Genomic DNA, 144,179 nt, shown 5'->3' with positions numbered 1-144,179 from the left:
GTAGGCTTCTTAAAGAAATGTGTTTTAAGAGGCCTTTTGAAGGCAGAGAGATTGGAACACAGTCTGACTCAACGTGGCAGAGAATCCTAGAGAAGGGGTGCAGCTCCTGCAAAGCATTGGCCTTGAATGTGGGAGGAGGTAATAAGAGAGGTGTTGAGGAGTGAAAAAGTGGTTTGGTGAGTATCTGGATGAGTTCAGAGATGTAGAGTGGGGCTTATTAATTGAACCTGAGGGTCAATAGTTTGACTAATTGAGCAAGAACCAAACAATTTTCTCTAATAACGAAGAAGGTACTTTGTTCTTTGGAATATGTCACTGACACAATGTAATGCACCTGTTGGCTTAAAATTTAAATTAGACATGCTTTTTAAAGTTTTTTTTTTTTTATTAGAAAATAAAATGTTTTCTAATCAGACAATAAAACAAGAATGCTTTAGAAGAAATCACAAGAAATTATAAACTATGTATTATAAAACTGTACTATGTATTTGTGTTATATAACTGTGACACCTACACAAAAGAGGTTATTAGAAACAGTTTGAAATGCAAAGTCAGTGTTTTTTCCCTTTCTTGGTAGAATATTTCAGGCTTGCCATTATTCATGCTGTTATGAAATTCTAAAAAACAGGAAAGGTGAGGACAGCAATTGCCAAAGTCCCTGTGCAAAAAGCATTTAAGCCACAGGCAAAGTATAACTGTTATTAAAGGAATGCTGAGAATTCCCCTTAAAACTGTAGAAAAATTGCTTTCTACCTTGAAGGCATCAAGAAATCTTGTTGAATTACTGGGATGTTACTGAGACCTACACCATAAGGAACTGTGGTACTAATGGGTTGACAGTCGTTCATCCAAACCTAACAGATAATTGTAAAATTCATTTATCTGAGGTGCTGGGCTTTATCACTTATGAAATACAATATTCAGTATTTAATTGTCTTTTAGCTGGAAACGTAACTATAAAAATGTTGCTTCACGTACAGCTAATGTCAAAGGTATAAAAGGAAATTTGGATGGTTGAGGGAATCTCAGTGTTGGCAGTAGCCAGTACACACAGTAAGTATATGTCATTATTTTCTAGATTGTACTATAGCATACACACAGTGCTTACCTGCTGGCGAACAGACAGACCTGGTAAACCTCTGTAGTACTGATGGGAGAAATTGGGAAACATGGTATTTAAATTTACTGGTACCTATTGAGTAACATAGTTACACAGTTACATAGTTACATTGGGTTGAAAAAAGAGTCCAAGTAAACCCAGCACACACAAACCTATACTGACCTATCTATACACTCACATACATAAGCCATATATACCAACATCAATACTAAGGGGTATATTTATCATGCTGTGTAAAAAGTGGAGTAAAACATCACCAGTGATGTTGCTGATAGCAGCCAATCAGATGCTTCAATTTGGTTTTCTAACTGTTGAAATCTCATTGTTGATTGGTTGCCCTGGGCAACATCACTGGTAATGCTTCACTTCATTTTTTATACAGCATGATAAATATACCCCTTGCTGTAGATTTCAGTATCACAATAGCCTTGGATACTATGCTTGTTCAAGAACTCATCCAGACCCCTCTTAAAAGCATTAACAGAATCTGCCATTACAATATCACTAAGAAGGGAAGTTCCATATCCCTAATCTAAAAGGGTGGCCTCTAGTGCACTGGTGGTTTACAATAAATTCTACCCAGGGAATCCAACTAGAAAATAAGAAAAGTATAACACAACAGCAATAATCTATTAATAGCAAAACAGTAATGCAAGTGGGAATCTAATACAATAATAATTCTGAAAACTAGAAAACCAGTGCAGGCTAAATTAATGATACATTCCATGTAAGAAACCGTTAAAATTCTGATTTTGGTTGGAAAAGATTTAATTTTAATATTAAGTGAGAAGCAATGTAGAAGCAACTTTTGCCAAGCTCAGCAGCGGCAGCTCCCTCCCTGCTCTCCTGAACAGTCTCTTCCTGGTTCTTTCTGTTTTTTTGTTTTTCAAGCTTATATAACTCACTCTTTATATTATTATCTTGTATCAATTTCTGTTTAAGAATTTAAAATCTTTTCAGAAACCACCATTTATATTACCAATCCAGTATACTATCCAGTATACAGTATTTATGGGACTAGAACAGTATGGGAAATAGCTTTGCCATGTAGCTTTTTGGAAAACATTTTTCTAATAGATCCCATACCTGTATGTACTGTATATATTTACTTCTGAATGGTAGCGATGGAAAATGCTTAACTAATGTCTGCACTGTGTGTATATGTTTTTATTGTGTTAATTAATCAGGCTTTATGTTTATAAGGCATTGCCCAGAGAACTGTTTCACATTTACCACAGCTGATCAGAGTAAGGCAAAATGTGTATTAAGGGCTGAAGATATCGGTTTCTTCCAAAGCAATGCAATTAACTTCTAACTTCTATAACAGCTTTGTCCTCAAGGATTGCTTCAACATAAGTAGGTTAATGCCTCTACCAGTACTGGATAAGAAAGCAATATCTAAGTACTTCTGGGGACCTTGGAGTATTACTGGAGTGTAGTTTTTCTTGTTCCGCAGATACATTAAATAAAACATCAGCTATTAAGAGAATTTTTTTTTTAATAAGCATATTTTTTAATTTAGTTGTCATTGCATCAATGTGAATTGCTGCCATGGAACTCCTCTAGTAACCAGAAATAAATGGAACATGATTTGCTTGTGAATAATGAAATTACGCACAGGCTGTTTGATAGCTTATTGACTTATATAAAGTTTTAATGACCTGAAAGCATGGCTTGACAGACCTTTCTTGGGTTCTTCTGAAAATGTTTGAATTCCCAAAAGCAATATTGGCTTCTGATTACATTACATGGTGCAATGAAATGTCATAGCTTCCAACATTAACAGATAATGTGCACATTGAGGTCAAACCCCGGGTCTCCTGTATAAACTATAGCCAGAAAGGGGTAATTGTGCTCACCACTAAATTTGAAACCATTACGTAGGAGTGCATGACATGTAGCTCCCACCTTTCCCAGCTACAGTCAGGTGATACCAATGGGCCAATAAAAGGGCAACCATTCGGGGGTTTAACCATGAAAGCAAGCAAGTTGCAGGTAAAACCCAGTCCACGAAACTCAGGCCATGAAAATAATGTGTTTGGGAATATATCTTTTAAAATTCAGGGAATTTACTCATCTGAACAAGTGCTTGAGCACACACATCATTTTTGCATTCACCCCTATAGGCACCTGTCCCACAGGCTATATTTAAAACATTTTCATGTAAGCTCTTCCACGTGATAAACCTATTAACTGGTAGTCTCATAAAATAAACATATATGGAAATAATTAAACTCCATATTTGCATCCTTCCCTCAGTAATATCTATAGTGGCTTCTGCATATAACCATCACCACTCCAGACTGTTTTCCAAGTTGCCTCCAAAAAATCTTGATGGACTGACATCAGTTTTTAAAAAGTAGAAACTGCTGCTCTCTACATAATGTTTTAGTATAAGATAGAATATAACATGCAAGCTGTCAGAGCTTGGTGCTTGTCTAGTTGATTAACACTTCAGTGAGTCATGCCAGTTGTTTGCCAAGTCTAGTAATTAGGAGTAAGGCAGTAGCTAAGGCTTAGCGTATTTGCAGTTATTCTTATATGAAGATTAAATCATGGATACTCATGTTCTACACAGCCCATATTTTCTCTTTTATGTCATAAATAACTCTAAGTAAAGATGATAATTGATGGTTTTCTTTGTCACTAAAAAAAATCATATTATTAAATTTGTTGATTTTAATTGGTTTTTCATATGTATATTTCCATTTTTAGAGCTAAAAATGATTCCACAGATGCAAGAAATTGAAAGGAGTTATACAATCCTCTATTGCTTTTGCTTTGTAGAGGTAGGTGATCTATTCTAAGAATATGTGTGTGTGCATATATATATATATATACTGTATATGTAGATGTGTGTGCTTTTAAAATCTTATAATCACAGACAAATTCTGTAGAATTATTAGATCTTCTTAATAAATGAATGGAAATAATATTAATTATGATCTTTATTAACTTTCATTAGGAAAGATTTAACACTGATTTGAAGAACAGATGGCAAGTAAAAAAAAATATTGTGACTCTCGGATAAATATCAGCTGAACAGATGAATAAGTGTTACTTTCAGGATCATGGAGCTCATCAAGGCAAAGGCTGCCTACATAATATTGAGCTCAATTCAAGTTGCCCTGCAGATGATGACATTTGTGTGCAACACTTGCATGTTTCTCCTGAGCACAGACTTTTCAGTGTCTCTTTTCTGTTGCTGAGCAGAGAGAGCATTCATATGCACCATTTATATATAAGTGATGACGATGGCACAGTGAGTCTATTTGGTTCTTGGTTAGGAGAGGCCATATTAGTGTCATTACAATAGACTTCATTTGTCCCATTAAAAGTATATACCTGGCAACACTGAGTAAACAAGTTTTACTCACCCACGGTGTGGAACTGGGTTGCTTATTAAGCAGGTCTGGGTTTCTGACCAAAATCCATATTTTGGTCAGAAACCCAGACCTGTTTAATAAGCAACCCAGTTCTACCCTGTGGGTGAGGAAAACCTGTATGATAACATACTTGATGGTAGTAAGCTATTTCCCATTTTTAGTTAGCATGTTTATTGGTCATTCCCAAACTATGTCAGAAAAAGGCATGTCAAATTGATGACAATGGATTTCAACAAGAGGTCAGACACATTTCATACAGTCTTTGCAAGTGTGTTCAGAGATGTTTAAAGAGTGAGAAAATGTATTTGGGTGGTACAGGTATGGGACCTATTATCCAGAATGCTCGGGACCTGAGGTTTTCCATATAAGGGATCTTTCCGTAATTTGGATCTCCATACCTTGAGTCTGCTAAAATTAATTTAAATAGGATTTGGAGTCTTGCCTCCAAAAAGCATTCATTATATCTTAGTTGGGATCATGTACAAGGTACTGTTTTATTATTACAGAGAAAAAGGAAATGATTTTCAAAAATTAGAATTTGCTTATAATGGAGTCTATGGGATACAGCCTTTCTGTAATTTGGAACTTTGTGGATAATGGGTTTCTGGATAACACATCCCATACATGTATAGAGGCCAGACACATATTTTAGAACCTCTGTTAAATCAAAATACAGCTTCTCAAAAAAGGGAATCAGTCTGTATCATGTCAATTTGTGTAGTTAGTGATCCAAATGCTTAAAAGCCTATAAAAAGTCTGCAGTTGTAAGCAAGTTAAAATTGCCAACAAGTTTCTTGCTGATCAAAAACTACTGTACAACACAGTGAATGCACCCAAATGGTTGCTAAAAGCAGTGCTTCCAAGTCTCTATGTTGCACACTATGTCCCTCTACTGCTAAAACAGTGGAAGTTTAATTACAGTTCTTTATATTACTCTCAGTCAATTAAGATGAATATGTGTCAAAAATGTTTTCAGGGGAAGGAAAATAAACAAATCTTTTCCTTTCTGAGCCACATCGGTTTATATGATGGAAAATGCACCTTGGCAGTGGCACCTTCTCATTCTCTGTCACAGTTATGTAGGTACAGCTGTATTTGCTAGGGGCAATGGTGAGTCAATCACGGGAAAAACAGTGTGTTTAGATAAGTCTTCCAAAACTGCTATTATATTATAAACAACTGCTTTGGCAAATGCAAGAACTGCATTCTTTTTTTTTGTGATGACATAATTTATTTCTTTTCTTTCTATATCAGATACATAGTTGGCTTGACAAATTCTGCACAGTGTTCGCCTTGCCCTTGAGTGAAATACCAATTGCCCTCAATGTAGGAAGAGTTATTTCTCAATAGCAAAATGTTATAGCAAATTCTGTATTCAGTATTGTTAAGTACTGTAAAAAAAGAAAAAAGTATATCGAAAACCCTGAAAGTCTTTTGCTTCTAGTTTTGTGTATTGTGTGTGCATGTAGTGCCTGTGTATGCCCGTGTGAATTGTGTAAAGACCATTCTGCATTAACATATTAGGAAATAAGTAATGTTTTGGAACACTTCAGCTGTATGTGTGTAGGGACCCCAAAGAATTGGGCCCCTTCAGGATGAGTTCCCATTTAGACAGGCACTGTGAGGGTGGCCTTATGAGAATTGGACACCTAAAGGTGGTCCTATGTGTTTATGTGTGAAAAGGGAGTTTCCCTGTTGTTCAGCAGCAGCTACTAGGTGGCATTGTGCTAAAAGTATAAAAAGGGATGACACCCATTTTGTGAAGGTCTTAGTCCTGGGACTGCCTCTTGTAAAGACGTGTACAACAGGCTAGTGTTCTAGTACAGGAGGTACTGTAATAGGTCACTCTAGGAGTGACAGGCAGGCTAGAGAGAATGGGCAGAGATAGCCCCAACAGGAGAGAGAGGGGTTAAGACCCCCCAGCATTCATGGCTGGAGTTCAGGACCTGTAGTGTTTAGTAAGAGGAGCCAAGTCAGCACCTGGGAGTGTTCCCAGTGAAGGGGCCCTACGCGTGGACCGGGGTGAGTCCCTAGGCGGGATCACCTGGCGGGAGTATCGGGCGTAGCCCAAAGAGAGAGGGTGTGACTTGAGCCGTCTGTGTGACATGCTCTGAAGTGTTCTGCCTGCATCAATAAAGCAAGTTCATCTGGTTCATCATCATACCCGGTGTCTTGACTATTCATATACTGAGGATCCTCAACTGCCTGGTAAGCAGCTACCCCAAGGGAAGGGCAAGGTACCGGGAGTTGCTGGGAGTCCGGGTCCAAGGAGGACCTCATAGAGTTTTCCCAGGGAGGAGACATATAGTTCTATCTATACCTGCCCTGGGTGGAGGCCCGCCATTCATTTGTATCATACCTGTCCCCCATAATAAGTGGGGGCTCAGGGCTCCTGTAGCGCCGCATGCAGGGAGTTGCGTATTAAAAGTACAGCAGTAGCCAAATTAGGGTTACATGTGGATTGTGGTATTTTTTGTGAACTGTTTAATAAGGCCAAATTTCAAATGTTTTTTGCAAAATTAAGTGCTTTAATTTGTCATCATTTTATATAGGAAGAAGTGCTCTGGTTTAGGGTTTCTGGAATTTGGGTTAAGTCAGCTACAAAACTATGGGATCACTGTAAGAGAAAAAAAAATCAGGGCGGTTACAGGAAATGTTACAGGAATGCTACATGAAAATATGGGTAAAACTCAGACTTAGCAAAGTTACAGAATTGCTTCTTTTTTTAACCAAGATACAGTTAACTTCTTTTAGTATGTGTAATATCACCTGTCTCTAAAACTATTTTCTACATTGCAGTGGAGTCCTTTTTTATTTACAATTTTTGCTGTTTACTGCATCGAGGGACTTTACTCACTAGAATAAGTGCAGTACAGTAAATATACATTTCCAGTCTTATAGTGACAGTTTTTGCCATTATTTTGCAGCCTTTGGAGTAATAACCTCTGAACAATTATATATAGGTTAATTTTTTAACTTACCTTTTTTGCTGTTCCCTAGAGATAATTTGCAATTATTTATTTTTTAACTTGTGCAAGTTTATATTTATAAATTAACTTAAACTCAAACCTAAAAAAACAATAATGATGTTCCTATCAAGGGACTTCTCTGTCTGGGCAATTCTCATATACAGTTGTTATATTTCTGCTTGTACATATTTGCCTTGTCAGACTCACTAACATTGGCCAAATATACTCCTGGACAATAACACCTGCCATAGATGTTGTTATAACAAAACTGCTTCAACTTATAGAAGCCCACAAATCCCTTCCCATAACCATGTGTTATGGATATCAGTCATTTCAGGAAAAGAGCCTGTTGAAAAACCAATATCTGCTTATGAACCTTTTCTGAGTATGTTACCTTGGCAGTTAAGGAAGTGAAGAGCAACCGCAAATCCACTTAATTTCCTCTTGTTCTGATCATTTGAGATGTCTGCCCAAATGATCAGCCCCCTGGCTGATCAGTCAGATACCTATGAGTTTTGGCCCATGTATGGCCATCTTAACTGTATCAGTAATAAACTTTGGTCAGTTAGTTGCAGGAAAGCCATAATATGACTGTTTCCCATGGGTTACTGTCCAGATGCAAATCTGACTACTGTTAGCAAATAATTACGTGATGCTTTTGCTCAGATAAATTACTTCTAACAATCTGCTATAATTCAAAAACACATTGTAAATGAATTGCAACTAATTGGTGCACAGCAGCTAGGACATACTAAGACTTGAGAATGTTCTAATGCAGACATTACCAGCTAAAATCACTTAACTGAGGATCACAAAGTCCACACACATAAGAGCTCTTTGAAACTCCAAAAAAATGGGTACTTTTTCTTTTGTGTTGTGTTCTATTCAGACCACATAATCTCTCAGCCTCATCCAAGGGGACGAGAGAAAACAAGACATATTAACTTATCCTATACAGGAGGTAATCTGTAACTGTTGATGCTTTTGTGTATTCTGACAAAGCCAATAGTACTTTCAGAGACATCCAAAGCCTCCCACACAAAGCATTATTGACTAGCTCTATATACAACACTGCAGGACACATTCACCACCCGAATGCTCATTGATCATATTCCACCCTGGAGAAAACAGTGTACTGATTTGTTCGTAGTACAAGTGCATTGTAATATATAATCCTGTGTCTAGAAGCCTGAATAAGGAACTGCTACATTCTGTGTTTTTAGGTGAACAACTTTGAAATGTATTATTCAACCATACTTATGCACATACAGTTTGTCTGTAATCTTACTTTTTAATTTGGTACTCCTACATGTTGCTTTTCTTCCTCAATTTTCCTACTTGGATAGGCTGATCCATAATTAAATTATTACCCATGCTTAAATTATGTTTGACTATAACTTGAAATACTGTAAGTTAATGCTTCCATAAACAATGCCTTACTACTGCTCCCAAATCTTCTGCAGTTTCTTAGGATGAACACCCTAATGCACCTCCAATATGACAGTCTTTGATAAGATTATGTAGAATAGAGATATATGTGGCTTCCACTTCTAACTGCAGTTCAGAAAATGTCTTTACAAAGCTTCAGTTAGCCATTAAATTAAATCATCTTGACTTTTTCCTACGCAGTATTTTATATCTAGATCCATAAAATATACAATATTAAATAATGTATATGATTTAATATTAATTTTACATAAGCTAGCCTATTATTTAATATGATTGAGAAAAAAAAACAGAAGCTCACTAATGTGCCTTATGTTGAAGCAATATGTTTATGTATGGCTTAGTCTATCTTAATACATTATTACGATTTTATATTTTGTTTTAAACTGGTGTCCCTTATGCTAGAGCAATATGCTTGTGAATAGTGTACTCTGTCTTAATACACTGTGGTAGTATTAATCCCACTTTAACATATTTATATGATTGTAGAGGTCTTTTGCTTTGAAATACTCTAGTTTGTCTGCTGATTCTTACTAAAGTTTTTGTTTTTATATATATATATATATATATACTATATATATATATATATATATATATACTATATATATATATATATATATATATATATATATATATATATATATATATATACCATGAGTCAATTTTGATTCTATCTATTCATGCCTTGTTTGTTTGGGTCTTTACACTATTTTCTTTGTATTTCCCATTATGCAGCTCTTTTACCAGGACAGAGAGAGGTGCAAATTGCAAAAAGAAAACACACAAGCTAAAAAGTGCCAGAATGGAAAAAACCCATAGATAACGCCTGCCATAGGTACTGCACTCTACAGGGGTGTTTTTCGCCCCTGAGCCGACCGAGGTGGCTCCTCCTATACCGCCTCCCCGCAAGGGGGGGGGGGCTGCATCGCTAGTGTAGATAGCGCAATTGCACACTCTGCATTAGCAGAGCCAAATTTCCATTTCAAAAATGCAAATGCAAATATATCATATTAATTTTCAGTTAATTTAAACCAGATCCTGTGGTTGATCCTATCACTTCTGAACATTTAGAATAAAGAATCTGGACATTTTAAGCCACTTCTAATCCACCGTGGCCATGCTCAAATATGCTTAGACACATGCTACCTTCTGTTTTGGGGGTCTTTGAATCAGGATCTTCCTAAATCAAAATAATTGGGGGGTATGGATTTCCATGTTCTGGAACACTCCAGAAAATACTGATCCTTTATATCAGTATCTTCAGCTGGAACAGGCTCTGCTGTTCAAAGCCAGTACAGTTATTAGGAACAAGGGAAAAGGAAAAGGGAGGGGATGTGAGTGAGCTCTTTGAGCAGGAAGTACGCAGGTGCATCTGACACAGCTGAAGAGAAAAGCTAAAAAATGCACATTAAATATTTGTAATTTTACTTGATTGTTTTAGAGTTGCGCTAATAGTGGCTGAGATATTGTGAAAAAGCAGGTTCTGAGATATTCAGGCTGCCAGAGGACCAGTTCAGAATGAACTTTAACTTTACTTTAACCCTGTTATATATAAAACACAGGCACATACCTGCTTCAAAATGACATTGGGTATCCCTGCCTCTTTCTTTGGAAAAGATACAAATAAAGTTCTCATGGGAGCCACAATAAATAGCTGCACCTTTTGTATTTACTTAAATTTCACAATCTTTGTGATTTCTTTCCCTAGATATCACTAATATTAATGTGCTGGTGAATATAAACCATTTACAGTAATAAATATGTGCTGCTACAGTTGTTCCTTGTCCCTGACATGTACCTCTTTGAAGTGGTTTACTGTCATCTACTGTAAAGTTTTCTTTTCTGCTTTCAAATGTTTCTTTTCTCTGGTGTTTGAAGTAAATCATCAAAGTGTAGAAAACTTGTTTGTGCCTCAGAATATCCTTTTTGGTCCCTATGCTACTATAACTAGTAATACATGTTTAAATAGACTAAAAACCAGCTCTTGCAAAAAATATACTATTATATAGTATTCATGTTTAATGATACTTATATTGTCACCCACTATAACCTACAGCACTTATATTTGCCTATTTGTGTCTGTAAGTTACCCTCCCATATAGATTGTAAGCTCTACGGGGCAGGGACCTCCATCCTCTTGTGTCTTTGACTCTTAACTTATCGCAACTCTATCTTGTATTTATTTGTGCTTATTGTAATACTTTGTATTTATCAATTTTAATACCCCTGTTTATATTAATGTATTCTACTGTACAGCGCTGTGTACATAAGTAGTGCTCTATGAATAAAGTTATACATACATTCATACATACATGATACCACATCTGCTGCTAAACCAATCACAACCAGTGGTCTGCTCATTCTCTTAATTGTTTGCTGAATGGAAGATGATGGTTATCGTTTCTACTTAATTAGATTTATTAGTAGCTGTTATATACAGTCAAATACAAACAAGTTCTATACATCTATCTATTCTGCCCTTATTTATTACGTGCTTGTCTTTTTTGTTAATATTGAAGGAGGTATTCAGAAAATTTGATTTTTTTTTCCCATAAGAATCTCTTATACATCACAGTCATAGTTCAAAGTGCACACAAGCCCAACAAAACATGAATGACATTTCACAGTTTTTTTTTCCAAACTCCAGCTTATTTTGAAAAAAAGAAAAAAAAAACAGACAAGTTTGCATTTTTTTGCACAAAGTTGCATGCCGGTGGACATCACATTGTTCCATTTATTCTTAATGAGGCTAAAAAACAAGAATGTTTTAGTAAACCGGAAAAATATTTAAAGTTGTTAGAGAATTTTCCCATTGACTTTTATGAAACCTCACCTGCTTTAACTTGCCGATTTAATTTCTGGAGACTTTTTGTGTTTTTATTTTGTAAATCCCTATGTGATGTTTTAGAAAATACGCAAATTTTTCTGCATCCATGGTTTCTCATTGCTTTTTTCCCTAATCAACAAATAGATTTTTGATAAATAACCCCCTTACTGTTGGCATTTAGTACAAATTGCATAAGGCATGGTTAAACTGCATGGGAACTGCAATTCATTGCAGTTGTGTCCGATTGTGTAAAACTTAAAATGTAAGGCAGTTAATGATCAGTGAGCCAGATTATAGGTAGTTGTCTACCAAGAACACCGTGTCTTGAACCCACCAATTAAAATTAGCACACAGAATATTAGGCTGGTCAACCAACAATGTCTCCGAAGATATGTTTAATCTTAATAATAATGTATTTTCATTTTGGCCTCCCAATTATTATTGTATTAGGGGGTATACAGACACTCTACTGAGTAACCCTTTCCGCTACAAGTCTTTGTGCAGAAAGGTTTATATCTTGGCTGGATAGTAAATAATACTGTCTTATAGCTAAGAATTATATACAGTACATCTGCAAGTGTGGAGTGCAAAGTATATTTTGAATGCAAGCCAGAATGCAGCATTTCTACCATAGGTCCAGCATAATTGGGACTACAAGGGGCGGTGCACCTGATGCATTTGTGGCTGATACAACAAAATGCATGCAATTGTACCTGCACGTTTTAACAAATCTGACATCTGAATTGTGGTGAAAATTTTTAAAGGTGTAATTGTATCATAATTTCTGTTTTTTGTCATCAAAATGATTTCTGTGTGAGATTCTTTAGGTACAAGTGTGCTGTGCCTATTAATGCAGCATGCTGTGGGAATCATGGGGCTACTGACACCTTTGAGGTGGTGGTAACGCGAGGGTTCCCCACAATCTATAGGCTCAATTTTGCATGATTAGCAGCAAGAGGAGGGTTGGACACATCTGATGCAACTCTTATTATTATTATTAACATTTATTTATAAAGCGCCAACATATTCCGCAGCGCTGTACAACTATGTGGAAGTATAAGGATCATGTAAGGACCCAAGTACCTTTAATGAATGGTGTAATTGTAAAACTGTGTCCATTTTTGTGTGACTGCAACTCTTTTTATGGTCATATATGAACCTGGTGACCACTGGTTTGGTTAATTCTAAAAGACTACTTCCAGTATATTTTGTACTACCATGAAATATAAGGTTATGCAATATGGATTTTTTTATTATAAACCTCACAAAAGATTATTTTTACACAACATTCATAACTCTTATAAGTACAGTATTTCATTGCTGCTGCAAATTAAATATTTGTTAAAAGTCTGCCTTTCTCATTAGTGCTTTTCACCTAATAAAGAATATGTGTATGAAGGCATAAACTGAATTCTCAAAACTGAAATCTAATTAATCAGACCTTTGGGTCTAATTGATTTAAGTATAAATAATGTAGATCTTTCTCATAGATGAGTATACAGCTGCACTTTATCCTCTACATACAACATCTAGGTAGTCACTCAAACTATCAAGGACCACAAGCTCCCAGCATTCCCTTACAGCATTTAATTTCCATAATAGATCCATAATATTTACCACTCTATAAAACTGGGTGATTTGGATTTAGTTTATTTCGTACTTTGGAATGATTCCTATTGTTTGCAATAGGTGCTAGGGAGTCAGGATTTGGTTGAGTATTAGTGCACATCACTGCAAATGAGCTGCACTTTGCACTAAAACCCCACAAGATAAGAGCCGATTTATGTTCTCAAAGCAGTAGAACACGTTCTGATGGATTTACACCATTATCGGCTTTGGTACTGTAAATGTGTCAGGAAAGTTGCTAAACCTAAAACAGACTGCTTAGAATCCTTCTGGATCAACTCCTACAGTATATGCATAGCCTTGATAAGGCTACAAAAAAAATAATTTTTATTTCTGTCATATTCCAATAGCACTTTTTAGAATACTACTGGTCTCGTTGGAAAAACGTATATGTTACTATGATGAATTAAAGGGATTCTGTCATGATTTTCATGGTGTACTTTTTATTTCTAAATTACACTGTTTACATAGCAAATAATTCACTCTACCATTTAATATTTTATTCTTGAACCAACAAATATATTTTTTTAGCTGTAATATTGGTGCGTAGGCATCTCAGTGCATTGTGCCTGAGTCTGAGCTTTCAGAATGAGCCAGCGCTACACATTAGAACTGCTTTCAGGTAACCTATTGTTTCTCCTACTCTCATGTAACTGGAGGAGTCCCAAGATGGACTAGGATTTCTTATTTTTGAGTCCTATTCTGATATTTACTGGGAGCTGCTATCTTGCTACCTTCCCATTGTTCTGCTGATTGGCTGCTAGGGGGGAAAGGGAGGGGGGGTTGATATCACTCCATGTTGCAGCGCAGCAGTAAAGTGTGACTGAAGTTTATCAGAGCACAGGTCTAGGACCCTGGGAAATGAAGAATATTGCTAGCCCCATATGAAATTTAAAAATTAATTATTAAAAAAATTAGTTTACATTTTATATTTCAATGCAGGAATCTGCTGGAGAAGCTCTATTAACTGCTGCGTTTTGAAAAAACATGTTTTCCCATGACAGTATTCCTTTAAAATAAATGTATTTTGTTTTTAAGGTTTTTTTTTTAAAACATTTTGTGACAACAGAAATCTAAAAACAAATGACGCTAGCAGCATCTATACCAAAAAATAATCAATTCTAGTGAAACAACAAAACAGACAGTAGAACAGTTGCCACTGACTTCTTAATTAGGTAACACTTCTGAATCTATATTTTCTGATTAATTCTACTTTGTTTTTGAAACTCATCAACCAAAGAAATAGAATCTCATAACACAGTCATATATCCAGTTATTTGATTTTTTGGAAGTCTTGGTACACAAAGATCAGTTTAATTAAAGCCTTAAAACATGTCTTGAAATTCTGAGCAGGGTGCATGGCAGCATAATGGAAAACTGTGATCTAAGTTATTTCAAATCTGTTCACATTTTTTCACACTATTGATTAAATATCTGATATACAAAATATTTTTGACAGTCTCTTACAATGATAATGTAGTACATAGAAATCTGTGGGCCACGGAATTCATATGGAGGGCCACATCAAACCTGGAGAGCTCCAGTTGGCATCTATACTCCTGGCATCTACTATCCTGAAATCCTAATAATAATGTCATATACTTAGGGGCACATTTACGTATCCACGAACGATCCGACTGTTCGCTTAATTAGTCCAATCGTATTTTTCGCGACTTTTTTATACCTTGCGCAACTTTTTTGACGCTTGCGCAACTTTTATGTATTTTTACCGCGAAAAAAATCGGATCAGTTTTGCTGCTGTTTACAATTGTTCGCTACGACAATTTTGTGACTTTCGGATCGCCAATACGATATTAACGTGATATGATTTTTTCGTAAGCATTTTCGTGATATTTGCAATCTTCAGAAATTTTCTTTCCAATCCGAATTTTTCCCATTAGGGATTCAAACCCTTGTTTTGATAAATCTGCCCCTTAATGTTAACTAGCCTCATGCATATATCATTGTTAATGGTAAACAACTGTATAATGTACAATAATTAAAAAAAAAAAAAATGTAATAATTTAGGCACCAATTAATACAGGCGATCCCAAGCATTCATGATAATAGGTTCTTGCTTATTACTAAATATGCCCTAACTAACACAAGGTCCAGATAAAACAAGATGTTTTAATAGTATATTGATGTACTGTTTATGTTAATGATACTGGTGTATATGAAATGGTCACAAATGAGGATTAAACCCAGATGGTTATATATAAAAGTAATGGTGTGAAGGTTAGTGTTTATTATTTATTGGTTAGCTAATTTAAAACATCTAATATTAACAGTAAAAAATTATGCAATTCTTCATTTTACTTTCTTAGTCAAGTTGAGCTGTACCATTTTTCCTTAGGTGAAATAGGCAGTCTTTAGAATGTGAGATTTATAGCATATTGCAAAACAATTAAAGGCACCTCGTTGTTGACTCACTTTTATAGCTTATTGAATGAGAATACAAAACATACAAATTCTGCAATATCTTTATGTGGTCATGCCTTTTGAAGAAAAGATGGTGTGAATGGTTGTAAGATAACATAAAGTTAGTACATGGGAGGAGTTAAGTAAAGGGTTGCCTGAATCACTACATGAAGCACAGAGGACAACAAGGCCTGGATGCAAGTGCTTCATAAACACAAGGGATGCAATTTTTCACTTTGCATTTTTATGTTTTTCAAATGTTATGTCTTTTCTGAAAGTGGTTGGTGTGAACAATAAGTTAGTGTTCTGGTAATTATGTAGGCTGCATCAAATGGTGAAATTGGATCTAGCCTACTGTATTTTATCCTACAGTATTCATGTAAACACCTATCTATCTATCTATCTATCTATCTATCTATCTATCTATCTATTGACCAGAAATCCGTTCTCCAAAAAGCTCAGAATTATAAGAAGGCTTTTTTCCCCCATAGACTCTATTTTAAGCAAATAATTGTAATTTTTAAAAATCATTCCTTTACCACATACTTTACCATACCTGAGTTAATAGCCATAGAATCCCCCTCTATTTATTTAAGATGGCAGCTGCCATTTTAGTATGGCCTGACTTCACTTCCAGGCAGCCGTTTGCAGACATGGAACAGCTTTCAGCTCAGATTACACAGTAGAGATGGAAGGGGGAAGAGCAGAGAGGTGAGAAGGAGAGAGCAGAAGGGAGGGAGAGAGAGGAGCAAACTGAAAAGACTTGTGCCATGCCCTGATGGATTTTTCTGAGAGAAGGAAGTCTGACATAGAAGATCGTGTGTACAGAAAAGAAGAAAAGAAATATGGTGTTTCTTTTCGCTGAGGACTCAGAGCAGCAGTTCTGTGTTTATGGCTGTATTTACATAGACCTTTCTGACCTTTTCTTAGTTTTTACCTTTCCTTCTCCTTTAAGGTATGGAGATCCAATAATTCTACTCTGTCTTAAACTAGCAGTACGTTTTTAAGTGAGAAATAATGTTATTCTGTGAATTTTTTTACTGACTTTTAGAACTTGTTATTTCTAAAACTTACATGCCTTTTCAGCATACCAGAACTATTTACAACAATGCTCAGTATTTTGAATGCTAGAACAAAAAAAAAAGTTATGCCTTATTTTAGTCTTAAGGATGTACTTTGTTATTCTTGACATTTCAGTTTTCTTTTTCTTCCAAAAGAAAATATGCTTGGTACCTTTTCAGAACTGCTTGGCTAAGTCAATAGCCCTTTGGTCTTGTATGGGACCTTCTTTCCACATTTTTCCGATTTAGTTTATTTAGATATCACTAGGGCTGGACTTAAAGTCAACAGCAAGGGTTGCATCATTTAATCAGTCCAAGATCAGAAGCTTTTCACTTATCCTACTGGTTATTCATATAAGCATGAAGCTCCAGGCTGAATGGTTTTACAAAAGGGCACAGAACCCTTATCTGTAGGGGATAGTGCAGTCGTAAAAGCCATTTAGCTCTTAGGGCTCTGGTACACGGGGAGATTAGTCGCCCGCGGCAAAACTCCCTGCTCGCGGGCGACTAATCTCCCCGAGTTGCCTTCCCCTGCCTTCCCCTGCCATCCCATCGGCGACGCGGCGGGGTGATTTCGGGAAATCGCCGAAAAAGACTCGCGAGTCGCGGGCGACTAATCTCCCCGTGTGCCAGAGCCCTTACTGGTGCTGCTTTTACACAAGGAGGTCACATTTTTTCCATGATTAAATTTTTTTCCCCTTGATCACTAGCATGTTCAGGAAAAAAATGAAATGGCAAACGAAAATTGCATTGCAATGTAAAATCTTGACTGTTTTGCTTTGCTTCACTGTAGACTTTAATGCAATTAAATCGTATCAAAATCAAATAATGCTTCCAAACTGTTCATATAACAACTGCACAGGCAATAATTCCCTGTAATTTCCCACCTCCTCTACCTTATATGCAGCACAAATAGGACAGGGGAGCTATTACTGCTGATATAAACCTGTCCTAAAGATAAACCTAAAATATTATTTGCACAAAATGTAGTCTTTATCATGTACATGTGCAAAAAGACAAATAACACATTCACTGTCACACCTTTATTCACAGGAGGACAGCAGCTGAAGGTAAAAGCTATGTCATAAGTAGCAATTTACATGGTGACATTTTAAAGGGAGTTTGTTTATGAGGATATAAATTACAAAAAACTACAGTAACATAAATGGCTTTTGTGTATTATAAATGTAATTACAGCACTGCATATTAGCACTGACGCATAATATATAAATTATTTATAATCCTGCAGTGAGTTACTATATTAATGCAACAAATGCTTCCATTTCAGATGGAAAATGTCCTTATTTAACACTGTTTCTTTGGACTTTATATCAGTAATTCATTTTAACTACCAAAGAATATAGAAGAAATGAATACATTTGTATATGCGCTATAACTCTTCAATCCATTATCATATTAATAAAAGAATTATGTTGCAATAAAAGAATGAGAAATATATCCACCAACGTGGCACTACTGTTTTAGAACGTTCCAAGATTCTTAATTTATTATTCCTTTTTTTCCTACAGAAAAGCTGTTTAAAGCATACAAATTAAAATCAGCTGTCATTTTCTGTATGGATATGGCTTGTATTTAACTGGACATTTGCAATGCATGAAAAAGCAAATATTTTATATGCAATGTTGAACTCTTATTTAAATTCAAAGTGCATTCATGTAAAGACAAGCCTTTCCATGAAAATGAGCGAAAATCTTAGAATGAACAGAAATATGGGCAAATTGTTTTGCATGACTACATTGTAACTGGAAGAATTCCTCAGATGAAGCTATTAGGAAATCATATTTAATTGAATTAACAAAATCATGCAAATGAGATTTATGATAATGTTCTGAGTTATGTTGAATATCATTTGGATTTTACCCATCATAGTCATTTTTGTAGATTGTTAGAAGAGGCAGTTTCTGACATGGTGGCTGAGTCTAATATACAATGGACCCCAACATCTCCTACTCTTTACAACATTCTCCTTTACTTTTAACTTTTCTCTTGGAACATCTTGGTCAGACTGCTAATACTTTGTGTTATCCAGAGCCTGGGGGAAAGGTTGAGACATTGTCCTTAGAATATATAGAAAGAATGTGTGATAAATGCATATGCCATACATAAGAAAGGTCACCATTAGTCTTGAAGAAGATATTCTCCATGAGACACTGAGAGATCTCTTTAGGGGAGCCAGTAGAAACAGACCAGAGTTTGAGAAGAGAACACTGGAAAAGCTGCAGCTAGTAAGAGAGGCAGAAGAATGCTTTGTTGCAACAAGCGTGTTGATGTGTAAGTAGTTACAGTGTGTATATCATCACTGTGTGTGTGTGTGCGTAAGGAGTAAGTTAATGTTGGGTTACAGACCTTAAATCATTGTTCCCTGACCAGTGGCTTGTCAGTAACATGTTGCTCTACCTTGGATGTTGCTCCCAGTGGCCTCAAAGTAGATGCTCATTTTTGAATTTATGGTTAGGGCGCAAGTTTTGGTTGCATTAAAATCAAGTATAGTGCTAAACCAAGCCTTCTGTAGCCTGTCAGTCCGCATAGGGGCTATTAAGTAGCCAATTAAAGCTCTTATTTCTACCCCCAGGAACCTTTATCATGCTTGTTGCTCCTCAACACTTTTTCCATTTAATTGTGGCTCACAGGTATAAAGGGTTGGGGATCCCTGCCCTAAATTAATGTAAAGGAATGACGTTTTGTAAGCCTACTCCTTTAAGACTGTAGCAAAGACTGAGACTGTTTGCAGTACCTTTGAGTATTTGTTCTTTAACATTTAAAGAACACATAAAGCCCATATTTGCCTACAACGTATATAAGTTGGACACATTTCCTTCACCCAAATGGCATCATTTGTATTGCATATCCCCCCTCTGTTTGCCAGCACCATCACATTTTCCTAAAATAAATAGCTTTCATCTGGCAGTCATTTTTCCTCATATATCAAGAGTGACATTTACATCTGCAAACAGCACGTGTGCACTGCAAAGTACATGCAATAAAAAAATGCAGTCTTACATCTTGCTTGGACTGAGCACTATATTGGTTAAGCTGAGCTCAGGAGAGGAGGTTAGGAGAGAAAATAGGAGCAGAAAGCTAGCGCAGTGTTTTCATGGAAACCAGTAATGCCATCTCTTAATTGGCTGCTAGACTGGAGGGCTGTTTAGTAATCTGAGCTGGTAAGAACTCAGCATGCCCAGTAGCCAATAGCCAAAGTAAATTCCTGAGGGAGAAGGTCAAGTGTGTTAGAGGAGGAGTAAGAATGATTAATGGGAAGCTGTAGCCTTACTATTAACCTGTGAACAAAGAGAGTGGCAGGTATTTAAAGGTTTCTGAGTGGCTGATCACTGATTATATGTTTGTGTGGGGGGTTTACATGTCCTTTAAAAGGAGCAGTGCACACCTGGCTCTTGAACACTTTGCACGTCTTATCTCACACTTTCACAGTTGATGATATATTTTTTTACAAAAAAATCGCAAAATACAGATCATTACGAAAAAAACGCATTCGGACGATTTTCGGCCGTTCGTGGATTAGTAAATGTGCCCCTAGGCCTAGGGGCTGATTTACTAATCCACGAATCCGAATCCCGTATTTTTTTGCGATTTTTTAGTTGCCGTCGCAACTTTTTCGTGAATTGTCGCGACTTTTTCGTAGCCATTACGAATTGCGTGAACTGTCGGGACTTTTTCGTAGCCATTACGACTTGCGCGAATTGTCGCGACTTTTTCGTATGGAGCACTAGTAAATGGCGGGCAAACCTTTCCGATTTTTTCGCGGCAATTTACGAAAAAGTCTCGACGGCGACGGAAAAACTCGCAAAATACCGATCATTGCGAGAAAAACGCATTCGGACGCTTTCAATCCGTTCATGGATTAGTAAATCGGCCCCCTAGTGTTACTGAACCCATAACGATAGTAAGGTCTATATAGCAAGTGCTGAAGTTATCGGAAACTACAACTGTTCCCAAAGGTTATGCATACAGTTGACATTGTCTTCTTGTCAAATACTGTGATAATGGAATGTAGTTCATTAATGACTGGTGCTATTACTTGTCACCTACTTCAAGGGCAGTTTTATGTATGTGTGTATGTATTGTGACATGCTGAATGCCTGTACACGCAATTTTGGGGAAATTAGCATTGGTAGGTAGGCAGGCAGGCATGCAGAGGATCTGGAGCATAGAGACAGGGGCACCAAGTCTTCAGGCAAAACTCAGGTTTATTAAGGGCCCATTCTTCCCAACAGAAACATAAAGACAATAGTTCATACACAGTTCAGGGTTTTGAGATGTCCCTTCTTCAGGGTTCTCACCTTCCAGGGTTATTTTCCACGCTCTGGAACACTCAGGCTTCACACTAAGCCTTGCTGAGCCCTCTCAGCACTCATCGGTTCGGTCAGCACTCCCTCTGCTTCCTGGCAGTGGCAGGTGGCACCCCCAGCTCCTCTGGGAGTTCCTAACACAGGCAGCCCTCCTGCTCTGTGCCCTGCTCTGAGAGTGACCTTCACTCAGTCAGCATTCAATTCCAACTCTCTGTAAATCACACAACCCCTTTTATTGGCTGCTCACCTGCAGCCTAATCAGGCAGCTCCCTACAGCTGGCCAAATCAAACCTTAAATGAGATTTACTCCAAAACAGCATTACCTGCTGTAAAACCAGGTATTTTACCTTGAATACTGGTGGAAATACACCAAATAACGCTCTTTCCCATTGCATCTCTCACAGTATGTATGTATGTATGTATGTAGGGTTGTTTATTATCTAACTATTGTGTGAGGGCAGCTGGTGCTAAGAGGGAGTTAAGTACATACCAGGTAGTCAAACCTTCTATAGGGGCACACAATTGACTTTAAACTTACTGGCAAATAGATTGTTGCAAGTCCAGGTACTATATTTTATAGCACCCGGGCAAACATTTTCACAGGTTGGTGTTATAAATTGAGATTAATATTTTTTCTCCATACATCTCACACAGTTTTGGGTAAAGAAAATCAAGGGCATATTCAACCCCTTGTGACTGGTAAAAAATGAAGTTTCTAAGCATTGGGACAAGTGAAGATGTTCCATACACCCCTAATATGTCACTAATCTGTCATTTTCATTAACAAGGTGATTGTGTGGGAATCCTAAAGACTTTTGTCTTTTATAAAGACTTTTCTTTATTACCGGTACACTAACCGCACCTAACTGCTAAGGGATGTGGCACATACTGGCATTTTTTAAGTTGATTAAGATGCATCTGCCACCACCACTTCCACCTCCTTTTAGTTTGAATTGAAAAGAGATTTTGGAATTGGTGCTTTTAAGCCTGTAAACTTTCACCCAAGAGTTCCAAATGGAATATAACTTTAGGGTTTGTTTGTTGATAATGAAGGAATAAATAACACTGTACAACCCAGTTACATGCTCATTCCAAACAAATGATGGTCATTTTTCTAGAAAGCATGACTAAAAAAAAACAAAAAAACACCTTTGTGATTTATTTGAAAAATATGCATTTAAGTCTCCTTAGAACACAATAGACAAAGTAGGTCTTTGTTTAGACATACAATGCATGTTTGAACACAGCCGAGCTGAAAACAAAGCAAAAAATGGATGTATACTTTAAATGTTAAATGCACAGCACAGGAATAATATGCCAGGTCTTAGCAATAACCCTTTTTGTTATAGCTGGTAACTATAATATGTTTTGATGTGTGTAAAAGGGCATTACAATGCATTAGGTAAAAAGGGAACATCACTATTCTGGAAATATACTCTAACAAATTGTATTTCTATTTTGGTAACCATTATCCAAATTAGTCATTAAGCTGTTCATTAATGGTAGATATTAGCATGCAATCACAACACAGGGAAGTTCCTTTTCATTATGTCTTTTAACATTGACAAAGTAAACCTAGAGCCAATTCAGTTTTGCCACAAAGACCTATTTTGGTAAATATTAGCCTGAAATAATAGGGGAGTTTACAACAAGTAGTAATATACATAGATTAAAATATATTTGAAATTATTATGAGGTTTTGCCTTAAAATAAAGAGAACTTGATTCATTCCACAATGTATTATAGCATGCAATGCATTTTGCAGCAAAAAAAAGCACAGAGGATAAAGATCTGACCGTATGCCAACTGCAATGTTTAAGGCAAGCTGGCACATCTGATTTCATAGATAACTATCAACATAACTGCTGATTCTGCAGAGAATCTATAAATGCATCTGATTTTTTTTCTTTTGCTGCAGTATGAGGATAGCCAAGAGATAAAATACGCATAGGTTCCTTACATCTAGCATGCAGATACCCAGAAGTAGACATCTATAACTGCTGTTTGAGTTTAACTCCTAGTATATAAATCAACACGTAAAAGTAACTCAGTATCGAACAAACAAGCAAATTAGTGGTATCTCATACACAACATTTATTCATTACAAAAATGAAATGCATCCAAATTGTGCATACCATACCAAGCAACATACAGGTAAGCAGACCACCTCATATGTATGCAAATAAACCCAAGGAATTCTGGGAACCAATTCCAAAGATCTCCAAGAAAATCCCATTTACATGGGTTTATCCTGTAGGCTAAAGCTCACTCACTGGGTTTTTAAAGCAGAAACCAGGATAATGGCTGATCAGATTCCCAACTACAGACCGGTTTCACCCTTCTTGGTGCTCATCAGTGTAGTGCAGGGTTTTCTGATCAGCTCAGGTAGGAGGCAAAACCAGTCTGTAGTTGGGAATCTGATCAGCTATTATCCTGGTTTCTGCTTTAAAAACCCAGTGGGTGAGCTTTAGCCTATACGAAAATCCCATGTAAATGGGATTTTCTTGGAGCTCATTGGGATGTATTTGATTGAATTTTTGTAACCAATAAATGTTTTGTATTCGATACTACTAACTTGGTTATTTGTTCAATATTGTTTATTCGGGGCCTATTCTGGTAGTAAACTGCATGAAACAGATGGCTTATTTTCACTCTTTAAAACTGTTAAATTAAATTGTTTTTAAATGTGCCACAGGCTGGATCTGTACTGTTTAACTCAAATGACCCTAGACAAAGTTATCAGACTACACAGTCATCTGTATCTGTAGGTAGAGATGTAGCGAACTGTTCGCCGGAGAACTAATTCGCACGAAAATCGGGTGTTCGCAAGTTCGCAAGTTCGCAAACTTTTAGTGAAGTTCGCAATTTTGGGTTCGCCTTAGCTGGAGCCAAATTTTGACCTCTCACCCCAGAGCCAGCAGATACATGGCAGCCAATTAGGCAGCTCTCCCTCCTGGACCACCCCCGGACCACTCCCTTCCATATATAAACCGAAGCCCAGCAGCCATTTTACATTCTGCCTGTGTGTGCTTGATGCGTTAGCATAGGGAGAGAGCTGTGCAGGGGTTTGAGGGAGAGTTTAGGTAGCTTTGCTGACTAGCAATCTACTTTCTACTGCTCTGTATTAGCACATAGGGAGAGAGCTGTGCAGGGGTTTGAGGGACAGTTTAGGTAGCTTTGCTGACTAGTAATATACTTTCTACTGCTCTGTATGTAGCTGCTGGGGACAGCTGTCCTGCTGATCATCTGCTGTAACCCAATAGTCCTTGTAAGGACTGCTTTTATTTTCTGATTACTGTTACTCTTCTTTTGATTGTGTACTGCAGCTCCATCTGTGTGTGTTGGAGACAGGTGTGCTGCTCATAGTAGTGCACTAAGCACCAACCACACATTCACATAATTTTTTTTTATTTGTGTTTTTTTACTTTGCGACTGTAATTTATAGAGCCCAGTGCTATTAGTCTAGCTGTGGGGACTGGTGTGCTGCTCCTAGTAGTTCACCCCCAGCACCAACCAGAGATCACTTTTTTTTTATTATTAATTTTTTTTTTTTATTTAAGTTACTGTTCTTTAATGTGTCCAGTGCTGTTTGCTGTTATTCATAGTAGTGCACCAAACACGTTACACATAGTAGTGACATTGCATTGCAATAAAATCACCTGAGCGATGTTTTTCCACCAGCAATAATATATTCCGTATCCCCTACTGCGGCGTTTTGTCTTTGCGTGTGAACCGGCTGTAACCTTTACACGACTTGATTGGCATGTAGACGCCGGATGTTTTAAAGCAGTTTATTACACAAGTTTAGAAATGTAGTATGATTTCTGCCCTTTACAGCACAAAACGCAACGCTGTGTCAACAACGTATTTTTCAGAGAAATTTTTGCCCTTGATCCCCCTCCTGCATGCCACTGTCCAGGTCGTGGCACCCTTTAAACAACTTTAAAATCAGTTTTCTGGCCAGAAATGGCTTTTCTAGGTTTTAAAGTTCGCCTTCTCATTGAAGTCTATGGGGTTCGCAATGTTCGCAAAAGTTCGCACTTTTTGGTGGAAGTTCGCGAACGGGTTCGCGAACTTTTTTTGTGAGGTTCGCTACATCTCTATCTGTAGGCCCCTCAATGTAGAGGTGATATCATTTGGTACCATATCATACCTGGCAATTGTGATTTGGGATTAATAATAACAGTAATAACAATGTGAACTTTATATAGTGCCTCTAGAGGTCATTTATTGAGTGCAGGGCTACAGTATGATTTGCTCTAGGTAAAATAGCTTTTGGTACATTTCCTGAAATTTCAGCAACTTTATTCAGATCTGTATTTGCCATGTATTTTATATGTAATTTGCAAGAAGTAGGTCATATATATTGCCTAAATAACCATAGGGTTGATTCAGTAAAGTGCGATAAGCGTTATCGCATGGTTTTTTGCGTTAAAATTGACACAAAAAAAACACCGCGTGATTCTCTAAAGTATTACCGCATACATTAAGTCGCATATCGTGTGCGTAAAATAGCGTGCAGCCGAATGCGTTAATTCTCACGCAGAAATAATACTAATGCATGATTCACAAACACTTAGACACGCTAAATATCGCATTAGTCTATGCGAAAATTAACACTTACTTGGGGCAGGCGGTAATTATAGAAAAGTACAGTTCATGAGCTTTTGGCAACTCAATAAGGACTTTGCAGTGTGATTTATTCAAGTCTGTGTTGGCCCTAGAGTGATGCAGCCTCCAGTTTGCAGCGAAATGGTCATTTTCAAAAAAAGTAGTTTTACGAACGTAATGCTGTGTATGGCTAATATGGCGTGTGCGCAATAAGTAGCGCCTGTGCGTTAATAAGCGCGTGCAACAAGTAGCGCGATGCATTAATTAGCGCGTGTTGCGTCAAATGCCGCACGAAAATAGTCTTCGCGACTTAAATAACGCAAACAGCATCGCGTCTAAATTAACGCAAATATCCTTTTAGTGAATCGTGCGTTAAGACACGAAAAATAAGACACGATAACATTTTTAGCGCATGGTATAAATAGCGCTCGTTTTATCGCACTTTAGTGAATCAACCCTCATGTCTGTTCAAAACTTTTTTGGATCTTTTGTCTTAAATGGGGCAACAAACATATTCACTAAACATATTCACTATACTCTATATTCTACTGTACAGCGCTGCATAAATAAGTAACGCTTTATAAATAAAGATATACATACATACATACATACATACATACAGAACTCTGTTTTGATTCAAGTATCTATTTTTTCCCCAGCCAATGTTATCAAAGTTAACAACAATAATACCCATTGTTGTTACTGAGTTTTACAGACTATTTGTTTTGTATTTGTTCTAATTTAGAAAGTATATTGTGCTGGATTGTTTTAAATGTTTAGATAATTGCAAATAAAATGATATATTTAAATTGTTTTAGCAAGAAAGCATGCTATTCATTGAACCCCTTTGCTTGTATATTCTAATCAACATTGTAATTACAGTTTTCTAAATAATTTATAAGTCAGGGCGATGTACAAATCTTTTCTTGCAGATGTTTTTCAGCAGGAGAACAAAAAACCAACTGCTTTCTGTGTGAGCCTACTGTGCCGTAGCATTCAAAGCTGCAAATGTGTTTTTTATTTTCCTCCGACCCAGCCTCTGTTCAGTAAACCTCTACCCCAAGCATACATATACACATATCCAGAAGCTTTTGATAGTATACCTCTCTGTAGAAAGTCCCCAATGCATCAGTGGTACAAGTGATAGTTGGTGCCTGTTTATTAGACCTTAAGCCATTGTATTATAAAAGTAGTATATCTACTGTGTAATGTTGGCTCTCGAGTCCTACAAAGCTCTGCGTGGGTGTCTCCACTGCCACAAAGCAGTTGGCAGCATTTTTGGAAAAATTATACTACAACTTTTGCAAGGTAAAAGTGGATTATATTTAAATTTATATGAAATCTTTTTCTTTTTTTGGTGTTTTTGGCACTTTTAAAAAGGTTAGTTAGTAACCAATGAGGGACTTTGTAATCTGGGAGAAGTTTACATGCTAACATCTGCTTGTTTTATGATGTAGATTAATAAGTATTTTTGGACAACCAAGTGATATCCAAAATTGAGTCTGCGCTATCGCTTGGTCTCTGGCCCAGCAATGGATCATGTTAGGGGCCACTACAGACCCATCATAAAAGCTGCATGAGCAGCCCATGCAACATAACATGATTTCTTAACCAGCTTGATCATCATCTGGCTGACCACAGACCATATATCTGGTCAGAAATGTTACTTCCTTCTTACCAAGCCATTTCAGGGCTTCAGTGGTCAACTTTACTAGGAGACGAATGCAGGGAGAGAAGCTGAGAAGAGCAAATGTGGATACCTGAAAAGTTGTATTGCTGTCAACATTTTTTAAGCGCTTCATGTAAAACAAAGAACCTTGCAAATATTAGCTTGAAAGCTGTAAATGTGAATTTGACCAGCATTATCTTAATATTGCTAAATGATGAGAAAATTTAAATATCTTAAATAGTGATAAAATGACATCAGTATCTCTTTGTTCTGAGTGAATAAAATATGACAGCTGATGTCCTCCCACATAACCTGACTCTCTGAGATGTACCTTTATGAAAGCTTTAATATTCATTATCATTATTTATATTCACACAGGAAAAGAGGCATTATTTACCACAACGTATTTGAATATTACTGGGAACCTTTAAGAAACAAAAGCAAAGTGCTATAAACCTACGTATGTAGTGTTAAAAAAAAACCAATTTTAAATTGAAAGATAAGATGGAATTAATTGTGTAATTTAAAACAATCCCCTGCTGTTTAATAGTCACGTTAAACATTGCACAATTCTAATGAAGATAATTTATGTTTAGATTACAACTTTCTTTGTACAAATTGTGTTGGAGGCAGAATTGCTGTTGACAAGGGCAGTGTCAAGCCTCATGGGAAAGATACCCCACAGAACCTACCCCTTCACTTTACCTTATGTCTGCCCCCCTTTGGAACCCACTCCCCCAATACACAAGTAATGACATCCAGGTTTGGGATAGCTAAGGTCACAGCTTTAATTACAGATCAAGATACAGATACATTAAAATGAATGTATTAATTTTAATTAAGGAATGCTTGCCAAAAACCACTGCTATACACTTTCCTGGGCTACCTGGCATACCGGCCACCCAATCACTAGGGGTCATATGGGAAAGTGAGAACCAGGTAACCAATTGTCACCCCTCCTTGCAGGACCCATGCCCATCAAGAGCCTGTATCACTACTTGTTGGGTACTTAGCCATGACAATCCATGGCTATAGGACCTCAGGGCAAATTCCATCACCTACTCTGACTAAATCAAAGCCCACTGGTAATTACCCTGCTTTCATCCACAGGTAGGTGGGCGGGACACTGCTGCAGATCAGGGCAAGATGGCGCTGTCCTTCACTTCCTGTTGCAGTTAGATCTTTAGCCCACCCTCCCCAACCTCTGACACCGCTTCCCACCCCCTTCCTGGTCCTGTCACTGTCCTCCTCCTTGCACTCTGTGATCCCATCCGGCACCACAAAGTATTCTACCTGAACAGAGTCACATGAGTCCCTTCATAAAAATAGACTATTTAGATTTACAAATATGCAGCTACCAAGAAGAGTTGAGCCAAGCATATGTTCTGACCATTGCACTTTAATATTAAAATCAGTGTATGTATAAGCACAGTTTATGTACTTAGGTGTGAAAAGCCAAAGGAATTTGGCATTCGCGTTTCTGCTGATAATAAACCATGGGGATATTTCCCTGTATTATCTATCATAACCTTCAACAGCCGATTCCACTGTGGAGTGACAGCAAGCTTTGTACTGTTGCCCCCTACTAATGCCAAAAACTCATTTTCCACTTATCTCTGAAATATATTTATTTATTTATGGTTTGCCACCTTAAATGTAAAATAAATGAGCCAGTTACAAATGTGAAAGCCTGAAATTTTCAGCTCCAGTCATTGGCGTTTAATCCAGCACTGCTTCCCTGTGAATGCAGCAAAACTGACTGACTGGAAGGACTTGGGTCTCTGGGTGCAATGTGTGAGCAAAGTTCAATAGAAATGGTCCTGTTTTAGAATAGAGAACAAATATCATTCTGAATTGGGGTTACTCTCTATATCTCTGTGGTCATGTATACAACATCTACATAGAATTTAATTCCTTTTTAGCCTTCCTCTTTAAGTCATTGAGTAAAGCATGGCTACAAGATAGGACAGAATATGTATGTTCTCTTAGGCAGAATTGCATAGATATGTTCCATAAAAAAGGAAAAGGCAAAACACAACAGCATAAAAGTGAACGTGGTAAAAATAGTTATTATGCACTGATGGCATACTCATGGGAAGGTTTGTCCCCAAAAATGCTTTGCCCTTTGCTAAGGTGCTACTTTAACGCTGCAAATAAATTACATTACTCTCTGCGATTCGGCTTAATTGTGGGAAATACCTTCTTTCACATTTTCCCACTATAAAACCGAATAGCTGCAAGGAAATTACTTTACTTGTGGCGATTCAGCTTCTAAGTGGGAAAACATGTTAACGAAGGGCAAGGCATTTTCAGGGAGATTTGTCATTTGTAGTAGCTAATTTGGAAAGTGGGCAACAAATATATTTTACATTATATTGCAGAGGCTCTTTATTTCTTAACACATGTAGAATGTTCAGTGAGTCTACTGCTCTTAGTGTTGCTTGGGAGGTCTGCCCCAAAGTTTGTTCACTATTATTTCTATAACTGGAGCAAAGGAATGGGAAGCAAGACCAGTCACTTATAAAGTGGGGCTCATAGGAGAACTCTGGTTTTTAGAGGGACAGGCTTGATTTTGAAATTACATGTGATTATTAAGTGCAAATATCTTTCACAACACCGGTCCTAAAGGTACTAAACAATAAGCAACAAAAGGCAAACCTAGACAGTAGGTAATGCGTGCTCCGTCCTACATACTGAAAAACATATGAAGGTGACCATGATATATTTTTATGTCTCTTCTAGAGGGATCTTGAACCCAACACATCTGAAAACCTCTACTTGAGAGGTTATAACTACATGGGGAGGTTTATAATGAAGACATAGCTCAGTGGCCATTGAATACATGACAGTTAATATAGAAGAGATAGCAAATATTTTAATTGAAACATTCACACACGCACACATGCAAACACACATATTTATTTATTTTTCTCCAGTTTAGGGTGATGACATAATAGGAGAAACAGAGAATCAGCTTTTAGGCTATAAAAATGGTGTTGGATAGTAGGGCTTGTAGGGGAGGGGGAGCACAAAGGAGGAAGTGTTTGGTATTGCAGGGCTTAGGAACGAGAGCTGAACTCTATGTGACGCTGATGCTTGGCATACATCTTGCTAACTAACATCACATCTATTTAGGCATGAGATATCAGCGATACGAAGCAAGGAACCTACTGCTTTCGATCATGTCTTACTGCAAACAGCAGCATGAAGGAGTCATCTAATATTCAGAGCATCAACAGAAAATGCAATATTACATTTCTTAAAGGAAACTACCCAGATTATTTGCTTAATCCCTGGGCATGAGCAATTCATCTGAAATAATTAGGGCAGCAGTATTTTTTATGCCTTACTGTATACAGGGGAGGATCTGATTCTTTCTGCTGGGATTTTTTTTCTTATAAAGAGACAGCCTCACATAAAACATAGTGGGAAGGAGATGCTGTCTTTGCGTTGGAGCAGGCTCACCGATTAAATCCCCTCTCTCTAAACAGCATGTTGCAACAACAGAATCTGTTATTTTCACCACCTGTGAAGCAGCTGAAATAATGTAAATGCCAGTTGGAGGTTACAATGGCTCAGTGAAATATCTGAACGGGAAGGGGAATCAAGAGACTGGAGCTCTTGGGAAAAAAAACATCACTGAAAGCAATTTACTATGTGTGGGCATCTGCTTTAGATCTGTTTGTAGAACCCGACAACCATATTTATTAAGTAGATGATCTTATTTAGCAACAGCTTCTTTCTTGCTACAGGGAAGAAGGAAAAATCTCTCAGCCTTGCCACTATTTCTATTTCCCCAGGAAGAAGCTTTTGGATTCAGCACTGAATGCAGGGACAGCGGCTGAGCTCCAGTTGTGCCTTTGATGTGTGGATTGTTCGTAAATGAGTTTTCAGTTCTCTCTGACGATCATGCTTTATTTCCAGATGGTGATAATGGCAGGGACTGTAATGCTGGCTTATTACTTCGAGTATACGGACACGTTCACTGTGAATGTCCAGGGTTTTTTCTGCTACGATAGTTCATACACCAAGCCCTATCCAGGACCGGATGAGAGCAGTGACATTCCGCCTGTCCTCCTCCTCTCCCTGGTCACAGGGGTCCCAGTACTTGTGGTAAGGCTTCTCATATCCATACCTTCTCATATGTGTTTATTGTATATGAATTTTGTCACTGAATATGATGGCGTGTTGGGGAAAGTCAGAGCTACCCTAACAAGCTTACTCAAGATTGAAATGAAGGTATTGACATCTAAGTCTCACTTATACTTTAGATACCCGTGTTATTTTATGTATTCATTAACATAGAGAGCTAATGTGTGTCTTTACCATTTCCATAAGTGTGTTAGCTGCTGAATATTTCAATATACTCCACGTTGTCTGATTTAAGGGCACATCAGTCATTTCCATAATGTTATCTTGCAGCATTGCTCTTGTTTGTGCATATTATAGGGCTTTTCTCTGCATTTCTTCCTCCCCCCCTTCCCATTTGCCTGCACTTTCTAATATCTGCCCCCTATCTGGAGTCCCCGAGTTCTTATTATGTCTTCTTTGTGCAGACCAGATCTGCAGCTCTCTGCTGTGTCTCTAGTTTATTTAAGGGTCATGAAAAAGATTCAGTGCCTCTAGGGTACAGACAATAGTGTCTTCAATACAATTACTCAGCTCTTGTCTAGTTTCATTACAGAGTCTATATACAATGACAGCACAATAATAAATTGCTTTCTTGTATAAAAAGTGCTTTATTATTACAGCAGGGGGGAACATTCTAGCTACCTATGAATATGGAACACTCTTTGCAATAAGTTTATTTCACTTGGTTTATACTTTTAAAGTTAGATTACATTATAGAACCCAGCATGGAGCTTATATAGAAATCAAACCGTGAATCCTGGTAACTTTACTGAATACCGAAATGATTTCTTTTCCTAGCTTCCAGTTGGTATCAGTCTGTTAACTATTTGGCTTTTAAAGAGGCCAGTAAAGCTTGTAGCGCTCATTAGTGTTCTCTGCGCTAGTGATTTGGCCCACCCTGGCCCTGATCCTCTGCTGAAAAGTTAAGCGCAGGGGGGATGGGGGCCGGTGACGTTTCAGCCGGTTTACGGCAGCAGGGAGGGCTTGGAGGGCCCTGTACAGGTATGCTTGCATATGACTGCCCTACTATAAAACAAACGAAAAAAAAATAGAATTATGATTACTGGCTGTGCCTTTTTGTGCCTGTATAGATTAAAGAAACTGATTCATCACATGAAATTTCATTACTTTGTGTTATACACAGACTGTGCCATATTTCTGCATTTGCCAAAACTTCACACATTGTTATAGCTGTTATTTTCATAAGCATGCATCTTTTTTTTATAAACTGCATTTAGAAATTCAGAAAAGGTTTAAATATGTATTTATGTGAAAAATGTATTGTCTGGAGCAGTGGTGTACCTAAGCCGGCCCCCAGCAACATTTTTTGCCTTCCCACCCCCAGCGGTAATCATGGGTAAACGCTGAAGCTAAAAAAATGGTGGGGACGCAAAAAAGTTAGGGGTGACCTGCAATTTTACTTGCATCACAATTCACCCACAGGCCCCCTACAGTTCTAGCCCCCCCCCCCCATGGTCACAGGGTCTGCTTTCTCTGTAGTTACTCAACAGTACTTCTTCCTTGTTTATTTTTTTCAGTATTGCACCACAAGCTACAGTTTAAATGTGCAGATTGTCACACTTAGGGGGCCATGAATCAGATTCAGATTTTTTTAGCATTAAAAGTCGCAGAAAAAAGTAATGTCTTTTTGAGATTTACTATACAGGTATAGGACCCGTTATCCATAATGCTCGGGACAAGGTTATTCCGGATAAGGGGTCTTTCCATAAATTGGATCTCCATACCTTAAGTCTACTAAAAAATTAATAAATTAATAAATTAAAAATTATTTATATCTTAGTTGGGATCAATTACAAGGTACTGTTTTATTATTACAGAGAAAAAGGAAATCCGTTTAAAAATTCTGAATTATTTGATTAAAATGGAGTCTATGGGAGACAGGCTTTCCATAATTCGTAGCTTTCTGGACAGCGGGTTTCCAGATAGGGGATCCCATACCTGTACTACAAAACAGCTAAAAAACCGAATCTGACAATTGGCTAGCTAAAACTTGCTGAGATCATGTAGAAGTCAATGGCAGATGTCCTTTTCCTATGATCCTTCTTTGCTTCGAAACTTTCGAGATTTTCAGAATTTTGATGCTGTTTTTTTGTGCGACAATATATTTAGAGTTTGGCGACTTTTCCACAACTTTTTCCCCCACAGACTTTTTCGGTTCAGACTTTTTAGTTAATGTCAGACATTCGTGGAAATTAGTTTATTCAAGTTTTCAAAAAGAAAAAAATGAGGAAGTTTCAGTAAATCTGCCCCTAAGTGTTTTTACTCATAATTATAAAATGATATGCTCTGTAAAAATGCCTCTGCAAAATATAAGAACTTTACCACGCATGTATTTCTAAATTACTAATGATTTGTTCGACTCTCCCACAAACCTTTTCACTAATCTTGTTTTCCTTTAACCAAAACAATATTACGGTATTTCAGTCGGATGTTGTCATGCACATTGCTGCGTGTAATAACACCACGTGCAACCTTTTCTAGCTGTGTACAAATAAGCACTGTAGGTTTATATCTGTAATGAATTGCAACCAAATGCCAACAGTGCATATGGGGAACTGAACTAAGAGCCTCCTTAAATAGTGGTTTATCTGAAATTCTATAATAACACCACGTAATATGTTTCATAATGATGCAAATCAAAATTTTCATCAACAAGCTTATTATATTACCTTTTCTATAGTAATCCTTATTTGGCACTTTTTACACCACTTGTGACTTTATAATAAAGCGGGACAAAAACACAACATATGACATAGTACTTTATCTTAAAGGGTGCAAGTATCATTTTATTATGGAGTGTTGTTGGGGTGGAGTCTTGGGCAGAAGACAAATCAATAGAAATGTCTTCTTTGTTCATTTGACTAGGAATCACCTAAAAGTGTTCTGTACACTTTCATGATAGGTGTGAATAGAAAGCTCTGGGTGCTTTTAGGTGGTTCCCATTAAAATGATAGAGATTCAGGACAGTGGGAAGACAAAACTTTCAAAATTTCTCCTTGTGTCATTGCCCAAACATAACAGATGGAGCTAGTCAACCCTCATATATTAAAAACAGGTTTAACTACATCTGTGAAACACACACAGGCTGATTTATGAACTACTAAACTTGGTAACCCTGAAGTAATCATGCATCCTAATACTGACCAATGGGTATCTCATGTGGGATGAATCAATTTGGGCAATTATTTTCTGCACTAGATTGGTTTACTCCAGAGTAGGAAATAAACCATGAAACTGTGAAAAGCCCCCTAAAGCTTATCATCACTGCTCGGTAAAATTTTACAATAATTTAAAAATCTTACTCTTGGCAGTTATAAATAAAACTCATGGAGGCAGATTTATCAGTATTTGTGTAGGTTTAGAGGTTTTTTTTCTACCACAATTAAACTCACAAATGAGAAAAGCACAATGTTTCTATTAAAAACCATGACAAAAAAACCCCAACAACATGTTTAAAAATAGAGATAACCCCAGTTTGTGATTTTGCATTACTTAAATAGCACAAATAGCTCCCCCAAAAAATTACACACAAACACATACAAAAAACTTAAATTACCTTGAAGTAAAAGGACCATAAGAATATTGCCTTAGTGAGCTCCCATTGACTTCGACATGACCTCCATAGCTTTTAGATAGTGTATTTTTATATTTGCATGTAAGAAATGCCCAAAAATTCTTTCATTCATGTTTTAGTGCAAAAAAACATTAATTGTGAAAAAAACAAAGGTTAGTAAATAGGCCCCATAGATTGCAAAATTAGTCTCAGATATTATAGGTTGCCAAGATCATTAGAATTCTCCTTACACACTTTGATCATCCAAATGATTGACTTTATGTTCAAGTTGAAAGGCCACTCACTAAACATTCCTGTAAAATGCTTTTGGTTTACAGAGGGGCTTATTTACTAACTGTTTACCATCTATTTGCTTTTATTTACTTAATTGCAGGTAATGTACCTATAGCAACTAAATAGAGCTTTACATTCATTTTCTAACCTAATTAAAAATGAAATGCTGTTTTGCTCTCCCCATGGGAGAATTAGGTCATTAATCAAACTATAGGGCTCATTTACATAAGCAATTTTTGTGCCTGATGTTAATAGGTGCTGTGTATTTGCGCCACAAATATTGGGTGCAGATGTCACTTGCACGCCAAACACCAGAAATAGATTCATCTCTTTATGAATGAACTCTTCTTTATCTCAAATCCTAACACTAGAAGAAAGTGGCCTTTGTTATATAGAGGTAATTATCTCTGTTGCAGTGGGTGAAAGGGGACATAGTTATAGTAAATACAATGTTCCATTAGAGCTTTAGAATAGGAAAAAAATTAATGAAAACATGTATTACATCTTGCATACCAAATACTGTAGTGTCTGTACCAATGATTTAGTTAGAGCTGAATATAATATTTCAGATGTATAACTAATGATTCATCTTTTCTTCCTAATTTTTCTGAGATGACTTTTGTGAAACTGCATTCGTTCTTGAGTTGTACTTCCCACATTGCCCTAAGGCTGCCTTCTTCGGTAATTTTGAGGCACCTTTCCTCACCTTCCTTCTGAAAAAGAAGTACAAGTCTATAAATGGAAAAGGTCATGGATCAACTGTTAGTGGCAGATCTATCAAAATTTAAGTCTAGAGCCCAATGCATAACAACTCACCCACATTCTATTTATTCCTATGGGATTTATATATACACTTATATATATATAAACCCCATAGAAATTACTAGAACCTGGGTAAGTTTTTTATATATTAAGCTCTAAACTCACATTTTAATAAAGCTACACCTTAAAGTAGTCAGGGAGTTCTACATATGGAAATATATAGGAAGGTATTTCTAGTATAAATAAATTTGAAGCAACTGGACTTGTTTAGTAATCATTGAAGACGTTTCACTACTCATCCGAGCAGCTTCTTCAGTTCAACTGACTGGTATGGGAAACAAGAGCAACTAAGCCCAACAGGAACACCAAAAGGAATAACCGTCCTGAGGCAGAGAGAAGGCGCAATATAGTCATCCCATATGTAGCAGGAGTGTCGGAGAAACTCAGGAGAATTTTCAACAAACACCACATCCCTGTGTTTTTCAAACCTAGCAACACACTGAGACTGAAAACTTGTACACCCAAAGGATCCAACACCAAAGGAAAAACAAAGCAATGTTGTATACGCAGTCCAGTGTAGCGAGGAGTGCACCGACCTTTACATTGGTGAGACAAAGCAACTGCTCTCCAAGCGAATGGCTCAGCATAGGAGGGCGAACACTACAGGCCAGGACTCTGCTGTCTTTCTACACCTAAAAGACAAGGGACACTCCTTTGAAAATAGCAATGTCCAAATTTTGGACAAAGAAGACCGCTGGTTTGAAAGAGGTGTAAAAGAGGCCATTCATGTCAAAGTGGAGAAACCATCCCTTAACAGAGGCGGGGGACTTCGACACCATCTGTCTGCTACATACAATGCTGTTCTAACATCTGTACCCCGGCAGTTTCAGAACTCTTCACACATCCATTCATGCAACTCTAACAAGTAACACCTGTTTGAAGAGTTGCATGATACTTTGGTAATCCTTTCAAAGTAACTCCACAGCATTCACACCTCTGTGAGTTTCAGATGTCACCTTTTTGAAGAGTTACATAGTGCCATTGTGATTGGATTAGTGTAAGAGTATATATGCTGAGGACTTCCCATACCAGTCAGTTGAACTGAAGAAGCTGCTCGGATGAGTAGTGAAACGTCTTCAATGATTACTAAACAAGTCCAGTTGCTTCAAATTTATTTATACTAGATATACCATGACCTGGATGAATGAAAATCTTCATAGACATAGGAAGGTATTGGTCACTCTTTAATGTAAAGTGCATGGCTGAGTTGCAAAGCCCCTGAGCTTTCAGCATAGGGTGCAAAGATATCTATAAACAACTAGTGATGAGTGAATGTTTTCACCAGGCATGGATTTACAGCAAAATCTGCATTTCGCCATTGGAAAATTTTTTTGAGAGAAAATTCACCGCAACAAAAATTTGCAAAGTTGTGGGTGCATCAAAAAAAGAAGCGCCCCGTCAAAAAATGACAGGCATGTCAAAAATAGCCAAGCGGTATCTGTGTTTCCCAAATTTTGGGCTGTTTTGTGAAATTTTTGCCAAAGCGAACAGATTCGCTCATCACTATACAAAACCAAAGCAATGCAAAATGAAGTACTTTTTGGACTAAAGTTGTTCCTGAAAACTCATTTAATGTCCTTATCTGGCACCAATCTTTTCTGAACAAGTCTCAGGGTCCATTTATAATTAGGTAAGGCATATATTATTAACCCTTTCCCTAGTCTTTTGTCATTGTGGTAGTTACCATGTCCTTTGATGCATCTCTTGTGATGACCCTCTAGTACAGTGCTGTCCAACTGGCGGCCCGCGGGCCGCATGCGGCCCGCGACCCCCCTCTGTGTGGCCCCCCACCTGTCTGGCTGCTTTGATGGTTTACTCTTGTGTAAGCTTTAAATGGTATCAGAACTGTGATTAACTGCCCCCCCCCCCTGCATGGTTCTCACCTCAGATTCAGGCTGTAATCAGGCTGTATTGTTTAAATATGTAATCCCCTGTACTGTTCACACCTTTTAATCTCTGCATTGTTCACCCCCTGCAGTGTTCACACCTCAGGCTCAGGCTGTTATCACCCCCATTGTTCCCCTGTTCACACCTCTGGAGCAGTAGAAACCCACAAATAATCCCTGCATACCACAAAAAGAACATATACTGAGGTGGTACTGCAATTAAAAAGTTTTTTAATATATAGTTATTGTGCAGACTGTAGGAGCAGTGCCAGCATTGTGTGACTGTAGGCTGCCTGTGTGTTCCATACAGGCAGCATAGGGCAAGCAGAGTATGGCACACACAGGCAGGGTAGGGAAGGCAGAGTATGGCACACACAGGCAGTGTAGGGCAGGCAGAGTATGGCACACACAGGCCAAGTTTGGCACAAACCAGCCAAGAATGGCACACACAGTGAAAGTATGGCACACGCAGGCAGGGTAGGGAAGGCAGAGTATGGCACACACAGGCAGAGTAGGGCAAGCAGAGTATGGCATACACAGGCCAAGTTTGGCACAAACGAGCCAAGAATGGCACAGACAGTGAAAGTATGGCACACACAGGCAGGGTAGGGAAGGCAGAGTATGGCACACACAGGCAGGGTATGGCAGGCAGAGTATGGCACACATAGGCCAAGTATGGCACAAACCAGCCAAGAATGGCACACACAGTGAAAGTATGGCACACAGGCAGGGTAGGGCAGGCAGAGTATGGCACACACAGGCAGGGTAGGGAAGGCAGAGTATGGCACACACAAAGGCAGGGTAGGACAGGCAGAGTATGGCACACAGGCAGGGTAGGGCAGGAAGAGTATGGCAGGTTTTTGCTGTACTACAACCATTAATATGGGTATGGTCATGTGATAACATGGGTGTGGTTTCAAGTGGGTGCGGTTTCAAAAAGGGGAGTGGTCAAACTGTCTTCCATTATCGGCCCTCCACCGCGTAGGTCGAAAAAATTCTGGCCCTCGGTACAACAGAAGTTGGACAGCACTGCTCTAGTACTAAGACCCATGACATCATAGATAGCTCCATCTTTATTTCTATAAAATAGAGTAAAGTAAACAAATTGACCTTTTTACTCAGTAACTCTTAAGGTTTATTTTATATAAAATGGTGTTTGGTTGCTATTCTTTGCGTTATGGTAGCAACCATGCAGTGGTTTAAATGACTGACTCAAAGATGAATGAGATGGTTTGAAAAATCTAACCTTGAGATTATTGAGCTTTGTGTATGTTGGGGTCAGTGACCCCTGAGTAATAGAACTCCATTAATAAGCAATGTCCTACATGCTTGCCATTGTAATCAGGGGTTAGAGATCATTACTGCATTGCTGTTCCATGCCTTTTTTTTCATACAATTATCTTACAATGAATTCTGAGCACACCATACTTTGCACAGAGAGTATAGCTATTTTCAAGAATGCTCTTAGCAAGAAGCTAAGTGAAGAAAGTAATTACAGTAAATAAAAGAGGACTATACATTTTATACATATCAAGCGCATATTACAAAGAATATAATTTTTTAAACTGTTTTTACTGGTCTGCTGTGAGTGTTCCCATTCAGTACTCTAAATCAAGATCAATAGAAAATGGAGTATTTTGAATGTCTAGTTTGACGTATGTTTATCATTTTTTCCCCTCAGTGTAGGTATCAGCGAGCACATTCAACTGGATAAGCTCTTGAGGCAATCAGAAAAAAACAAGTGATCCAACCATACAATTTGCTTGGTTGATAACTTGTCGCATATTTTTTTTTGTGATTGAAAAAAAGCAAATTTAAAAAAACACCATTTAAAAGCTCATGTGTAAAGTTCATGTGTAAATCAATGGGAGCTGTCCTAAGCAAACTGTAACAATTGTTAGTAAATTCATGGTTTTAGAGGTTTTCGGGGGTTTATTTTGTTTTTCCTTGAAGAAGATTCATAGGAAAATGTAAAAACCGTGAAAAATTTGTGGTTTTTTTTTTCTTTTCATTTTCATTTTCATTCTGCATTTGTTCATGCTTTGGATCTGGATCTTTTACTAAATGACTAGATTCCGATTGGAAACGAACATTTTGCGACTTTTTCGCCTTTACAACTTTTCGGAAATTATCGCGACTTTTTCGTTACCAATACGATTTGCGCGAAAAAACGCGAGTTTTTCGTAGCCATTACGACTTGCGTGAAAAAACGCGAGTTTTTCGTAGCCATTACGCAAGTTGCGCAAAATCTGGCGATTTTTTCGTAGCGTTAAAACTTGCGCGAAAAGTCGCGCCTTTTTCGTAGCGTTAAAACTTAAAAGGCGCGATGTTTCGCGCAAGTTTTAACTCTACGAAAAAAGCGCGACTTTTCGCGCAAGTTTTAACGCTACGAAAAAATCGCCAGATTTTGCGCAACTTTCGGAATGGCTATGAAAAACTCGCGTTTTTTCGCAAAAATCGTATTGGTAAGGAAAAAGTCGCGATAATTTCCGAAAAAATCGCAAAATACCGATCGTTACGAAAAAAACGCAATCGGACGCATTCGGCCCGTTCGTGGGTTAATAAATGTGCCCCTTAGTTTATTCATTGTTTCAAAGAATTCTAAAACCACTAAAATCCAAATTTTGATAAATCCACTGTGCAGTTTTATCAAAATTTATGATTAAAGTATGTTTATGAAATAGTAAACTCTTTCACCCATTGATAAATACGCTTCGAAAAGCCCTAAGGCAGAAATAGAAAGTTGGTGAATTTGTGAACTCTAATCTCACATATCGAGAAATCTTCCCATCAGTGAAATGCTCTTATCACATGGGGAATAGCCTGAAAAGTGTGTGAACCACTGTCGTGTAATGTTCCAATTACTAGCTAGTGTAGTGCAGCCCTTTTTGTATGTTTAAAAGAAACTATACCCCTGAATGTTTACTAGGTTACATCAGCCAATGAATGGACAGAGCTGTGGCTTTTTCCTTCTAATACTTCTTCCTGTTTCATAGAGATTCTGCATTGTTTACTGTCAGGTGATCAGCGAGTAACATATTCATATGCCAATTTGATAAGATCCTTTTAAAGGCCTCTTATTAGGATAAATATCTGTTGGTTACGCTTTCTTTTAGAACATATACTTCTCCTTTAAGAGTCTGTCTCTCACAAATTACTTCAAGCATAGGGTCACCACCTTTCTTGGAAAAAAAAGTTTCACCTACCTGTTTCTATTATCATCATATTCTATTAATACAACCCAGATTTACAGTAAATGAAAGAGTGAAGGAAATGGAAAGGCACCTTCATTTGTAGAGACTTCTCTCAGACCTCTTTCAAATTCTTAGTTAAATCCTTATTTTCTCTCTCAGTTGAAGGCTAAATGCTTTAGTAGAAACCCATGCTTTCCCCCTGCTCTCAGAAATTGAGATGCAGGCACACAGAATCCCACATGAGCCTTACATGGTATCTTGTGATATTTAGAAATTAAACCCAGCCACAAAACCCCTTGTTAAATCTCCATGGTGATTTCCTGCTTGGAAAAAATACTGTCACTGAGAACATTCTGGAAGAGCAGCCTTAAAATAACATTCATGTTTACAGTTAGATTATTTCAATTATTTATTTTTCCTGGGGGTAAAAAGGGCTTACTGAAAAATATATTGTCTCCCTTATTCTGCAGCTCTAATCATTCTTGGTAGATAATATGACCTAATTCTTAAATAGCAGCGCCATACAGTCAAACAACAGCAGCCTCTGTGCTGTAAGCCTGGCAACAGGAAATGTGGAATGTGAGTATAATCATGAAGATAACATCAACAATGTACCCTTATAAGGGGGGTTTACATGCAAGATTTAGAATTATGGCACAGAAACATATACAAAATATCAATTTGCACCAATCAATTTGCACCAATACCAAAGATAAAAATTAATAACTTTATTTCAGTCGATTAAAATGACCCCCATGCAACAAGCCTAATGCATTTCATGCTTACCCGGCACTTACTGTAATCATAGGCTCTCAACATATAAACAGGACTACTTAGGTAAACTTGGGGGTAAATGTAATTGTGTCACACAGTTTCAACATTTCATACTTCTCTAGCGCCATTTAATGTACATTTATTTAATTCCACACAGGCAAGTGGGCTTTTCACTTTGTGGTTGTTCCACATTGTTTTCTCTCTATATACACTATAGCTGCAACCATCACAAACTGTATAGTTAAGGCTTTGTAATAGGACACTCATATACTAGCAATATCTAGGATCTGAAATGTTTTTCTTCCACACACATTCACATACTCTCACACAAAAGACACAGAATTAAGTTAATATAGCAAAGAAGTGTCATAATATCTATAAGAATAATTATTGAACTAACATTAATTGAACATTAATTGAGAGGAGGGGAGAAACACTAATATAGTTTATTACAAATTCTGCTGTGTAGCCATTGGGGTAGGCATTTAGTCTGAAATAGTAAAAAAAAAAAGAAGGCACAGATGACACAGCATATAACAGGTGAGCTCTGTAGAATCCAATGGCTTTAGATTCTGCAATCTAATAAAATAAAATAAAATAAAAGCTGCAGATGATACAATATCTGGCTGAAAATTGGGCAGAGGTTGAGCAGGCAGGTTTTAAAATCCCATTGGGGTGAGGAGCACAGCCTGTATCCCATCAGGGTGATCCTATTGGGGCAAAGAGTGCATCTGCGTGTTGATGCAGTCCTTGTTCTGATGACCTTTATTCCGTCAATGTGATCAGGATGCATCAATGCTCTCCTTGGGATTTTTAAGCCTGTCCGATCAACATCTGGCCCGTAGTAGTATGCTGATTGGTTCTCTAAATGGTTTTACCCTTATCAATGCACTCCAGTTTTCCACTCCACTCCAGCTTATGTAGAGGTAGAAGTGGATCCACCAAATGTCCTGAGATGTCCTATGAATGAGGAATTCTGGGATGGAAGCCCAGGATCAGGGATAGCCCTAGGCCGATTGGGCCCCACACCAGTACAGTATGGAGTAAATCTGAAGAAGAAGTACAGTTGCCACCTGATCTTACTTATTTACGGGCAGTTACACTGCCAGGAAAAAAATTGGGACATGAGTATTGACAAAAGCCTGTACAGTTAGCACTAATTGTATCAGTGTCTATTAGCTGCCAGCAGGGTCAACTCAGAAGCAGCTAATTCCTTCCCACAGGAAGCCTTTCCTGGGCCCCTCAGCTGTGCCAGCCAAGCCAACTCTTTCTATAGGTCAGGTATGTTTTAACTGATTTACTCACTGACTTATAGGAGAGTCTTCAGCCTATCTTTCTCTCTCTGTCTCTGTTGGTGCTGTGCAACCATGCATGGTGGGCCTGGTGTGTTTGTTTGTTTGTTTGTTTGTTGGGTCAGTGGCAGGTTGTGCCATCAATTTATCCCCTCAGCCCAGACCCACACAGATATGCACACAGCACAAAGATGGATCAGCGAGCAGCCAAACATAGCAAGCACAAGTTAAAAGCAAAGCAGTAAGAAACTGTAACTTAATTTATTTTAATTGGCATAGGGGCAATGGTAGGTGCAAGGGGAAATGCACAAAATACGCTTGCCTGATTTTAATAATATATACAAGAATCTATTGCATTGTCCTGACTTTAAATAGAATGTTGTATGGTTGCCTATTTCAGCATATACTGGCAATTATTATGTACATCACATTCCTAAGTGCGGTAGAACTAAACTCTCGGTTCAGTTTAGATTAGCTGTTATTCCAAATCTATTTAATATTTTGCTTCCAACCAATAAGTATTTGTAAAATACTACATATACAACATGAATTATCTGTAAATCCTGTCGGAAGAGCTGAAATACCAGCTAATGTAGGCTACCCATGATCAGAGAGTTCTACCTCATTAGGTATAAGATGTGCTAGCAGGTGGATAGTAGATATAAAAGTGTCTCTAAGTATGACTAAGACATCATACGATTGGATTTTGTTGTCATTTTGCTATAACTCCTTTAACAGATTATATTAATAGCTGATTTAATTATAAGCTAGTATTAAAAGTTATATAGTGCTGTCTCCGGTGTGTATTACAGCAGAACTGATTACTGCCACTGTAGATCAGCATTCAGTGAACTGAGAAACAATTAACACATTTACATGTAAGAAACAAGTCCATTCACAAAATAAAGAATTTGTGATAACTGTGCAACAGTCTAATTCAGATATTATATGATTGGCACAGGGTAATATATAACTTTTTTTAGGGGGTGGTACGGGGGGAGGTGCATCAGTGTTAAGGCTGTCCATCCAGTGACTCCATACTTGTAAAAATGTAAGCATCTGTTCTTTCGTGTCCAGAATAGTACTGCCATAGCATCCCTAGCCTTGTGCCATTCCTGGACTAATGGGGCTGTAAGTTAGTAATGACTAATCAGCCTTCTAGCCTGAAATAAGGTTTAGCCAGAAATATTTTCATGAAGTTGTACAGTGGTTCATAAATGTCTCTAGTTAAAAGGCAAGTATTAGTGTCAGTCTTAAAGGAACAGTAACGCCAAAAAATAAAAAAGCTTTAAAGAAATAAAAATATAATGCACTGTTGCCCTGCACTGGTAAAATTGGTGTGTTTGCTACAGTAACACTACTATAATATATATAATAAGCTGCTGTGTAGCCATGGGGGCAGCCATTCAAGCTGGAAAAAAGGAGAAAAGGCACAGGTTACATAGCAGATAACAGACAAGTTCTGTAGAATACAATAGTGTTTTATCTGTTATCTGCTATGTGCCTGTGCCTTTTCTCCTTTGAATGGCTTCCCCCATGGCTACACAGCAGCTTATTTATATAAATTATAGTAGACTTTCTGAAGTAAACACACAACTTTTACCAGTGCAGGGCAACAGCACATTATATTTTAGTTACTTTTATACACTTTCATTTTTTGGTGTTACTGTTCCTTTAAACTCCCCTCAGACAGCCTCCATTTAACAAGCTGTAATACCCAGCTAGTATCGCTGCAAGTGCGCACAGCTCTACAGATTAAGAAAACGAGTAGCAATTTCATTATTTTAAATATGGGTAAAGACTTGATATATGATAGTACAGTAGGCTCTGTGTGTCAGACAATCTTTGTTTGAATAAATAAAAAAATATTGCCCCATTGGTCTTCAGTTATAGGCCCCACCTCCTCCTCCTGGGCTTTCCTGAATTGAATCTTAGACTCAAGATATAGGGGTTTAAGTAACAATTTGTATGGGATAGATTTCTACTTTGGCTCTGGATCTGCAGAGTATATACCAAATGAGAAAAGGAGGCATTCATTTTGCACATTGAGAGCCATGGCTTATCAGAGTCCCTTTAGGATCAGTTGAGAGTGTGCGATAAAGTATAAAGCAACTATGTCAAAATAAACAGTTTTATTAAATGTATCTTTCCCGCAGGGAAGAGTTTCCCATGTCTTAAATTTGTTTGAAGTCCATTGTGTTAGTGTATCTATGTTATTGGCTGAGAACTTGAGCTGGAATACATAAAAGGTGATTTAAAGTCCTGATAGGTACATGTTGTGGCTATTTGAAGTGGACATGCTGTTAAATAAAAAATACAAAAATAGTACTGATTTTGCTGTACTAGTCTTAAAGCTACATGCTTTGGCTACAGGCCTTGACCTGCATAAGCTCAACCAGGGCAAGTAGTAAGAATCCTTTGTCCTCCAAATAGACCAAGGTGTCAACCACATATAACTGTTTCTTTTCTGAGATATTCGCCCTTTCAAATTTGCAGATTTTGCAGATGTGGATCCTGGTGGACTCGTTTTGCAAAGGGATCAATTGCTAGGGTAAAGAACAGAAGGGACAGGGCGCAAACTCTTTTTCCCTGAAAAAAGAAAAGCTAGAGGTGCAGTGAGCTGGGGAAGATGATGTCGGGTGAGACCCTCCAATTCTGTACCCTCCAATTCTGTACTGAAGAAGACTGTGTAGGAAAATCAGAATTAATATAGGGCCTATAATGACGCTCTAAAAGTTGCATGGGTTAACATTGATAGTCAGACCATGCTCCCAACAAGTGTTTATTTGCAAATTTCTGATCAAAACATAGGTATAAATGTCCAGTACTCTCTTGCATACGGGTCTATTATATAAGGAACTATAGAAATTATATAAGGAACTTGTTTTATAGTCTGGATTCTGGTAATATTTTTAGTTGCCTTGGGTTCAGAATAAATTGTACATACAGAATGGAACTCTCACATGTCCTTGAAATGTCTGTGTTTTACCTAAGATTCACCATACTCTTCACTTTGCCAAATAATATCCATTAAGAGACTGCAATCTGCATTTATGCTTACTTTACTCTTATTTTTTAAATACTGGCACAATGTGCTTTTTACTCTGAATCATCTTTTTAATGGCATCCTCTCAAAAAAGCATAGAGAGAAAATATAGTGTTCATTTGCTTTTAGAATTTAAAACCTCACATATTACATTGGCAGACAGCCCTGCAAGTTCATCAGTTGAGCTCTACCTCCCCACCCCCACCCCCAAGGGGTAGTGCTTTATAAAAAATATACCCAAGCTGTTCTTGCTTGGATGATGCCACTAATCATAGAGTAAATAAAAAGCATGAATTGAAAGGATTAAATGTGTTGTTGTTAAAGTGTCATTTTACAGACAGGTCACTTTTTGTAAATCTTCTCCACTGCATAAATGTGATGTGGAGTTAAACTGTTTAAGTTAACTTGGTAGATGGACAATACACCCTCTGAACATTGACTATATTGCAGTTTTATTTAGGCAAATTTCTATGTAATTCTCATGGTCATATCACTGCTACAGGAACCCTACTATAATCAAGTTAAAACCCTTCTCTACTGCCTTGGACCTTTTTCCATGCTCAGCTGCTGACCTTAATGATGCACAGTCTGCATTCAGAACATTTTATTATTTTATTGTATAAAAGCATGACTGTATGAATAAATGTCTAAAAAAATCAACTCATTATATTATTCTACACAACATTATACAGTATCTAGTAGAAGTAAGTCTGAAAACAACTGGACTTTTCTGAGTTTTTCTTGAAAAACCTCTCATCACTCATCCAAGTGGCTTCTTCAGTTCAAATGACTGGTTGGGAATTCCCCGGTATTTAAACCCTTGATGGTAGTTCAGACACAGACATCCAATCACAATGGTTTCATTGAACTTATTTAGTTAGGTGTTAGCTGAAACTGACAGGTGTGAGAAGGTATGATCCAGTCACAATGGTACCATGATTCTCATTGATGCAGGTGTTAATCCTTCAGTACATGACTGGAAGTCTGAACTGTTGTGAAACCACTGGGGTAAGGATGTAAAAGCAGCATTGTATGTAGGTGACAAGCAGTGTAGCAGGCCCCCTCCTCTGTTCAGGGATGGTTTTTCTAGGCTGGCATGAATGGCCTCTTTCACACCTCTTTCAAACCATCTGTCCTCTCGGTCCAAGATATGCATGTTACTGTCCTCAAAGGAGTGACCTTTTTCTTTGAGGTGTAGATAGACTGCTGAGTCTTGTCCTGAGGAGTTCGCCCGCCTATGTTGGGCCATTCTTTTACAGAGAGGTAGTTTTGTCTCCCCAATGTATAAGTCAGAGCACTCTTCACTACACTGGACAGCATAGACCACATTACTTTTCATGTGCTTTGGTGTAGAGTCTTTAGCGTGCACCAGCTTTTGTCTCAGAGTGATGCTGGGTTGATGTTTGTTGAAAACTCTCCTAAGTTTTTCTGATGTTCCAGCAACATATGGGATGACTCGTTGTGCAAAGGTGATATGGAGTGGTTTTACTGGCACATTAGAGTAAATATCTTCAAAAAGAAGTTGAATGGCTTTTCAGCAAGTGAAAAACCACTTATTGAAATTTTTAGTTTTTAGAACAAAGTTGATCTGTGCACTGGTATGATTACCATCTTGGGACCAGGAAGGATTTATTCCCCCCTCTGAAGCAAATTGGAGAGGGTTTTCGCCTCATTCTAGACCTGTTAGGCAGGTTACACTTGAAAATATGTCTTTTTTCATCTACAATGTAACTTCACATGGGGGGTAATGGATTGTTAAAATAGGGGACGAAAATAGACTGTATTACTTATAGGATACATGGACAAACTGGACAGATAGAAATACCCACTTGATGCTTTGGATATAACTGCTGGATTCTAGGGGGGAAAGCTGTAAGTGAGATACATGGGGGAATTTGCAAAAGTGCAGAACTGGTGTAAAACACTTTCTCCATATTGACAATGACAAGCAGAAATCTGCCTAAATTCCAACTCAACTGCCACTTTTCTGTTTTTGGATATAAAAAGACAGTTTACAGACATTTTTGTGAATTTGTCTTTTTAACTACATAAAAATGGGTCAAAAATTATATTTTAAACATTTCCCCCTCACATTTTAAAAATGTAAAAAAGCTTGGGGCTATAGTTATCATGCTGTGTAAAAAGTGGAGTGAAGCATTACCGGTGATGTTGCCCAGGGCAACCAATCAGCAATTAGATTTCAACAGTTAGAAAATCAAAGCAACGCATCTGATTGACTGCTATGAACAACATCACCGGTGATGTTTTACTCCACTTTTTACACAGCATGATAAATATACCCTAGTGTAACCATTCATCCTGCTTCAGATCAATTCTCAGCTCATCTGCTTTGCTTTGTTTCCCCCAATCTTCAATTCACACCTCTTGTAGGAGCCCAACTGGGGATTCATTAGCATATTAATGGGGATTAGCAGCCTATTGTCAGGGAACAAGGTCATGTCCAACCCTAGAACAATAGGTGTTGAAAGCCTAATTAACAAAAGCTTAATGAATAAGGCAATAATTGGGATTTGATTGAATATATTATATAAATCTCTATTTAAAACAAAAGATAAGCCTCCCAGGCAAATTTTTAGGTTTAGCAGCAGTGCTCTCCTCTAGTCATTTTACTGACACCTACTCCAACCTATGTCCCAATAGCATGTCCAGAACTACAGAGCTGCTTGACAGCATTGGCCACATCCATATCTGTGCCACATCTGTTCCCAGCAGCCGTCTTGGTGATCAGCAAGCAGCACATGCACACTGGAACCCAAACTGGGATCCTAGCGTACTGTGAATTCAAGGTTGGAATGGCCCAATAAGGCAAAAAGGTGGTGGGTCCCATTCCTGTTGGGCCCAACTTAAAAGGTACGGTGGGTTGGCCACTTTGCTGTCAACCAGTAATCAGTGGGGGCCTACAATTACACATAACAAAGAGTCAGAGTTCAATAAATATGGCCTTGCTAAATATGCTTTACAATGCACAACAATTTTTTCCATTACTTGGTCACATATACTTGATTTGATATGAAACAGCAGCCAGGGCTGCTTTAAGGTACCCCGGACAAAGATCTTATTGGTGGGCCACCACTGCCCCAAGGAATTTGTGATAGAACTACCCTGAAGTAGACTAACTTAGATGTAATAAGGAATACCCAGTGCTTACTGAAGCAGTCATGATTCTCAAGTGTGCCACTCTGTACCACCAAGCAGGAGAGCAGCTAAAGTAATATTCTTAGGGGTTTCTTTGTAATGTGGTGCTCTTTAACAAATATTGATTTGGAAGCCAGAGTTCCCTTTAACTCGCCTGTAGTTTTTGGGGTGTGGGAGGAAACACACACAGACACTGGGGAAGCTGGAAAAGTTTAATTTAATGAGTTCCTAGCACATCAAAGCTTTTGCATGAACTGGGCTCATTGTAAGAGGCTCACTGGGACTCATCAACAATAGGCACATTTGCTCCAGTAACCTATATCAACCAATCAGGGATTAGATTTTTTTTAGCCAGGTGCAGGTTGAACAATACAAACTAACATTTCATTTTTACTGGTCTCTGTCATATCCAAAGTCACCCTAATACAGTACTCATCCTTTCCATATATTTCTGCTTCCCACTGGAGTCAGAAAGCTCAGATAATGACACATTGGGTGCCACTGTACATTAGAACATTATCCCAAAGATCTAGAAACTTCCAGTACATCTTTTGTTTACAGCTGTGCAGTTATCATGGGTTAATTATTGTGCCTTGTGATATTTTGGTGTGAGTGCGTATGTAGCATCTTCAGTTACTGTTTTAATTGTCTGTGTTTAATTGTCCATATTTAATTAGCTATCGTGAGCTATATAAAAAAAGCAATTCACTGACAATTACAAAAAACTGGAAAACATTGAATAAAATGTACCCCAAAGCTTCGATTTGCAAGCTATACTAGGTATACTAGGATCGTTATCATGGGTTTACGATGTAGTACAGTAGAACCACAAGTTAACATTTTCCTGCAATTTATGCCTTTAGTAAAGGCCCCCTGATCCCCAAATTCATTAAAATTCCAAGTTCTACTGTGTAACAGTTAAAATGTGATGCGGCAGCAAGCTCTGGGCTGCTGAGCCTGTATTGGCCCCCAGAGCCTAATGGCTGCTAGAATCACACCTGACACAGTAGAAAGAGAGAAATAGAAAAGAAATGGTTTTATTGAAAGTACATGCTCTAAAGTAAATGTTTGTTTTCTTTGTTTTTACAAATAATGTTTCTGGGATTTTACATCATTTCCACTCATATAATATCTTCATTATATATATATATAGATAGATATCTATATCTATATATATATATATATATATATCTATATATATATATATATCTATATATATATATATATATATATATATATATATATATATATATATATATATATATATATATATATATATATATATATATACTGTATATACATATATATATACTGTGTATATATATATATATATCTATATATATACTGTATATATATATATACTGTATATACATATGTATATATATACTGTATATACATATATATATATATATACTGTATATACATATATTAAATGATGACTAAAGTCTAGTAACTCACACATTTAAATGCAGCTGTCCCCTTAGAACAAGTATGGTATTAAAATGGCAAGTAGCGTAATTTTAACAATATTTTCGTGGTCATTATGAAAAGTTATGAATTTTTCGCAATCGCGGTCATCGTCCCTTAATGAATGGGCCCCTTAATGTAATTCAGTATTTAACAATTCTGGGTGGCTATCAAGGATGTCTATAAATGAATGCAAGATTGTTTAGCAGCAATAAAATATACGGTAAAGATAATATACAGTAATCTACAATTGTATGTCACAGTTTCCAGGCATCTACATAAAAGGTAAGCAATCACTGCAGGCTGTCTTGTAATCAGCAAGGTGATTTATTGAAAAGCTTGTCAGCACATAGTGCTTTAGTGATATTTCAGGCTCCCACTAGGCCCCTTATCAATACGTAGTTTGGTAAATGGCTCAATGGGAGCTTTAAACTTCACTTGTCCTGATTAGTTTGCTGTTTAGATGAAGTGATGACTGTTTGCTTGCTTCCAAATAATAAATCAAATCATTTTCGTAATTTCTTCGTTCTTGATGGGGGTTAGTCTGGAATTACTTCCCAAATTAGCACATAGCAGAGTCCAGCTAATTAAACAATAATGCCATATAAAAAGCACAGAATAAGAGCAGCACAGTGACCTTGGGACGGTACATCTGGCCATAAGAAATTGTAAGGATTTTGGAATTACTATACAATTGTTCTAAATATTAGGAGGTGATTAACCAATATTCAAATTTGAAATTTTTTCCACAATTTTCCACAGTTTTTTGCGCTAAAGTTCGAGTTTAAAAATACTAATGTCTCTTATTTACTAAGTTTAAGAAACATGAAAACTCAAATGTAAAAAAACGGCAGCTAAAAGCTTGCGAGATCACGTAGAAGTCAATGGGAGTTGTCCTAGGCAAAGCCAAGCTGTATTTTCAAAAGCCATATTTTTATTCAAGTGTATTTCAAGATTGTAAACTCAAAAATTCATGGTACTGGAGTTTTTTTATTCAAACGAGTTTACCATATTAATAAATAAGCAAGCATTTTTAAAATGCAGGTTTATTCGAGTTAGAAAAAACTCTCAAATTCACAAACTCAAAAAATTCATAAATAAGCTCATTAAAATTGAACGCAGATGTGCTGCCCAGACTGTAATAAATCTTAATATTGTTATTTACTGTAAAGGCAAAAGTCTTGTCAATAAAAAAATATGATGTTAATGGTATTGGTGGGTAGTATGTTCTCACTTTGGTGCAAGATAAATGAATTATGCAACAAAGACAAAGCGCTTATTGTATATGTACAGATATACTCAGGGATTTGGAACGCCATACTACAGTGATCCCCAACCAGTGTCTCGGGGGCAACATGTTGCTCACCAACCCCTTGGATGTTGCTCCCAGTGCCCCCAAACCAGGTAGTTATTTTTGAATTCCTGACTTGGGGGCAAGTTTTGGCTGAATACAAACAAGATTTACTACCAAATAAAGCTCCTGTAAGCTGATAGTGTGCATAGAGGCTGCCTAATAGCCAATCACAGCCCTTATTTGGCACCTCCATGAACTTTTATGGTACTTGTGTTGCTCTCCAAGTCTTTTTACATTTGACTGTGGCTCATGAGTAACAAAGGCTGGGGATCTGTGCCATACTAAAGCATTTATAAACAGTAATAAAACCCAATAGGATTGTTTTGCCTCCAACAGGATTCATTATATCTTAGTTAGGATCAAGTACTAGGTACTGTTTTATTATTACAGAGAAAAATAAAATTATTTGCTTATAATGGAGTCTATGGGAGATGGACTTCCCATAATTTGGAGCTTTCTAGAAAAAGGGTTTACGGATATCGGATTCCATACCTGTACTATGAATTCCTAAAACACCACAACTTTACACAAATCTTTATATGTAATCTCATCCGTTTAATACTGTAGCTTAGTCATGGACATAGTTAGTAATACTGTGCCATTATCTTATTCTGTTTCTTATGTGAATAGTAATAGAAAAATTGTTTCTGATGTAATTGTCATTGCTTTCATATTCTTCAATATAGTTGTTTCTGGAGATTATGTCTAGCCAATAGAAGCTCTTGTTTTTTAAAAACATGCAGTCATGCAGTCCTTGTGGCGACACATTAACTGGTATTGTCGATTTTTGTTGTTGTTGGTCTTATTGTGTGCATCTCAGGAGGCAGTTTGAACAAGTGTTATTAATAGCATACAAAAGAAAGAGGGGGATTGAGCAATGCACATTCCCTGGTCCCCTGTTTCATAAGTAAATTATCTATGCTAGTGCATGTATTTACAAAAAACAGGGGGTTTTAGTTACAAAATTATGATGATAAGATTGGTAAGCCACCATACCACATCAAGGTAAACCCTGTATGGTGGTCCTATCTATTTACCTCTCATTATATTTTTCAAAGGCTGGCACTCCTGTGCACAGTAGCCATTCTTGATCTGGGAGCTGGTTTGAGTCAGAGGGCTTAGTCCACCCCCTTGCCTTCAGCTTTTATAGAGAGAGATTGCCAAGACCACAGCATTGGTTCTACAGGCTTAATCCTCCCCCGCTTGCGGCTTGTAAAGGAGAAGACTGCCCATTAACCAACACCATTTTTTTAAAGGCATAAGACCACCATTAAAGGGACGGGTGTGGGGGTGCTGTAACCACATGGAAGTAAAAAAAACAAGTTTTATTAATGTAGAGCTCAACATACACAAGTAGCATTATATAAGTAAAATAGCCAACCATACATTTTCCTGCAAAAAGTAGAATCAGAATTAGTATGTGTGAGCAGATAATCTGCCAATTCTGCATCAGTAGATCCATAGGTGAGAGAGACGGCAACTGCTTACCATTCATGCAGACAGACTGTCAGTCTACTAAAAACTTAATGCTGTATTAGATTATTAAAAATATTCTTCCCTAGGCCTCATTAAAAATGTTCTACTCTTAGAGAAAACAGAGAGGTGTTTTTTTTTACATATCACTTTCCCAACTGAAACTAGGAAGCAGTGCAACTCACAGCTATGAGTGACGTTTATTTAAAGGGGTGGTTCACCTTTATGTTATAAAATGTTCTATTCCTAGCAGCTTTGCAGTTGGTCTTCATTGTTTATTTTTGTATTGGTTTTGTGTTATTTGCCTTTCTCTTTTATGTCTTTCCAGCTTTTAAATGGGGTCATTGAACCAGGCAGTCAAAATACTGTTGATTTGTGAGGCTACAATTTAAGTATTATTTTTACTTTTTATTCCTTATCTTTCTATTTAGCTCTTCTCCTATTCATATCCCAGTCTCTCATGCAAACCACTTCCTGGTTGCTAAGGTAAACAAGAAAGCCAATTGTCTCAGAATATCAAAGTCTATATCATAATGAAATTTAATTTAAAGGTAAACAACCCCTTTGATTGCATTACACAGACCTGATTTGCATTATGAGGACTTGTTCTAAATACTGTATACTTAAACTGTACTGCATTTATCCCCATTGTGAACAGAACTGTAATCTGTCTTGTAATTAATGACTTTAGTTTAAGCTTTTGCTGGTCTGCCCCTGTGCCCCTGTGCCCCTGTGCCCCTGTGCCCCTGTGAAGGGAATTGGGGTGGTAAGAGCCAGATTAAATTTGCAGATAGTATTAAAAACAACAACAATATAATAAGTAGTAAACTATTGGGCTCTCTTTCGTGGATTTGCCTGTGATTTTTTTTAAACATATATACATACCCATACAAAATAACCTTGTCTTTGTCTTTGTAAGCTGCCAGGCATATAGCCCCACTGTGCTGTTCTTAGATGAATCTGTTGGTATAGCAACAAGTACAAAATGTTTTCTCTGATTATAGCCTATACTAAAGTATGTCATTCCGAAATACTGAGGAGAGGGAAAACCTCTCTGGAAAATACGCCATGAGTATAATATTTTATGCTATTTCTAAAGGGCCAACCCTTCCTTTTGCATTCACAAACCAATGTATAATTTCCTAAAAGTATTTTTGAAAAGCAAATACAAAAATTCAATACAAAAAAATCACAAGGTTTAATAATGAAATATAACAAAATAGGTTAGTCTGCAAATCTTATAAACCCTTTGTAAAGGGACCAACAATTTCTTTAGCATGACAAATGAACAGCAATTTGTTCAGCGTAAAATAATTGTGAGAAGATGACAGCCAGAGACCATTATTTGCAAGAGCTTATTTAGTTTAAACCAAGTATAAAGCACATATTGTTGCAGACTACTAGGCTGTAATATTTCTTAGCTTATTTAGTCCAAGACACAGATAAGGGGGAGAATTGAAATAGGGTAGTCTGATATATTAGTGGCCCATAGGCCACACATGTAACAAAGTAGAATGAAAATGGTCTAGTTATCCAAGTAGGCTCCCATAGTGTAAAATGAATAAAGGAAAGAACCTGCACACATTTTGGCAGTGCAATGTCACATGCAAACAAGCTATTCAGTAAGATAAAACAATGAAAAAGCTGTATAAAGCAAAGGACTAGTGATGAGAGAATCTGTCCCGTTTCGCTTCACATAAAAATTCACGAAACTGTGAAAAAAATTTGCCAATGGCAGAAAATTAGTGAAACACGGAAAATGACATGCACGTCAAGAAAAATTTCTGCAGCTAATTTTTGCATCCGTTTTTGTGAAAACATTTGCCAATAGCACAACATGAAAATTCACTGCAAATCCATATCATTTCGCTCATCGACACAGAGGACCCTGTCAAGAGAGTGACCAGAAATAGCTCAAAAGGTGATTTTTCCCTTTAAGTTCGCCATAGTGGGGGATGTAAGCTTCAAGGAAGCTTTTGTAAACAAAGAATATTCTCTATTTAAAGAATTTTGCTGTCTGTTCCTGGAAGCAGTCCAGCACACATATTCCATAGAAAGGTTGCTCTCTGGAAAGGTATTTCATTGTTGTGAGAATGTGTGTAAGCTGTGGGGAGCTGCTGAACAAAAAGTGAAATAATTAAAAAACTACAAATAATAACAAATGAAGACCAATTGCAAATTGTCTCAGAATATTTCTCAATGCATCAAATTAAATGTTAACTCAAAGGTAAACAACCTTTGGGCGCTTCACCTCACCTGGGCTGTTGGGGGTGTTACAAGGGGAGGGGGCGCACAGCAGCACCGATCCCCACAGTCACAATGCACAACGCTATGTGCTCCTGCGCTCCAGATAAGTGTAGCTCATAGATGAAGTGCAAGTATAAGCAAATAGTCCATAGCTCATATACCGCATTTTACCAGATTTATTTAGTTGCCTTTATGCACATTGCACACCATTTATTTTTGTAGGGAAAATGGTGTACTAGTTATTTAGCTGAAAACCAATACATTTAAATAGCAAAGTTATCCAGAACTAAGCGAACACATGTTGTTTGTCATGAGCTATGTCTCAGAATTCAAAGGCCATTCTTTTTTTTTTCCTTTGTCATTTTTCATTATAAGCCAGTAAGTGACAGGGTATGGTGCTTCTAGAGATAAAAATGCTTTATGTAGCTATGGTGATACACATGGATAGAATGAGATGCAGAAAATCACAAAGAGAAAAGATGCCTTTTTTGCCTTTTATCTCATCTACAAATGTAATGACTGCTAGCAACAGACCAGGGCTGTATGTATACTCTAAATCAGTGATCCCCAACCAGTGGCTCGTGAGCAACATGTTGCTCACCAACCCCTTGGATGTTGCTCCCAGTGGCCTCAAAGCAGGTGCTTATTCTTTAATTCCTGGCTTTTGGGCAAATTTTGGTTGTATAGAAACAAGATGTACTACCAAATAAAGCCCCATGTAAGCTGATAGTCTGTACAGAGGCTACATAATAGCCAGTATTAGCCCTTCTTTGGCTCCTCCATGAACATTATTATGCTTGTGTTGCTCTCCAAGTCTTTTTACATTTGACTGTGGCTCACGAGTAAGAAAGGTTGGGGACCCCTGCTCTAAATCATTTCTCTTTCCACCTTGCATAGCCAAGGATTAGAAACTTTAGTTTGCTAATATACTGTAGGTGAGCGCTAATTTAATGATTCCTTACAAGCCCCTTTTTGGGATACAAAAGTTTCCAATGATGATTTAAAAATCAGTTAGAGAGCACTGTCTGGACTGCTGTGCAACTAAATAGCCTTATTGCATGCAGCTGGTTTTGCTGGCTAAGAAAGGTGGATTATGTATGACATGCTCCTTCAGCCAATGAGAGGATTTTCAGACAGACAGGCAGGCGCTGAACCTGTGTAGTACCTGTGCAGTAATATTTGTTCTTGCTTCTTTGAAAGAGAATTCTTTTGTGTTGAGCTGCAAATGCAATACCAAGTTCATTAAATCCTGAAAATGTAATCAGTGCTTTTGCTGCAAGTATGCTTTTGAAAATCAAGCCTAGGTTGGCATGTCATTTCATAATTAGTAATATGGTGGGGGGGGGGGGGGGGGAGGTGGGGCATAAAAGTCACCTTAAGTGCCTTTTCATGCCACCCATTTTTATATGCTGAAATCCAGCTGCAAAACTGCTTTTATCTTTCTGCATCATGTCAAATCCTGCGGTTGAGGAGGGACTAAAACCCTGATGTTACAAATTGTAACAACTTCTCCACAGCTTACAGGCAGCATGCAGGAACTATATAACCCACAATTTATTTCACTGTGATGTTCCTTTCCCTATTAACATCACGTATGCAGGGAATTGTGGGGTTTGGAGGATGCAGGCTGAGGACAGTCGACTACTGTTACATTTTTTTTTTGGAGTCTCAAAGTAGTCAGTCAGGTCAGCAGGGGAACAGGGGGCCAGGCTTAGGTAACTGTTCAATCAACATAAACAAAAATCTTCAGCACACCACTTACATACTTAACTTCCACAGCCCCTCCCAAGCCTTTTTTCCATGTATCTTTGCAAAGGGGAAGAAGCACTCCAGTGTGTCGGCAATGCCTTTAAATCATTTATCTGCAGAAATGTACAAACAGCACAGATTAGGTAACTGTTCCAAATCATATAATTGCAGTAAAAAAAGGCTGGAAATTTTTTAAATGATGCACATTGCAAAGTTGCTTGAAATTATGTTTACTGTTCAAAAGCGTAAGTTGTTTTTGGGTGAAGGTCCCCTTTAATTAATATGTAAACATGATGTTTACATTAGCTTTTTTCTTTTGCAGTACAATCCAGAGCATGATTGGAAATTATGAATGTATAACCCAATAAAGCAGTCGCTTATTTGATAATATTGCACATTCAGTAATTTGTTAATATGTATGGATCCAATTTACTTTTTAATGAGAAATCATTAAGGTTTTATGCAGACTGCTTAAGCACGCCCTTCCTGTAATGTTTCAACATTATGCAGTGCACTAACTGTTAGAAGGTAATTTTCCAGGAAATATTACTCTTTTCTGGTGGCTTGCTATAATCAGAATTTGTTATAGGACAGAGTGCAAATTCAAGTGAAATTCATGGCTAAAAAAAGAACATTTAAATTACTTTAGTCTTTTTCTACTATTGGGCAATTTGAAATGTAATAAGCTAAGAATTTTCCCAACACACTTTCTTTTTGTCCTCCAAATAATCAGAACATGTTAATAAAAGTTACACTATATACCGATTATAAAATGATAAAGGCCTGTAGAAAACCAACTTGCAACTTCTATTTTCATGATGATTTATGATTTTAGTATCCTCCTTGTCTGCGGTGGCCATTTTATATATTTCTAACACACAGCAGTCTACTTAAATAGGAAAACCTTTTCATTATCTCCTATGGATGCTTTATTCCTATTGAATGCACATTACAATTAAATTATTGTCAAAAAACTTCACTGCATTTGCAAGATGAGGGTGACATAAATGTGATATGACTCTGTCCATGCTTAATTTCATTTATATGATTTCATTTAATTGTAAAAACAAACAAAAAATGCTGTAAAATGTGAAAAATAAACAAAAACTTGGATTAATCTACATTGCCTCTAATTTTCTATTAGGGCACCAAAACCCCACAATTAATCCATTCCCCATGTTGTGTGGACCCTATTGCCATAAATAGTTTGGAATTATTAGCAAAAAATCATTTTTAACACTCATTTTTAAGTCCCGAATAAAACAATTTAATAAAATCAGCCCCAGTATAAAACATTGCGGCCATCTTTATGTATAAGTAACATTTTTAAGACCAGCAAAGGTAATTCAAACAGTGTATGTTTATGTCACTGTATCAAAAGCCTAACATCACTGTCCATGCATAAAATAATTTAAAGACCCAGATTAAAAATCAAAGTTAGGAATTGTTAGGAGATCAAAGTTATCAGTAAAATCAGGCTTCATTGAAACATACATAGTAATATAGTAAGTTTGGTTGAAAAAAGACGTACGTCCATCACGTTCAACCATAATGCCTATATATAACCTGCCTAACTACTAGTTGATCCAGAGGAAGGCAAAAAACCCCATCTGAAGCCTCTCTAATTTGCCGCAGAGGGGAAACATTCCTTCCTGACTCCAAGATGGCAATCGGACCAGTCCCTGGATCAACTTGTACTAAGAGCTATCCCCCATAACCCTGTATTCCCTCACTTGTACTGAGAGCTATCTCCCCTACCCCTGTATTCCCTCACTTGTACTGAGAGCTATCTCCCCTACCCCTGTATTCCCTCACTTGTACTAAGAGCTATCCCCCATAACCCTGTATTCCCTCACTTGTACTAAGAGCTATCTCCCATACCCCTGTATTCCCTCACTTGTACTAAGAGCTATCTCCCCTGCCCCTGTATTCCCTCACTTGTACTGAGAGCTATCTCCCATAACCCTGTATTCCCTCACTTGTACTGAGAGCTATCTCCCCTACCCCTGTATTCCCTCACTTGTACTGAGAGCTATCTCCCCTACCCCTGTATTCCCTCACTTGTACTAAGAGCTATCTCCCCTACCCCTGTATTCCTTCACTTGTACTGAGAGCTATCTCCCATAACCCTGTATTCCCTCACTTGTACTAAGAGCTATCTCCCCTACCCCTGTATTCCCTCACTTGTACTGAGAGCTATCTCCCATAACCCTGTATTCCCTCACTTGTACTAAGAGCTATCTCCCATAACCCTGTATTCCCTCACTTGTACTAAGAGCTATCTCCCATAACCCTGTATTCCTTCACTTGTACTGAGAGCTATCTCCCCTACCCCTGTATTCCCTCACTTGTACTAAGAGCTATCTCCCATACCCCTGTATTCCCTCACTTGTACTGAGAGCTATCTCCCATAACCCTGTATTCCTTCACTTGTACTGAGAGCTATCTCCCATAACCCTGTATTCCCTCACTTGTACTGAGAGCTATCTCCCCTACCCCTGTATTCCCTCACTTGTACTGAGAGCTATCTCCCATAACCCTGTATTCCCTCACTTGTACTGAGAGCTATCTCCCATAACCCTGTATTCCCTCACTTGTACTGAGAGCTATCTCCCATAACCCTGTATTCCCTCACTTGTACTAGGAGCTATCCCCCATAACCCTGTATTCCCTCACTTGTACTGAGAGCTATCTCCCATACCCCTGTATTCCCTCACTTGCTAAAAAGCCATTCAACCCCTTCTTGAAGCTATATAATGTATCAGCCAGTACAACTGATTCAGGGAGGGAATTCCACAACTTCACAGCTCTCAAATTAAAAAATCATTTCTAAATATTTAAACAGAACCTCCTTTCTTCTAATCAGAATGGGTGCCCTTGTGTCCGTTGGAAGGACCTACTGGTAAATAGAGCATTAGAGAGATTATTATATGACCCCCTTATATATGTATACATGTCACCTCTTAAGCGCCTCTTCTCCAGTGTAAACAAACCTAACTCAGCCAGTCTTTCTTCATAACCGAGACTTTCCATACCCTTTACCAGCTTAGTTGCCCTTCTCTGGACCCTCTCTAACTCAATATTGTCCCGTTTGAGAACTGGAGACCAAAACTGAACAGCATATTCTAGATGGGGCCTTACCAGCACTCTGTAAAGGGGAAGAATAACCCCCTCCTCCCGTGAATCTATGTCCCTTTTAATACAGTGAAGACATGTATTTTGTGACAATACTGAACTTTAAAATACAATTCTGTACTGGTATGTTGCAGTAAAGCCTGAATTTGCAGAAACCTTTTATCTCTTAATAATACTTGTGTGATTTTTAAGCTGGGTCTTTTTTCTTTTTAGGTTTTTGCATATATTGTTTTTTACCCAGCACACAGTGATATCTCCCCGATTGCTGTTGTTACTTTAAGCATTAAGTCACAGTGCCAGCTATGTAGCATTTTACTGTTATATGGTGTGAAGTTTCTACATTCAATCGTTACAATTTCTTTTTTAAATGCTTTAACATCGCTATCCAACTTGCTACTAACTTGTTCATAAAAGCCAGGAAATTGGTTTGACATTTTCTTGCCCTTATAAAATCATGCTCACTACTACTTGAGAAATTATTATATTCATATGTTCTCTCTGCAAATCATCTAATGTGGTCACCAATAAAGATGTCAAATGTAAATAGTTTCCAGGCTGTGTTTATGGTTCTTTTTAAACAAGAAGGTTATATCCTTTTTCCTTCAGTCCAGTGGTCTCACATCAGACAAGAATGTCAGAAAGTTAAAGAAAGTACATTTTAAAAGTATTTTTATATGTATAACATCTTGGGCAGAAGCTTTATTCATTTTTATTGAACCATGTCCTGTACTAACTGAGGAAGCCAAGCTTGTGTTAAATCTTCTGTATTATGCCTATAAAGGTTCATTCATCAAGGTCATGATATATAGTATCTAGTGGAGATAAGTCTAAAACAACTGGACCTTTTGAGTATTCTTACAAAGTTTCAGCACTCATCCGAGCAACTTTAGAAACCGCCTGGATGAGTAATGAAATTGTTTAAAAAATACTCAAAGCAAAGTTGCTTTGGACTTATTTCCACTCAATACACTCCTAATGTATTATGTTACCAAATATTCTATACAGTAAGGGAAAATATATGCATCGTATTTTTAACTGGCCAATGTGAAACTGAAGAAAAATATGTTTTCATGGATGTACATCCTCAGCTCTCACACTGTTACTATTGCCATACTAAAGCAAATAAACTTTTCTGCCCCCAGTCATAAAATGTGAATACCAGTTTCTTTGTTTTATTCCTTTCAGGTTCATCCCAGAGATTGAAACTCATTTCTATATGGTTTATTCCTCAAAGGAATAAACAGAGTCTGTAACACAAAGGCTGTATTAACGAAATATAAGTTTTTGTTCTTTGTAATTATTTGGGAAAAGGTCACTGCAATTGGTGTGTTGTTGTAGATGATTATGGTAAATATACATTGACATATTCAATTTGTGGTGTAGTTGTGTGATTCTAGACAAAACTATATTATGTTCACTTTACCCTAGGTTTTTTCATTATTGAAAATGTAAAATATGTTCTGTGTTAGTTAAGCTTACAAAATCCAAAAGCATCTTTTGTGCAGCTATAATATTAGACATGAAATTACTATAGACAGAAACTACTCCTTAAAGTGATACTGGCACCAAAAATTTTCTTTTAAAAATATGAACCTACTTCAAAACCTACCTGTAGGTCATGTTGACTGTTTTTTTCCGAAAAGTAGTTTCTCTACATAAATCTTACTGAAGATCTTGAAGCCGACTGTTTGGCAACCCGACTGTAGCTTCTCAATCTGTCAAAAGGACTACGTCATAAACTGGGAGGATTCAGCTTGCTGTTTGCTTCAAATAGTTCCCCCTCCCTCGCTCCTCGCATTGTGAACTAGATAGCAGGAAGGCTTGATCTTTCCATTGCCTGCCTACTTTATAGGGCTGTGCCCCCTTTCTGCTCTTCGCATGAAGAATTTAAATAGCTTTCCCGTGCCTGCCTGCTTCTAAGGGCTCTCCCTTCCTCTCCCCATTACACACAGACAACGGAGCTGAGCTTGTCACACTGGCTGAAAGCAGAAGGGGCATTGCAGGTTTGTGATTGGGCATATTTATTCACTTGGGAGGCATTTAAATTAAAACCCGGAATAGGGGAACAAACATGACTGCTCCGTGGGTCTGTAATTCGTGCTACCATAATTATGAAGCGAAAAAACTTTGCAGATTTAGTTTATAAGGAATTTAAAGCTGATACAAATTAAAACACAACAGCAGGTGTAAAAAATTTTTCTAATTGGCTGTCAGTATCACTTTAAGGCTGGTATAGTCACGGACAGACTTAAGGGTAGTACAACCTGTGACTGTACTTCCCATAAGGGTTTAAATGGCAGGGAATTTTCTTCCACTTAAAGTTAAGATGCCTGTGTCGAGCCTATGCTGCTTCTCTAACTATTAGTCCCCTCCGATCTGGCACTTGCTTTGAAATCATGGAATCTGTTGTTGTCTTCTGCATTGCTAAATTTCTACACACCCACAATCCAACCATTTTCAATCTGGCTGTCAATATTCACACTCTGCTAAAACAGCTTTTTATATAAATTATCTTCTGTTTTCAAAAGTCAAAGTTTACTTCACTGTTCTAATCTCCCAAGACCTCCATTCTGCCTCCTTTACTAACCTCTTACTGCCTTGTAGCTGTATGAATACACTCCATATCAAACTGATTAAGAATAACCCAATTTATCATATTTCCCTCTAAACCTGGCTCTAATCTCATGTACTTTTGCTACATATTGCAGGCTCATTAACCCTGTTAACTCAGCACACTTTCTGGTGCCTTCTGTGAACAAGTCAGCAACACAGTCCAAACCTGTCACTTTTCCATATGCATTATTGCAAAAATCTACACTTCTATCCATCTATGCCCTCATTCTATCCCAGTTTTAGAACAAAAAAATACTATGCTATTAAAAAAATGTATTCTTTTTCTTGTTATATAGGGGACTGTATTTTTGTACTTTCTCTACGTCTTTCAAATTGGTCGGAGACTAAATTCTGACTTTCACATTAAAGGGATATGTCTATAAATTAGCAACTTATGTCATAGAGGCAAGAGCAATTTAATTTCTATAGTGATTTAAGAGTTTACAAATACTAACACTATTTGCACCTTTTTTATTTATCCATCTCCTATAATGCAAATTAAAGAAAAGCTTATTGCCAAGGACTAAAGAACTGGCAAAGGGGAAACACTTAGTACTAAATTTCACTCGCTAACCTTACAATCTGCACTGTATGCAACTGAAACTATGTCACCTAATATATTCCCCTTCCTCATATATATAGCATTGCATATGTTACAGACATTAATCAAAAATTTGGCTTCCAAGCACATAATTTTGTAGATAGCAATAAACTGTGTTACTTTGATTCATTCAGATCTGAGCAGCTATGTATTAATCACTTTATATAAAAAATAAGCATTTTGTCTGGCATGGGGGAAATGTACCAGTTGCAGCTGAACATTACTCATTTCGAAAGCACCCACCTAATGATCCCTGTAGGCAACTTAATTTAGACAATCAATATTGATGCAAAAATAACATTTATAACATGTAAAGATGGAAGATAAACTAATAATGAATCTGTTTAAGAACAACATAATTAATTGGTGTCTACTGCAAAATAGTAAAGTACACATTTCAGTTTTAGAGGACACATCATCTTCTTGATTTGTCAACTGTAAATGTATCTTAAGTCTGCATCAAATTGCAATTAACAGCCATAGCTGGAAGGCAGATTTTAGAATGTGCATGTAGCTTAGTAATAAGTGTTAGGTAGGGTGCAAACTGTAAGTTGGCCTAGAGGCAAATGAGCTTCATGAATATCTGTCTTTATTGCGGAAAAATCTAAATGCAACAGGGTACATGCAAACAGCGCTGCATTTAGTCCATTACTTATATGACCAACTATCCCATGACTGGTAGATTGATATTTGGTTTTCCCAGCAAAAGTGTTGCTTGTTGGTTAATCAGTCACCAGATTTAAGTAAAGGTGGCCATACACTAAGCAGATCTTTCCTCCAATATGGCCATCTAATGTGGGCGGTATTGTGCTAATCCCAGATTATTATAATAATCGAATAGGAACTTTTGGAGTGAGTACCGTATTGATTAGCTGTTGCGGTTCTTGATCCGACAGAAACCCCCCCCCCCTGCCCAATTGACATCTATCCACATTTCAGCATATATCAGTCTGGTAGGCCTGTCAGAGGGGTCCATACGCAGGCTGATAAAATTGTCATCTTAAATCTGCCGTGTATGGTCACCTTAACCTTTTTCAGCAGATATGTTTTCATGTTGTACAGGATTCATGATAAGTAAACTGGCCCTGCTTTTACATGACGTGATTTTTTTACCAACATATGTAAGTGAGTCCAGTAACACCCTGACTTTTCACTGCCTATTCTTTTCAATTTTTTTTTCAGGGAAGTTAATTTCACTGGGGAGTGCTAATTTGGTACTGAATATAGGTGAATATGATTGCTAACCGTGGACCTTGCCTTGTGCCTAAAGAATCAGGCATAGATGTTACTTGCATGCCAAACACTGGACATGTATGGCTGCAAGAGTGATATTTAACAAAAATACACAGCTACAGAGTAATCAATAGACAATCAACAGATTAAAAATCCAGCTGTATGCATTTATACGTGAAACAGAGTATTGTAAAACATGATTTTCTGTTTATAAATTCCCCTGTGACTGTGTTATCCTACAAGTGAGAATAAAAAACAAGCCAAATCAAGATCTGTAATCCCCTGATGGATTCTAATTACATTACTGCAGCATTTATAAGCCTTGTACATTCTACAACAAAAATATACAGCCCAACCACAGGGAAAACAATGAAATGTTTCATTCCATATTTTATTGTGTGTTTTCACATTGATTGATTTGCTTTCAAGACATCAGATTGAATTGTTATTATTCTGTTACTTGTCTTTTTATATTGAAGTTGAATATTTCTGTTTATTAACTGTGTCAAGCTATTATGTACAGAACTATTATTATGCAAATTAAATATGACAGAAAGGATATAAAAACAATTTCACCTCCCGGACACAAAATAGATCACTGTTCGGTTATTTTTGAGGAGTAAATTCCCTTTTCTGTAAATCTTAACTGAAAACATTTCCAAAGGGAAAAATTTACAATAAAGGCCTTACTGCCAGTTTAGCATTTGCACTCAGAGGACACCCCTCCATTGGGCAATAATGGGAGGCTCTGTATTGATATTGCATGATGTTCTTAGTGTCTTTATGCCAGCTGAACCACAGCTAAAGATACCAAACCATGAAACAGTGCATAAATGTTAGTATTATGGATCTGTGCCTGTAAATCTATATCGGTAAGTGAAGAACTACACTGTATGGCTAAAAGTTTGTGGTTAACCTTTGTTGTTATTAGAATAGACTATTTAAACTGCACTTCTCATTGCTGACACAGGTGCCACTGCTTTGTGCAAACATTCATTTACATCATTCTTGAAAATGTTGTGCTTCCTATGTTGCGGCTTTGCAGAATGCATTGTCCTGTTTCATCAGGCTAATAATTCCATACACAAATAATGTCCGCACAGAACTGGTTTCCACAGATGTGAATGGAAGAACTTCCATCCTACACAGAGCCCTGAACTGGAATTTCCATTGTTGGCTAAGGCTACTCTTTAACCTCAGTGCCCAGCCTCTTATATATGACTGGGAGAAAATCCCACCGCTATTTTGCAACACTTGCTGGAAAACCGTCTAAGAAGAAATGAGGGTGATGGATGAAGAATGCCATTTGGTTTTGGAATGAGATGTTGGACAGGCAGGTGGCCACATACGTTTGGTTCTACCAAGTATCTGGCTAAAAGCAGTAAAGATTACGTCTGCCTACCATTTTATAATCACTAAATCTGTGTTTATAATCTCTAAACACAAGTTTAACCTTGTATAATTTTTTTTGTTGTTTGTCATTATTTATAAATCAGCTGTGACTATGTAAATGCTTTCTTATTTGTAAGACATAATCTTCCCCTTGATAGGAGTTTTTTTTACATAAAAGCATCTAAGGGAACAGTTTCATGCAAACATTTAAAAACATACAGGTGGTATATTTAGATTTATTGTGATATCTGAATGGCTTCTACTTCATTCATTGTCAAACTCAGACTGTTCTTTGGGAATATAATTATATGCTGTTGTTGTAAATGGCAATGATGGAGGCAAACTGCAGCTTTATTTGCAAAAAAATGTACAGGTTTCTAAATTAATTCCTTAATTATTTTGACTATACTGCAGCTTATTACACAATCATGTAAAGGACCTAATAAAAATCTACCTTGCCTGTAAATAGTTAGAACAAGACTTTATGTAAGAGATGTTTTTATATGTGTGTGTGAGAAATGATATTGGCCAGAGTTTCATTAATAAGCAGGAGGGTAGGGAAGGTGAAAACATCACCCATTTATTTTTTTAGTGCATTATTTGAACACTTCTGTAATTATACTTAGAAAAAATGGCTATAAAAGTGTACCTTTAACATTATTTTATACGTCTTTAAATTATTTTAGCTATACGAAATGCATGTTTTACAAAATGCACTTTAGTCATTTGTGCTCTAGGGAGGAAAAAACTGTCTGTTTAGTGTAGCGGCTAGTTGATTTCACAATAAGCCCAATAGATAGAGGCACGAGGTTACATATAGTTATGCAGATGTGACTGTGACGACCCCAGGCTGTATTCTGTTGGAAAGAATTATCCAGTGAAGCTTATTATGTTATACTCCATAGAGGTCTTATTGGATATAAAAGCTGAAAGTGAGATGGTAACATTTCTTACACAAGTAAGACATAAATGATGAGGAATATCATAAAGGCATACATTTTGTATCTCCTTTAGAAATTGTTAAGCTGCAACTATCCCACTAAGAACTGGCTAAGGATCCACACAGCTGAGAGATTTCAGCTGAATTCCCTGATTTTCTGTGGAGTAGCACAGTGCCTCCCAAGACGATGGCATATCAGACATATTAACATATCAGACATATTTTCCACCAGCTCATTCCCACCAATGCAGAAATGCTGTAAACTGTTTGTACCACCTACCCTTGACTTTATTGGCAACTGCTTACCATGGCTTGTGGAGGCAGATTCCAGCAGCAAGGGCACTTTCCAGTATTTCTCCACCAGAAAAGATATGCAGTTTAAGGAAATGTATGCCATTAGCCTACAATGCTAAAAAAACTGGGTTGTGGCTCTTTGCATACTAAAATATAGGTTGAGCCTAGACCCTTTCTGTACCATCACTGGCACTGCATATTTTGGAACATTGAGAAAATGAATATCTATAACCATTAGCATCCTAAACTTCAAAACTGCTCTTTACTCATTACAGTGTAATAATAATTTAAAAGATACCAGTTTGGCTTCAACCTTTGCCATAAAAACATATGCTGAAATATGCCTTACAAATCAGGAATATAAACAGGCCCGGATTAGGGGCAGCATGCTGCCATGCCGCACCGACATTTTGAAATTTAGCAATTGGGACCTCTCCCCACTGCTCCTTATGTGAGTTTAAATGTCCGCGGGGGGCAACTCCACAGCACTATGTGACTGGTAGATTTTACAATACAGCACACTTGGGGGCTATTTTTTGTAAAATGTCTTAAAAACTTGTGTAAAATAAGTAGCTTATTTAGAAACTCCATTTTTTTTTCTACTACATTTGGTTTTGCTATGCCACGTTTTTCTGATTGTTGGGGCTGTCAGCCCAAAAGAGTAGAAAAAAAAAAGATAGCCATACTGTTTTAGCTTCTACAGCCTGCTAACTGATTGATCATATACTGTGCATTATCGAACCACATATTCCCACCTTTAGAACTGCTGGACAGCATCCGTGGAGTTAATTGAATTGCTTCTCTGTGAATTCTCTGTTAGTCAAAGGAAAGCAGTTCCCTCCGCAGTTGCTCCCCCCCCCCTCTCAATCTAAGTAAGAGTGCTCTAACAGGAGACTATTAATTGACTTATTTAACATGGGAATTAAATCTGTTCGTAATTAATGAAAAAAAAATTGAAGACAAGATGGTTTAAAGACAAGGCTGGGTCCTAGAGATAGGGAGATGACAAAAGTACTTAAATCATATATACATATGTGATATATACATTTGACTTTAAGCAGATTGATTATTGCTTGGAAAATTTATTTTTTCTGCCCTTTAGATTTTTAACTTGTTTTATTTGTATTAAAAGTGGAAAAATGCCTACTTGGTATGTATAAGTAATTACACCATCAACATTAGCAATAGCCTTGGTAACTGTTTTAGCTAGAAACTATGTGCTAGACTGCTGAGAGATTCCGTAGCTTTTAATTTCACAGATAACGGTGCTAAAACACCTTGTAGTACTTCAAGAAAATAAAATCAATGTTGTTTGTCAAATTAATGACCCACAGAAGCACATTTGCAGTCAGAAGCTCAAGCGGGTGGATGGTTCTTAATGACCCCAATCCACATTAGCATGCCTTTTTTATACTTATGGAAATAAGGAGCCTGCCTTTTTAAAATTACAAGGTAAAAACTTCACAGAAGCAAGAAAATGATTAGCCTTTTAGACATTGATGTTTTTCTCACCAACATAAAATGACTTGTCTCATTTGGGAACTCAGTTCAGGGCAGAGAAGAAATAAAGGCTCAAAGCAAAGCCTGTCTGGTTAAAACCCAATTTTCAGTTCCACTTAAACACTCACAGCCAGGCATCACCACTTTAAAGAAGAACTAAACCCTAAAAATGAATTTAGCTAAAAATGATAATTCACTTCAAAAAAATAGGACAGATATCAACTATGATAATAAAGTTTATATTGCCAACGAGGGTGTCCCAAAATTAACTCATATACACAATACAAATTTACTTAAGGGACTTATTTATCTCAGAGACAAAAAACACTCCTAGATAAATATAAGATTAAAAGCCATTATTTTTTTTATTACCCAATTCTGCCAGCATAGTTAAAAAACCCTAACCCATAAAAACAAAGACAAAAGCAAGGGGCCCGTCAGTTCCACACTATAAAATAAACATATGTTAAATAAGAGTGTTATAATCTTATAGCCATAACAAAGTTATACTCTCACATAGGATTAGAATGCAACTCTCAACATCAATCACAATTCTAAGGGGTCTACTTATTATGCTGTGTAAAATGAAATTCACTGAAAAAACGCTGTAAAAAGCTGTCTAAAATAAATGGAGAAGTTTGTCATCCAAACACCAGATTTTACGCCGTTATATTACATAAGTTCCGGCGGAAGAAAAAAAACGTGTAAAAATGATGACGATTTTACGTCATTTTTTAAACAGCGAAGTCTGGTGATGTGTGGTGAATTTTGTCACCGTTTATGTATATAGCTTAATAAATCTGCCCCTAAGTGTAAATTGCGTGAGTCCAAAGATAAAAAAAAGATAGATATTGTACTGGGATATCACACTACATTCACAATAATACACATACAGTAACTGTTTCAGCTGTTGTACTTTTCTGAATGTTGTGCAGCACACCAGGCATACAATTATGAGATCCTATTCTTAGTGAAATATTCTCAGTTCAGATCAGTTCATGTAATAGATAATTGGCACAATAAATATTCAACTGTAGAATTACTCCACAGTATACCGGGACTTCCAGGTCAGTGTCTGCAGGTGTAACTCCCAGACATTTGAAGTGCCTTCTAGCCAGTATTCGGTGACCATGGTAGTGTGCTTACTCACACTTTTATAAAGTCTGTACATAGGGCTGCCGGAACAAACATAGAGTCTGCACTTTCATCCACCACAGTGAAAAGGAACATGGGGGTCCACCTCCTAACAGCATTTTCACAACCTCAATGATCAGTTCACCAATAGAGTGGCTTTTTCCAGAGGCCTCACTGCCGGAACTCCTGTGTACTTAAGAGGAGGATAGGGTGATGTCACCATCATTGTGAGATCAGTTGTCACAGCAACCCATAGCATTCCATTTAATACACCACGTCTTATAATAATGGCTATCCATAGCTCATTAAATAGAATTGGATGATCCAAACGCACAACTTCTAACATAATATTACGTAATATTACAGGTGACTGGCCATTATAGTCCTCAGTTACCGAGTAAAGATTTGGGATAAAGTTGCATAGAAGTTGGCATCACAATATACGTTTACAGTCCACAGACCAATCCCAACTTATGCAGTTCTTACATTAAATTGGTATCCCAATATGCTTATGCAGTACATGACTCAATTTAAAGTCACCTAATAACACACATATATCACCCATAAACAAAACATTATAAATATAAAAAGTTTAACACCCAATACACGTTTGCTCTTAAAATAAGATACTGGCAAAATGGCAGAATTCCACATTTATATATTTAGACACATCTGTAATCACTCTCATATGTAAAAATCTAAAGGAAGAAGTGATTTTTTAACAAGGTCATCCCCTCTTAAATCTGTATGTAGTGTATCAATGCCTTGAAAATACTGTATATACCAAAAAAGTGACCATCATGACAGCAATAAATGTGCTGTGTTATACTGGATGCCATATTACGATTCTGTATATCAAGCAGCTGTTCATAAATCCTCCTCTCAAAAGATCTTTTTGTCTTACCAACATATAAACTGCCGCAATGGCGGGTGAAAAGGTAAAATATTCATAGGTAGATTTACAATTCACATGGTGAGTTCAAATTAATAGAGAGTAATAGATTGCTGATGATGTGAAAATACGCTTTATGATTTTTATAATTCAGAAACATTGGGAGATTCTGTTTAATGAACCAGAGGTGGGTAAATTAATTGATTCTAGTCCATCGTATCGGAAAAATTCCAGTCTTGGGGATTTGTTAACTCAGAGTCACTTCAAAAGGAAAAATAATAATAAATGCTGTAAAATTTCAGGCAGTTTTAGCTAAATTCAACATCCTCCATTTTATAAATTGTAAATCTACCTATATAATTTACCTTTCAGCTGTCATTGCAGCTGTTTGTATGTAGGTAAGACAAATAAACTGTAGGTAAGACATAAGTATGCATTTATATATTCCCCCATACATTTTTATAAACATTATGGAATGATATGCTACAGTTTCTGGCTGCTATATCTTCTCTTCTGAAATCTGAACATTTATGCCATAAATATTTAAATCTATATTATATTTTGCATAAAAACCTTTAGAAGAATTCCATCCAAAAAGTAATCATTTTATTTTTAGAATTTAAATGTTAAAATAGTAGCAAATAACAGCTTTCCCTAGCCTTTATAAAGTTATTACTAACTGTCCTGGAGAGTCATTGCTCTGTCTTTGCTCTTAGGCCCTTGCCCTGCCTGCTATTGCATTTTCCAGCCAATCTCCGCTCTGTGTAGCTGCACGTAAGCTGAAAACTGCAGGCAAAGAAAAGCGGAGCAAATGCTCAGTGTGATAAAGCCTAAAGTTAATGGTTTCTTTTATGCTGACTATACAATGCAAGATGTGAGGCCTTATTTGATTTGGGCACCCAGGTAATTGACCAAACCAGGCTAATGATGTCTATGTTAGTCCCTAGGCATACTTTTAGTTTGATTGGGTAAGAACTGTAGGGAAGGATTGCATCCATGGCCTGATGTTGTCCTTAATTGATTTATGACCAAGAAGAAATATTGGTTCAGGAGATTCTGTGTAGTAAAATAACCCCCCCACAATCAACTTCACAACTAGATTTGTAGATGTTGTACATTGTATCCATGACAGTCACCCAGCTAGCAGTTTGCCTGAGGTTGACAACAAGACAAAAAAAGAGGTGAGAAGGTATTTATTTTATAGTGCAAAGAATTTCTATGCATGTTTTTCCAACAATACAGTCAAAAACAATCTAGGCATAGTTGCAATTTCAGCAAATCTAATTGTGAGGTTAGCAAGCTGAAAAATGTATATTAGTGAGTGCCACTGTAAACTTAAGTTTTATTGCTAAATTAGTTCAGTACAAGTGAATATCAATATGAATATAGTCATGAGAGATTTATGGAGTCTATCTATAGAGGCTAGAAAAAATAAGGTTTTTCCAGTCGCACCAGTTTGTATATAATTACCAGGATGATAAAACTTGCTTATAAACAGGTGGATAACACATTTTACAAAGCATTGGTTTTCTGTACCTGCACAATTGGGTCAGCTGCTTACCCCCTGTGAGTTTCACTGATAAACCATGAAAATCAATATGTAATTCCTGTTTTTGTAGCTATACAGTGCCTGGATATTATCAGCTGCAGCATTAACAAAGGCAGTCATTTCTTACACTTTTAATCAATACTCATGGTAAGGCTACATTTTAGGCAATGCTGTGCAATAAGGAACAAATCAGGGCAGTACTACTATGGCCAAATAATAGACTAAGTGGGAAAAAATAATAAGTTTCCTGTCTGTTACCTTTCTTTTCTATTATATTACTTATTTTATATAATATGAAATAAAAAATATAACATTTTATGTTGATACAGGCCAGGTCAAGTAGATAGGTCCTCTGCGCTCAGCCTTCCAGACCTTATGCATCTACCCCCAAAACAATAGAGCCGCACTCTCTGCTGACATCGATCCAAAAAAAGCAAGTAGGGGGGAGGACAAGAAAATGCAATAATACTGCAAAATGTGCTTTATTGCATGGCATAGCAATAAAGCACATTTTGCAATAATTAAATACAAATGGGACAGCATTTTCAAGGTCTCAAAATGATAGCAACTCCAATTTTCACCACTATTTATAATGTTGATTATTTATGTTATTAATGTGATTGCACTTAGTATACAGTGTGCATTTTAGTTTTCATATTTGTTTCACTTGAATAGATAAAACACAGACTTCTTCAGAGAGTGCAGGAATTATTATTGAGCACTACTGTTAAAAAATAATACTATTTTGAGATTTGTGTGACATTCACTCTGACCCTAAGGGGGAGATTTACTAATCCACGAACGGTCCGAAGGCGTCTGAATGCGTAATGATCCGTATTTTTGCGACTTTTTCGTATATTTTCTGTGACTTTTTCGTGGCAATCGCGAAAAAATCGGATTGGTTTTTCCGCCGTTTACAATCGCTCAATACGAAAAAATTGCAATGGTGACGCAATAGTCGCGCAAAATACGATAAAGTCGCGATGGCGACGAAAAAGTTGTGACAAATACGAAAAATCGCGACGGCGACTAAAAAGTCGCAAACTTTTCGTTTCCAATACGATTTTTTCCCTTTCGGGATTCGGATTCGTGGATTAGTAATTCTCCCCCTATGAGTACAGCAAGAAACTGTGCCATAAAGCAAAACTGTTTTTGTCAGAATTAAAGTAATGATGCCAAATTTCACACTATCTCACACTATACATGTAATCTAAAGTAATGATTTTGCTTAAAAAAACAACACACTTTAAACTATATTAAATATTCTTTTCATTTACCAGTAAACCCATATTATTCTGATGACCGCATCCTGAATGTTGGAATATTGCTGACACTTGTATATAATAGATACATCAAATTATTATTATAGGATGTGAGGCCCCGTACAATAAGTAGTACACAATTACTTGCATAAAGACACAACTCACAAGAGCCATTGATTTATTGTTCCAGGCAAGAAAATGACTATATGTCCTACAAAGAAAACACGCATATTACAGAACATATAATAAGAACCATAGAAGCCACACAATTTTATGAATACTCTGTCATGCCAAACTAATCTGTAATAAGCTAAGTGGCAAACTGGATTAGGGCAAGGTTCAGCATTTACTATAGGTTTTACTTGTATTCAAAGATTTAGAGCAAATAACAACATTAGAATTGGAGAATAATGTTTGGAGATTAGTCTGGTAGAGAACAGAGCAGCAGAACTGAACTACAACTGATCAGTATTGGACCCAAACTATTTCACTTTGCACAGCATTGTTGATGTCCAGAAAGGTCTTTCCAACATGAAGCTAATTTTCACAGCAGTTGAATCAGACCTGCACGTTTACTCACTAGAATGACTGAGGCATTACTACACTGAAGTACTGTGTAAAAGAATTATTTGTGCATTTTGTAAATTATATGTTCCCTTTATTTCTGTAATCTGGTACATTTTTAACTACATCCCTATTCTCAGAAGGCTGCTAAGGAATGCAATTCATGTAGATTTCATGCTCAAAGAGCACAAAATCATAGCCCGGTTCCAATGCTAATGAAAGAGTTCTCCATATAAAGCTTTTCAGCTTTCCACACTGTACAGAATATGACAAATGCACAGTACATAAATAGCCATCGGATAGCCCTGGTTCCAGCCTCTAAAAGAAAAATAAGATTTCATTTTGGCCTGGATTATAAAACTGATATTAGAGTGGAAAACCAATTTACTGATGCTACACACTGCATTAAATTTACTTGGAGTAAATATTTATTATGACTAGATGGGCAAAATAATTCAACAGGAATGGATTTGCATTGCATTTCAACGTTTTGTCATTGGCAGATTTTTTTTACGAAATGGGCAGCAAAATTTGCAGCGTAAAAATTAGGCTTTCGACAAAAAATTGTGGCCTGCACTCTTAGGAAAAATGACGTGCACCAAAAAAAATTGTTGTGTGCGTCAAAAAAAAAAGGCACATGCGTCATTTTTGCCGTTTTGGCGAAGCAAAACGGGACAGATTCTCTCATCGCTAATTATGAATTTTTTTTTTCTGAATGTCAATATTTTGTGAATTTTGTAACATTACAGTAGATTTAGGGTGAAGACACACAGAGCTACTAGTAGCAGCTACTTGTCACGGCTACTAAAAAAGACAATGCTGATCATTTACTGATAATTGTCTCTACGTGTGTTTTAGCAGAGGCAATTCACCCTTATGTCTGTTTCCACAGATTGCCCCAGAATATTAATTCTACATATTTAGTCAGAAGACCTGAACTTTTTTCACTGTTTTTTCACCTTTTATCATCAAGTTTAAAGGAGAAGGAAAGGCTAATAAAGAGTTAATCTCAAGCTGCAGGCATACCTTCGGTTCTCTCAATAGTGCCCTTAAGTCTCCCCATATTTCTCCTGTTCAGAAGATCTAAAGCCAAACAGGAAGAAAAAATGCTGAGCTGTGTAAAGAAAGTTCCCATAATGCCTCACTCCTGCACCAAGAGCAAGACCAGTGTACATGCTCAGTTAGTTAGACTATGAGTCAGCTTCCTGCTGATTGGCTCAGATCCACATTCCTAAGGGGGGGTGAGTTCTTAGCAGTCTTCAGGAAGGGGGGAGCAGGAGAGGGGAGAGAGCTGCATGTCTCTGGACAGGAAAACAGACACATCTAATAATTTGACAGAGAACTCAGTGTAGCGTTTCTGGCTGTATTTACATAGACCTTTCGAAAAAAGCTTACGTAGTTTTTACCTTTCTTTTTCCTTTAACCAGACTTTTGTCGGTTTCTCAGATTTATGCCCATTTCTTTTAAACCAATACCTTGAAAATTTGCTTGCTAATCCAATAGATGCTTCCTGCTGTAACTGCAGTGTTGAGAAGCCTGGCCCACCTGATTACATCTGATCCATCTAAAGTCCTGCCCCCTACTGGCAATCTCACAAGCCCCTCCCTGATCTGCCACCATCCCATTACCACCCTAGTGGCACCACTGGTATTTTGCTAAAAAAAAGTTGGCAGCACTAGGACCTCCAAACAGTTTTAACAATATAGGCTTAATTAATAAGCAAAGGGATAAGGTGTAATATGCATAAAAAAGGCACAAAACATCCTGTGTTTTTTATTTTGCACCTTATCCTACATGTTGGGTTTTGAAGCACACTTATGGGCCCACAAATATCTTGGGTTTCAGAAAGTGGCATATAGAAGAGTGGGATTTGGGAGTCAACAAGGAGGAGAGTGTGAATACATGTTTCACAGAGGCCTAAGGAACATTAGTCACATTTATTTTTAATGATAGTATTGTAGTATTAGTAGTGTCTTCTTGCAAGGTTAACCATATCAAAACCATAGGCATAGATGTGAGTCAAAAGATTATCAGTAGGATTGTTGCGCTCAGTTCTTTTTTCTGAAGTTAAATGGCCTTTCTTACACAAATTTAAAAATATTACTTGTGGTATCAGAAATGATTCCATCAAATTTGCTTGGCATTACCAAGAGCATAAAAAACAATCAACAATCCAAAAACCAAATCCAAATGTGGTTTATACCTAAATACTGTAAGGAAATGTCAAATAGCACTTAAAAGAAAAATGAAAACACAAAAATGAAATCTTTCTTTGACTTCTCAGAAGTTTGGGACAAGAACTCTCCCCTATTGTCATCATAAAATATTCAGTAGTAACTGCATCTATTCGTGTGAAATGTTTGTCTGTTATGTTAACTGTTATGTCTTTTATTTGTATCCCGTTACTTTGTAAAGATCCGCAGGAGACAATGGTGCTATATAAATAATAATACAGTGAAACCTCAATTTTACATCCTCTGATTTTAAGTTTTCCCACATTTTACACCATTTTGTCCCACCAATATATAATGCATTTCCATTGATTTTACTATTTTTCTGTCCCCTGAAAATGTAATATGGGGGGGGGTTCTATTGTAGTAATACTGATAATAAGAGGAAAGAGGACCAATACATGGTCCGTACAGGCAACAATGTCACTGCTTTCAGTTTTGTCCATGCCTGCATATTTGTTTGTCTCTGGATCTTGCAAATGCAGCAAATATAAATTAGCTGTAGTAGTGTGACTGAACTAAGCAATATAAACGATAAAAAAAATTTGGCAAACCAATAGAAAAAGCAATAATTTTTGAGGGGGATGTAGCATATCTCTGAGCACACCGACCTGAGTCTTTATTACTGGTAGTTCGCTCCCTGTTATTAAGTACTGTATTTGTCAGGCAGCTGTAATTGCTTTGATCACAGCTAGAAAGATTACTACAATTTTGCGATAGCCAATATGCACTTTTGAAGCTTTTAAGAAGCTTTTAACCCTGTGATAATTTTTTTAACTACAAATATCATCAATTAGTTTCCCTAAAAAATATAAGTGCATTGTCCTACCAGGCGTAGTTGTTTGCTGGCATCATACTTCTATATATATATATACGTGACACAGCAACATTGCAATGGCTGCTTTCAGGAATTAAAATGGAGTTGCAAAACAGTTTGATGGTCACAATGCCATGAAACAGACAAAGGAAATTCCTGCACATTTATAAAGTCATTGGGTGTATTTGGACAGTGTTATCAAAACATTTGCATTATTTACATTGATTTCTAAAATCATAGCTGTTTTGTTTAAAACTGGGGAAAAAACAATAGCAGGAAATGCTAGAAACTAGAAAATTTAACAGTTAGAAAACCAAAGCAAAGCATCTATTGGCTGCTATGAGTAACATCACCATTAATGTTTTACTCCACTTTTTACAAAACATGATAAATATACCCCTAAAAGTCTTTTGTTTAGGTTTAGGTGAAACATAACATTCCCTTAGGGCAATGGCGCATGGGGAGATTTATCATCCATAGTTACATTTGGCCACATCTCCCCAAAATGGTTTCCCATGAGCAATAAAGTGAATTGCCATAGGAAAGCATTGGCGGCGCTTCTGAAGCTGTCTGTTTTCTGAAGTTTTATTTCGGGAAGATTTGTCACAGTAACCTAGATTTAACCGACCAATCTTTCCATGTGCCACAAAGTTTTTTGCTTTTTAACTGCTTAAGTCAATGTTGTATTGGCCATATTGTCATGTACATTGTACATTCATTGTAGCTGTATTGTAGTTGTGCTCAGTATAGGTAGTTTTTATTTTCTTAGAAATATGCTTTCAAAATTACATCTATTATGGACTGAGAATCAACAAGTAAACAATAGTAACAGTAAAGAGCTGCACATTTTTATGATGGTTGTTTGTTTTGCAGTGTTCCACTGTAAGTTTCATATACGGATGGTTGAAAAGAGCTTTACAGTACATTTGTTTAGGCACGCTTCTCAATATATGTCAAACATTCAGCACCACAAACTACTTAGTTTTGTATATTTAAACAGATGAAAGACATTTAGGTACATTATTCGTAAAAATTATTTGGGACGTAACCAAAGTTGTTATTTTGGAGACCAAAATAATTTCTCATATGACATACATTAGAATGTTGCTGTTAGCATATTAAAAACAGATTCAAATGTCCTGTTCTTTTGTTGTTTATTTAGATAATCGTTGGAGAAACCGTAGTGTTTTGCCTACAGGTAGCAACAAGAGATTTTGAAAATCAGGAAAAGACTCTCTTAACCGGAGACTGTTGCTATATAAATCCACTGGTGCGAAGAACTGTCAGATTTCTTGGTAAGAGTATTCTCCTAGCTTGTCTTAATTTTCATTAATACATATTCATTTTGAAACCTTTGATGTAAATGTGAAGATAAGGTTTACCAGAGGGAGATTTTACAGCTTTCTATTCAAAAACTTTGATTTGTGCTCATAGAGATTTAAACTCTTTGATAAATATGTCCCATTGTAAACAAAGAGAAAAAAAATCATATTTAATTGCTCTTTTAAATACATGCATCTGCAACCATTCATGACAAGGGAATTCTTAACTGACCCTTCGCCTTCAACCATCCCTCTGAACCCCCTTGTTACATACCTTAATGAAACACCAGGAGCCAGAAATGGGTAAAATGGCCACAGCATTTATTCACATTTTATTAAATAAATAGTACCTTGCCAGCTTCACCCCAAGGCAATATTCAAAGCCAGAATTCAATAAGAGATTGCTATGCTCACTGAAGTCTTGAGATCAGCACTATGTCATTAGAGAGGATGGCTCCAAACTCCAGTAGGAGCTATATCTCCCACCTGCTGCCGGTCCTGAATCTGCAGTGTCTCCATGATAGAAAATCCAAGCAAGCTGTCACCTAGCACAAGCAGTAGTGGCGTCTGTATCAATCAACCCACCCACCGTGCAGTCACAGGAGAGAACCCCCTTTCTCCCTCTTCTAAAATTTCCTGTACAGTACTCTGCAAAACAGAGACCTATTCCACACACACTTTGGCTCTCCAAAATAATTAAACGCCCGGTGTGCACTGCTGGAGGGATCGGCACCCTCCCAAAACCAAAAGTAGCAACAAAATTCAAATGGCACTCAGAGCTGCAAAAAAGGGAACAAGCCCTTTAAAAACCTTTATTGCGGAGGTGCAAAATTTCGGGGCAAAGTGACCCCTTTATCAATCATTGCATTTTGTTGCTACTGTACAGTACTCTGGCCAGGTCTTACCACTGCTGTGACAAATAAAACTTAAAATACATTTTCATATATTCACTGTTTTGATCCAGAGGAAGGAAAAAACCAAAGCTGAAGCCAGTGGCAATTTGCCTCAAGAGGGAAACAATTCCTTCCTGACCCAATGGCAATTGGAAACATTCTCTGGAAATCAAGGATGTGACATTCATTTAGCATGAATGATACCATGCAAACTCTCACAATTATACTGTATAAAGTTACAATATGCCAGTGCATACAGGAAAATTATTAATAGATAATATGAGAACATAAAGAAGAGAAACTCTTGACATTTCACAAAATATGCAAAGAGAGGGGAGGGTGGGATGTTTCTACCTGCTCAGAATATAGGAAGTGAACTGCTTCTCTCAAGACATCACAACCTTGTCATGCAGACCCTGCGTTTGTAGCTCCAGGGCTTTCCTTTATGGCTACATGGCTATGGTCTAGAAGTAGGGGTAGGCAGAAGAGGCACCTGCCTCGGGCACAATGATGAAGAGGCGCAATGCCACTTAGCATTTTGCTGTCCCCCAGTGACATCACTGCACATGTGTGCTTCTTCGCACACTAACACACAGTCGGGGGGGAGGGTGTGGAGGAGAGCTGGCCGGCCGGGTTGACTTGGGCACCCAGCCAGTTTGGCTGCCTCTGAAGGCATCCTCTTCTTCTTATAGAGAAGAATCAAATCAGTCAAAAAATGAAGATTTATTTGTTTAAATAGCGCTCTATAGACAATACAAATTCTGAATTTTGGAGCCTTCTGAATAGGTTTTTTGTTAAAGGAAAACTAAACCCTAAACATGAATATGGATAGAAATGGTTTATTTTATATACTTAACTGACTGCACTAGCCAAAATGTTCAGCATTTCTATAGTAGTAATGATATTGGTCTTTACAGTTGTTACAGGAGCTCCACATCTTGCATTCTGTTAGAACTGTCTGGAACAGCGTACATGCTCAGTGGGCTCTGAGAAGCTAAGCTTAGGGGTCATTGCAAATTATCAAGCAGAAAATGTGTCTGGCCTGTCAAATAAACTGATGCTACAGGTCTGATGATTACATTCTGATGCTAATTGCACTGGTTTCCGAGCTGCCATGTTATTTGAATCCAAATGATTTACTTATCGGCCTTATACTGTTACATTTATATTCTATATATACAGTATATTGTGAGTCAGTCCCTAAGCTCAGTAACTGACAGCAGCACAGAGCACATGCAGGGAATCAGCAGAAAAGAAGATGGGGAGTTACTGGCATAATTGGAGGCACAGATCTTCCCTGTTAATGGGCTGTGATTGCCTTGGGCTGGTACAGAAGCCCGAAACATAATGTACAACATTTCTAGCCTATTTCTTTAGTTAAGCTTTAGTTCTCCTTTAACAGAGTAATGGACTGGGGCAACTAAAAACATTTACATAAAAAAGCAGGATTGCTTTGCCACCAACATGGATAGGGAATTGGCAAATAATAATTGTTTGTGATTATATGACCTCTATACAAAGCCTCTTACAAAAAATGGCATTCCCATACCTTATAAACAAGGTACCTACCTTGTTTATAAGGTATGGGAATGCCATTTTTTGGATAACAGGATAACTGGAATTGGGAACACTGAATATAACCTGCATTTTAAATAAAAATACATTGAAAGATGGCACTGCAGGGAACTGCTGACCCTGACATTTGTGTGAAGAGGTTTATCTGAGCGTTTGCCTTAACACCTGCTAATTCTGCAGCACTTTGGCTATCCCAGGAAATTGGATTTGTGCATCAGAATATTGATTTCACAAGTAGTTGATTAAAAGGTTATTTTGTATGGTAGTTTTTACTTGTCACTTTAAGGTGGTATATGATAATAAATAACTTTATGTTTTTAATTAGTATATTGCAGATAACTGTCTGATAAATGCACTAAACTGTTTTGGCTTTTAGAATAATATAAGATTGAGATGCATTTAAGAAACTCAGGGAAAATTTTAAGCAGCCCTGCGCAGTTACCTGGTACCCTATGCAATTCAATTTCTTCTCTATTTTCCTCGATTGATGCACAGAGGCATCCGACACTAAGGGGCTGATTTACTTACCCACGAACGGGCCGAATGGAGTCCGATTGCGTTTTTTTCGTAATGATCGGTATTTTGCGATTTTTTCGTATGTTTTGCGATTTTTTCGGATTCTTTACGAATTTTTCGTTACCAATACGATTTTTGCGTAAAAACGCGAGTTTTCCTATCCATTACGAAAGTTGCGTAAAAAGTTGCGCATTTTGCGTAGCGTTAAAACTTACGCGAAAAATGCGCAACTTTTCGCGTAAGTTTTAACGCTACGAAAAATGCGCAACTTTTTACGCAACTTTCGTAATGGATACGAAAAACTCGCGTTTTTACGCAAAAATCGTATTGGTAACGAAAAATTCGTACAGAATCCGAAAAAATCGCAAAACATACGAAAAAGTCGCAAAATGTTCGTTTTCAAGTCGGAACTTTTCCAATTCGGGTCGGATTCGTGGGTTAGTAAATCAGCCCCTAAGGGGCCCATTCATGAAATCACAATTTCTTTTTTCAGAAAAAATCATATTTTTTCTCATAATAATATAATATCTTTAAATTAGTATGACTTTTTCGTGGTTTTCATTAACTTCCATGAAAAAGTCATATAAACGACCATTTCGGAATTCATTCAAACTTTGGTATTGTGACTTTCTTTTGGCCAGGTTGGAGCTGCAGAGTGCCATTGAGTCCTATGGGAGACTTTCCTTGGGCCGGGTTGGAGCTGTAGAGTGCCATTGAGCCCTATGGGAGACTTTCCTTGGGCCGGGTTGGAGCTGCAGAGTGCCATTGAGCCCTATGGGAGACTTTCCTTGGGCCGGGTTGGAGCTGCAGAGTGCCATTGAGTCCTATGGGAGACTTTCCTTGGGCCGGGTTGGAGCTGCAGAGTGCCATTGAGCCCTATGGGAGACTTTCCTTGGGCCAGGTTGGAGCTGCAGAGTGCCATTGAGCCCTATGGGAGACTTTCCTTGGGCCAGGTTGGAGCTGCAGAGTGCCATTGAGTCCTATGGGAGGCTTCCAAAATCATGCACTGAAGTTTAAAAGCCAGAAAGGTTTTTGCACCATTTACGATCGTTCGGATTGTAACCACAATATTTTCGTACGACCAAGAAAAGAATTTTCGCACATCAGAAATTATCGTGGTTACTCCGAATTTTTTCCAATTGTGCTTTTAATTGGTGAAAATTCATGGTTTAATGAATGGGCCCCTTAATGTACCTGCTGTGAATGACACAGTAGCCATGTAAGTGGAATCAGCTCCAGGGAAATAAATAGAATTAAGTCTGGGAAGTGACCAAGTAGAGGTTGCCTTTTATTGCATACAACAGCTGTATATAGAACCGTATACAAAGATTTTGCACTTGGCCTAAGTAATTAGCTATACATTAAATTCTACTAACTGTTAGGTGAAGAGGGGGGATTTGATGAGAAGTGCAACATATACTTGAAATCCTTGCATGCCAGGGAACAATCTATGGCACTGACACATAAATACTATTGTGCTAATGCCATTGATTCTATGTTGCTGGGTTTCCCTTCCATCTGTGCCCTCCTTACATACTTCATGGCAATAAGCTGCACTGCAAGATCAGCAATGGGTTATTCCCAGTGTAACCAAGTCATTGTTAGTTGTAGTACTTATATAAGAGCACATAAGATGTAAAATGTAACTCATTAAAGCTATCCTGGTACACTTAACTACTTTCTCTACTAGCAGCTGGGTGTATTTGGCTCTCTGAAAAGTTAGTTTTACTATTGCTAATACTAACCACCACAGATGTAATACATAGGAGTATTAAAACTGTATGGTTGCCAAGTAGGGATGAGATTCTGTCCCGTTTCGTCTCACCAAAAAACTTTGAAAAGATTTGTGAAATGCCGAAAATGACACGCGTCAAAAAAATTTGTTGTGCATGTCAAAAAAATGTTGTGTGTGTAAATTTTTTTTGATTCGTGTGACAATTTTTGCCTTGTGAAAAATTTCCCTCATCATTATTGCCAAGCTATATTTTGATTCAGCATTAAAGGGATACTGTCGTTAAAAATGTTCCCTCTGTTATTATGAAAGCATTTTATTTTGTTCTACAAGTTTAATCTATTTCTGTTGTAATAAAGGTTCATATTTTATATAATAATATGATATTAGAACAATGCATCCGTTTGCTTTGTGCCTACTGTAATCCTTGTGTTTTATTTTTAATGACAAATCAGCCACTGGAGTTACAAACAACTGTGTAGTAACAGTTAAAGGAAAACTATCCCCCCAAACAATGTAGGTCTCTATAAAAATATTTTGCATAAACAAGCTCATATGTAAAACCAGGCTTCATCTAAATACACCATTTTCATAAAAACATACTTTTTTTTAGCAGTATGTGCTATTGGGTACTGCTAAATAGAAAATTGCCATTTTAAGAAAAAAGGGCCGCCTCCTGGGATCACAGGATTCACAGCGCACACAAACAAGCCAAGGCACACATACATGCTAGGCCCCATCAGCCAATGAATGGACAGAGTTCTGCCTTTTGCTTCAGCACATCTTCTTGTTACAGTCAGAACTGCATTATTTCTGGTCATGTGATCTCTGAGGGAGCACCCAGCCCATCAATAAATGGTGGAACAAGGGAAAGGATGTAAAAGGTCAACATTTACTGATATATATATATATATATATATATATATATATATATATATATATATATATATATATTCCAGTTTGGAAAGATTCTTTAATAGGTCACTTAACATAATACTGTATAAACCATCTGTTGGTTAAGTATTCATCCTGGGGGTCTAGTTTTCCTTTAATGACACTTTTAGTTAAGGGACATTCTAGTCAAGGATCCCTTATCTGGAAATCCCCAGGTCCTGAGGATCCTAACAGGCCCTATACCTGTACTGGGAACCTTCTGGTTCTATATATAAGAAAGCTGCCTCTGTATAATTTAATTCTACTATCTTCTAGTTTTCAGATTCTAGATCTTTACAGGCACTGTGAGTGGTTTCTATGTAAATCACCAAAAATTCTCTATTGAAATTGATGTGCAAGACTATTAGGCCTATGACACATAGTGCAGTGGGGTCACATCGGAGTCTCTGCAGCTAGTGTAAAAACTTTGACTCGACTCCCTTTTGTACTGTACTGCATGTGTACACTTTGTAAGGATAGATATCCATGTGTCAATATGCTCTTGGATTAGATTCCATTCCTGTCAATGAATGCACATACAGTTCACCCACACTGCACTGAATCATCATCACTGATTTTTATACAGCTTGACAATAACAAAACAGCAAAATGAAGAGCATGAATCTCCCTGCTTGTGAGAACTTAAAATCAAGAGGTGGAAAAAACAGAAACATAGGGTTGTTGTAAAGACTTGGGGGTTATTTTATAGTATTTTGATCCATAATTATTCTAACTATTAATATTAATTCTAGAGTGCATCAAATAAGTTTCTGTATACAGGTATGTCTATAAGAAGTGTGAGGAGAGACAGAGAGAATATAAAAGATAGTGGAAAAGAAACTTAATAATAATTTTGCAGTTGAGAATGGGATGAAGAAAAGGAATACAAGGGGCAGAAGTAGAGTGTAGGGATTAATGGCACATGAGGTTGTTTTGGGCACCTTAAGCGCCACATTTTAAGTAGCCCCACAATTGTGACATTTACACATTTAAAATAGCCCCCATGGATCTATTTTAGTCTTCCCTGGCAAATATTTATCCAAACATTTGTCAGGAGATGTTTGCCTTAAACCACATATGAATGAGATATTGATTGTGATTTATTTCTGTTTTGCTTTTTTCCAGGAATTTATACTTTTGGATTGTTTGCTACAGATATATTTGTAAATGCTGGACAAGTTGTTACAGGGAATCTGGCCCCACATTTCCTTACTGTTTGTAAGCCCAACTATACAGCACTTGGTTGTCAACAGTTTACACAGTTTATTACTGATGCCAATGCTTGCACTGGAAACCCAGATCTTGTTATCAAAGCCAGAAGAACGTTTCCATCCAAAGATGCAGCTCTTAGTGTTTATGCAGCTTTGTACCTGGCAGTAAGTACATCTTGCATTGCAATGAGTAAATATCCTTCTGTATGTACAAAATGTACCTTCTATTATGTGTATAATTGTGGGGTTTCTTATCAAACCGAATCTGGCTTGGTATTTTTGACTTTTCATAATATGTCATCAAGGCAGCTTCTATTTATTTAACTTGTGCAGTAATGACGTGCACTAAAAAGGAAAGACATTAAATGACATTGAATCTATTGTATAATCTGATACTGGGGCCTATATATGTTTCTGTTAGTATCTTTGTAAATAGTAACTTAAGTTGAAATTAATTGAAATATGTTCCAGAATTAAACAATGGAGGGAAAATCCATCAATCTAAAGCAGATTATACGAAAATCCTCCAGAAGCAGATGGTATAAAGAAGGGCACGTTATTCCATAGGCCATTTTAATAGCTAGGTTGACAGATTGGTTCATTTCAATTATGTGCCAGATGCTGGTTTCATTTTAACATATAAAATGCTCTTATCTGTATTTTCAGGTAGCAATAGGCAAATCATGTGCTTCTTAATGATCAATCTACCTTAGTGAAGGAGCTTACAGTTTATAATTTTCATAAACCACTAATTCAGATCACTAATTCAGTTATTCCACACTGTATTAAGGCTAATTGTTGGGGGGACCTTTATTGTTCTGTGAAGTCTGCCTGTACTACTGTTCCTTCAGTGGAAGAGTTATTTGTGTTCAGATGGTTTAATATGTGTCCAGTGTTTACAAATACATTTACAGTATTTTTGTTTTATATCATGTTGGCCTTGCCACAAGGTTGCAATGGTCAGCTGTAATGTATTCAATCCCTGCATATTCTAAAGATTCTATAACCCTCCCCCCGTCATATAAAGGAGAGAAAAGCCTAGAAAGGTATTGGAACTCACTAGTCTAGGGAGCAAGTGTGTGGGTGAGAGAGCATCTTGATTTGTTTGTGTGTGAAAAGTGATATTGTTCTGAAGAATATTCAAATTTGTGATATCTACCCTTTCAAATAGCAGAGCTCTAAAGCATATAGATTTGTTATTATTACTGGTACCCATTATTTATATAGAACAAATATGTTTATGGAACCCTGTGTACAGATTGTTCTTAATTCTTGTCAGTCCCTGTCCCTGTGAAGCTTACAACACAAGGTCCCTATCACATTCAAACCCACACACTAGGATCAGTTCATCAATAGCCAATGAAACTCTTTTTGGTGTGCAGAAGTTAACTAAAGTACCATAAGAAAACCCACATAGCCTGAATTAAAGGGATAGTTCATGTATAAGTTAGCTTCTAGTATGTTATAGAATGACCTTATCCTTGCAATCGGTTTTCATTACTTATTTTGTATAGTTTTTGAATTATTTGCCTTAGTCTTCTGCCTCTGTCCAGCTTTTGAAAGGGGGTCTCTGAACTCAGTAGCCAAGAACTTTTGCTCTGTGAGGCTACAATTTTTTTTATTATTGTTACATTTTATTACTATGCATGTCCTCTTCTATTTATATTCCTGTGTCTCTTTCAAACCGCTGCCTGGTTGTAGACCCAGGCACCCAGACACCAAACACAAGAACTGCTGAATATAAAGCTAAATAACTAGAAAACATAAGAATAATAACTGAAGTCCAGTTGCAAATTGTCTCAGAACATCAATGTTTACATCATACTAATTCAAAAGTTAACCGTTGCTTATTTGACGCTGCTGTGACTTTTTTTTTGATGCAACCATGACTTTTTCCTCACTTTTGTCGCAGTGAATATTTGCACCAGTTTGACAAAAAAAAAAATTGTGAAATGCAGAATTTTGCAACAAATCCATGCCTGCCGAAAAAAATGTGCTCATTATTACTGTACACATTTATCTCTATGAGGACTTGACAAATTGCCATACCTGTACTCAGGCTGTTTATCGGGACTTTAATTTCAGTAAAAGAGTGCTCTATTGACATATTCCAGTGTGTCAGAATGAATCCTTGTCGCATTTGTAAAATGTAGATTGTAAAATATCATGTAAATATGAAATGTCTTCTTCAACTAAGCTCAGTTTACACCTTACAGTTGCTTTGTGGTTTGAAATATATATCAGAAATATTATCTTGAACAATCTTTTTTATATTAACAATGTATTTGTATTTGATGTTTAGTGATATGATTGTGTAGAAGTGGCGATAAAGAAGCATGTATATACTGAAAGAATCTAAATACCCTAACACCCATATGTAATAAAATGCACTAAGTTTGCCCAGGTGCAGTAACCTAGCAATCAATAAGACTTCTTTTTTAACAGGTGGCCAGTAAATGCTACCTGCTGATTGGTTGCTATGGGTTACTGCACATGGGCATGGCAAACTTAGAGACACATGAGCAAACTTAGAGACATATTTATTAACATTGGAGACAAACATCACTGGTGATGTTGCCCATAGCGACCAATCATAACTAGATTTGAATGGTCACCTACAAGATAGAAAACAAAAGCAAAGATCAGATTGGTTGCTATGGGCAACATTACCTGTGATGTTTGTCTCTAATGTTAATAAATATGATTTCTTTATTAAATAACCCCATATGAGATAAACTACATGGTGGATGGTGTTGGATCAACAAATCACATCCTACATGTCAGATGTGGTTGTGCAGATAAAAATATAATGGGACCAAAATAAAAGTCTGATGTTTACACAACAGTTAAAATCTGATGGTATATTTGAAATAAACTGACTGTCAGATCTAGATACAAGAACAAAACACACCATTCGACTTTATCTGATCTGACTTAAATGACATTAGTAAGGGTCAGATTTTGTAGCATCCTGTCAAAAATCGGATTGGTGTTTTTACTAGATTTGTGAAAAAATGTGGCAAAAACCCCAAAACAAATATTTCAGATTTATTAAAGAATCCTGACGAATCCAGAAGAACTGGTGAAGTCTATGGGAACTGAATTCCATAAAAGTTATGGGAATCGTCTCAAGTAACGTAATTTTCCCAGCTTATTAAAACATTGCTTGTGTGCAAGTTATTTTCTGCAACAAAATGGAAATGTTCAGTTTGAGTTTTTTCTCAGATTAGCAAGTTGTTGAGTAAAAAAAGAAATGCAAAGATTTGTTTTCTGCTGACATATACATCATGGCAAATCTTTCCTAAATTTAACAGCACAAAAAGTTGAACAAAATCCCTAATAATTTCCTGTTTAGTTCAATGTTGTTATAGCATCTCTCTATTAACATCATTACGATTTGATGCCAGAGTAATCTTACATCTTTGAATATCTGGCATAAAAGGAAGAATGCATAGAACTAATGTCAACTTTCGTAAGTTTATAGTCTGTAATGGACAACCCTGCTTTCCTTTCTGGTATGGACACTGAGACCTTTGCCGGGGAGATATTTTCTATAGTTACAAATAAATCTTTCCCATTTCACTTTGCCCAAAAATTCACAAAGCCACAAAAACTTGCGAAACACTTGCGCAACTTTTTTTTTATGCCCATTGGAGTCTATGGACATTTTTTGTGCTTATCACTAATTAGCTATGTTTTCTTGATGGGGATATTGGGGACTGAAGTGCCTCAGACTGATGCAGTATACTTTGACTGTCATATTAGCCATTTTCCCATAGTCATCCTATTTTAAAGAACTTGCAATTCATAAATTACAATCTGCATTAAAAATCTATATGGGTAAAATACGTGTCAAGCAGCAAAATAGAATCCATGGTGTTCATTTTTTTTCTGTGTGGAGAGCAGTGGTGTAACTAGAAGGCACTATGACCATATCAAATTCATTCTAAGACCCTTTCTCTGTCAAACATTATTTTTCAATTTAGGCCGCAAATATGTCTTCTCGGACACACCATATAAACACATAGCTGTCCTCCAAAGCAACATAATATCATCCAGGTGCAAAAAGTCTGTAATGGGGGGGTGGGGTTCAGAGATTAATTTAAAATAATTGTGTAAATGAAATATGTATTCACTTTGCGTGTAAAAATATTCTGGGCTTGATCAAGTTTGCTTAATTTATATTTGATTTATGATAGCATTTAAGAAAAGGTTCCTTACTAAAACAATAGGCTTTAGAGTGCATTTGGTCTTCAGATATGGCATTTATGTATGATTTGTAAAATATTCTTGTTTTATTTATCAAAAAAGCTATATAGTGTTTAATGGGATATTGACACCAGAGTTGAATTTATTTTTTTACCTATCATAACATAACATTGTATTTACATCAGATTTATAATTTTGCCTTGAAAGTATTTTACATTACCTCTCTGATCCCCCAAGTTCCTCTATGAGGGGGCTGCCATATTTGTGCAGCAGGAGTCTGGGTAACAATTAATTACAAGTAACAATTAATTACAAAAGCAGCCCTAACAGCAAAAAATGATCAACGTGACCTATAGGTAAGTTTTAATGTCCTTTAATATTTTGAAGAGTAGTTTTATAGTGTCAGTTACACTTTCATTATTAGTAATTGTCCCATATGAAATAATTAATGATTACTAATTGTTAATGAAATTTTTAAATAATAAGCAAATTTAGATTAAGAGTACAACAGTCTGAAGCCTCTAGGTTTTCTAAGAGGGCTTACAATATACAACACCTATATAATATGCAGCAGTTCTTTATGACATTGGCTCTCGGTATTTTTTGCTACTGTATGTTTGACAAATAACACTCCATTCACTGCATTTTTTCCATAATGTGGGTGGCTGCCATGGCAACGACTGCCTCCTCGTGCTGGAAAAAAAAGAAAGAAAAAAACGTTTTTAAACAATTTTCTTATTGAATTGTGTCTTCCTGCATATTATCAAAATCATTATATAAAAAACGTACAAGATCACATGTTACAGATATTCACAAAAGAATAGATTCGAATATGTGTTCTGAATTTTGACAAGACAAATTTAAAAGCCAAAAGCAGACTACTTGCTAAGACATGTCCTTGTAGGAAATGTAAGAGAAATACAAAGGAATCAATAATGAAATGTTTCACTCAGACAACAAGGAAAGGGAATACCTTTATTTCCCTCTCTCGCGCTCGCGCTCTCTCTCTCTCTCTCTCTCTCACTCACTCTCTTTCTCTCAACCCTTCCCCAAATTGATATACACGTAAAATTGTAGAGACCCATAGGCTAACCTCCCCTATGACCTACATATTATTTCCTTCTGTTCCTAAGGCCCAGCACCTGGGTGGGTTAGTATTCCCCATTGGCCCAGGGAGTCTATGAATTTGAATATAGTAACTGGAAGCCAAGGTCTCTTTCTCTTTGGCCTCCATCTTCTGCAGGGACGGATTTCTACTTGGGGCGCCCCAAGGCCGCCCCCATTCGGCGCCCCCCCACCCCCGCCGCGTAAACGCGAATGCGCATGCGCCTAACTTGCGCATGCGCGAACAACCCCCTATCGCTAATGCGCATGCGCAAGCGCCTAACTTAGAACTCCCATACGGAGCAGTGGGGAGATGTCCCCATTGCTCCGTATGGGAGCAAAATGTTAACATTTGCTTGCGGCAGGGCGGCATGCCGCCCCTGTGTATTTGCCGCCCTAGGCCCGGACTTTGTGGCCTCGCCACAAATCCGGGCCTGATCTTCTGACCATGGTGAGGATACAGTGAATGTTGCTGGGCAAACCTGGATAACAAGACCTCAGTAAATGGCTCTGCCCTAAAGAAACAACCGCTTTAAGGATATTGGGTAACAGAAACCCATTAACAATGTTTAAACATCAATAGAAACACACTTGTCATATTACATTCTAGCAATGTAAGTTAGACATTTCAGCTAGCAACAGCAGCCTGGGGCTTCAGCTTAGGATTGATAACTGGTAGCTCCCCTTTAGGCATAATTAGCCTTAAAGTCAAGGGACCACAGTAAAAATAGGAATTCAGGCTATCATTTAGTCCCTGAACATTTCTACTGCAGGGGGATCTAGCAACCTGCAGACTTTTTCACACTCATGATATTGTTATGATCTGCTTATCATTTATTGCTGTTCTTCATTTACCTAAATTGATTGTTGTGGGTATAAATGAAGTGGCATGTGTAAAAAAAAAACCTTTTGTTTCTGTTTAAGAATCTCTGGCATCCTATCTAGCTATACTGTAGCACCAAAGGGATGTAGTTACTCAACACCACTCTCTTCCTCCTCCAACATCACAAGGGTTTTTTTTTTTAACCTCTATAAGTTTCTGACTGCACAGCGAGTGTGGGAGCTGCTAGCGAGTGTTGCATGTAATCTAAGGGGCTGATTTACTTACCCACGAACGGATCGAAATGAGTCCGATTGCGTTTTTTTCGTAATGATCGGTATTTTGCGATTTTTTCGTATGTTTTGCGATTTTTTCGGATTCTTTACGAATTTTTCGTTACCAATACGATTTTTGCATAAAAACGCGAGTTTTTCGTATCCATTACGAAAGTTGCGTAAAAAGTTGCGCATTTTTCGTAGCGTTAAAACTTACGCGAAAAGTTGCGCATTTTTCGTAGCGTTAAAACTTACGCGAAAAATGCGCAACTTTTCGCGTAAGTTTTAACGCTACGAAAAATGCGCAACTTTTTACGCAACTTTCGTAATGGATACGAAAAACTCGCGTTTTTACGCAAAAATCGTATTGGTAATGAAAAATTCGTAAAGAATCCGAAAAAATCGCAAAACATACGAAAAAGTCGCAAAATGTTCGTTTTCAAGTCGGAACTTTTCCAATTCGGGTCGGATTCGTGGGTTAGTAAATCAGCCCCTAAGTGTTGCATGTGAATTAAGTGTGTAGCAGGCATTAAAAACAAAAAGGCGTTTGAAACTAAAAAGCCACTATACAAGGGATTGCACTCGGGAGACTGTAAGTACCCAGTGGCAATATGAGCTGCAGTATGATTGTTGGTGTGACTCAGTGTGTATCTTGTCGCATGTATGTGGTCCTGGAGCAGCAGTTCCATGCAGCATTTACTTGTGAGAGATGCAGGTGGGTTTTCCTCTTGGAATCTGAGGTGCAGAATTTAAGGGGGGAACTGGCAGCACTGAGGGCAGCTGCAAACATGGGGGAGAACCGGAGGCTCACTGAGCAACCACTGGCAGGGGTCGGTATAGTGGGGGGTGGAGTAGGGCCAGTGGAGGTTAATGAGGAGACAGGTTTGTGACAGTTAAGAGGGGAAGTAGGGGACGCAGGGGTAGGGGGGCTGGTTCACAGCTTGTACAAACCAAGAGATTTGCCGCTTTAGGTGAAGATGCTGGGGAAGGCAGCTCTGAGCTGGCATGTATGGAGCGGGCTGACTCTCAGAGCACCCTGGAAGCCAGCACCTCTAATACAGGTGGAGGGAGTAGTGCTAGGAAGGGAAGGCAGGCTATAGTTGTAGGGGATTCAATTATTAGAAAGGTGGATAGGGTAATTTGTCGCAAAGACCCTACATGCCGAACTGTGTGTTGCTTGCCTGGTGCTAGGGTTCGGCATGTGGTGGAACGAGTGGACAAATTGTTGGGAGGGGCTGGGAAAGACCCGGCGGTCTTGGTACACATAGGTACCAATGACAAAGTTAGAGGAGGGGCGGAAGTCCTCAAGAACGATTTTAAAAAGCTAGGCGAGAAGTTGAGGGCGAGGACTTCCAAGGTAATTTTCTCAGAGATATTACCTGTGCCACGAGCAACGTTAAGAAGGCAGCGGGAGATTAGGGAGATTAATGCGTGGCTGAGAGATTGGTGCAGGGAGGAGGGCTTTGGGTTTCTTGAGAACTGGGCTCATTTCTCAATTGGCTACAGGCTCTTTGCCAGGGATGGGCTGCACCTCAATGATGATGGGGCAACTGCTTTGGGGGAAAAGATGGCTAGAGGGCTGGAGGAGATTTTAAACTAGGAGTGGGGGGGAGGGTGCAACAGGAAATTCTGTGGTAGACAGGATAGATGAGGTAGTGGGCATAGTAAGGGAAAATGGGGGAGGAGACTTGCTTCGGGATACAAGTCGGGCAGGGAGGCCCAAAAGTTGTTTACACGTCATTCTCACACCGGTACCAGTATTAAATGTATGTTTACCAATGCAAGGAGTCTGACTGGTAAAATGGGAGAGCTGGAGGTACTGGCGTTGGAGCGGAAATATGATGTGATTGGTGTTGCTGAAACTTGGTTGAATGAGTCTCATGACTGGGCTGTTAATGTTGGGGGTTATACACTGTTTCAGAGGGACAGGGGCAATAGAAAAGGAGGAGGAGTGTGTCTGTTTATTAAGCAGGAATTAAAAGCAAATATTAAGGAGGAAGTGATGGGGGTAACAGAGGGAGCTGAATCCTTATGGGTTGAGCTTCTCACAGATAGTAAAGAATCTACCAAACTAATTGTAGGGGTATGCTATAGACCCCCTATAGTGAACAGCAAGATTTCAAAGAGGCTGTTCACTGATTAAATTTTCTTGGGTGGGGTTTACATGTCCTTTAAATGAGTATTATCCACCCAAGCTAAAGTTTAGCACAATAAGGGGCACATTCATCAATGTCCGAATACAAATTTTTTTTTATTTTTTCTACGTTTTAGAACTGTGCGAATTCTCGACAACATTTTCGCTCATTTGCAGGGCCTTTTTGTACTTTCCGCGACAATTTGTGCAACAAAATCGTATTTGTCACAACGAGTACAAAAGTTTCGGAATTCATTTACGCTTCAGTATCGTGACCTAAGGGGCTGATTTACTAATCCACGAATCCGAATGGGAAAAATTCTGATTGGAAAATGAACATTTTGCGACTTTTTCGTTGCCGTTATGACTTTTCGTAAATTGTCGCGACTTTTTCATAACCATTACGACTTGCGCAAATTGTCCTAAGTATTGCTTTTGTTGATAATGTAGTCTACCTATTCTTTTAATACACAAAATCTCCTAATGTTTTGCTAATATAAAAACACAAATTGTCTTGTTTTTCACTGAACCTGCTTTACCCTCTCGTCTTGTTGAGGGTTTGAGATAAGGCGCAGCTAATTAAAGAGGGTGCTTATCTGTGGACTGGTCATTTGTTTTATCAGCTTCCCCTCTGCTCAGCAGAATCAGAAAGTGTTTTCTATCAATAACTTAGAAAGTACAAGTTATTTCATTTTACTACTCCCTTCCTCCTCCATTTTTGGTGCTAGATAGAGTAACTACCTGGGCAGTATTTCACTTGCCTAGTACAAGCCAAGGTTGGGCTAGTTTTGCAAATTTACCAGCAATGTATTTGCCAGTAAATCTGTAATTATCTGATATTTTGCCTCTGGCTCTCTGCCAACCCCTGCTTCAGCCTCTTCTCTAACACCCCTCTGCAACCCTTGACTCAAAGATCCACATTTTCCCTGCATTTGGACAAAATATGTATATAGGCCTTGCAAAAGTATTTAGACCCTTAATTATAATTGGAACTTTGAAATTCTGTTTTCTGGGATATTTTTATTAAAGGAACAGTAACACCAAAAAATGAAAGTGTATAAAAATAATTAATATATTATGTACTATTGCCCTGCACTGGTAAAAGTTGTCTGTTTGCTTCATAAACACTACTACAGTTTATATAAATACCCTGCTGTGTAGCCATGGGGGCAGCCATTTAAATTGAAAAAAGGAGAAAAGGCACAGGTTACATAAGAAGATAACAGATAAACTGTGTAGAATACAATGGGAATCTATGCTACTTATCTGTTATCTGCTTAGAAACCTGTGCCTTTTCTCCTTTTTTCAATTTAAATGGCTGCCCCCATGGCTACACAGCAGGGTATTTATATAAACTGTAGTAGTGTTTATGAAGCAAACAGACAACTTTTCCAGTGCAGGGCAATAGTACATAATATATTAATTATTTTTATACACTTTCATTTTTTGGTGTTACTGTTCCTTTAAAAGCAACTGAAACTGAAAATGTGTTGATTAAACATAATGTCATGTTAGAAAAAAACATAAAGAAAAATAGTAAAACCAAAAATGTATTGTTTGCATGCATATTAAGTTTGGTATTTAATGGTGGCTTTTGGCAGGCAGAAATAACACCTTATGTTTTTGGGGTAAGTGTGTAGCAGTAGAACTGTGTTTGTGAGCAATTGAGGCCCATTGAGAAGCAAACTCATACTGTATCTATTGCTAACTGTACAAAAATTACAGTCTGGGGACTGAATATATTTGCAAACAGCATAATTAAGCTTGTATTATTTTATTGTGATTTTTGTCTTTTTTAAAAGAATGTTCCATTAAAGGTACAGTTCAGTGCTTTGAAATAAAAAAAATTCTCATAAAATACAAATTCAGTGTGGGTGAAACTGTGATTATATTCAATAGGACTGTGTTAGCTGACTCTGAGTGCAAGGTCACATTAAATACAAAACTCTTTAGTGAGTATCTACTTTAAATTATTACTGAAATGGTACCAACCTGACCAGCAATATCAACAGCAATGATACAAATTCATGCACACAGACAAATACACACATACATGAATCAGTAAGCCATCTGCTGTGTTTATATTTTTAAAATGAAGCACATGGTATAGCTCTGCATCAACATAAATGCATGTATAATTAATGTTCTATCACAATGTTAATTATTTTATCTAATCCAATATCAATGGGACTGCTTGCTTGTGCTCAACACAACCTCTGCCCTAGTCATGTCTACTGTCTGTCACCTGCAAATAGCAAATACAGTATTCAACCAGCTGTTTAAATAAACAGTATTATACCCAGAATAGATGTTCTGCCTGCATATCAGAGAGAACTGAGAAGGATCTAGGGGTTTTTGTTGATAACAAGTTGCCTAATTCCAGGCAGTGTCATTCTGTGGCTACTAAAGCAAATAAAGTGATGTCTTGTATAAAAAGGGCATTGACTCAAGGGATAAAAACATAATTTTGCCTCTTTATAGGTCCCTGGTAAGGCCTCACCTTGAGTATGCAGTGCAGTTTTGGGCTCCGGTCCTTAAAGGGAGAAGGAAAGGCTAAGTCACTTGGGGGTGTAACTTAAATCGCTTACCTTTAAGAAAGATGATTACTCTGTACAAGTACATTAGAGGGGATTATAGGCAGATAAGGGATGTTTTATTCTCCCATAAAAAGGATGAGTGCACCAGAGGCCACACCTATAAATTAGAGGAACAGAACTTTCATTTAACCCTTTAAGTGCCAGCCGAATTCGTCATTTCGTTTCCCCCCAGTGCCAGACGTTTTTTAAGCATTTTGTACTCATTCACTTTAACAATGTTTTTTGGTAGGAAAACCTCCACGAAACTAGGGAAATTATATATCGTTTTTTTCGTCACTAATTGGGCTTCGACATACATACCAAATTTTATAACTTTTCTGGAGATATGATGTGTATTTTGGGTGAAATATGTAAAAAAAAAAAAAAATTATGAAAAATTTCTGTATATTTTGAGGTTTTTTTCCATAGAAAAGTTAATTTTACTCACTTTTTTTTATTGTTTGTAAAAGCCCTGATACTCCCAATTCCAACGATACCAAATATGTGGTGGTACCCCACAGTTCCTGTCCAGAAGTAACCCCCAAACTAAAGCAATACTTAGTACAATATCACACCAGAACAAAGCAGAAAAGCGCTTGTAACAGTTAATGCAGCATAACTTATATGTAAATCTAAAATATCCCCTCATGTTTGGTATCTTTAGAAACTACAGACCTTCAGGTTTCTAGGTGCAATGTAGTTTTCACTCAAAAGCCAAATACCTTTTGTCAGTGCATTGTGAAATTTGGAACTTTTTATGACATTTTTTTTTTTTTCTAAAACGTAAACTTGGACGCATGATCAAATGTGGATTTGACAAAAAAAAATCTCATAAAAATTTTCTAACAAAGGCATATTTGAAAGACAAACTTCTCCTGAATAAAATGATGCCCCATATGTATGGGTGCACATAAAGACATGGGCACCAAACACTCCAAAGCAGGGGCAATGCACAAGGGCAATTACAGCTAAAAATGTGGGGGCTGCGCTCTATGTGCACTTCCTGCAGTTTTTCAGTGTTAACCCCCCCTACCTGTGAAATAACCCCCACAAACTATATATTTCTGAAAAGTGCACACCTTCAGCTATTCAGAGACACCACTCTTCTCTTTCTACATGGAAAATTGTGGCCGCAGTCCCTTGCAGAAGTAAGCGCTTTGGTCAGAAATCAAGGAAAAACCAGATAAAAAACCTAGATTTCTCCCCAAAATCTCCATGGCAACTACCAAAAACTTACTAAACATCGATCTGCAAGTTCCCCTGAATAAAACGATACCCCATATGTATGGGTGCACATAAAGACGTGGCCACCAAATGCCCCAAAACAGGGGCAATGCATAAGGGCAATTTCTGTTGAAATTTTGGGGGCTGCGCTCTATGTGCACTACCTGCAGTTTTTCAGTGTTAACCCCCCCTACCTGTGAGATAACCCCCACAATCTATATATTTCCGAAAAGTGCACACCTTCAGCTATTCAGAGACACCACTCTTCTCTTTCTACATGGAAAATTGTGGCCGCAGTCCCTTGCAGAAGTTAGCGCTTTGGTCAGAAATCAAGGAAAAACTAGATACAAACCTAGATTTCTCCCCAAAATCTCCATGGCAACTACCAAAAACTTACTAACCATCAATCTGCAAGTTCCCCTGAATAAAACGATACCCCATATGTATGGGTGCACATAAAGACGTGGCCACCAAATGCCCCAAAACAGGGGCAATGCATAAGGGCAATTTCAGTTGAAATTTTGGAGGCTGCGCTCTATGTGCACTACCTGCAGTTTTTCAGTGATAACCCCTCCTACCTGTGAGATAACCCCCACAATCTATATATTTACGAAAAGTGAACACCTTCAGCTATTCAGAGACACCATTCTTCTCTTTCTACATGGAAAATTGTGGCCGCAGTCCCTTGCAGAAGTCAGCGCTTTGGTCAAAAATCAAGGAAAAACCAGATACAACCCTAGATTTTGGTCAGAAATCAAGGAAAAACCAGATAAAAACCTAGGATTTCTCCCCAAAATCTCCATGGCAACTACCAAAAACTTACTAAACCTCAATCTGCAAGTTCCCCTGAATAAAACGATACCCCATATGTATGGGTGCACATAAAGACGTGGCCACCAAATGCCCCAAAACAGGGGCAATGCATAAGGGCAATTTCAGTTGAAATTTTGGGGGCTGCGCTCTATGTGCACTACCTGCAGTTTTTCAGTGTTAACCCCCCCTACCTGTGAGATAACCCCCACAATCTATATATTTCCGAAAAGTGCACACCTTCAGCTATTCAGAGACACCACTCTTCTCTTTCTACATGGACAATTGTGGCCGCAGTCCCTTGCAGAAGTCAGCGCTTTGGTCAGAAATCAAGGAAAAACCAGATAAAAACCTAGATTTCTCCCCAAAATCTCCATGGCAACTACCAAAAACTTACTAAACATCAATCTGCAAGTTCCCCTGAATAAAACGATACCCCATATGTATGGGTGCACATAAAGACGTGGCCACCAAATGCCCCAAAACAGGGGCAATGCATAAGGGCAATTTCAGTTGAAATTTTGGGGGCTGCGCTCTATGTGCACTACCTGCAGTTTTTCAGTGTTAACCCCCCCTACCTGTGAGATAACCCCCACAATCTATATATTTACGAAAAGTGCACACCTTCAGCTATTCAGAGACACCACTCTTCTCTTTCTACATGGAAAATTGTGGCCGCAGTCCCTTGCAGAAGTTAGCGCTTTGGTCAGAAATCAAGGAAAAACTAGATACAAACCTAGATTTCTCCCCAAAATCTCCATGGCAACTACCAAAAACTTACTAACCATCAATCTGCAAGTTCCCCTGAATAAAACGATACCCCATATGTATGGGTGCACATAAAGACGTGGCCACCAAATGCCCCAAAACAGGGGCAATGCATAAGGGCAATTTCAGTTGAAATTTTGGAGGCTGCGCTCTATGTGCACTACCTGCAGTTTTTCAGTGATAACCCCCCCTACCTGTGAGATAACCCCCACAATCTATATATTTACGAAAAGTGCACACCTTCAGCTATTCAGAGACACCATTCTTCTCTTTCTACATGGAAAATTGTGGCCGCAGTCCCTTGCAGAAGTCAGCGCTTTGGTCAGAAATCAAGGAAAAACCAGATACAACCCTAGATTTTGGTCAGAAATCAAGGAAAAACCAGATAAAAATCTAGATTTCTCCCCAAAATCTCCATGGCAACTACCAAAAACTTACTAAACCTCAATCTGTAAGTTCCCCTGAATAAAACGATACCCCATATGTATGGGTGCACATAAAGACGTGGCCACCAAATGCCCCAAAACAGGGGCAATGCATAAGGGCAATTTCAGTTGAAATTTTGGGGGCTGCGCTCTATGTGCACTACCTGCAGTTTTTCATTGATAACCCCCCCTACCTGTGAGATAACCCCCACAATCTATATATTTCCGAAAAGTGCACACCTTCAGCTATTCAGAGACACCACTCTTCTCTTTCTACATGGACAATTGTGGCCGCAGTCCCTTGCAGAAGTCAGCGCTTTGGTCAGAAATCAAGGAAAAACCAGATAAAAACCTAGATTTCTCCCCAAAATCTCCATGGCAACTACCAAAAACTTACTAAACCTCAATCTGCAAGTTCCCCTGAATAAAACGATACCCCATATGTATGGGTACACATAAAGACGTGGCCACCAAATGCCCCCAAACAGGGGCAATGCATAAGGGGGGGCTGTGCTCTATGTGCTCTACCTGCAGTTATTTAGTCTAAACACCCCCATACCTGTGAAATAACCCCCGCAAACTATATATTTCTGAAAAGTGCACACCTTCAGCTATTCAGAGACGCCACTCTCCTCTTTCTACATGGAAAATTGTGGCCGCAGTGCCTTGCAGAAGTCAGCGCTTTAGTCAGAAATCAAGGAAAAACCAGATACAAACCTAGATTTCTCCCCAAAATCTCCATGGCAACTACCAAAAACTTACTAAACCTCAATCTGCAAGTTCCCCTGAATAAAACGATACCCCATATGTATGGGTACACATAAAGACGTGGCCACCAAATGCCCCCAAACCGGGGCAATGCATAAGGGGGGGCTGTGCTCTATGTGCTCTACCTGCAGTTATTTAGTCTAAACACCCCCATACCTGTGAAATAACCCCCGCAAACTATATATTTCTGAAAAGTGCACACCTTCAGCTATTCAGAGACGCCACTCTCCTCTTTCTACATGAAAAATTGTGGCCGCAGTCCCTTGCAGAAGTCAGCGCTTTGGTCAGAAATCAAGGAAAAACCAGATAAAAAAACCTAGATTTCTCCCCAAAATCTCCATGGCAACTACCAAAAACTTACTAAACCTCAATTTGCAAGTTCCCCTGAATAAAACGATACCCCATATGTATGGGTGCACGTAAAGACGTGGCCACCAAATGCCCCAAAACAGGGGCAATGCATAAGGGCAATTTCAGTTGAAATTTTGGGGGCTGCGCTCTATGTGCACTACCTGCAGTTTTTCAGTGTTAACCACCCCTACCTGTGAGATAACCCCCACAATCTATATATTTACGAAAAGTGCACACCTTCAGCTATTCAGAGACACCACTCTTCTCTTTCTACATGGAAAATTGTGGCCGCAGTCCCTTGCAGAAGTCAGCGCTTTGGTAAGAAATCAAGGAAAAACCAGATACAACCCTAGATTTTGGTCAGAAATCAAGGAAAAACCAGATAAAAACCTAGATTTCTCCCCAAAATCTCCATGGCAACTACCAAAAACTTACTAAACCTCAATCTGCAAGTTCCCCTGAATAAAACGATACCCCATATGTATGGGTACACATAAAGACGTGGCCACCAAATGCCCCCAAACAGGGGCAATGCATAAGGGGGGGCTGCGCTCTATGTGCTCTACCTGCAGTTATTTAGTCTAAACACCCCCATACCTGTGAAATAACCCCCGCAAACTATATATTTCTGAAAAGTGCACACCTTCAGCTATTCAGAGACGCCACTCTCCTCTTTCTACATGGAAAATTGTGGCCGCAGTCCCTTGCAGAAGTCAGCGCTTTGGTCAGAAATCAAGGAAAAACCAGATACAACCCTAGATTTTGGTCAGAAATCAAGGAAAAACCAGATACAAACCTAGATTTCTCCCCAAAATCTCCATGGCAACTACCAAAAACTTACTAAACCTCAATCTGCAAGTTCCCCTGAATAAAACGATACCCCATATGTATGGGTACACATAAAGACGTGGCCACCAAATGCCCCCAAACCGGGGCAATGCATAAGGGGGGGCTGTGCTCTATCTGCAGTTATTTAGTCTAAACACCCCCATACCTGTGAAATAACCCCCGCAAACTATATATTTCTGAAAAGTGCACACCTTCAGCTATTCAGAGACGCCACTCTCCTCTTTCTACATGAAAAATTGTGGCCCCAGTCCCTTGCAGAAGTCAGCGCTTTGGTCAGAAATCAAGGAAAAACCAGATAAAAAACCTAGATTTCTCCCCAAAATCTCCATGGCAACTACCAAAAACTTACTAAACCTCAATTTGCAAGTTCCCCTGAATAAAACGATACCCCATATGTATGGGTGCACATAAAGACGTGGCCACCAAATGCCCCAAAACAGGGGCAATGCATAAGGGCAATTTCAGTTGAAATTTTGGGGGCTGCGCTCTATGTGCACTACCTGCAGTTTTTCAGTGTTAACCCCCCCTACCTGTGAGATAACCCCCACAATCTATATATTTACGAAAAGTGCACACCTTCAGCTATTCAGAGACACCATTCTTCTCTTTCTACATGGAAAATTGTGGCCGCAGTCCCTTGCAGAAGTCAGCGCTTTGGTCAGAAATCAAGGAAAAACCAGATAAAAAACCTAGATTTCTCCCCAAAATCTCCATGGCAACTACCAAAAACTTACTAACCATCAATCTGCAAGTTCCCCTGAATAAAACGATACCTATGTCTGGTTGCGCATAAGTACATGGCCACCAAACCTGAAAATGCATAATATTGGGGCTGCACTCTATGCACCCCTTTTTTTTGCCTGCACCCGAATGAATGGAATACGCTCGGGTGCAGGCACATGTAGCCGATATACGCATGAAAACGCGTGAGAATGCAAAGTCTCGCGTTTTCATGCGTATATCGGCTACATGTGCCTGCACCCGAGCGTATCCCATTCATTCGGGTGCAGGCACAAGTAGCAAGCGTAGGGCTGAATTTTCGGCAATCGTTTTTCCACTTGCTGAAAAAATCAGCCCTACGCCATGTGTGGCATCAGCCTAACCCTTGGCAATAGAAACTACCAGAACAATCTTAGCACCTCTGGACCTTTCTAGAACAACTGAAATCAAATGAAGTTAAAATGGAATAAAACCACTAAAAGCAATCAAAGAACAATAGTTGCAATGAAATCGGTGGTCAGAGCCCTGGATCCACCAATGTCACTGCAAAAGCAACCTTTTAGGGGCACTAAACACACAAAGAACAATGCAAAGATAAAACACCATAAAATCAGTAAAATCCAATAAAACCACCTAAACCAACAGAAGAACAATAATTGCAATGAAATCGGTGGTCAGAGCCCTGGATCCACCAACGTCACTGCAAATTCAGCACCCAATAGCAATAAAAAAGTTACAGTGCAATAGAATAATTCAAAAACAGAAATCAATTATGAAAATGCCAAAAAAACACTAAAATGCAACCAAATAAATCAGATAATTATAGAGCAAGATCAGAAATAAAGTTTTAGTAAAAAAAAAAGACTGCCAAAGAAAGCAAAGAAAGAAAGAAAAGAAAAGAAAGAAAGAAAAAAAAAAAAAAAAAAAAAAAAAAGTGTAAGTGTAAGTGTGTGTGTAAGTGTCTGTGTGTGCTTGGGAAAGTTGTAAATAAGTGTGTATGTGTACAAAAGTGTAATAATGACAAAGATAGAAGAAAAAATTGAAAAAAAAAAAAAAAAAATTTTTAGACAGTTGAGATAGAAATAAGCAAAATAAACAGTGGTAGAGAGTTGTAGTTCAGCTTACCCAAGGCAGGCAGGCGATCAGAGGCGATCAGGGGCGATAAATCCAGCAGGAAGGCAGCAGGGGAGCTCCATCCGGTCCAACGTGCGCAGCAGGAGTGAGGGAGCCGACAGTAGGCGGCGACTTTTAAAGGGACAGCAGTGGACACGTCATCAATGCGTGTCCACTGCTGTCATTGGCTGGAGCGACGATCGGTGTGGCTGGGCGACCGGATCGGTGAGTATGTCCTTATTCGCTCGTTGCCTAGGGGGTTGTGAAGGCTTTACAAGCGCTGCGCTGCTTTAAAAGCGAGCGCAGCGCTTGTAAACCCGACAGTGCCATTGGACGTAGATTCTACGTCCCATGGCACTTTGGTCCCTTGGTACCTGGGACGTAGAATCTACGTCCCTTGGCACTTAAAGGGTTAAAGCAGCGTAGGGTTTTTTGTTATGCTGAGGGCAGTGAGGTTGGGGAATGCCCTTCCTAGTGATGTTGTAATGGCAGATTCTGTTAATGCCTTTTAGAGGGGCCTGGATGAGTTCTTGAACAAGCATAGTATCCAAGGCTATTGTGATACTAATATCTACAGTTAGTATTGATGTTGGTATATAGGGTTTATGTATGTGAGTGTATAGATAGGTCAGTATAGGTATATGTGTGCTCGGTCATGTGGAAGGTCTCAACTTGATGGACTTTGGTCTTTTTTCAACCCAACTTAACTATGTAATGGGTTCTATAGCAGCCATTCCTCAGGGAATATGTTTCAGGGAATAACTATAATTATATCATTATTTCATGATATTAAATTTGCTTTATTTATATTCTTTTGGAAACACAATAAAACCTCCATTTTACATCCCCCGATTTTAAGTATTCCTTATTTTACATAGTATTTTTATAGGAAACCACCCCTTTTAGTTAAATAATTATGGCAAATGACTTATTATTACTTGTGGCAAATTACTATAGTAAAACTGCATATGCATCCAAGGCCATAAGGAGCCCCACAAACTGAGGGCTCCTGGATTATGTGTTCAGTGACCATAATTGATTCTGTACATCCTGTCATACTAACCCTGCTGTGTGGTTGGGCTTCCAGCATTGCACCTTGCAGCTAATGGTGGTCCATAGTGATTAGCCAATCTGTTCTGTTTCAATTTACTGAAAAATCCACAAAAACATGGGAAAATTCATGAAACGGCAAAAATTCAATAACCATTTTTTCTCAACCACTTTTTTATTCAAGGCAATTTATTATTTTTTTTTTTGCAGCAACTTTTTCCACATTTACTTCTATGTTAAATCTATAATGCGAGCAACAGTAGCTGTAGATATTACAGGTAATATCAGGGTTGGACTGGGGGGTACTGGCTCAGTGGGGCTACTGCCCCAGGAACCTCCACACCCCCCAAGGGCTGCCCCACTGCCCATCTAAATCTGTCCCCCAAGCGCATGTACAATACAGTTACCTTGGGTCCGCTGGAGAGGGTGATCAGCAGCCCAGGGTCAGCGATTTCCACTGGCGATCAGGTCTGGGCTGGCGGGGCCCAGTGTTTTTTTTCCGGTGCCCTGCTGGCCCAGTCTGACCCTGAGAAGCATGGTGCCTTTAACATCAGGCAAACATAGGAGATTTATAGGACAGTAAAGTATTATAGTTCCTGAAATGATGCTGAAAATTGGGATGGTAATTGCATCCATTGTGCTAAACAAGTTGTCAAAGGGTCATTATCAAGCCATTTTATTTGATTACATGCTGTTGCTGCAGCTCTCATTTTGCTTATCCTGTAATGCACACTGTTTTCTAATTAAAACACATTATTCTATGTCAGAAAAAGTTCCTCTCCTCTTGCAACACAGGGCTGCCTGGCTAACATACTTTTGTGCCTAGTGCTTATGCCTATGGTTAATGTAAGGACCAGGGAAGTCCTCACAAGGGATGCTATAGCAATGATTGGCCACAGTAGGTATAGTACATTGTATATGTAAATGACAGAGGTATTTAGGTTGTTTCAGCATCTGCTTTGTAGGATACATTTCACAAGGTTCTCTCATAAAACTCACATCACTTAACACTCTCTGAGTATGTAACGGTACTGGAATGCAACATTTTAGAAGAGTACAAAAAAGGCTTTAGATTCAAAAACTTTTTGCTGAATTTCTCATTTTTATACAATTAATACCTACCATACCTTGATGATAGTTTATTTTTTTGAGAAAATGATTCCTTTACTATATTGATTATAAGTAAATGCACACACATAAGAAAGGGCACAGAAAACACAGAATGCTTATAATCATAACTGCCATCTAGTTAGAGCTCATTGCTAATAAATCAATAAACCTATTAAATCCTTTTTTCCCTCTTTTTCCTCTTCTCATAATATGTATATAAATATGTATATCACGTTTATATAGAAGCAAGAGAGTAAGACAACCATTGAATACAATAATGTAACTAAATACAACTAAAATTCTCAGCAAGAATGCAACAGTCTATATATTCCCATCAGTCTCTGTGGCATTTCCCAACTGTCACACTTGTCAGTAGCCTAGGAAAGCAGAGTGCCCAGCATGAAACAATCCAATAAAAGATTTATAATAAACACTCTAATATCATCGTTAAAAATATTTATCATCAAATATATTGATCATCAACAATAATTAAACCAGGGGATGGATGGGGGTGTTGGCATATGTGTTTAATTCCATGTTCTGCTTAGATTAACTATTTTGTTAATGCTAACTTAAATGAAATGTAATTAATTAATTAATGCAGTAAGAGCCACTAGTGTGGCATTAATTGGTCTACTGCAGTGCTGTCCAACTTCTGTGGTGCCGAGGGCCGGAATTTCTCTAGCATAAATAGTGGAGGACCGCTAATGGAAGCCAGTTTTGACCACTCCCCTTTTTAAATCTACACCCACTTCAAACCACACCCATGTTATCACAAGACCATGCCCACATTAATGGTGGTAGCAAAAACCCAAATGGTTTGTGCTCAATTCATCATTCATATGTGAAAGTATTGTATTATCATATTAAGACACACCCTAAAATCCATATGCCTCCTCCTCCCCTGTGGATAGCACCTTAGGGACCATTTAATGGCTATTTCCAACAACTAACAAACTCCCAGAACAAACCTCTGCCAGTTTCACCTCCTACAAGCAGCATAGGGCAGACAGAGCATGACACACACAGGCAGCTAAGGGCAGGCAGAGTATGGCACACAGGCAGCATAGGGCATGTAGATTATGGCACACACATGCAGCATAGGGCAGGCAGAATATGGCACACACAGGCAGCATAGGGCAGGCAGAGTATGGCACACACAGGCGGCATAGGGCAGGAAGAGTATGGCACATACAGGCAGAGTATGGCACACACAGGCAGCATAGGGCAGGCAGAGTATGGCACACACAGGCACCATAGGACAGGCAGAGTATGGCACACACAGGCAGTTTTCTGCCTGCCCTATGCTGCCTGTGTGTGCCATACTCTGCCTGCCCTATGCTGTCTGTGTGTGCCATACTCTGCCTGTCCTATGCTGCCTGTGTGTGCCATACTCTGCCTGCCCTATGCTGCCTGTGTGTGCCATACTCTGCCTGCCCTATGCTGTCTGTGACAAAATGCTGGAGGTGTGAAGACGTGAACAGTGTGGGTGATAACAGCCTGAGCCAGAGGTGTGAACAATGCAGTGGTGGAACATTGTGAAGGTGTGAACAGTACAGGGGATTACTTGTTTAAACAATACAGGGGAATTACAGCCTGAATCTGAGGTGTGAACCGTGCAGGGGACCAGTTAATCTCAATACTGATACCATTTAAATCTTACACAAAGGTAAGCCATCAAAGCAGCCAGACAGGTGGGTGGGTGGCCACACAGGGGGGGGGGGGGCACCAGCTGGACAGCACTGGTCTACTGTTTTAACACAACTTACTGGTAGTGATGAGTGAATCTGTCCAAAAAATTGTGTGAAAAATTACTTCACAACTTTTTTTATGCAAAGCAGCTTTTGTTGATGCAACCGTGAATTTTCTGCCGCAAAATTTTGCACAAGTTTCTCAAAACAATTTGCCAATGGCGAAATGTGGAATTTTGCTGCAAATCCATGCCTGGCGAAAAAATTCACTCATCACTACTTATTTACTGGTTTCTAGACCTAAGCAAACTTGTCGTTTCTTAGAACATTATCTCCATATTTCTCAACTTTTCTTTTTATTCTAACTGAATTGTGGTTTGTTTTTATTTGCAGATGTATATTACCAGCACAATCAAAGCCAAAGGAACACGACTCGCCAAACCTGTCCTTTGCTTGGGTTTAATGTGTTTGGCTTTTCTTACTGGAATAAACAGGGTGGCGGAATATCGCAATCATTGGTCTGATGTCATAGCAGGGTTTCTAATTGGAATATCAATAGCTATTTTTCTGGTATGTGTAACATATTACCCTTTAAATTATTATTTTTTTATAACTGAAGACAATATAACATGTTATTGATGATAATAATATCCTATTATGGTCTGAAAAATATTCAAATTGTATCTTGTTCCTTTTGGTGCCTTCATCAGCTTTATATACAGTATATGGTACACTTATGTATATAAATGCTATTGCCTATATTGTGCTGTAATACAAAAAGATGCACTTTTTTAAGTGATTTTAATTTTTTCTGTAATAAGATTAATATATGTTGCCCTGATAGCAGAGACATGTTATCGAGAAAAAAATTAAATATAAATATGTAAGCTATAAGGACATAGTCACTAAGGTGTTCCATGACCTCATATTAAAATATGATGACAAAGGATGAGTACTTTTATACAAGTCAACAAAATCTGAGAAATAAGGGCTGCTGGCACTGCATGTCTTCTACAGAGCTTTCCAAGTTCTATTCTTGCATACTTGCATTACTGCCTAGTGCTGGGGAGCCCTAGAAAGGGTAACTGAGTAAACTCTCCAAAGAAGAATGGGCAGTCTGCCCGAGGGGATAAATAGTGCTGCAAAGAGACAGAACAGAGTTGAACCCTTTGTGTGGTAAAATGAGTAAGGCAGCCACCTCGTGGCAAGAGTTTAAATCCATTCTGGTGTGCTTTACAAATTGACTGGAGACTAGTGATGAGCGAATCTGTCCCATTTCGATTCACCATAAAATTTGCGGAACGGCAAGAAAATTCACGAAACACATTTGTTGCACATTTTTTTTTTCCGCCCGCACTTTAAGAAGCGAGCGCGCCTTTTTTGACGCTACCACAGCAAATCTGACGAGAAGCAAAAAAAATGTACACGCGGCAAATTTTTCCACAGTGAATTTTCACAGAAGTTTCCAATGGCAAAATGCGGAAATTCGCTGTGAATCCATGCCTGGCGATAAAATTCGCTCATCATTACTGGAGACTTTGTTCTAGGTCTGCCTAGAATAAGGGGCAGCAGGGGCAAGTTGAACCGTAAAAGGGGATCTGGGGCCAGTGCACCCTCAGAATATGGGGCAGCAGGGACTTTGTGAACTTCCCTAAAAGGGGAATTGGGGCACTCCCCAGAATAAGGTGGAAGTGTGCTGCATCCTGAAAAGGGTCACCATAGCCTGCCACTTTTGGGGTTTAGTACCACAGCTGGCTCTATCAGCCACTCCCCCCCACTCAATTTCCCAAGCACCTCCCTCTTAACTCTTCTGGGGGGGCCCAACTTCTCTTCCCTTTTTTGGGGTGCAACTAATATTTGTTCATTTGGCGAGGTCGCCAAATAAGCAGATGGTTCCCCCCGATTATCATGCCAATGCGATAGTATGGCCATAGGGCCATTAATAACTTAGGGAAGCAAAGCAGGGTGACACTTCTAAATGCCACATTTAAGTGCCTTATCAAGAATGGAGATAGACTGGAGATAGAACTGGAGTAGAGCTCTTATGGCAAGGTCATATTTGCTGGCAATTGTAAACTTTTGCTTATATTCCAGTAATTATTTCTTAAAACTCTACATTTAAAACTCTACACTCAGGGGCACATTCATTGACGTACGAATCCGAATCACGAAATACGATCATTTCTGATGATTGCAAAAGTCATGGCGATGCGAATGGCGATCCAATAGCCACAAAATTTTCATATCCGAACAATCGTAAACGGTGGGAAAACCTTTTTGACTTTGACACTTCAGTCAGATTTTGGAAGTCTCCCATAGGGCTCAATGGCACTCTGCAGCTCCAACCCGGCCCAAGGAAAGTCTCCCATAGGGCTCAATGGCACTCTGCAGCTCCAACCCGGCCCAAGGAAAGTCTCCCATAGGGCTCAATGGCACTCTGCAGCTCCAACCCGGCCCAAGGAAAGTCTCCCATAGGGCTCAATGGCACTCTGCAGCTCCAACCCGGCCCAAGGAAAGTCTCCCATAGGGCTCAATGGCACTCTGCAGCTCCAACCCGGCCCAAGGAAAGTCTCCCATAGGGCTCAATGGCACTCTGCAGCTCCAACCCGGCCCAAGGAAAGTCTCCCATAGGACTCAATGGCACTCTGCAGCTCCAACCCGGCCCAAGGAAAGTCTCCCATAGGGCTCAATGGCACTCTGCAGCTCCAACCTGGCCCAAGGAAAGTCTCCCATAGGGCTCAATGGCACTCTGCAGCTCCAACCTGGCCCAAGGAAAGTCTCCCATAGGGCTCAATGGCACTCTGCAGCTCCAACCTGGCCCAAGGAAAGTCTCCCATAGGGCTCAATGGCACTCTGCAGCTCCAACCCGGCCCAAGGAAAGTCTCCCATAGGGCTCAATGGCACTCTGCAGCTCCAACCCGGCCCAAGGAAAGTCTCCCATAGGACTCAATGGCACTCTGCAGCTCCAACCTGGCCCAAGGAAAGTCACGATACCGAAGCTTGAATGAATCCGAAACTTTCGTACTCGCCGCAACAAATACAATTTGTCTCGCAAATTGTTGCAAAGTACGAAAAAGTCGTTAAAATGAAAGAAAATAGCGCAGAAAATAATCAAAAGTTGTTAACTTTAGAAAAAATAACTAATTGTTTGTAATCAGACCTGACGTACTTTAATGAATGTGCCCCCTAATCTGTTGATTAACAAGAAATCCATTTCAATGCATATTGGAGGGGAGTCGATTTCTATCACATAAATTCCTCAGTCTGGGAAAAGCAATAGCAAGCAAGTGTCAGAAACTGCTTATACTTACAAATTCATTTCTATTAGTAAGTGGTTTATAATGGCATATTATATGTACACGTATTTGTATTTATTTCAATGTATGTTCCACTGTTAACTGTATAACTGCACAGAAAAACTTTACTGCACTAAATATGCACTAGAGCTATGTAAATTGACTCATAAATACATATATACTAAGGCTACACCTTTCAACTTTAATCCATTATGATGAAAATGCTCTTTTCATTGTTCTCTATTTATATACATGGTTTTTATACTCTGCATTACTGTAAACTTGCATTTGATACTTGTAATGTGCCTGTTTCTCTTCTAGAGTTAATATTACCATATATACAAATATTGTTGTGAATATAATATTTGAACTTGGATAAAGAACTGTCTAAAAGAGAGAGAGATAGAGGGTTATAGAAATATGGCAAATAGAACATGTTCTAACTGGATCAATATTGATAGTGGAATAGCTCAGGGGTTTGTCCTTGACCCTTTGCTTTTTAATTTATTCATAAATGACCTTAAAATTGGCATTTTAAGTTCTGCCTTTATTTCTGCTGATAATACTAAATTGTGCAAAACTAGCTCCACTAGCAGGATGTTGCTGCTTTTCAGAGATTTGAACTGGCATGGAAATTGGCAAATTTAGTTAATTGTTGATAAATGTAAGGTTAAACACTTGGGTAAAAAATTATAAATGCCAGGTTTACACTAAATTGAAGCATGATGAGGACCTTCTTAATTGAGAAGCATTTGAAAAAGAGTATGCAACTTTAGGCATAAAAGGACATTGACTAGAGAAATATAAAGATAATTTTGCCTCTTATAAATCCCTACTACAGTATCACAGGCAGATAAAATAGGAAGAAGGTGTTTAAGGGCTCTGGCACATGGGGAGATTAGTTGCCCGCGACAAATCTCCTGTGTCTCAGGCGACTAATCTCCCCGGATTGCCATCCCACCAGCGAAAATGTAAATCACCGGTGGGATGGCATACGCGGCGGCGCAATTTCACTGAAATCGCGCACGTTTCCTCTCGAGGCAACTTGCGCGATTTGCCTGAAATCGCGCCGCCGCGTATGCCATCCCACTGGCGATTTATATTTTCGCTGGTGGGATGGCAATCCGAGGAGATTAGTCGCCCGAGAACAGGGAGTTTTGTCGCGGGCGACTAATCTCCCCGTGTGCCAGAGCCCTTAGGTGTATACTGCCCCTTAAGGGTGAAGACACACAGAGCTACTAGTAGCAGCTACTTGTCACAGCTACAGAAATAGACAATGCTGATCATTTACTGATAATTGTCTCTATGTGTGTTTTAGCAGAGGAAATTATCAGTAGTAAAGGTAGTGCGAGGTTTTCTTTATTTATAGATAGAAATTATCAGTATTGTCTATGGAAGGGTATTTTCTGGAGTTTACTAGCTGTAAAAAGTACCTGCTACTAAGTAGCTCTGTGTGCCCTCACCCTAAAGGGGCAGTATATACCTAAGACACCTTCTGCCTATTATTTTAATTAAAAACATTTGTTTGCCTTTATAATGTAATTATACTGTTTGCGCTAATTTGAAAGCTGGCTTATTTTCACGAAACTACCCCTACCCCCTTCCTTTGTATCTACCTTTAAACAAACAAACCCACCCCTTATCTAAGCAGCAGCCTTTAGGGCTCTGGTACATGGGGAGATTAGTTGCTTGTGACAAATCTCCCGTGTCCGGCAACTAATCTCTCCGAAATGCCTAATCTCCCCGAAATCTCCCCAAAATGCTCCCCAAAAGTTTCCTCTCAAGGCAACTTCTGCGATTTCGGGGAAATCGCGGCGCCGCGTATGCCATCCCGACGTCGCAGGCCGACTAATCTCCCCGTGTGCCGGAGCCCTTAGGGTGAAGACACACTGGGCTACTAGTAGCAGCTGGAAAACGCCAGAAAATACCCTGCTATAGAGAATACTGAGAATTGCCTCTGCTAAAACACACATAGAGACAATTATCAGTAAATAATCTACACTGTCTTTTTTAGTAGCCACGGCAAGTAGCTGCTACTACTAGCTCCGTGTGTCTTCACCCTTAAGTAGCTCCATATCAGAGACTTCTTAGTGGACTGGTAATTAGTTTTATCAGCTTCTCTTGTGCTCTGCAGGATCTGGAAATCACAGGAAATACCAAGGTCAAACAGATTTTTTGTTTGTATGTTTAGTGCCAGAAATAATGAAATCCATACATATTTCTTAATTTATACAGGCAATGTTCAGCACAAGCCCTATTCTTTGAGCTGATGTTGAAAAGAGGAGTATACAGCCTCTTTAGAAAGGATTATAATGAGCTGAAAAGAGTGCAGAGAGTTGCATATTACCTTGTAAAAGGAAGGGAACATTTATATTATGATTAAAAACTAACAAAGTTAGGGTTGTTTTTTCCGGAGAAAATGTGCTTGCACAATGGCAAGCTCTAATTACTCTTTAAGCGTACACTAGAGAACATTATAGACAAAGAGCAGGGTATCATTTAAACGGAACTGAACTTTTTTAAGAAATGCAAATGGTTCTTCATGTTAAGGGTAGTGAGGTTGAGAAAAGCCCTTCATTAGTGATGCTGTAGTAAATTTTGTACCATAGCAATATTCTCTATTGCTGGGGTGCACATTGTATATCTCCTTATTACAATAAAAATTACTTCAAAAATCATCATCAACTCCTGATTGCTACAATGTAGCAATGTAGAAATCATATCTGATACATTTTATTGCTACTTACTACTCTTCTTTCTGCAAATTATTTATCTAAATTATTCAGTTCATTTTTCAAATCTGTAAATATTCCTTATTAAATCCCTTTGTCCTTTTATATTTTTCTAATATTTTAAGATGTTCTACTTTTCTAATTTTAAAATCTGCAGAACTATTCTCAAGAACTTTTTTTAATCTATCCTTAAACCCCTCAGTATAACTTTTTTTTTTTTATACTAATGATCTCCCACAAACATTTAATTCCCTTTACTATTAAGTATATTTAAAACCAAACCCTTCACTTTTATTTACTGTGTTTTTCTGATATTATTACATGGCAGGAAAATTCATCTTTTCTTTTTTTTTTTAAATTATAATTTTTATTGTGGTTTACAACATAACAATCCAAAACAGCACACTTGTATTACATTCTTGTTTAACTATGCAGGTAAGTCAAGGAGTGCACAATCTTTTGCTAATTTCGATCCCAATAATGAAATAACAGTGCATAGTAATCGTAACCAGTATTTCGGAGTAGGGGTTTCCTGTCTGTGAGGGGTGATTTAGTTCCCCTCGCTAGATTGAGTTTTTTGGGAACCCCTTTGCCGGGTAGTTTGCTGATGGATAATGGTGGTGTGCTGTCTGCATTAACCAAGTTAAACAAAGATAGTGGTATATATACTCAGTGGAAAAGGGTATGTGAGGGGAAAACAGTAAAGTATATATATTAAAACCATAACTAAGGAAGGAAAGGATAGAAAGAATGAGAAAGATTATAGGAACATTCTGCTCATTCACTTTGTGGGTTAGTCCAATGTAAGTCCATGGTCTTGTTGTGTGGATACGTCCAGTGGCCATCAGGATGGAGTCTTCCTCTCCTATTCAGTCTGTATGCGAGCGTCGGGCCAAGAAGGGTCAGCTGGAGAGATGGTGCAGCTAGGCTTATTCACGTCCATGGTGCGGCAGTCAGAGGCCAGGGGGGACAAAGGCCAGCAAAGCATCAGATGTGATTAGTTTAATTTAGATTAGGAAATCAGTGGGGTCCGTGCCAAAGGAAGTAGCTGAGATGTGAGGTCTTAGGCTGTGATCAGTCTCAGGTATTGTTCAGAATGCTTGAATTGGTTCCAATAGAACCACTTCTGTATGAATTTTAAATTCATCGTTTCTAACTGTAACTGAAACATGTTTCAAGGAGCGTACCCTGGCATTCTCAAAGTCTTGCCAACATGATTGTCAGTCCCACCAGCAAACCTCATTAGAGACCACACATATAATCAGACAATTGTCATATGATTTATTCTCAGGACTTGAATCTGTAGTGGTACTCCCAAATCATTTAGAGACATATAATACTTATCACCTTCAGGATTTTAACAAGACCTTCTACACTTAAAGAAGCCATTACATTCTAACCAATACAACCTCCGTCTCTGTTTTAATGGTAAATATTGATACGACTGAGCTATAATGCTTCCTCTCCTAACTCCAAACAGGGTGGACTTATGTAAATTATTGAATAGAACTGAATCTTGCAAGAGAACTCTCTAATGTTTTCTTATAATTTTCTAATGATAGTATCCTCTCCAATCTTCACTTTGTTAAAAAAAAAAAACCTTTCCCATGTTATACTTATGTTTACAATCTCATTGACCTTTTTTGTCCATAAAGATAGCCTTTGTGTATACAGGTATAGGACCCGTTATCCAGAATGCTCGGGACCAAGGGTATTCTGGATAAGGGGTCTATTGGATCTCCATACCTTAAATCTACTAAAAAATCAATAAATCATTCATTAAAACCAATAGGATTCTTTTTCATCCAATAAGGGTTATTTATATCTTAGTTGGGATCAATTATAAGGTACTGTTTTATTACTACAGAGAAAAAGGAAATCAGTTTTAAAATTCTGAATTATTTGATTAAAATGGAGTCTATGGGAGATGGTTTTTCCGTAATTCGGAGCTTTCTGGATAATGGGTTTCCAGATAAGGGATCCCATACCTGTACTGTTATTATCAGATTTACCTCATACCCTCGACCTAACAGTTTATCTCTAAGTGCCATAGCATGTGTTTGGAAGGTGTTTCAAGTGGGACAAAAACAAGTAATTTTATTCACATATTAGGTGAGTTGCAGCCTACAGGCTGTGAACTTTCATCATACGCTAATTTGACACTGAATATTAGGCACATATCTAAAGGAAAATCAACCAATGATAGCATAATCAACTAACCAAAAACAAAAGGAAAATGTGCAAATAGAGAAATAATACCATTCAGCCTTCATAGTAGCAGATAACATCAAATTCAAACCACTTAGAATTCTGGTCTGTAAAATAAAGATCCATTTTACTGTTTTTCTCTATATAATAGGTTTGGAAAGGTTTAACCCTCTGCAGCACAGATATACTAACAAGTAATTAAATAGCTCACATACTTAGTGCAATTAATGTATTTACAAAATAGATTTTTGACATGCTATTATTATTCCTTTTGAGTAGCTTTAGGCGTATGTGCAAATTTTCCTTTCCACATTGGCTAAATATAGATCTTGGAGGTGTCCACGCCAGACATATGCAGCGTGTCGCTGTGCACTTTATTCAGAAAACAATGCCTGGCTGTCATCCTACAAATCAACTTCCTTTTAATGCGAAGCCCCAGCACTTTCATCTGGGGTTTTATAATGGCAGAATTCAAGCACATCCCTTCTCTTGCAGAGATGGTGCTGTCAGCATGCCTGAACGACTCAACTGTAATCTTGTACCTAAGATAGTGTATCTGGCAAAACTGACAGTTTGGGGATCGATAGGAGACAAATGGAAGCAACACGTGAGTGTTATTAGTAAAACAGTGGAAGTGCAGTGCAAACTCTCTTACAGAAATGACAGTTTTTTTCTGCTGCATAAAAATCCCAAATAGCAGCAAAGAAAATATGAGCCAAAGTTTTCCAATTTTAGAATCAACCAGCTTATTAAAAATCAAAACAACTGCTAAATTCATATTGCCAAACAGCTGCTAAGCTGGAGTTTATAAAATGAAACTGGGTAATATAAAAATTAAAAAATAGCAAAAGATAAAATATACATGGTTTCATTAATAGTAAATAAAAATACATTACAATATATTTAAATTGTGTATTGTTCTATATAAACATGTATTATTAATTAACATTTATAGAAAATTACAATATAAATGATGTATTATGTATACACATTATACTGTTATCAAATAACTATTTAGCAAATGGTTTATTTTCAATTAGAAAATGTATTAAACTTATAGTAAAATACATTTACATAATATTTTATACATAGAGCATCATCTGTTTGAATACTTGCATTTACTTTACTTTATTCATGAGTGGGAGCTGCCATATAGTGCATGTGTTATGCCATACATACAAGCAATGTGCAGATTCCCACGGTTTGTAAACATAACATACCAAATATTCCAATGTTCAACCCATCCAAGTAAACCCAGATACAAATGCATTGTTTAGTAATACCGACTACTACTTGAATGTGCTGTTATGTAACTGTATGCCTTCCCATTGTTGTAATACAGAGAATGGCCTGCAAGGTAATTTTAAACTCATACATAGTCCTGTGCCAACATTTTATAATCCCTCATTACATAGAAAAGACTCCAGTGGGTTGGAAATATTGTCCTGCTCTATTCCATATGTCCCTCTGAACATATGCAGCAAAGTAGGTGTGAGTTATACACCAGTGTGGGTTTCTATTTTTAAAGTTAAACCTGTGGATCAACCATGTTTAGTAATTTCTCAGTTTCTCATTCATGTCCACGATGCTCATGTAGGAAGTGCTGTAAATTTAAAGTATTAAAGGGGCAGTATACTCCCTTGTTTACCGTTAGTGTAATGGATAAAAAATAGATTTTGTTTCTGTTTAAAACAATATGCAGAAAATATGTTTCGCACAAGCCATATTCATTGAACATATAGTAAAAAAAAAGATGTATACTGACCCCATAATGCCCCTTGATTGTTCCTGCACAACCCCAGGAGAAGGCACCTTCTATTTAGCAATGTATGAACGATACTGGAATGCACTACATGGAAAATCGATTTATCTTTTGTTTAAAGGAGAAGAAAAGGTAAAAATTAAGTAAGCTTTATCAGAAAGGTCTATGTAAATACAGCCATAAGCACTCACAGAAATGCTTACAGTCCTCTATCAAAAGAAACACAGGATTTCTTGCCTCCCTTTTTGTAAACATGTTCTTTGGTATCAGACTTCCTCTCTCAAAAAAAATCCTTCATTCCCGGGGCCAGAGTCTGCACAGTTCTCTCCTCTTTTCCTTCTCCTTCCTGAAGTATGTTAAAATCATTGATATAGAAGATCTGTGTTTTAGAATATTATTATAGGTGCAAAGGCTACTTTAAAGGAGAAGGAAAGGCTAATAAAGAGTTAATCTCAAGCTTCAAGCATACCTACAGTTCTCTCAACAGTGCCCTTAAGTCTCCCCATATTTCACCTGTTCAGATGATCAGAAGCCAAACAGGAAGAAAAAACCCTGAGAAAGTTCCCATAATGCCTCGCTCCTGCACCGAGACCCAGACCAGTGCACATGCTCAGTTTGACTATCAGCTTCCTGCTGATTGGCCCAGATCCACATTCCTAAGGGGGGAGTGAGTTCTTAGCATTCTTGAGGGAGGGGGTGCAGAAGAGAGGATAGGAGAAAGGAGGTTTGTGTCTCTGGCACAGGAAAGCAGACACAACAAATCTTTTGACAGAAGTCAGTGCAGCGTTTCTGTAAGTGCTTATGGCTGTATTTAAGTCATAACAGGATTCTGGGAAGAAATTCCTTAAGGCTCCTAGAAAAGTCCCATTTACATGGGCTTTGTCCCATATACATGGGTTTATCCTATAGGCTACAGCTCACCCACTGGGTTTAAAGCAGAAGCCAGGATAATAGCTGATCAGATTCCCAACTACAGACCGGTTTCGCCCTTTTTGGGGCTCATCAGTGTAGCGCAGGGTTTTCTGATCAGCTTAGGTAGAGCCAGGAGTGGGGATTCACGAACAAGCTAAAAGGATTGAGGAGACCGCCTCATACGTATGCAAATAAGTCATAACAGGATTCTGGGAAGAAATTCCTTAAGGCTCCTAGAAAAGTCCCTTTTACAGCTTGGCTGTAGTGTATTGTATTTACATAGACCTTTCTGATAAAGCTTACTTAGTTTTTACCTTTCCTTCTCCTTTAAGACATGTAAATAATTCTATGAATTCAATCCTACTTCTTGACTTTTATGAGTATAGGTTGTTTTAAAACACGGACTGTTTCAAGGTACAAAATAACAAGCCTTGCAAGTCTACTTAAGATCTGTACATGCTGTTGTGGCATGGATAAAACTAGCAGTACAACACAGAAGAACACGTACCTCACTGCAGGACTGTAAAATGTCTATGTGTTCTGCAGTGATTTTATGAGAGATTGGGAGACTAATAATCCCTCACTCTTCGTTATTTAGCACCTATGATTTAAAGTGCATTACCTAACTTTAAAAATACCCCATATGTTGTACAGTTAAGGTTAAACAGAGGCATTTAAAGAAAAGTTTTTTGCAAGTTGTATATATATTGTGCTATAGATTTTTGTGTGTGGCAACTATAAACAAGGAATTACTGTATCTTTTGTAAACCCCCAAGCATTTACCTATTCCTGATATCAGAAAGTTTCTGAAAGAGTACTCTGCAGAATATAATGTGGGGACATGCGGAGTGGGAGGCCTGTGTTTCTGTACCCCTGCTGACACCAATTAAGAGTGATATTCTTTTTCTCAAATCTTTGTGGAGATTTCGCTTCTTTTCACACTCCTACTTGTTGGCTGGTTCAAAGGATCTATTTTAGAAGCATTGTCTTTATATTAGTAATGTAACAGATCAATAAACCAGGGAGACGTTTAAATTATATTCCATATACAGAGTTTTATATAAAAAGCAGAGGAAAGCAGAGGAAAGGTCCCCACCTGCCCTCCCTTAGCTGGGGGTTGGTTCTTTCTTTTTTTAATTTCTTGTTTTTCTAGTTGTCACATATGTGGCCTTGGAGGGTTGAGGGGTACATGGGTTTAGCTAACTAGTGGGGGGAAATTTGGGTAAGATTAGGTAAAGTGGCATGGATGATCAGCGTCCTGCTAGTTGTCACAGCTTTGGCAGGTCCTTGTCATTCTGCCGGGGGGGGGGGGGGGAGCAGCTTGTTCTGGTATGCCAGATCAGGTATAGTGGATGGTTTAACCCCTAAGGTGGGTGACCATTGGTGGACAGTGGGAATACAAATGGTGCACTATAAAGCGTTGGGTGGGTACTAACATGGCTAAGTAGAAAATGGGACCGGATAGGTCCCGGATTGCCGGCTGGTATCCTCCATCTAGGGATTGGGCGGATGGAGGATAGCATGGCTCAGGTTGGTTGTGGAAGGGCAGACTGGCAAGGGGCTTGAGGTCAGTGTTTTGGGCATGGTAATGTTTTGCACTTATGGTTATATATTGATGTATTTTGATGATACATGTTTACCATTTTGTATTGTATTCAATTATTTTGCACTGTTTGTATTATTAAATAAAGCTGTGGCTATTATCATTTCCAACAATGATATCGTCACACAGTTTTTATTGGTGAGTGAGGTGAGTGTAGGTCGATGTTTGGGTCATGGCTTAATAGCAATTCACTTAAGTGCACTGTGCAGGCTGCAGTGGTTTCTGAGATTAAAAACATGGTGGTTATTGTAAAATAAGTTTGCTATTTCATTATTTTTTACTATTTCTGAAGGTCTAATTAATAATTAGCATATTGCAGGCTAGACTAGCATGCAATATACAACTGGAAATAATGTAGACATTCACAAATGGCTGGTTTTAAAGGCATGAGATCAATACCTTATGTTATTGCACCACCTTCAAACAGTATTCCCCTTTATTAATTATTAATGTTACAGGAATATGTTGAATTATATGCAGTGCTATATGAGGAGCACGTTTTCTAATGTAATCTGTTGGGACCAGCCCATACGAGTGGCAGAGGTAGAAACTCAAAAAGCTTTAAATACATACATTTTAATTGAAAATCAAAGACAGAAACTATTCAATTCTACTAACATTGTTACATTCCTATAATAGTAAAAAAAATCAAACATTAAAGACACTTGATATATTTCATTTTTCTATTTATATGTTTTGTGTCTGCATTGAAATTGGGTGCTTTATTATAACATTTACATAACTTACAATAACTAGATCATGTAAGTGGAAGGTTGATGCGCTGTTCCAAGTCAGTAAAGTTCGACCACCTATGTTTAATGGGTTAACATTTTGTTTTTCTAGGTAGCATGCGTGGTAAATAATTTTAAGGGACGACAAGCAGAACACGAACACTGGACGACTGACAATTTAGCCCAGATGCCGATGATCAGCATCCCTAGGGTTGAGAATCCTTTGGAAAAGGTATGATGTTTATGTTATAATATAAATGTAAAACCTTATATTAAAATAATGCTTATAAGTGCAAAGGATTTTCCTATAAGCGCAAAGATTTTCCTTTTATTATATTCATCCAACAGAATCTTCACAAATCAAGAAATTACAGGGCAAAATGACCACAAAATATTATATAAATAATAATGTGTGTAATGTGTGTTATTTGCAATTTTATACATTTATTTTTTAGTGGGTTTTTTTTTTTTGCCCTCTTCAATGCAGTAACTGTATATGTGCAGCATCATACCATATAGAGGTTTACCCTGATGTATAAATATATTAGTCCTTACTAATTCTTTGCAGCTTGTCTCCCTTTTCCCCTTTATTTTTGTATGGATTTCCCACTCAACTGCATGTAAAATCTATAGCACCAGTTTCTAGGTTCTTATTTCATATGTCCTGGCAAGATTAAAGGCACCCCGCAAAGATTATGCAGAATATTATGTGACTTTGACAGTAGACTAATGATATAGCTGAAACAGGAATTCAATTTGCAATGAGATAGAAATATATAGTATTTTCCTTAAGCCCACAATGATAAATGTTAATATTTTTTACAGTATAAAATGATTTCTATCTGGGAATATGATTAATAGGGCCTATTGTAGGGTTAACATAATAGCTGCAGACATATTGCTTTCTATATCTAATAAACACTGCAAAGTGGCTTTGTAAAGCCAGAGATCTCAGGGAGTATTAATCGTGATTCAATAAAATCTACTGCTGACTTGCATTGTACTGTGTCTTGTCGAGGTGATAGGGAACAGTATATTGGAAATGCATTCAAAGACTGCAGAACAGGAACGGTTGAAGATATTATTATGTTTCAAATATCTACGCACCATGTATCCAAAAATACTATAATAATCTATATAAACCATAGTGATCCAGTTGTTTTCTACGTACAGTATATTGCAGAAAATAAGCTCATTGCCACACTGAGCATAAAATCTAAAATAGACTATAGTGTTACTTAACATATGATCAAATATTTAAGCTCTTAAGCAAAATCAACCATTTTTAATAGTAACACAAAAACAGTTTTGGTGGAATTATATAAAAGGAATGGATGGTAAAATATGCAAAATACAAATAATTATAATACCACATTTACATTGTACCATATTATGTCACGATAATGTTGGATGGCCATGGAGAATGGCTCCATACAGATAGTATATAAATAAACTAAAATTCAGTTACATAGGGTTGAAAAAAGACCAGTCCATCAAGTTCAACCCTTCAAAGTAAACCCAGCACACACAAACCTATACTGACCTATCTATACACTCACATACATAAACTATATTTACAAACATTAATACTAACTGCCATACTGCCTCACTGCCATAACAGCTGTCATGAAACAAGTACCGTATATACTCGAGTATAAGCCGATCTGAATATAAGCCAAGGTACCTAATTTTACCTAAGAAAACTGGAAAAACCTATTAACTCGAGTATAAGCCTAGGGTGGGAAATGCAGCAGCTTCTAAGTTTTAATAATCAAAATAAATTCCAATAAAATTAGGATCTATCAATCTTACTGAACAAATACGTGCAGGGAATGAGTATGCGAGATGCCAGGCTCCCCCCTACTCCCCCCCTATTCAGTGTGAGTTTTACTTTAAGGAGTTCCCCCTCCCTCACCCTCTCTCCCTCCGTAACTTGCCGTTCTGTTGCTTGCCTGCATCAAAGAGCTCTTGCCACACAAAGAGATAAATAGCAGGCCAGTTTGAGCTTTTCCATGCATGCCTGCTCTCCCTCCCCCATTACACACATAGACACTGGAGCTGAAGCAGGGAGCGTGTGACGTCACGCCGGGGGCGGGGCAAGGAACCAGGAAGGATTGGCACACAGAAGAGAGCGCAGGGAATCAGGTAGCAGAGGAACTCGAGTATAAGCCGAGGGTTAATTTTTCAGCACATTTTGTGTGCTGAAAAGCTCGGCTTATACTCGAGTATATACGGTATGATTCCATGATCCCCCTTAAGCAAGAGTCCTCAGAATCTCATTAACTCGAAAAGGGCCATTCCAGTTATGGAGATCGAATGCATTTTCTGCATCCAAAATCAGAGTTAAGGCCAGTTCAGGGTTATTATTAGCTTAATCTGTTAAATCATTTGTCCTCCTGGTTGTCTAAAGTTAATATAAACCACTTGATTGTTATCTATTAGGGCTGGCATAAATTCAGAAAGCCTCTTTGCAAGAATCTTGGTAAATAACATCAGGTATTCAGTGATATGAGACATGATTATGGTATTTAGGTATTTCTTTCCCTTTTATAATAATTCTGTCATGTGAAGGATGAGGGTTTGTTAGATGTTAGATTTGTTAGTGGGATTTTTTTGTTGATAGGTTTTACAGCACTTGGATCAGTTTTCTTTATTAAGAATTGGTTTTTTTTTTGGTGCATGTGTTGGGGTAGATCATTCAGGGGCTTTGTTTTAATGGATTTTCTTAGGGTGGCATTGGAGTTATAGAGAGACTTAAGCTATAGATAATATATATATGTAATTTTTGTTCACAGTACAGTATATTCAGTCTTACCTTGTTTATTTCTGATTGCTGCTATTTCACTTGCTACATGTTAGACTTTAAGCTTTTGACCAGGAATGCGTATGTGTTATTCAATTTATAATTAGTAAGGGTTTCTAATTTTTTTTTCTCTTTATTTGAGGCTAAATCTATAATTTATCCCCTTTTGACTGCCTTATGAAATTTACATAAATATAGTCCACAGCATCCATAAAATCCACAGGAAATATGTCTCAATTCTTTGGCTTGAAAAAGTAACATCTAGGTTTAATGTTGGATTCAGATCTTTAGGTACAGTACCTGTTCTACATCTAGGCCTGGCTATGACATGTTGTATGTTAATACTAGTCCAGCCTGCAGCCTGTGCCTCTTCATGTTTCTGTACTGAACCAAGTATGACTGGAATTAATAGCTGCTTTGCTGGGAACTTTTGGAGGTCTTTGATTTAGAGTTAGTGCTTTTTTGGTTTCTTTCTCAGATTAAATTCTGGTTTATATGTTTATTTCATTCTTTAGCTAGCCACATATCACTAAAAAAGTACAACACAACTAGTTATATACTGTATGACCTGGTACCTACAGTAGGTTCATACTATGCTGTTCATAAAGGTACTCTGTCTATGCATTTGGATTCAAGGTGCAAATAACAAGCTACACAGACACTAGGGAGCTTAAGTTTAGAAGGTTTTGCATTCATGGCCATCTTTTCATGTTAGAAATCTGCTTTAGTAAATCACATGGAAGTTATGCAACAAGATGCTTAGAAGTTACCTGCTATTATATAGGAATTCAGCAAGAAGATTCTGCAAGATACAGGTATGGGATGACGTATCTGGAAACCTGTTATGCAGAAAGCTTCCAAGTACAGGAAAGACAACTCCCATAGAATCTATTTAAGCAAATAACCTTATTAAAAATATTTTTTGCTGTAATAATAAAAGAGTATCTTGTAATTGATGGTAACTAAGCTGCATGAATCCATATTGGTGGCAAAGCAATCCTGTTGAGTTTATTTAATGTTTAAAAGTTTTTTTTTTAGCAGACTTAAGGTATGGCGATTAAAATTACAGATCCTTTATCTTAAAAACCCCAGGTCCCAAGCATTCTGGATAATACATTCTATACTTGTAGTAAAAATGATGATTCATGTTACGTTTTCACTTATCACTTGCAGTTATATATGGGCCTTTTTTATAGAGTATTCTTATTATGTTTCAAACACAATCTATCTGTATACTGTAGGACAAGCAGAATCATTGTAATGAAAGTTCTGACGAAGACATCGGAAACACTAACTCCTTTAAGGCCCGGTTTGGAAGGCTTCTCTCATGGTTATCCAGATTGAATCGTTACGAGCACAAGCACAAAACAAGGCAATAGTCATATGCGCATGAGCGCACCGGTGTGTTAGTGTGCTGTGTTTAGATTGACACATACAGATGTGTGGGTTTTTTTGTGCAACTGTTTAAAAGTAAATTGTTGGGGGTCATAATTATTTTATTTTTCTAAATGGAATCACGCTGCAGTGTGGTATAAAGTAGTTGACTATTTGGCACTGGTAAGCTCCACAAACTTCTTTTCATCATAACTATAATAACTTTAAAGCCTTTGAACATTTGTAAATTAATTTTCCCATACTTTACTAAATACATCTGTTTACAGATCTCGGTATGCCTGTCTATCAGTATTGGCCTGGCACCCACTCAATATCTCACCCCTGCTCCCCATCATCACTTCACTTGCACAAGCCCTACCAGATGTTCACTAGCAAACTTACTTACCCCCCCCCCAAGCCCTGACGCCCCCCCAGCAAATGATTCTCACTGCCTGAGGATGATCACTGGAAATTTCTCACTTGGAACTGTACCTCATCTTGCCTACCCCTAGTTCCGACCCTGTTATATCATTTTTGTACCTATGATGCTTGGGGAGGAAATTACTTATATTTCACAGATAAACTGAAAATTTTATTGGGGGAGTAAAAAGCACAAGACAAATTTTCTGCCAATGGTAGAAACTGCAGCTGCAGCAATAATCATCCCAGTATAATAATATTTTATTAAATTCCATTTCAGTGTCTTCCATACAGGACTGATGACCCTACCCATAATTCTTTTAAAGTAATTTAGTACAGATTAAAGTATATAATGAATTTATTTTCAAATTAGATATTTTGTTAAGACATCGCTTTATGGCTCCACTAGAACTCAGATGTATTATTTATACGGTTTTAATGACTAAAAATATTATCATAAAATAATGACTTTAGAAGGACTAAATACTCTATGCAGCAACATAAAACTGGGCAAAAGAGACATGTCTGTATTATAAAGGGCTTATGTGTTGAGTGTCTTGTTTGGGCTGAGATAAGCACCATGGATTGGTGACCTTTCTGAAAATTAGAACAGAACAACTTTTCTGACATTTTCAAAATGCAATAAACTGCCAAAATATAGTGTTCCAAGCTGTTCAGCAAAAATACAATAACATTTCTGTCTCTCTCTAAATGAGATGTCATACCCAAGGCTTATAACACACTACTAATACTCCTTTGCAGTTTTTCAGTATAGGGTTCCAGATGGTTTTCCACAAATTTTTTAAAATGTATGATCGTCATGTCTTAGGGATGAGCAAATCTGTCCCGATTTGCTTCACTAAAAAATTTGCGAAACTGCTGAAAAAGCAGTCTCTTGAATCCCCAGTGAGTATAGAATATGGAGGCAATAAGAGGCAATGATCAGGTAAAGTACTATTGAATGATAAGTAAAGTAATGAAAATGAATGTTGTAGCTAGATGTAATAAAAGCTATATTTTGTTATTATACCAGATTACGTACACTTGATTCTGAATATTCCCAATTTTTCAGGTAAATATCACTTTAGATAATTAGAAAAAATTGTGCATATATATATATATATATATATGTAAAATGTTTTCCTTGTTATTTTTTCCCAAAAAAGAGAGGTGCACTCCCATAACTCAATGCCTAAACTTGTTCAGGAAAACGAAATATTAAAAAAAATAGCATTGCTCTCTGCAGATCAAAATTAAAGAATTAGTGAGAAATTGTTTGTTTTGGTCTCAAATCTGTAACCTTCCTTAGAGATAGCAAAGCAAAATGTGATTTACACAAACCCCTAAATACCCACCCCCAGTGGTAAAGTGGCAGCAGAATCTAATTTGGTAGTTCACTTAGATTGTAAGCTCTACGGGGCAGGGACCTCCTTCCTACTGTGTCTCATACCACATGGCACTTATTCCCTGTGCATTTATATATATTTATTGTATTTATTTATTATTACACTTGTCCTCCCTGTGTGTAATTTTGTATTTTGTAAGATTGTACAGCGCTGCGTACCCCTGTGGCGCTTTTTAAATAAAGTTATACATACATACATACATGGCAACATATGGAAATAGAAAAACAGCAAGTACTGTAAACCAAAGTGGATACCAGTAAAAAAAACTTTAATGAATAGTCCATTATTATAACAAAGTTACAGAAGCAATCTTTCAGACCAAATGTGTAGTAGTGATAGCACTTAATGGCAAAGTTAAATATAAAAGGAGATAATGGGATCTCTCTTCCTGCAGATGGAGACAGGCAATGTACTGTATGGGTAGGGTGCACAACTCAGCAGGGCATCCCCCACTGTCAGAGGAATGCTGTCCCTTAGGAAGTTCACAAATTTATTACCAAAATGTTGGACCACTAATATCGACCTGTACAGTGCAATGCTGCTTTTTAAATATAATTTTCTCTACAGTCACTGTTGAGAGACAATTTTTGAATTTTCAAGGCCGAAAAAAAAGCAATCACACATTAGACCTTGGCTGTTTTTTTTTTTAATTAGATTGAGTTTTCTTTCCTCAAACGCTACCTTGTTTAAGAAAAGACTCGAACTGAATAGCCACGTTTGTATTTTGTTACAAAATAAAAGTTGCACAGCAGTTAAAACCCCATTTTTCCATTTATTTTCAATAAAGCTGAAAATCTAAAATGTTTTAATAAGCTGAGAAAAAAAAGTTGCTTGGAATCTTCAGAGATAATTCCCATTGACTTTATTAAAAACTCAACAGCTTTTTGTTTACAGGTTTTTTCAGGTGACTTTTTGATTTCTTTCTTCCATTAACGTATCCTGAGGTTTGCAGTTATGTTTTTTCACTCTCCATTCATTCCTATGGGACTTTTAAAATAGTATTTATAAATGAGTAAAAGTGAAAGTTCAGCCTTTGATAAATACAGTGGAGGAAATAATTATTTGACCCCTCACTGATTTTGTAAGTTTGTCCAATGACAAAGAAATGAAAAGTCTCAGAACAGTATCATTTCAATGGTAGGTTTATTTTAACAGTGGCAGATAGCACATCAAAAGGAAAATCGAAAAAATAACTTTAAATAAAAGATAGCAACTGATTTGCATTTCATTGAGTGAAATAAGTTTTTGAACCCCTACCAACCATTAAGAGTTCTGGCTCCCACAGAGTGGTTAGACACTTCTACTCAATTAGTCAACCTCATTAAGGACACCTGTCTTAACTAGTCACCTGTATAAAAGACACCTGTCCACAGAATCAATCAATTAAGCAGACTCCAAACTCTCCAACATGGGAAAGACCAAAGAGCTGTCCAAGGATGTCAGAGACAAAATTGTAGACCTGCACAAGGCTGGAATGGGCTACAAAACCATTAGCAAGAAGCTGGGAGAGAAGGTGACAACTGTTGGTGCGATTGTTCGAAAATGGAAGGAGCACAAAATGACCATCAATCGACCTCGCTCTGGGGCTCCACGCAAGATCTCACCTCGTGGGGTGTCAATGATTCTGAGAAAGGTGAAAAAGCATCCTAGAACTACACGGGAGGAGTTAGTTAATGACCTCAAATTAGCAGGGACCACAGTCACCAAGAAAACCATTGGAAACACATTACACCGCAATGGATTAAAATCCTGCAGGGCTCGCAAGGTCCCCCTGCTCAAGAAGGCACATGTGCAGGCCCGTCTGAAGTTTGCCAATGAACACCTGAATGATTCTGTGAGTGACTGGGAGAAGGTGCTGTGGTCTGATGAGACCAAAATAGAGCTCTTTGGCATTAACTCAACTCGCTGTGTTTGGAGGAAGAAAAATGCTGCCTATGACCCCCAAAACACTGTCCCCACCGTCAAGCATGGGGGTGGAAACATTTTGCTTTGGGGGTGTTTTTCTGCTAAGGGCACAGGACAACTTATTCGCATTAACGGGAAAATGGACGGAGCCATGTATCGTGAAATCCTGAACGACAACCTCCTTCCCTCTGCCAGGAAACTGAAAATGGGTCGTGGATGGGTGTTCCAGCACGACAATGACCCAAAACATACAGCAAAGGCAACAAAGGAGTGGCTCAAGAAGAAGCACATTAAGGTCATGGAGTGGCCTAGTCAGTCTCAGGACCTTAATCCAATAGAAAACCTATGGAGGGAGCTCAAGCTCAGAGTTGCACAGAGACAGCCTCGAAACCTTAGGGATTTAGAGATGATCTGCAAAGAGGAGTGGACCAACATTCCTCCTAAAATGTGCGCAAACTTGCTCATCAATTACAAGAAACGTTTGGCCTCTGTGCTTGCAAACAAGGGTTTTTCCACTAAGTATTAAGTCTTTTTTTGTTAGAGGGTTCAAAAACTTATTTCACTCAATGAAATGCAAATCAGTTGCTATCTTTTATTTAAAGTTATTTTTTCGATTTTCCTTTTGATGTGCTATCTGCCACTGTTAAAATAAACCTACCATTGAAATGATACTGTTCTGAGACTTTTCATTTCTTTGTCATTGGACAAACTTACAAAATCAGTGAGGGGTCAAATAATTATTTCCTCCACTGTATGCCTTTAAAATGCCCATAACAATGAATAGAGAGTGGCAGAATTTCACTCGTTGACTGTAGTGAGCTCTCACTTCACTCTTTGATAAATATACCCCAAGGACTGGTATAGATAATGTTGAAAAATTATATACAGTATGTTCCCACTCAGCGACGGCTTGATGTAAGCTTACGTATAAGGATCTTTTATTAACCATTTAAATATCACCAACTGGCAATGGCAAGTTTGTTGAGACTTTAATGACTTGATGATTGGGTTTGCCCTAAAACATTTTCTGAGGTCTGAATAAACTGAATAAACTTTGCAGTGATTGCTAGTGATGAGCAAATCTGTTGATTCTACGAAAAATCCTTTTGAAAGATTCGCGAAATGGCGAAAGATTATTGAAACGTGGAAAATATTGTGCATCAAAAAAAAATTGTCACGCGGGACAATACATTTGACATGCGACAATTCTTTTGATGAGAGACAATTCTTTTTGGCGCAAGACAATTCTTTTGATAAGAGACAATTCTTTTTGACGTGAGAGACAATTCTTTTTGATACGAGAGACAATTCTTTTGAAGAGAGAAAAACAATTCTTTTTGGCGCAAGACAATAAGTTTGCTGCACGACAATTTTTTTGCCGCAAGACAATTCTTTCGACGAGGGTGGACGAGAATTTTTTCGTGAAAAAAAAACGCTAATGACAAAATGCGGAAATTCTCCACAAATCCATGTTTGCTGAATTTTTTCGCCCATCACTAGTGATTGCTTGTTGCTGAGTCATGTGACATGTGAAAAAATGGCATGTGTCATGGGGCAGAGGAAAGTTAAAGCAAGTTTGAAAACAATTACATATGATGAGGTTGAAATAAAAAAATCACTTCTTTCCAGAAAAAAAGACAAATGAGAATTGCAGCGTCACGTGATTTTTGTGAAATATTTTAGAAAAGCTTTTTGTAACTAAATAACCTCAGCATTAAAAACCCTTCTAATAAATGCTGTCAGCTTACAAATGCAATTTGATTTCAATACGTGATTGTATAGTCGGTGGCTAATGTGAAGCCATTAATTGTGATAAGAAAAGCAGTATATGAAATTCTATTAACGTTTAGGCTCTATTGTATGCTTGTCAGGCAAATAATCTTTTCATCCAAATAAATCCAATTTAAATAAATGCAATTTAGCTAAAAAAAACATAAGTTTGAAATCATCAACATTCAAGATGCGTCAACTGGCAAGAATTTTGAAATTAAGCGCACGCAGTATTCTCCAATATCATGTAATACTTGGTCTGAGGAATATTGGCTTGCAAGACAATATGATGTGATAATACTGATGTATGCAACCTAGATAATACAGGAGAACAATTAAGCAAAATGTATTTGCACCCTGGATGCACAATTGGGCACAGGGAACAAAGGAGCCATTTACTTAAAACCTGCCCTGTGGAAGGCAGTAACAACAGGGCTACCTTGTGCCAGCAAGCAATGTGCTATGCACCTCGCAGCAAGTTCTTTATTGAACGAGCACTAATTAGTGCAATATTTCACCCCTTAGTGCTCTAGCACTTTTGTTCATGGTGTTTGTAAATAACCCCTATTGTTATTTTGCCTTAGAGGTGAAGGGGTGCTTTGATGTTATTTGGGGACATGGCCAAAAAAGGACAAGAAGGGACACTGCTTCTTATAGACATATCTACAATGTTTTGTGGATATATTTCTAATAATAACAAAACTCTTAGAAGCATATTTATCAAATGGTAAACTCTAACTTTCACCAATTGATAAATAAGATTCTAAAAACCCCATAAATAGAAAGTGGGTGAATTTTTCTGTAGTGAGCTCTAATCTCACATTTGGATAAATCTGTCCGGTAGTGCGTTGGTAACTGTGTTATACCCAAAGTAATTGATTGATAGATTTCTAAAGTGTGGATTTGTTTAATAATCCAAAAGAATTCAGTTTTTGCATATGCATGTGTGTGTAACAGAGTGTGCATGCCGAAAACTGTATGAACAATTGCAAAAAAATATGTAAGTACAGTGACTACTGAAACTGCGTAGCCAGTTGTATGCTTTTCCTCTGATTTTATTACTACTTCTTTGGCTAGTTTAAAGTCTCTGTTTTCCAGCATGTGTTTATCAGGGTATGTAATTTTCATTAAAGGAATACTGTCATGGGAAAACATGTTTTTTTCAAAACCCATCAGTTAATAGAGCTTCTCCAGCAGATTCCTGCATTGAAATCTGTTTTTCAAAAACACAAACCGATTTAGGGTTTCATTTTGGAATTTAACATGGGGCTAGCCATATTCCTCATTTCCCAGGGTGCCACAGCCATGTGACCTGTGCTCTGATAAACTTCAGTCACACTTTACTGCTGAGCTGCAAGTTGGAGTAATATCAGCCCCCTCAGCAGCCGATCAGCAGAACAATGGGAAGGTAGCAAGATAGCAGCTTCCAGTAGATATCAGAACAGCAGTCAATAGTAAGAAATCCAAGTCTGGCTTGGGACTCCTCCAATTACATGGGAGTAAGAGAAACAATAGGTTACCTGAAAGCAGTAGTGCTGGCTCCTTCTGAAAGCTCAGACTCAGGCACAATGCACTGAGATGGCTGCCTACACACCGATATTACAACTAAAAAAAATACATTTGTTGGTTTATGAACAAAATGTTATATAGTAGAGTGAAACATTTGTTATGAAAACAGTGTCATTTAGAAATAAAAAGTACACCATAAAAATCATGACAGAATCCCTTTAATATGGTTGTTGAGGGTGGGAAAAAATTTTCATCAGTACAACTCTCTTCATATATATTTCCTGTGTTGCCCAGTGGCCCAGTATCAACTTCTTTGGTATAACTAAATCCAGTAAACCAGTGTATCCTTGTAAATTATTATAACCACCTGAAAGATATTCACCCTATAAAAAAGGTGTTACCTTATGTTTTCTGAAAAGATTATGAAGCCAATATGCAGTGGTCTGTAGAAACTGGCATTGATGTTAAATATTTCACACATTTCCCCATGAAAGATACCAATAGAATGGTCCCATTAAAGGAACAGTAACTGAAATTGTAATTGTAAAAGTAATTGAAATATAACATACTGTGGCCCTGCACTGGTGAAACTGGGGTGTTTGCTTCAGGAACACTACTATAGTTTATATAAATAAGCTGCTGTGTAGCCATGGGGGCAGCCATTCAAGCTGGAAAAAAAGGAGAAAGGCACAGGTTACATAGCAGATAACAGATAAGACACCATTGTATTCTACAGGGTTTATCTGTTAGCTGCTATATAACCTGTGCCTTTTCTTCTTTTGAATGGCTGCCCCCATGGCTACACAGCAGGGTTTATATAAACTCTAGTAGTGTTTCTGAAGCAAACACAAAACTTTTACCAGTGCAGGGCAGCAGTACATTATAGTTTAATTTCTTTGAAATATATACATTTTTTGGTGTTACTGTTCCTTTAAGGAATAAATAGTATGTCATTTTTATATCCACAATAGTTATTTTGGTACTTATAAATTCTGGAACTCATCATCCACCTAACCAGCTCTTAGATTCCCAAATAAACAGGACAAATCTTGCATGAATTCCATAGCTCTGTGTATTTTCATCCACAAACACACCGCCGTCACATTTAGTGCCTGTTTGTTAGCTTTTATTAAACTACATAACAGTGGCCCCAATACTGAAACCTCTGGTATAACTATTACATTTATCTTCTAGTTAGAGCCTGAACTGTAAAGAAACATCTACTTCATCTAATTCCGGATATATAAACCTAACTATTTTGCAAATGATAGAACTGTACAAAACCTAAAATTCTACCGGAAATGCAATAGAATCCTTTAAAGAGCTTTTAAAAATGTGTGCATATAAACTGGTGAAAAATTCTGTACAGTTTATGAAAAAATAAAAAAAAAACACAAGGTATCTGTGAAGTAATCTCAAAGAGCTCCAAAAATCAAGTTATTCTTCATTACTCTTGTCTTCCTGATGTTAGCTCTAATACAGTATATTATCTCAGAAAAGGAAGCACAGACCAAAGATGTATTAGAGTTAATTGTCCAATACCCAAATCTGACACAAAGCTGCGTGAGAGAGAAACATTTCTGAGAGTAACATATTTGTTTCTTCAATTATATTTTAAAAAAGTTACTTATTTCCATGTGATGATGCTTATTTTAAATGTTTCTGTTTTCACGATAGTTACCCTAAAAGGGAATCTAAATGAAAAAAAAATAAATTCATATAAACTCATTCAAAGTGATCCGCTGAGCATTTTCTATTTTAGGTGGTTTATGAGATATTAGCACTATTAGGCTCTTTTTGATGGCCCAGAGTGTCATATATTTCAGGTTTTTCTCTATTGCACCTGAGTAACCCAGTAGCTCTAAAATATTTAGTGATAATTTTTATTTTAAAAACAAATATAAAAAAAACCACATACAAAATAAAGCAGTAGGGTCAGGGTTGGACTGGGCCTATGGGGCATCTGGAAAAAACCCACTTCCTCTGCTGAGAACTCTCGGTGCATCACCCCCCCCCCCTTGCAGCCACAAGTAGGAGGTGTTGAACACATAGGGGGAGGGGGGTCTGACATTGTGTAGAAGCTCGAGACTGGGGCAGGGGGGGCCTCAAGGCAGCATCCCTGGTGGGCCCCACACCCCAGAGTAGGGGTTCTGTTTCACACACCCTTTCTACCTTAATATCTCACCCCAGTTGGAAACATGGAGGCATAAGGGCTTATTCCGTAAAGAAGTGCAAAATAAACCTGTGCAATTCATTATGCCAACAGAATGCCAGTACTTACAAACCACTACATAAAGGCAGACATGGCACATTGCTTGTAGGAGTAGGTGTTGCAAATACTTTATCTACTCTAACACGTCAGCCTGTAACTAAAATTGAAAACGTGAGGGCTTATTTAGAGAATGGCTGCTTTAAGGACCAATAAAAAATTATACTGCACTTTTACAGACATTGCGATCTGTTCAGGTGAAATGAGCAGTCTCTGCTTAATCAATTAAAAATGAAACAGGAAATATATAAGGGGATGGTTGAAGTTGATGGGGCTGCAGTTTTTTAAACATACTATTTTATATTCACGAGCCGCCTATTAATTACAGTTTGTTTTTTTTGTAATAGAACCACCTCACTGCATTTGCAGAAGTCACATGATGCTGAATCGGACGCCTACTCTCTGCACTGGACCTCCACCCTCTTCACAGTCCACTCATCTCAAAGGAGACCTATTTGAAAAGAGCAGGAAGTACAAGCTACTGTTCCTGGTCTATTTAATAATTTTTACAGTATGAAAATATTGTTCACATCTGAAGGTTGTTTTGTAATTATACCTTGTTTTCCTTACTTTTTCAGAGAACCATTGAAGATGTGTAAGAAAATGTGCACTAGTCAGTATTTACAATGCCCCACAATTCTTGGCTCTAACAGCTTTTTTCAATATCCCATGTACAGTACCCTAGAGTAGACCACCTATTTTAGCTGAGGTTTATTCAAGCTAATTTAGCATGACATGATTCCCATAAGAAAAATCCAATATGTACAATAAAAAAGAAATGTATTTATGTTCTGTGCTTAATACAGTTTGCACATGGTATTTTGCTAAATATTTCAATATATGATTTATACTTTATGTTATATCAAGACTGGTGCTTATGTTTTGAAGGGAAAATGCAAATTTTTACTCTACAAATTAATGTATCACAATTAAAAATTTATTTATTTGGAATGTTGTCTTGTACAGCAGAGTGTTTTCTTTCTATTTCATCTGTATACCATTCTAAAGAATGCCTATTCATCTCTTCAACGGATGTGAATTCTAAATTTCAATATAGATTCATTAGATAATTCCAGTGGTTTTAAAGTTACTGTATGTGTAAATGTAATTGCAGTTGAAAGCAATGTTTATTTATTACTTTCTGTTCTTTGGATCTGACAACATATTAGGGTCTCCTCAAGGTCCCATAATCAACTTTAATCACCATAATAAATGTTCTTGATTTTTCTGACTTGACCTTAGAAGGTGAGAAATAAAGGTAAGTGGCCAAAAAACCAACTACTGCATATGAGAAATTTTAAGTACTACTGGTCATGTATTGTTGGCATTTTTTTGGCAGGAAAAGGCACAAGTTGCACAAGGATTATACTATATAGATTGAGTGATATTTTCATAACATAAATACTCATTGGTTTGAATTAATTTTGTCACCTCTTAGCTCCCAAGATGTTAGGTAAAAATAAAAAACAGCGAGAAAATAACTAAGAAAATTTGAGATCCCTCAAGCTGAGGGAGCTGTATTAACTTTTCAGAAATGTGCCCCATACGGACTGATTTCATATTAATTGATGCTGGGATTGGCTAAAATAACATGTAAAAAGTGGGTTAATTATTTCACTTGGATTTATTTTGTTTTGTGTGTTTTTTGCCACGTTTTACGATTGCAAAAAAAGCAAAGGCAGTAAGGAAAAGCAAATCAATCATTGTCATCTCTACTATGTTTAGCTGCTTGCAGGGTCAGACTGGGGGGTGCAGGGCCCACCGGGGCTCCCGCCCCAGGGGCCCTGCAGGTGCCCCAGCTGCATCCCCTAACCCCCCCCCAGGGGCCCTCCTAACCCCCCCCCGCAGGGTCCCCGTCTGACGTCCTCCCCGAGCGCGTATAAATTGAACGCGTCAGGGGAGGAACAGTGTAGCCTTACAGCAGGGGTCCCCAACCTTTCTTACTCGTGAGCCACATTCAAATGGAAAAAGACTTGCTTTTTTGACCTCAGTGTAATCACTTTGCATGGGTTCCATGACTTTATTTGGCTGTATAACCCTTGGCTTTTAATAAGCTAAAAAATAGGGACTACCTGTACCATGCTATAATTGCGGTCAGATTGTCTGCACCCAAGTAATGATAAAACACCTACTTATTATTTATAAGAAAATAATTATTACACATGTGAAAAAATTTTATATATATGTATAAAATGTTATATATACATACACTTGCTTTCCAGCCTAGTATAAATAATAAAATAAGCAATAACTTTTACATACAAATAACCTAATATCTGAAACACAATTTATTTTGACTTATAAGTCATCTTGTTCAGTGGATATCATACATTAAGATTTCATGGGATAAATATTTAATGAGTTGCATTTCAGGGAAGGTGATTGCTTAGATGTTATACTTATTTTTCCTATTTTAAAATAAGAAGCTGTAAAATGCAGAATTATTATATTTCTAAATACAGGTATGGGATCCCTTATCCAGAAACCCGTTATCCAGAAAGCTCCAAATTACGGAAAGCCTGTCTCCCATAGACTCCATTTTAATCAAATAATTAAGAATTTTAAAACTGATTTCCTTTTTCTCTGTAGAAATAAAACAGTACATTGTAATTGATCCCAACTAAGATTTAAATAATCCTTATTGGATGCAAAATAATCCTATTGGGTTTAATTAATGTTTTATTGATTTTTTAGTAGACTTAAGGTATGGAGATCCAAATTACGGAGAGACCCCTTGGTCCCGAGCATTCTGGATAATGGGTCCTATACCTGTATTATCTAAATGTTATATTCCCCCTTTTGTAACAATAAATTTATTTTCAATAGTTTTTTATTAGAGTTTTTTCATTTTTTTAACCATATACAGAAAAAAAGGAAAGACAATGTAAATCTTATTTAACATCTCACTTACATGGCATTATTAACAGTGTAGTACAAATTCACATTTACCATATGTTGTTATTTCACTTGTTTCGTATTTTCCTTTGTGGTCCTTTCAACTATCCATTGATATATATAATCTAAGTGAGTGTAATTATAGAGAACAAAAGGAAGGAAGGGTAGAGGGCAGGAAAGGACAGGGATAGGTGGCAGGGAATTTTAACTGGGAAAGAAAAGGGGAGGGAGGAGAAGAGGAAAGAAAGAAAAACTGATTTAAGTTTGTTGCCTTGCCGTTGCTTTGCTTATGTCCTATACACTTTGTTCATCTAATATATTCAACATTACTCATTTTGTTAGATATGTTTTAATAGGTTAACGCAGAGTTACCAAACCCATTTGGGTATCTATATTTAATCCATGGGTCCCATACCTTTATAAATTGTTTCTGTCTGTCTAATAATATGCTGGTTAGTTTTTCCATAGTTAGAACTATATCTATTCTTGCTTTTACTTCTGGGAAGGATAAATGGGGGGATAACCAAGCTTTTGCTATAATGGATTGCTTCTAAAATAACCTGAAAATGCCAAAGCAGCTATTCAGAATAATGCCTTGGATTTAAGTTGAATAAGTGATATAACCCAGAGAACAGGACAGTGAGAATATGTGAAGTCTCCAGTGTTTATGGTTTTCATAAAAGCAAGTACTTGGTACAAATACTTTGTTGAACTAAATGTTCTATTCAAATTTTAAAATAGTAAGAGACACATCATTATTTATATTTACAAAGAAGCATACACTATTTTCCCATTAAGTTTACTATTTTAGATTGTTAGCAAATGTTACTTATGCTCCCCCCTTATCCCAGCATATTAGCCCAGTTATTAATAAAAAAAGATTATACAATCTACCCCTAAACACTTAGGGGCAGGTTTACTAAAATTCTAACATTTCTTTTTTTTTTATTTTAAAATTTGAATAAACTCGTTTATTTGACATGAATGTCTTGCATTTACTAAAAAATCTGAAATGAAAAAGCACGTGCAGGAAAAGTTCCAGTAAAGTTGTGAAAATTCCATTTTGAAGCACGAGGAGGATCCTCCAGGGAAGGAAAGGGACCTCTGCCATTGACTTCTACGTGCTCTCAGCAAGTATTAGCTGGCTAATTATCAGATTGCTTTTTTTTGGTGACTTTAAGCACTAAAAAATTTGAATTGGGAAAAAAAAATCCAATGGTTAGTAAACTGCCCGCTAAGGGGAAGATTTATCAACATTCAAATTTTTTTCATAATTCAAGTTTTCTTGCCCTAAAAATACTTAAATGTGAATTATGGTTCATAAACTTGATTGTCTTATATTTATTAAGTGCAAAAAACTTGAAAACCTGAATATAAACTTCTGAAAGCTTCTGCCATCTGAAAGCTGAGTTTCTATAGAAGTCAAATAAAGTTATGACCAAAGAATATTGGTTTTTTTTTTGTTTTCTGAACCTTAATAAATAATACAAACTTGTCAAGGATGATGTTTCGATACAATAAAGGTACAGATTAAAATGCACTTGAATCCTACGCACAGTGGAGATAGGAATTTCTATGTAAAGCACAAGTATTAATAATAAACAAGCGTCTCTCCAATACTGATAACCTTACTCAGCTTTGATTTCATTCCCCAATCACTACCTGTACTATATTACTTTTCTTGTTTCATTCATTTAAGGATATTTTCAGTAAAGGTTCCCAACTTTGGGAAAGGTAACTCAGCAGAACTTATCAGCTAAAGGAAAACACCGCCATGCTTGAATATCTCTTATATTTCTCTAGTGAATTCCATGGGTGCAGTAACATCATAGAGTTTTATAGATAGACCGTAGGTGCACTTTCAAGCATGTCTTGAGTTTTGCAGGGTCCTTCTTGTTTTTCAAAAGAGAAAAAAAATCGGTATTACCTAACTCTGGTTATTCAGCCACTGGAGAACTCAAACATACTCAGTAAACTCACATATCAACCAGAAGTAATTATTACAGTCTGCACAGGATTTTTATGGATACACTACCCCTGGGGACCTCAAGGTTTATATCATAAAACCTTCATTGCAGTCTAAGTACTGTATATTGCCAGTGACTCAGATATGTGTGTATATATATACAGTATATATATATCAGTCCTAATGGTGTCTGCACTCCAAGGCTTTAGTATTCTATGGGGTGCACAGCCAAAATTCGAGTATTTAACATGAAATAATCTGTGGCCGGCACACCCGTAAAATTCAAAAAAATCTTTTTATTGAAGACTCATTGTTCAGAACCAACGTTTCGGTCCTCATTAGGACCTTTATCAAGGATAAAACATTGATACACCATTGTTTTATCCTTGATAAAGGTCCTAATGAGGACCGAAACGTTGGTTCTGAACAATGAGTCTTCAATAAAAAGATTTTTTTGAATTTTACGGGTGTGCCAGCCACAGATTATTTCATGTTATTTATATATATATATATATATATATATATATATATATATACACCGTATATACTCGAGTATAAGCCAATCCGAATATAAGCCGAGGTACCTAGTTTTACCCAAGAAAACTGGAAAAAATTATTAACTCGAGTATAAGCCTAGGGTGGAAAATGCAGCAGCTACTGCTAAGTTTCAATAATCAAAATATATATTTAAAAACTTATACCCCACTGATGCCTCAATTAAATTAAACTAGCTCTGTAAGTGGAGAAGAGGGTCAACAAAAACAATATGAGTACTACCCCATGCTCATTGTGCATTGGCAAACTGGCAGCAGACCCAGTTCTGGAGGACACGTAAGGGGAAATAAGTATGGGAGCGGGCCAGGGCACTGGAGGTCTGGTTGCGGGTGGCCTAATTTGCACACAAAGGACAAAGGATGCTAGCCTGGAGGGACCCATGGCACCCGACTCGAGTATAAGCCGAGGGTGACTTTTTCAGCACATTTTGGGTGCTGAAAAACTAGGCTTATACTCGAGTATATACAGTATATATATACACACACACACACACACACATATATATATATGCTTAGGATAGTGGGAATAGTTAATAAAGCATGTGGGGAAAAGGGCCATAGATATTTCTAAGCCTATAAACAAATCCAGCATTAGACAATTAGATGTTTTTTTCACTAACCTATATTCTTGCTTCATTGTGAAATTATTCCTACACTTCAAATGTATAAGAAATATTGTGAATTTAAATATAATACCATCCAGAATAGGCACATTTCAGTATTACCAATATAAAGAGCCAATGTTACCAGGTTACAGGCATAAAGTGACAGTTTTAAGGGTCAACAGTGACACCAACAAAATTAAAGTGTTTGCTTTAGAAAGACTACTATACAGTACTTTAAATAAATAAGCTGCTGTGTAGCTATAGGGTCAGCAATTCAAGCTGAAATAGGAGAAAAGGTACAGGCTACATGGCAGATAAGCTCTGTACAATACAATGGTGGTCCACAGAGCTTTTTGTTACATGCTGTTAAACCTGTACCATTTAGCCCTATTTATACTTGAATGGCTTACCATGTTTGTAATATTTACCTTCCTCCAATTTCTTTAAATACATAATAGATGCACTGTAAATGTTCTTTTTAACCTGGATGCTTTGCTTCAATATAGTCCTTTATTTTCACTTCCAAAAGCAAACCAAACAATCTTACATAAAACAAATGCATTTGGCAGTTTCTCATTGTCTCTCATTGCCATTCTGCCTCTAAACTTAGTGAAAAATATGGGAGCAGCTAGATCATTGTACATGTGTTTGAAAGCTAAAATGTATTTATCTTAGTTAATTGTGCCATGTGCTACATTAAAGAGACCCAGCAGTATTCTCGTTCTTTTGGTTAAGCGTGAGAAGGCAGCTGTGATATTGATTATGCAAGAGAATGATAACTGCATGAGATAAGTTGTTGATCTAAGAATAAAGACTTTGGATGCTGGCTATTTGCATTTTATATCTTAGCAGCTGAAGCCTCCTTGTAAGTTTGTTTCCTTTGGTATCCAGCTTTGGCAAGGAGATTTAAACATTAATAGCCAATTATATATATTTAAGTTAATGGTAAATTGGGTTATTGTAGGACCATAAGATACACCAAACTTTACCCAGTATGAGACTTTCTCTCTCAGGAGCCGTCATGTATATTGGAGGCCAAGGCGTTGTGCAACTGTAACTAACAAAAGGATGGGCACCAGAGGTTCTTGAACTTAAAGGAAAACTAGAATCTAACTAACTAAGTAGGGTAGAAATGTTGTGCATTATGTTTTGGGCTCATGTACCAGCCCAAGGTGACTGCAGCCCTTTAACAGGGAAGATCTGTGCCCCCAGTAGCTCCCCATCTTCTTTTCTGCCGATTCCCTGCACATGCTCTACGCTGCTGTCAGTTACTGAGCTTAGGGACCGACTCACAATATACTGTATATATAGAATATAAATGTCAGTATATATATAGTATAAACAGTATAAGACTGATTAGTAATTAATACTGATAATAACTACTGTATATAGCAGCTCTAAAACCCAGTGCAATTAGCATAACAACTTAATCATTAGCCCTGTAGCACAGGCCAGCAGTATTTTCTGCTTGATAATTTGTGATTAGTGATGAGCGAATCTGTAACGTTTTGCTTCGCCAAAAAATTTGCGAATCTTGCAAAAGATTCGCGAATCGGCGAAAAATTCGCAAAACGGTGAAAATGTTGCGCATCAAAAAAAATTCTCGCCCACGACTATTCTTTTGTCGCCCGCGGCTATTATTTTGTCGCCTGCAGCAATTCTTTAGTCGCCTGCAGCTATTGTTTTGTCTCCCGCAACAATTTTTTCATCCATTTCGCGAAACAATCTGCCAATGGTGAAACGCGGAAATTCGCCGCGAATCCATGCCTGGCGAAACATTTCGCCCATCACTATTTGTGATGACCCCTAAGCTTAGCTTCCCAATAGCTGCTCAGAGCTCACTGAATGTGGCACTTTCTAAGATGGGGAGCTCCTGTAACAAGCTGAAGGTCTGGATCATGGCTGCTACAGAGATTATTAAAATTTTATGCTGGTGAAGTATGTTCAATGTATAAAATATGGCATTTTTAGCCATATTCATTTTTAGGCTTTAGTTCTCCTTTAAACAGGAACTTATTTTTTGAATTCACATAGGAGCATTAACAGATAACAGTGCAGATCCATTGGATATCACAGTTGAGGCTTATACTCACAGTACTTGGTCACATTGACTATCCCTGCAGTGCATTTATGGGTTACTCCCAGCTTTCAGGTTATGCTTCTCCCCAGTGGAACCCATGCAATTCACTATTTAGCCCCGAATCTGTACACTGGGAACCCTACTTCTGGGCAACATACACCTGGCATAATAATCCCTCTAGGATCCTTGTTGGAGCAAAGGCTGCTCTTATATCTAACCCTATATATCTGTTACACCCAATGAGACCTATAACAGAACTTATAATATTTACAAGTGGTATATAGTTCTAAGCATTTCAAGTAGAGAATAGCTTATCCATAGTAAATGGATGGTCCAGGTGCTCATGCCCCAGACCCTCAGCATAGGGGAGCCATATAGGAATTGATTCTTTTGAAGTAGGCAGGTAAAGATCCAGTAAAATGCACCCTGAACATGTGGCTGCTAAGCCTTTTATATTATAACACTGCCTCCCTGTGGCCAAACTGGAGAACTGCAAGGATCATATTAGGACCCAGGAAAGGGAATTACTTCCCATCATTATTGAGGACACGTTATAGGTGTCTAAATAACTAATTCTATATATATACTTAAGTAATACTGCAGCATTTTCATTACATAGAGAAAGTTTCACAAATTCAATATCTCTGAGCAATTTAAAGTCTGTAATTGATAAAAAGATTCAAAGTAAAACAGATGGTTGGTTGACAATTTTATAATTGCCTGCAGTTTTCACATGAGCACAGATTATAAATATCAGAAGAGGAAAGCAAGTATTAAGACCTTTCTTTATGTTACAGTTGTAAACATTAAAAACAAGACAGTTTCAATTCAGTTTTAATTAAATCACCTTTTCAGGGTTTTTTTTTCCTCAGATTCCTGAAGATATACAGTTTTTGTTGTTTTAAGGAGTAAAATAGCCAGTCACTATTTTTCCCCCGATTGTATGTTTGCAATTACGGAGAGAGGGAAAACAGTTTTTCAATCAATGTTTTTGAGCCCAATGTTGGTCAAGAACATTTTATGAGTATTGATTTAATTTAAAAATAAGATCAAATAGCTAAGGAACAAAAAACGAATTTTTAATCCCTGTTTATTCTGCCATGCCTTCAGAAGATGAAGT

General features: G+C 37.6%; 1 protein-coding gene across 1 annotated transcript; it reads left to right on the top strand.

Annotated features, from left to right (window-relative positions):
• The first annotated feature begins 30,549 nt into the window (after window positions 1–30,549).
• On the top strand, window positions 30,550–135,910 carry plppr5 (phospholipid phosphatase related 5). The gene is made up of 6 exons (XM_002933800.4): window positions 30,550–31,577; window positions 79,243–79,375; window positions 86,177–86,427; window positions 108,653–108,829; window positions 121,616–121,735; window positions 135,307–135,910. The coding sequence occupies exons 1-6, from the start codon at window positions 31,347–31,349 to the stop codon at window positions 135,337–135,339; spliced, it is 945 nt and encodes a 314-aa protein (XP_002933846.2). The 5' UTR covers window positions 30,550–31,346; the 3' UTR covers window positions 135,340–135,910.
• The last annotated feature ends 8,269 nt before the right edge of the window (window positions 135,911–144,179 follow it).

Source organism: Xenopus tropicalis, chromosome 4 (genome assembly GCF_000004195.4).
Source record: "Xenopus tropicalis strain Nigerian chromosome 4, UCB_Xtro_10.0, whole genome shotgun sequence".
Classification (NCBI taxonomy): domain Eukaryota; kingdom Metazoa; phylum Chordata; class Amphibia; order Anura; family Pipidae; genus Xenopus; species Xenopus tropicalis.
The sequence above is the reverse complement of the archived record's forward strand: the minus strand, read 5'-3'. Positions and strand labels throughout refer to the sequence as shown.

Coding starts and splice junctions, on each gene's coding strand:
- plppr5 (XM_002933800.4), top strand. CDS start 31,347: ATGAGTTTTCAGTTCTCTCTGACGATCATGCTTTATTTCCAGATGGTG. Junction 79,376..86,176: donor AAGAACTGTCAGATTTCTTG/GTAAGAGTATTC, acceptor GCTTTTTTCCAG/GAATTTATACTTTTGGATTG. Junction 108,830..121,615: donor TATCAATAGCTATTTTTCTG/GTATGTGTAACA, acceptor TTGTTTTTCTAG/GTAGCATGCGTGGTAAATAA.